At 44.0% G+C, this 144,179-nt stretch overlaps 1 protein-coding gene across 2 annotated transcripts; it reads right to left on the bottom strand.

The window, feature by feature from the left end:
- Nucleotides 1–53,498: 53,498 nt before the first annotated feature.
- JAG2 (jagged canonical Notch ligand 2) lies at nt 53,499–142,574 on the bottom strand. Of its 2 annotated transcripts, XM_081191344.1 has the most exons (26): nt 142,223–142,574; nt 141,037–141,357; nt 102,191–102,245; nt 97,512–97,766; nt 95,894–95,954; nt 86,412–86,542; nt 85,446–85,565; nt 84,678–84,791; nt 82,694–82,807; nt 81,432–81,545; nt 80,937–80,983; nt 77,491–77,664; nt 75,922–76,072; nt 75,272–75,436; nt 74,205–74,318; nt 72,435–72,548; nt 71,720–71,833; nt 70,571–70,687; nt 68,476–68,503; nt 66,257–66,342; nt 65,115–65,228; nt 64,451–64,566; nt 63,384–63,632; nt 61,766–61,897; nt 58,812–58,968; nt 53,499–57,290 (listed from the first exon to the last, which is right to left on the bottom strand). In XM_081191344.1, the coding sequence occupies exons 1-26, from the start codon at nt 142,301–142,303 to the stop codon at nt 56,818–56,820; spliced, it is 3,717 nt and encodes a 1,238-aa protein (XP_081047470.1). In that variant the 5' UTR covers nt 142,304–142,574; the 3' UTR covers nt 53,499–56,817. The 2 variants fall into 2 exon arrangements, with proteins under 2 accessions (XP_081047470.1, XP_081047471.1); XM_081191345.1 differs by lacking the exon at nt 81,432–81,545 and having other exon boundaries at nt 142,223–142,572.
- Nucleotides 142,575–144,179: the final 1,605 nt, after the last annotated feature.

The following is a 144,179-nucleotide window of genomic DNA, read 5'->3' as shown; positions in this document are numbered from 1 at the left end:
CCACATTCCTCAGGAGATCCGTATTACAGAGCCATGATTAAAACAGCAACAATCTAGTGACCATGTTTTATTTATTTATTATTATTTTAAATGCTTTTTAGGTTTATACATTTCAATAATTTTACAATAATTTTAACATTTCAAACCTTGACTTCTTCCCCCCTCTTACTGCAGTTCCTTAAATTTATTTTTAATATCTTTTGCATATCCAGATTAACTTAATTTGCTCATTTATTCGTCTACTTTAAAAATATACTCCTATAAGACTGCAGGTTATTACAATAATCCTGCCAATGTTCTTATCTGTTTACAATTTATTTGTAAATATTCAATCAACCATTTCTTTTATAAAACGTCTGTTATCTTGATTTCTTATTCTTCCGGTAAGTTTCGCCATTTCGGCATATTCCATAAGTTTTTGTATCCATTCTTCCTCTTGCTGGGACTTCTGCTTTCTTCCATTTTGGGGCGAGAAGCTTCAGGTTAAGAACTTTGCTTCAGGATGAGAACAGAAATCATGCTCTGGCGGCGCGGCAGCAGCAGGAGGCCCCATTAGCTAAAGTAGAGCTTCAGGTTAAGAACAGTTTCAGGTTAAGAACGGACCTCCGGAACGAATTAAGTACTTAACCTGAGGTACCACTGTATGCCCCATGACCCAACATGTCCCAGCAGAAAACTGGGATGCCCGTCTTTTGGGGCCGTGCTCCTGTGCAAGTCACGCAACCTGTGTGAGACCACAGCACCCAAAAATGTGCATCTTTTGGGGCCATGATGTCATGTAAGAACATGGCACCCCAAATCAGGATGTCCCAATTAAATTGGGACAGTTGAGGGGTATGCAAGTTTTCAGACCCTGAAATGCAGAACATGGGACTGTGCAGTTGCCTGCCGAACTGATGGTTAGTGGTGGGTTCTGGATTTCCCTGGACATTACTGGGATTTCAAAGTGGAAAAATCACTGGCGTTTTTGTAAAAAAAAAAAATAAATCTGAAAAACTTTGGTGTTTGTCTAAAAAAAGTTCCTCAACTTTTGAGGTGTCCTGGTTTTTTTCTTTTTGAAATATGGCAACCTTACTTTGTTTACCAATTATTTATTCATTTATTTCATCCATGACTTGCTTCCCACAAGGCGTCCCATAGCGATTCTTGTCGTGGTGGCCTCTGGCCCTAGCTACAACAGTAGCCCACCATTTTAAACAGTTATGGCTTCCCCCAAAGCATCCTGGGAACGGTAGGTTGTGAAGGATGCTGAGAGTTGCTAGGAAACCCTTGAAGAGCAACTGTAATCAACAAGTTATGCTAGTAGGACTACAAGACGTTTTGTAAGGAGAAATATATGAAATATTGCAAAGAAGAGAAAGAAGAGAGATACGAGTTATGATATTCAAATGTAATAGTGGAAGTAAGAAATGTATATTAAGTAGAAAAGATTGGAAAATTTTCAGATGTGATTGATGGAAGTCAAAAAATTGTGGAAGATATAAAAGTACATTTAATAGTTGTTGAAAATGATACCGTATTTTTTGCTCTATAGGATGCACTTTTCCCCCTCCAAAAATTAAGGGGCGTCTTATGGAGCGAATGCAGGCTCCTTGGCTTCAGTGATAGCAACGCGAAGCCTCTGAAGCGCAGAGGGAGCGCTCCCTCCGTACTCCGGAGGCTTCACGTTGCTTTCACTGAAGCCTGGAGAACGAGAGGTGTCGGTGCGCATTGACCCATCTCACTCTCCAGGCTTCAGGGATAGACTCTCCTGGCTTCAGCAAAAGCAACGCGAAGCCTCCGGAGTGTGGAGAGAGCGCTCCCTCTGCGCTCCAGAGGCTTCGGGTTCCTTTTGCTGAAGCCAGGAGAGCAAGACTCTTCCGGCTTCAGCAGAGAGGGAGAGCTGTGCAGCGCCCCTTCAGCGAAGCGGGAGGAGAAATGGAAGGGGCTCCGTTTCTCCTGCCGCTTCGCTGAAGGGGCGCTGAGCAGAGAGGGGGAGATTCCCCCCCTTGTTCTCCCCCTCTAAAACAAGGTGCGTCCTATGGTCGGGTGCGTCCTATAGAGCAAAAAATACGGTATGTAAAAAAACAGAGAGAGAGAGAGAGAGAGAGAGAGAGAGAGAGAGAGAGAGATGCTAGGAAACCCCTGTTACCTGAGTTGCAATCCCCAGAATTCCTTGGTAAGATGGATTGATTGTTAAGCTAGTCTGGGATTGTGCTTCACCTCGCCTCCTTGGGCCATTTCTCCAGTACAAATGGACCCCACAGGCATAAAAGGGGGTGGGGCAGAGAGAAGATGAGAGAAGGCGTGGCAGAAGGAGACAGAGGGAAAGAAGGGTGTCCCACCCATTTGGAGCTATTCCCCCCCACCCACCCACTGCCTTTGGTTTATCCAACCAGTGGCTTGCAGTTCCTGAAGGATCACCCCCAAGGAAATGAATCCCTTGATAGAAAAAAGATTCCCCATCCCTACCTTACTGTGTGCATATTCCTGTTATACTACTTTAAAAAATAATAATTTTAAAGAAGTTTCTGCCTTCTGTTTTAACTTTGAAAATCTTTGTTTGAACAGCAAGTGCTTTGATTGATTATCAGAAATCAATGTGTCAAATATCATATTTTAATAAGTTGCCCCTCCCCCTCAAAAAAGAAAAGTTATGAGAATAATAATAAAAAGCACTTTTTGTTTATTAGGTATTTAAAAGCATTCACACTTTCTGTGCAAAACCTTCCTTTTGAAGTAATTGGCCCTTATATTTCCTCCCGATACTGAATGAATCATGAAAAATTGCTAGGTTGCTTTTTAATAATAATGCTTCAAAGTGTGGCCTCTGGCTTTCCTTCCTTGCTTCTCACCTTCTAGCTACGTCTTTTCTTCTCCTCGCCTTTTATTTCCAGCTGAATATGAAAGCGAGAGTCTTGTCTCCAGCTAAAACTGTCACCCAGCAGTATCGCAAACACAAATTAAAACACACACACCCTCCACCCCTACCCCTCAGGCTGGCAATTAAGCACCTATTTATGTTTACTTTTATTTAACGTTCGTCTGCTGGAGCTAACCTATCCTGCAGGGGACTAATCAGCCATTCAGCAGTCACAACAGCAAAGAAGCCTCTGACATGATTGGCTGAACTGCTGTGATGTCATAGAATCAGTTGTTGAGTTTTTATGAGACCCTGAGGGTCATCTAGTTCAACCGCCCTGTTATGTACTAACCTTGGATCATAGAACAATAGGCAAGTAGGATCCTAGAATGCAACAACTGATTGGCCTGCAGGAAAAGACCAATCAGGCTCCAGGAGGGAAGCAGAATCAGCCAATCAGACAGGACTCATTGTGTAAATACAGTCATATCTTGGGTTGAATGTGCTTCAGGTTGAGTGCTTTTGGGTTGTGCTCCGCGGCAACCTGGAAGTAACGGAGCACGTTACTTCCGGGTTTCGCTGCTCGCGCATGCGCAGACGCTCAAATTGATGTCGCGCGCATGCGCGGATGCGGCAAAACGCGACCCGCGCCATCGCATCTTATGTTCCATTCAGGATGCGAATGGGGCTCCAGAACGGATCCCGTTCGCATTCCAAGGTACCACTGTAAAGTATATAAAAGCCTGAGGTTTGGGGGACAATTCAATCACTGTTTTACAAGCTGCAATAAAGAGCATGAAATCACTCACTACAGGACTCCAAGTATATTTCATGCCCACAATGCATGTCTCTTGCCCGCATTTGTCCCTAGGTGGGCTCGAAACACCAACCCTCTGGTTAGCAGCCAGATGTGCTGTCCCATTGCGCCACCTGAGTGTCACAGAGAGACGGGTGGGCAGAAAGTTTTCTGGCTGCCGTTGGCTGAATAGCTCAGATATGACAGAGGAAACAGGGCATGCAGAATGGAGGAGCGGTTGCAGAAGCAGTGGAGGCAGTGTGGAAAATGAGTGCTCTCATTTCCTGCCCAGAGTATCCCTAACACACTTAGGAGGAAGGAGATAGGTCTGTGTTGGTCTGACGCAGTCAAAAAAATAAATAAATTGTCCAGTAGCACCTTAGAGACCAACTAAGTTTTTTCTGGGTATAAGCTTACGTGAGAACAAACCAGAACAAACTTAGTTGGTCTCTAAGGTGCTACTGAACAATTTTTTAAATTTTTATTTATTTATTAGGAGGAGGAAGACAGACTTTAAGGAGTCATAGGTGTTTTCAACTTGAAAGTTGTTATTTGTTCTGGGTCCATGAACGATGGAGAAAGATGGGAGGCAATTTATTAAAAACAATAATTAAAAGACAAGCCAGGATATATGGGGGGAAATGAGGTGGGCAGGAAGCAGCAATAAACAAGTGGCCCTGAACTGTTGTGTAGATTAGCCCCCCCCCCAAAGTCTTTTCATCATTTCCTTATTTTGCCTCCAGACAACAATGCAGAGAATATTGCCATGTTCTGATGTCAAGGAAGACAGACAGTGATGGTTATTTGGCCCATTACTCTAAAATGTTTTTTTTTTTTAAAAAAAAAAACCTGCTGGGAGAGAATGTTCTTAATTCTAATGATCCTTCTTTTTAATTACCACCCAATTAAAATTCTTCCCTCCCCCACCCCACACCTCGGTTTGTCTTCTCCTTCTTGGGAAAGTCCCCCAAACGCCTCGCTTCAGCTTCCAAGTCTCTTGGAAGTCTCTTCCAAGTAAAGAGATGATAGTATTTTCTCTGCCCCACAGGGGAGGCTGCGGGAATTAATTATTGTTTTAGAAAGCGCTTTGAAATTGGAAAGAGCTGGAAGACTCGGCTCTAGTCCTGGAGGCTCCATGCTGGCAAGACTCTCAGAAACTGAACTGAGAGAGCTCTCCTTGGTCAAACTGACTGAGTAAAGCAGAGATAAGATCCAAATTGGGTCTCAGGCTAGAAGAGATTTGGGAGACAGAGCGGAAAATATTGAGGTGGGGCAGGGCCTATGAGCGCACGAAACTGACGTATGCAGAGACAGACCGTTCAACTGTCCCGAGGATGGGCAGACAGAAGATTGGGACCTGTTTTTTATTTATTAAGCCCTATTTTTGCCCTCGGGTCTCAAGGCAATCCAAAGGATGCCATAAAAACAACTGATAGCGGTTTGAGAAACCCACATGCGCACCCTCAGAGAAAATGCATTTAAAAAGCAACACAAAGTAGACACCCACAGCAGAGACCCATTCATCCAGCTGGGAGAGCCCATCAAAGCAAAAGGTCTTGGACTGTTTTCTGGAAAGTGCAGACAGTGGGTGCGTCTTGCTTTTCAATGCACACTAAAAGGCCTGCTCTGAGTGACTGTGGAACGAGGAGTAGATTTCCTGCAGACAAAAATGGTTTTCAAGCAGTGTGCCGTGCCACCCTGGGGTGCCTTGAATGATGGTTAGGGGTGCCGTGGGCAACACTGGCCTCTGTCCCCCTTTCCTTCCCTCCCTCCTCTGATGCCCTCTCGCATCTCTGCCTCCCAAAGGCTTGCACAGCTGTTTATTGCAGCAGCCCTGGCTACAAGTTCCCCAGGCGAATGCTGCCTCTGGGGGTGGTCAGGGGGTGTTTCCCAACCTGGGAATCCTAGGCCCCTGTGGAGCAGTGTGAGGAGGCACCTCTCTTTGGGGCAGGTGGGGGGGGCAGCTCAGAGACCAGGGGCAGCAGCTGCAGCTGCCCAGAGGACTCCCAAGGAGAGGGGAAAGGTGAGAAGGCTGAGGGAACCCTTCCCAAGGTAGCATGTTCAAAAAGGGGTCTGCTCATGCACAGGTTGCGATTCAGCACTTCTGCGCATGCGCGACCACCGAAACCTGGAAGTAACCCATTCTGGTACTTCTGGATTTCGGCAGTTCGTAACCTGAAAAAACGCAACCTGAAGCGTCTGTAACCCAAGGTATGACTGTATAGGACAGCTTTTTAATGTTTAATGTTTTATTATGCTTTTATATATGTTGGAAGCCTCCCCGAATGGCTGGGGCAACCCAGTCAGATGGGCGGGATAATAATAATAATAATAATAATAATAATAATAATAATAATAATAATAATAATAATAGAGTAAGATACTCCTATTTTCATCAGAGAAATGTTTGGGGGATGTTCTCCTCATCATCACTGACCTTTTCAGGTGCTAAGTTCTGCAAGGGGGCCTCTTTTGGTTCTTCCACTACCCTCAGAAATATGAGGAACGACAGCCCAATAAAGAGGGCTTTCTTGGTAAAGGTAAAGGGAACCCTGACCATTAGGTCCAGTCGTGGCCGACTCTGGGGTTGCGGCGCTCATCTCGCTCTATAGCCCAAGGGAGCCGGCGTACAGCTTCCGGATCATGTGGACAGCATGACTAAGCCGCTTCTGGCGAACGAGAGCAGTGCACGGAAACGCCGTTTGCCTTCCCGCTGGAGCGGTACCTATTTATCTACTTGCACTTTGATGTGCTTTTGAACTGCTAGGTTGGCAGGAGCAGGGACCGAGCAACGGGAGCTCACCCCGTCGCAGGAATTCGAACTGCCAACCTTCTGATCAGCAACCCCTAGGCTCTGTGGTTTAACCCACAGCGCCACCTGCTTCCCGCGCTTTCTTGGTAGCAGTCCCTAAATTATGACACTGTCTCCCCACAGAGGTGCGTCTAGTAACTTCATTGTACAGCTTTTGCCGCATCTTGAAGATGCACCTCTTTGATACGTAAGGTACTTTATTCTGTGGGACTCTCTTTTGCTGAATGTTCCTTTTGAAACCGTTTTATTTCTTTCACAATTGCAAATGTTTTCTCTGTTTTCTTAATTGGCTCTTACGCTGCCGCAAGCTGCCCTGGCACTCTATCTTAAAAGGCAGATAAGAAACAAAATAAGTAAATAAAACGAAACAAAGTACCTGCATTGCATGGAAAAGGTTGCGGGTTCAAACCTTGGCATCTCCATGCAGAGCTGGAGAGCTGTTGCCGGCCTGTGTAGACAACACTGAAATTGATGGACCAACGGCTGGATTTGGCGTAAGGCAGCTTCCTATGTTCCTAAGGCCGCCCCCCCCCGTCTTTCTGTAACACAGCGTTTTCCATTGTGACTCTGTTAATGTGTAGTGGGTGGGATAAAGCTTTTATCTGCTGAATAAAATATGAAGGGCCTTTGCAGAATCGAATCAGCGCTTTCATTGGAGTCAGCAATTCTGGATCCTTTCAGACATATCTATTATTTACTACATTTGCTTCCTAAATGCAAAAAAACCCCAGCAACGAACCAGTCCTCACCTCACCACCACCCAAAGCCTATCCTTAACAAAAACACAAAAACAAAAGAAGGCCAGTGCACAGAGAGCCATCTTATATCAAGGGGAGGTGGGGAAGCATCAGTCCCTTATCAGAAATAAAAATAAAAATAATTAAAATAAAATAAAATAAATAAAATAAAATAAAATAAAATAAAATAAAATAAAATAAAATAAATTTATACCCCGCCCATCTGGCTGGGGAAACCCAACAGAATATTAAAATACAATATTGGGTGGCTTCCAACAGAATATTAAAATACAATAATCTATTAAACATTAAAAGCTTCCCTAAATGTAGGTATCGCTATTCAGCTGTTCCCAAGAACCAGCAGAAATGCTTTCAGCTCAGTTATTGGATTCCAGCTCCGGTTGTATTGGAAACAGGCTCTCTGTGGAGGAGGGTGATGGCCACCAACTCGGATGGCTTTAAAAGTGGATTGGACAAATTTGTGGAGGAGAGGCCTATCGATGGCTACTAGCTACGGCGGTGATGTTCTGCCTCCACAGTCAGAAGCGGCAATTCTTCTGAATCCCGGTTGCTGGAAACTGCAGGAGGGGCAAAGGTTCCTTTTGTCAGGTCCTCCTTGTGGGGTTTCTCCACAGGCATTTGGTTGGCCACTGTGAGAACAGGGTGGTGGATTAGACTGGCCATTGGCCTTGTCCAGCAGGCTCTTCTTCTAAGGTCTTCTTCTTCTAAGGTCTCTTTGAGCCTTCAACCAACAAGGGACACCAAGGTCTGATGAAACATCTGCGTTTTGGTGAGTGGATCTGCCCATTTTGATTTCTCTCAGATTCTCTCTTTTTCAATCTTCAGGGCAGTGGTTCTCCACTTTTCCACATCTGATTGCATTGAAGAAAAGCCTTAACAAAAATTCACCAGCATTCAATGTCTTCTCATATACACACGTCTATATGCAATTTGGCAGCCTAAAAAACAATGGATTTAATGTTTCCTTCCCCTACCAATATGTGGATTTTTATGGGCATGTGACCCTAATATATGCATTTTCGTCCACTTGGCTAGAGCAAAATTCAGAGAAGTGCAAATTTCAAAGAATGGCTGTGTTTTGGTCCATGTAAGGGTAAAGGGACTCCTGACCATCAGGTCCAGTCGCAGACGACTCTGGGGTTGGGGCGCTCATCTCGCTTTATTGGCCGAGGGAACCGGCGTATAGCTTCCGGGTCATGTGGCCAGCATGACTAAGCCACTTCTGGCGAACCAGAGCAGTGCACGGAAACGCCGTTTACCTTCCCGCCAGAGCGGTACCTATTTATCTACTTGCACTTTGACGTGCTTTTGAACTGCTAGGTGGGCAGGAGCTGGGACCGAGCAACAGGAGCTCACCCCGTCAGGGATTCGAACTGCCAACCTTCTGATCGGCAAGTCCTAGGCTCTGTGGTTTAACCCACAGCGCCACCCGCGTCCATGTATCATTTCAGAAAGTGCGAATTAGATAGGTTTGCCTTTAAATGTGGATCAAATTTCCTTCCTGACTCTATATCCATGCACCTATTTTGCCATGTCCTGGCACTGCCTGCCTAGGTTTTTCAAACATTTTCAGCTTGAACTTGCTAAAACACCTTCTTGTAGAGATTCTTTGGTGGCATTGACCCTTCCAATTCTACAGCCCGTTATTCTGTTGTAACACAGATGCATTCAGTGTAACAAACATAAGGAGCCCTGATACATGCAGTCCTTAACTCTCAAAATTGACGATGGTGGAGTTAGGATCACCTTCACCCATTAGACATGGCATGAGCAGGGGGTGGAGATTTCCTGCACCTCCTTCCACTGTCACCATTGGCATGGGAGGCTGAAGCAACCCAGACAGATCTGAACGGCTTCCACACGGGTGATTGATAGCCGCCGTGGTCTGGGAGATCCCAAAATAATTCCAACAAATGTTTCCTGGTAGCACCTGGCGCCCAACCAGGAGGCAGCGCTAGCATTTCCTAAATACTAAAAAAAAATAAAAATGACTGTCCCCACAGATGCCTGGGCTAAATATAACTTTGGTGAGATGGCAACCTTTGGAAGGTGGGAGGGAAGCAGATTCTTGAACATGGGGTGTGCCCACCTATTGGGTTTCCTATGCTACACCCATCCAGGGAAACTGGTTCCCAGCCAGTGAGATTTAGTCCTAACAGATAGATCATGGGCAATTAAATCCTTTGTACAGTACTTACAGGTACCAGAAGAGAGTTTGGATTTGATATCCCGCTTTATCACTACCCGAAGGAGTCTCAAAGCGGCTAACATTCTCCTTTCCCTTCCTCCCCCACAACAAACACTCTGTGAGGTGAGTGGGGCTGAGAGACTTCAGAGAAGTGTGACTAGCCCAAGCTCACCCAGCAGCTGCATGTGGAGGAGCGAGGAATCGAACCCGGTTCACCAGATTACGAGTCTACTGCTCTTAACCACTACACCACACTGGCTCTTTAAGATACCAGTATCTTAAAGTTAACTAACTAAAATATGTGAAATTGTTTTAATTTTAATTTAATAATTAAATTGTTTTAATTATTTTCATGTTTGAAATGGTTTCCTGTAGGCTTCTTTGGTCACCATTGCTGCTTCCATTGTTAAATCGCTTTCAGGTGTTCCTTAGGAAGCGATTCATAAACGGGACGAGGTAAGGAAGGGGCTACATTGGGACGTGTTGCACACACCACTGCCGTGTCCTGTCTTTGCCTCTGAGCCCGCAAAGTGCCCTCTTGGCATAAATTGCATTCCTTGGTGTGAGTCCTCTTATGCCACAAAGAACCCTTTGAAGGCAAATGTGCCAGTTTCCAAATATTCGATGCATCCGAGTATTCGGTGCAAATAATTCAATAAACCGAGAGCTCCTGATCTGGACTTCCATTTACACACACACACACACACACACACACACACACAGAGAGAGAGAGAGAGAGAGAGAGAGAGAGAGAGAGAGAGCTCGAATTCCTGTTCTCTTTTGAAGCCTCAATGAGAACATGCTGCAAAAATTCAAAGACATCTCAGTGTTCGCCCTCTGAAACACACACACACACACACACACACACACACACACACACACACACAATCCCTCCACACAAGGGTCCTTCCACCTCTTCGGGAAGTCGCTCTCTTGGCTCCCGGCTAACAGAGACCGTCATGGGAACTGTTCCTACAGCAGACTAGGTAAACAAACCGATATAGAACAGATTTACTCTGCAGAACAGCTGGGAAGGAAAGCTGTAACACCAGCCGCTGTGTTGCCATTTACACAAAAATAGCCAATTCGGAACCTCCTGAGCAGCTCACGGGCTCCTGTGAGTTGCTGGCATGAGTTATTTTTTTAAAAAACAGAATGCATGCTTATGGCTCTTCTCATTTTAACTCAACTACTGTCTGAGCCACAGAGAGTCAAATCTCAAAGTGAAAGCATATAGGGGCATAGGATGCTGTCAGATCCTTGGTCCATCTAGCGCAGTACTTGTCTACACTGACTGGCAGTGATTCGCCAGGGTTTGGGGCTGGAGGTTTCTCCCAACCACTACCTGGAGGTGTTGGGCGTTGAACCTGGGAAATCCTGCTTGCCGTCTACGTGCTCAGTCCCTGAGCCACGGCCCGGCCCTTAAATAATAATAATGAGTCTTGGCCCTCATGGTTCTGAATAAAGGGCTGATTTAAATAGGCAGACGGGGAGCTGTATTGTTGAAATTGATTGGCAGCAGCACACCCCACCTGCTCTGTCACAACCCTGCCTATTTCCAGGAGAGACAGTGTGGTAGGCTGGTTCAAACATTGGAGCAGGACCTGGGAGACAAGGGTTCAAATCCCCACATGTGCAAAAAAACTCGCTGTGTAATAATAATAATAATAATTTATTTTTTATACCCCTCCCATCTGGCTGGGTTTCCCCAGCCACTCTGGGCAGCTCCCAACAGAATATTTAAAACACAATAAAAACATCAAAAATTAAAAACTTCCCTAAACAGGGCTGCCTTCAGATGTCTTCTAAAAGTCAGATAGTTGTTTATTTCCTTGACATCTGGTGGGAGGACATTCCACCGGGCGGGTGCCACTACCGAGAATGCCCTCTGCCTGGTTCCCTGTAACCTCACTTCTCGCAGTGAGGGAACCGCCAGAAGGCTCTCATAGCTGGACCTCATTGTCCAGGCTGAACGATGGGGGTGGAGACGATCCTTAGATCTGCCATTGCCTCTCAGCCTTACCTACCACCCAGGGATGTTGTGGGATTTGAATGAGAAGGGGGAGAACCAAATACATCAGCTTGAGTTCCTCAGAGAATTAATTAATTAATTAATTAATTAAATAGGCTCAGCTACTACCTCACCTTACCCCATGAAACCTCTGGCAGGAGAGAAACCAAGCCTTATGAGGAATGGTTGAAGGAACTGGGCATGCTTAGCCTGGAAAAGAGGAGACTGAGAGGAGATATGGTAGCCATCTTCAAAGATCTCAAGGGCTGTCACACGGAAGATGGAACAAACTTGGACTGGAGGGTAGGACTTGAACCAATGGCTTCAAGTTACAAGAAAGGAGATTCTGACTCAACCTCAGGAAGAACTTGCAGACAGTAAGAGCTGTTCGACGGCAGAATGGTCTCCCTCTGGAGATGTTTAAGCAGAAGTCGGATGGCCATCTCTTCACGGAGGTTTCTGCATTGGCATATACAACCATTGGCTCCCTTCCAAGTCTACAATTCCATTATTCTACTACTCTCGCAATGCAGGATACTGCAGCTTTAAAAGGCTTGCAACGTAGATTGCTATATTGTATATTTTATTACATTGCATGGCACTACGTCTTAGAGCCGGGCTGTCCAATGTAAGGTCCACTTCACAGGCGCACGGGAGCCTGTTTTTGCACAGCGCAAGCCCACACGGTGCGACTCTAAGGTGCATGGAAACATGATGCGAAAGCATGATAGGGGCTGACTATCGCTGCTCTTTTCCACGCTGCAATTGCAGATGAAGGGAAGTGGGGGCTGAGGCAGTGGTATTTTGGGAGAAGGGGAGCATTAGGGACCAGAAAATATTCGTCAGGGGAAAGGAATTTTTCTTTTATTTTTAGATTGCCTGCCTCTTTTGGTTCTTCAAGCCACCCATGCTCATTACATGCATAAAGACATATTTTAAAAGAAGATTTGCTTGTCCGTCTGTCCCCTTTGAGTCCAGCTGCCCCTTCTCTTCACAACGCATCTGAGAGATGCACCAACCAGACATTTAAATGCTGATTCAGTTGTACTTCTTGAACCTTTCACGTTACTTCGAGGCCTTTGAACGTTGTTTTAAAGTGCTGCTTATCGCTTTATTTGAGAACTTTATTCCCTTCACTCCCAGAATTTAATTTTGAAATAAAATTAAAAATTAAGGCGAAACGAATACAGAAAGTCATATTTTGAAATCATTTTTCAACAGTTTCAAAGCGGCTCCAGGGACGGCGGGTGTGTGATGCACAGACGCTAGCCAGTCAACGCTGTGCACAATTGATTTCTGATGTCAAAATGCAAATGGTTTTGGCCTGAGCTTGATGCTGGAGAGGAGATCATTTTGAGCAAGACAAGGCGAGTTTGCTGACACAGAACCCCCCCCCCCACTCAAAATGATGTACTGTATTTTCCCCTGTATAAGACAACATTTTTTTGCCAAAAAAATTAATAATCAGTCAAAAATTGCGGGTCATCTGATACATGGATGGTGAATGCACTTGGGTTCCGGTTTAGCCAACTTCCTTCAAAAAAACTGAACAACTTTGGGCAACATCTTCCTTAAAAAAGCTCAGATTTGTTCTGTTTGATGTTTAAAATATTGATTTCTTAATATTTTGGGGGTTTAAAAATATAGGGGTCATCTTATACATGGGAGTGTCTTTTACACGGAAAAACACGGTACATTCACTCTTGGAACTGCCACGCAAATCTAGAGCTGGTTGGTTTGGAGGGATCCAATCCATGACGAATCCCGTGCAAATCCTCTTAGCTCCCAGTCTGCCATCAAGAGCAGCAGGAATAAGATGGCGCCACCACAATGATTGTACATTGGTACCTTGGTGTGCTGGTCCTGGGGGGGGGGTTTACTGTGTGGCGTGGTCTAAGTCCAGTCCTAGGTCGAGGGTATGGAGGCTGTCCATCAGGGGCGAAGCGAGGTCCAAAGCGAGGAGTCGAGCGTGGTCAGGAACTCTGGCAGGAGAGCAGGACAGGGTGCCGGCAGGAACAGGTTACCAATGATGTTGCTCCCACAGTCTGGGACTGGGCTGACTGGCTTTTATCTGCCCCGAGGCATAGGGCAGCCCTGGTCCACAGGTGACTTGCCTCTCCTGGCCTGAAGGCGAGCACTCCTCCTGGGAGAACTTAGTTCCCTCCGCCTCTCAGCTCAGGAGAGGCCGGAGGGTTACTGGACCCAGAGGCAACCTCACCTTCCCCTGACAGGGCTGAGAGTGGAGCATCTGCAGGCAATGGGTCCTTCACCCCCTCAGGAGCCAGAGCGGATTCAGCTGGTGTCTGCTCCTGAGGATTCGGCACAGGTGAGGGCCCTTCAGGTTCAAGCCCCAGCTCAGCCGGCCCTGAAGGCGGGGACTCCTGTGCAGGCTGGGATTCCTCAGGTTCAGCCTCTGAATCCGATTCCCAGGCCATCACACTTGGTTCTCGAACGTAATCTGTTCCAGAAGTCTGTTTGACTTCCAAAAAGTTCAAAAATCAAGGCACGGTTTCCGTTTGATTGCAGGAGCTTCCTGCACTCAAGCAGAAGTTGCATCGGATGTTCGCCTTCTGGAAAACGTTTGAAAACCACTTCTGGGTTTTTGGCGTTTGGGAGCCAAAACATATGAGTACCAAGGCGTGACTGTATTGACTGACCGTGGCATGCACACTGAATTGATGTGCTTGCTGCTTGGAAAAACCTGGCCAGGTGTCACGGCCTGTCCCATATAAGGAAGGCACACGTCTGATAGTTAACTCTTTGTTATCAAAAGAAACACAGCAGCTTCCACGGTGCTCCAAATACACATGCCCATACACTTCCCACCTCTAGGCAGGTATCCACAGGTCTGGGTCAGTTGCAACAACAGGGAGACCCCATCCCTCTTCCCACTTACAAACCCTCCTCTGATAGGTTGTGCGCCCATAACCTGAGACTTCTCCTGCATGGAAGTCACTGCTGTTCCACTTTGAGCCCCCCTGGTTCAGCGGGGCAGGGAAAGGTGGAGAGTCTGACCCACCTGTCAGCTGAACAGCCTCTTTTTCTTCCACCACTGGAGGACCTTGCTGTGTGCATGCCTTCTGCCTTGCACCCCATAAATCACTGGTCCCTTCTCCTGGGTCACTCACCTGGTCCTCTGCCTCCACCACAAGCTCTCCTGAGAATTGCCCATGACATCAGGCAACACTTCCATATCGGGAAAAGTGAGGATCACTCAGAGGAGGGGTGAAGGTGAGCAGCCCGTGGCTCTCCAGGTCCTTGACTCCAACTCCCATCATCCCGGACCATTGGCTAGGCTAGCTGGGGCTGATGGGAGCTGGAGTCCAGCAAGAGCTGCAGGGCAGCAGGTTCCTCAGTCCTATGCTAGAGAAATTGGGAAATGATGCCAGCTGGGAAGTGAACCAAGGAGACCTGCCCCAGAACTTAGTGGGAGGTGGAATGCCATGACTGGGAAGTCATGACTTCTTCTTTTGCTTTGGGGGGGGGGATGGGACGGATTGTGTCCCAGTGCAAGAAATGTATATTACTGGTATATAGTATGCTAAATTCTACACACATGTCTCTGGTCTTCAGTCAAGCAAGTAAGAGGCAGGACCAGGTGCTGAGAATCCAGCCAATCAGAAACACCGATGGAGGGTGCAAAGCAGGGTTCATGAGAGGCGTGGCCCAGGGATGGGAGGTGGTGTGAGTACTGAGGGTCAGATGGGGGAGGTTTGGAGGGCTGTATTTGCCTTGCAGGAACCACCCCGTGCACTGGACCATGGTAGAAAACAGTGTTTTTTTGTAGAAAAATAGGTACTGGTAGGCACCATGAAGTTGTTACAGAGGTGCCAGAACAGTGTATGGTTGAGTACCCCCTGAAGAAAAGCATTGCCTAACCTTAACCCTGACCCTAGCTCTAATCCTAATGCTAACCCTAACCCTAAACAGACTTCCAAACCTAACCCAACCTTAGCCTGAAACGTAAGTGTAACACAAACACTAATCCTAAACCCAATCCTAAAGCTAAGCCTAAACCTAGGCCTAACCCCACCTCCAAACCTAACTGTAACCCTGCCCCTGCCCATAACCCTAACTCAACCCTATAACCCTAACCCTAGCCCTAGCACTAAATCTAACTCTAACCTTAACCCTGAACACAACCCTAACCCTAACCCTACCTCCAACCCTTGCCCTAAGCCTTGTCCTAGCTCTAGATCTAGGCGTAATCACTTTGGTCAAAACGAAAGAAAGAAAGAAAGAAAGAAAGAAAGAAAGAAAGAAAGAAAGAAAGAAAGAAAGAAAAGAAGCTCAACAGCTTTCCCAGAAAAATCTCAATAACTTTTCTGTCCAGATTTTTACTTTTTGAAATATGGCAAACCTACCCTGAGAGTCATCTAGTCCAACCCAATGTGGGGTTTGAACCCACAAACTTGAGATTAGGAGTCTCATGCTCTACCAACCGAGCTATCCCAGCTAAATCTAGCACCCTGTTCTCACAGTGGCCAACTAGATATCTCTAGGAAGTCCATGAGCAGGACCTCGCCCCACCTGTGAGTCCCAGCCAGCGGTATTGAGAGAGGTAGCACGCCATCACCATAGCTGGGAGCTGTTGATAGTCTTGTCCTCCGCAAGCTCTGATCTTGGGACGTGAGGGCAGCCTGGGCTGCCCCAGCTGTTGTGGGCTGAGTTTCTTTGAAATGAAATATTCTTGGCGCTGCGGTTCATAGCCGTCATGATTCTTTTGTTCCTCTGAGCCGACGATACTCTTGTCACTCCCAAGTCTGAGGGAGACAACCGAGCCACAAGCTATTCTTAGTTGCTGTGCACCCTGTTATCAGAGTGGGTGGGACGTGCCCCCATATCTTAGGGGAACTGACAAATTCCTGGGTTTGGTGAGAGAACCCAAAGGATGGGGGGAGAAGAGACAGAGCGTGATTGACACAGCAGAATGTTCTCGTCGCAAGCATTGGGATCTCCCAGCAAAGCATTTTGCGCTAAGATGATATCAGGTCCTGGGATGGATCTGCAGCTGTGGCATGCTTGTTAGCTGGGAAGAGGGAATACGAAAACACCATGACAGTCTATGCCAGCTTCCAGACTACAGCTCCCATCAGCCCCAGCCAGCAAGGGAGCTTGTATAGAAAGTAGCTGTCATGCATTGGTTGGACGCAGAGAAATGGTGGGAGGAGCCAGCTGGGGAACCCCCAAGGGAAGACAGTTTAGAGCCTAGGGATTGGTGGCCTTCGTTCTTCTTGTACTTTGGCGATCGCTCGTAGCCGAGTAAGATTGTCTTTCATGAACACGGTTTTAACAGTGAGTCCGTAGGTGACTGTGGAGGCCAATTCTGCATCCACATGTCCTTCCACAGTGGGGACATAGGTTTCCGGGCAGGAGTTGATCACGGTGAGGGTTTGCCAAATGTGCCTTCTTCTTAGCTCGTTTCTCTCTCGCAGGCCAAGGTTTCCCAACTGTCAGCGTTTATACTACATTTTTAAGATTTTCCTTGAGTGAGTCTTTAATAATAATACAGTGGTACCTCAGGTTACATACGCTTCAGGTTACAGACTCTGCTAACCCAGAAATAGTGCTTCAGGTTAAGAACTTTGCTTCAGGATGAGAACAGAAATTGTGCTCCGGCGGTGTGGCGGCAGCAGGAGGCCCCATTAGCTAAAGTGGTGCTTCAGGTTAAAAACAGTTTCAGGTTAAGAACAGACCTCCGGAACGAATTAAGTACTTAACCCGAGGTACCACTGTAATAATTTATTTATACCCCGCCCATCTGGCTGGGTTTCCCCAGCCACTCTGGGTGGCTCCCAACTAATATTAAAAATAGAATCAAACATTACAAACTTCCCTAAACAGGGCTGCCTTCAGATGTCTTCTAAAAACCTCTTTTGTTTACCACCAACATTACACTTTCCATTTTTAAGTTTGGAATAGGGTAGTTGTTTTGGAAAACTATAATCAGGCATCAGAACAACCTGACCAGTACAACGAAGTTGATGTTGAAGAATCATTGCTTTGACACTGGTGATCTTTGCTTCTTCCAGTACACTGACATTAGTTTGCCTGTCTTCCCAAGTGATACGTAAAAATTTTCAGAGATACCATTGATGGAGTCCTTCGAGGAGTTGGAGATGGTGTTTATAAGTGCTGCATTGGTGGTGGGATGGTGGTGGGCGGTCAGAGGGAGAAGACTGGAAAGAGGAGGTGTGGGAAGCTGAAGAGGTAACAAGGCTTAGTGAGCTGGGAGAGTCTGTGGCAGAGAGAAGTCCAGAATCAGAGGCAGAAGCTGGAGAAGGAGAGTGCGAAGAGGGAAGCCAAGAGGCAGAGATGATCCAGGTTGGGGAAGAGTCATGGGTGTCTCCCCCTCCTGCTTAGATTAATCTCCCCTGTCACTAGTCTCCCAGAACCAGAAGAGGCATTAAGTGATAGGAGCAAAGGCAGGCATGCAGGCAGAGTCTCAGATTGCTTGGGGAAAACCCTGAAGAGGAGAGGTCTTAGTAAACTGTGGGGAGGTGGGGCCCTTCAGTCTTGCCAACTGCTTCATAAGCGCAAGACCTACCAAATAAGAGTTGCTATTCTCCTTGTGCCTGGCACTCCAGTGCAGATCCTGTTTTCCCTACTAAAGAGTTAATTCCACTTGCTTTTGTGTGATTGGCTGCTGGCTCGCTCCTGGCAGTATCTATTTGTGCTTTTACCTTGTATTTTGTATCTCGCAAACTGCCCTGAGATCTTTTGATAGAGGGCAGTACAGTGGTACCTCGGGTTAAGTACTTAATTCGTTCCAGAGGTCCGTTCTTAACCTGAAACTGTTCTTAACCTGAAGCACCACTTTAGCTAATGGGGCCTCCTGCTGTCGCGGCACCCCTGGAGCATGATTTCTGTTCTCATCCTGAAGCAAAGTTCTTAACCCGAGGTAATATTTCTGGGTTAGCGGAGTCTGTAACCTGAAGCGTATGTAACCTGAAGCATATGTAACCCGAGGTACCACTGTATAGAAATCTTATTTATTTATTAGATTGTGAACATCTGGTGTTCCCTTTGCTTTTGCCTCCGGCATGTGGCCTCTGAAAGGCTGCCCAGAAGGAAGTGTGGCCCTTGGTCAGGAAAAGGTTTCCTACCGCTGATTCTAAGGTAGAGATATGTGTCAGTGCTGGGACGGGGGGGGGGGGGAAGGTGATGGCAGGGAACGGCAGAGGAACATTCAGGGGAGCTCCAGGTCTGAAGGGCTCCTGGCTCAAACGCGCTTTGGCGGGCCTTTTCCTCTGTTTAGTGGACCTTTTTGGCTTACATGGTTGTGTGTTTGAGGGCTGCCATTTTAATGGTAGCACCAATGTGTCCTGAAGAGTGTTGGGCCACTGGGAGCTGTCTAAGGTTGCCAGGTGCTGATCCCCAGAATTGTTCAGGGACGGAGATAAGCTTGCCGGTGTTTACTGGTTTCTGCTACCTGAGATACGAAAACCTTAAGGCTTTCTGTAGCATGCCTAAATGACGATAGTGCCTAACATACGATAAGTAGAAATTACTTGAAAGTACCAAATGGGCTTAGGATTATAGTAAGAATAAATTGTAAAATATTATGGATTTGGATAATTATGGAAAGAAAAGAACATTGTAAATTAAAGGAATATAATTTGATTAGAAAGAAGATATTGGAAAGATGTTAAAAACGTGTTTCAATGAAATCCAGTAAGGAGGGAGTCGAGGAAGTCAGCTAATAATGAAAATTAAATTAGGTTTTAAAGTATTAAGTAATTATATGTTTGTTTTTGTTGTTTTCCGTTTTAGTATTGTAATGTTGTTTTTTCTTTTCTATTTGTGTGTTTTATTTCTTATAAATTTTGAAAATTTAATAAAAAAAATTGAAAATAAAAATGACGATGGTGCCGATCATCCAGGTTGAGACCAGGCGATGATAATGCGTCCAGTTTGTGCGTCCAGGAGTTATCCCTCTGTGCTTAGATCATTGGACCCGCTAGCCAGCACTGCTTTAGCATCACCAAAAATGAAGCCCTTCTGAGCGCTCCACCCTCAAGGTTTTCTACAACGGCCACCTTGGAAACAGCTGTCATTTCATCTTTATCAGAGCAATTGATGAAGGAGGAAGCAGAAATGTTCTGCCACGTAAACAAACAAACAAACAAACTCTTCTGCTCTTATTTATTTATTTGTTTGTTTGTGGTGGCGTAGAAATCCTGAAGCATTGATGAGTTAGATGCATCCCAGCTGAGTATTGCAACTTTGCATACCTTGTGGAATATATGTTTTTTTCCTAGAGTGGCCCTAAGGTTCCCTGGGATCTGTTGCCTTCTACCGTTCACCTTGATCTTTTGGCCTTTAGAGCTGTTTTCGATTCTCTTTGGAGCTGAGCCCCCGCCCCCTTTCCTCCTGAAATTTTGGCTGCTTGTCAGCTTGTCATTCAATCAACACCTTCGAAGGTGTGATCTTCCACATCTGCCCCCCTAAAAGAGATGATTAGTGATCTGTCAGTTGCTGCAGAAGAATTATGCAGCATCTGTTGAGGAAAACCCATTGGTGGAAAAGAGAAAGGAAAGGAAAGAGATCAAATGCAAAATTGCCAAGAGAATCACTCCATGTTGTTGTTTTTCTGGTTCTCCTTCTGTGCTTTCTTGCTTTTTAAAAATAATAATAAAAATAAGTCTAGGATTAGGATGAGTAGAATCAAGTGGTGACAGAAACAGAAATGAAACACACAACACATACAAAAACCTCAACAACAAAAGTACTGTTAATCTTTCTGACAAATGTTAAAAATCAGCATGTGAGTTTCTTTTGGTGACTCGAGTGCCAGGAATCGGCTGGGGTCCAAAAGATGATCCATGGCAATTTGGGTTTTCTCTGGATTGATGTTCGTTCCAGTTTAGCACTAATGGGAGGGTTTTCCATGATGGGAAAGGAGCAGGTCTTGGGCCCATTCCTAAAAAGCAAGGGTCAAGTGGAAAACTGCTTACACCTATGCTTTCTAGGTATAGGAGAAACAGAAGTGTGGATGAGCTCTGTATCTCACAGGTACTAGCCAATAGGCACCTTCCAGATGTTGTTTGACTCCAACTCACATCAGTCCCAGCCACATGGCCAATGTTCCACCGATGATGGGAGTTTTAGTCCAACAACAAACAAGAGCTCTAAAGGCAACTATTCCAGGTTCAAGATTTGAGAACCTGCAATCCTGTCTTTTTAGAGTTCTCCCTTGGATAGAAAAAGGCTATATTTGTATTGAATTTGACAAGACTGCGGTCAAATGGGACCCCACAGCTCTTAAAATAGCACATCTTTCTTCACGTTGCCCTATAATTCCCAGACCTAACTAACACCTTGGTCCGCGGTTGGAGAAAACAACCAGCTTTGTCCTCTTAATACTGCAAAGTGCTTTGTTTTATTACTACTCAGAGATGTGCCTAAACCCACCCTTTTATATCTAATTTGTTTGGAATGACAGGCATGTTCAAACTAAAAAAATAATAATTCTGCAGGGTGATATAACTTGTTTTATTATGCAGGAATTTGCCGTTTGAGGGAGGAGTGGGGGAGGGTGAATAGGGAAGAAAGACAGAAGAAAAACACTTAATTAGGCCTGTATCTTAAAGCACTAAATTTGATCTTCCAGTAGGGGGAAAAATTACAGGTTAAAGTGAAGATTATATGCTCTGTACAGGGACCACGCTCGTTTTTATAGTTGCTCCTTCAAAGCTTTGATGGAAATTCTTCCTTTGCTAGAAAAAGGGGTGGGTGGGTTTGAGAATCTTTTTAAACATAAGAATACTCTTAAAGAGAAGCTGGTAGGTTTTAATTTACTACTTGGGGGCTTCTTCATTCAGGAAATGGAAGTATTTGGAAGAAGGGTCACCTAAGGCCCGTATGATCATTTTCAGTCCCTACGTTGGGGCCAGCTCCGAGTTTGACAGGGCTGTGGCCAAAGCAGAATATGGTGGGGTCCCTTCTCTGGGCTCACCTGGCACGGAAGGGGGCAGCACCCCAGTCAGAGCTGGGTTTAAAGGTAAAGGGACCCCTGACCGTTAGGTCCAGTCGCGGACGACTCTGGGGTTGCGGCGCTCATCTCGCTTTATTGGCTGAGGGAGCCGGCATACAGCTTCTGGGTCATGTGGCAAAACCAGAGCAGCACACAGAAATGCCGCTTACCTTCCCGCCGGAGTGGTACCTATTTATCTACTTGCACTTTGACGTACTTTCGAACTGCTAGGTTGGCAGGAGCAGGGACTGAGCAACGGGAGCTCACCCCATCGCGGGGATTCGAACTGCCAACCTTCTGATCGGCAAGTCCTAGGCTCTGTGGTTTAGACCACAGTCCACCACAATTCCTCAGGGAAACCGCACTTGGGCGTTGTGGGAAACTGCAGCTAGATCCAGCTCCCTGGTGCTACTTGGGAGCGTCAGGCCAGAAAAAAAAATTATTAAGGTGCCTAGTGGCGGGCACTTGCCAAGGTGATGAGGCCAAGGGTACCAGAGGCTAATGCCAGATATTACCCACATCTCTGATGCTCTCTGTCTTACCCCAGCAGCTGGCTTTCATGTCCCCCCTCTCCTAGCTCTTCCTGATGTTCATCTCCCTTTCTTGCTCTTCCTCCCCTACTCCATCCAAGTGCCATTTCTCTCTCCCTTGTACAAAAGATTTGCAAGCATTCTGGCCATCCCAAAGCAGACCCTGTGGCCATCCAGATGTTGTTGGATTCCCAACTCCCATCAGCAGGACCAGCAGGGCCAGTGGTCGGAGCTGAGCTCTAGAACAAGCACATCTAGAGGGTCATACGTTGCCCATCCTAGGCTGCCCATTCCAGTCGGATGCAGGAAAGCTCTGAATTTATGGTCAGTGTTCAGAGTTCTTCTTCTTCTTCTTCTTCTTCACGGTCGTACCTTGGTTTTCAAACAGCTTAGTTCTCGAACGCTTTGGCTCTTGAATGCCGCAAACCTGGATCTGATTATTTTTGGAAGCTGAACATCTGGCGCAGCTTCCGATTGAGTGCAGGAAGCTCCTACAGCCAATCAGAAGCTGTGCCTTGGTTTTTGAACATTTTCGGAAGTCGAATGGACTTCCGGAATGGATTCCATTCAAGAACCAAGGTGCGACTATTTTGTGTTTTTATGTTGTAAGTTGCCCTGAGATTTCACACACGTGTTAGACCGTCCAGCTGTAACCTGCTCCTTTATCAGTCTTCAGTCAACTTTTATATCTCACTTATTTTCTTTATTTACAGAGTTCCTAAAAAACATGTAGTGTGTTCATTGTCCCAAGGATCCTGCCACCACAGACAAAGGCATCTGGGAAAGAGCAATATTTTTAAAATAATTACATTTTCAGTGAAGGTATGTGTACAATATTACTACTACTACTACTACTACTAAATTAATTAAATTTGTATAGTACTCTTCATCTGTAAATCTCAGGGCAGTTCACAAGACAAAAACAACACAATATTGATTCCAATAGGACGATAACTAGTAGAAATCAGAAAAGATTGATATTGCAGCCAGCAATATAATTATTGGTTGCTGTTTTCAAAAAGACAAACTCAAAGAAATAACAAAGAACAAACTTTGGAAAGAAATATTTAAAAAAACAGGAAGGAAAAACAACTTCAATTGTTTGAAATTTTATTTTATTAAATTCAAGCATCCGTCATGGATGCTTTAGCTGAGATTCCTGCATTGCAGAGAGGTCAATGACCCTTGGAGTCCCTTCTCACTCTATGATTCTGTGATTCTACATCCCTCCCCGCCTCCCAAAGGAGCCCAGGGCGGCAAAAAACATGTGATTAAACAATAAAAGTATCGTAAGAACACCTTTAAAACTATTCCAATACAGATGCTGACCGGGGAAGATCTCACCTTGAAAGGACTTGTTGAAATAGGAACATGGCAAATAATTTCTAATTGTATGCCTTACAGAAGTCCTTATGGAATCTGCAGCAGCATCAGCAAAAGTCCTTCCAACGGGAAATTATTCATTACATTTTCGACCACAAAAGCCGCATTTTAAGAATTTTGCAGAAGCTGTTTTCAGGGACAACCACTTCCTGATGGGGAGATAGTTGTCTTTTAACAGAATAGCAAAAAGATTAATTATTAACTTGGGGGGGTGGGGGGAAGCGGGGGGAACACAGGAGGGAGAAAACCATTTATCTCGCTTCTCCTTTTATTACCTCCCTTCCAGCCTGTTTCTTCTGTTCTTTTCTTTCTTTTAATTGCTCATTTGTGGCTTTTACAAGTTGTCTTTCAGGTGAAACAAAGTAATGCTGTGTTACATTCCATGCGTGTAGGGGCTTAGCTGCTGTTTAATTGCGTGTTCAACCCTGTAATTAAGAAGCAAATGGAAGACGCGGTGCCCTGGAACGGCAGAAATTCTAGGTTGCTTGGCAAAGTGCTTGGGCTGAGTGTGCAAACACACGGCTTAGAAGTCTATGCATGCATGTGTGTGCATTTCTATATCTATATCTCTTCTGATGCTAGAGAAGAAAATCACATATCCCAGCCTTGCACAGAGTCTCAACATCCCCATCTTCTCCTGGACTCTGGTGCCACCGAAATACCTGGCAAGCACCGGCGTTTCCTGTCTCCTTTGAGCCGAGAGCCCTCAGGGTTCTGGCAAGGTCTCCAGAGAACGAATGTGTAGCACAAGATGGGGGAGAGCCTTATGGTCCTCAGGATTGTGGTTGGACTTCAGGAGCCATTAAGCCAGCCACCATGACCAGAGGATGTTGTCGTCTAACTTTCCCGCCAGGGACAGAAGGATCTGTCAGTTTCGGGTTTCTCAGTTCCTTGGTTTCCTATCCTTAAATTCGGTTCTCCACATTTCTGCAGCAATCTGCATTTTTAAAAAGAAACCTCATGAAAATTCACCACCATTTTAGTGCAAATATTCATGGTTCTGACCAATGCGCACATTTTAGCAAGCAAGTTACCTTAATTTAACGCATTTTCATTTGCCTCTAATATGTGCATACAGTGGTACCTCTACTTACGAACGCGATCCGTTTCGCGGTGCCGTTCGCACCCTGAAAAGTCCATAAGTAGAACGCTGCTACTGAGTGTGCGCGAAGTGTGATAGAGTGCTTCTGCGCATGTGCAAAGTGTGCAGATCACTTCTGTGTACGCGTGCGTGGTGAACCTGGAAGTAAACACTTGCGTAACCTGAAAAGCCTCAATGTGAAGCAAACGTAACATGAGGTATGACTGTGTTTGCAAACATTGGTTGGCTGAAAAACAGCATCACAAAATTCAGATATGGACACATTTCGAAGGATGTCTGTGGTTCGGTTCTCATCCTGTTTCGAAAAGTGTTTTGCATTCAGTGCAAACTGCATTTGATTTCTCCTCCACCCCTGCTTCCCACCCTGACATAGCTGAAAGGGACAATGGCAGCTGATTATTCTGCCTGGCCATAAGCTCAGCTGAGTAATTATATCTCCAAGGAGGCTTTGATGAGGCTTGGAGACATGTCTGTCAGATGACATCGCCAGGAATGGTAAGGGATGATGATCTGGCTTGAAACAACTGTTCGGAGGACTTGAATTGGGTGATTTGGACCAGAATGCATTCGCCACGGGGGAAATGAATGGCCTTGGGTGGCCGGCAGGGCTGGCCCACCCCTGAGGCAAGGTGAGGTGGCAGGATCTGCAAGAGCAACTGATCTGGCCTCCGAGAAATTGCACTCCAGAGTGGTCTCTCGGTAAATAGAAGGCACTGGTGGTCTTCACCTACCAGGGAGGAAATGTCAGGAGCTTCCCTCTGGGGTCTCCTTGGCTCTGCACCCACCTGGCGTGGTCTAAAGCAGGCCCCTCCCCGTCCACAGTCTTTGAGTCCCACTTCAACCACCAGTGCAGACACTGCAGAACTAGATGGCCAGTGATGCGATTCAGTATAAGCATCTTATGTTCCTGTTTCATGGTGGATGCTTTCTCTTTCCCACAAGCCATGTGTCCTCTCTGGAGAGAAAATAATAATCAGGCACACGAAAAATGCTTCCATTAAAGTATTTTCAGATACTGCAAAAGCTTCCCTGTTTGAACCAGGCTGCAGTCGCAAAAGCAGCAACTGTTAGCAAAAACCCATTGTCTGTTGTTTAATAAATGATGAGGCATTGAGGCTCATCATTAAGTGTCTCCAAGTAAATCGATACTTGGGGCGGACACAGAATTTCGTACCATTTCAAAATCTGGCCTTCAGTCTCTCATCTGTGTAGAGGAGAGAACAGACTACTTTGAAGGCCCCAGCATTGCAGTTTTGCTTAAGAGAACGAAGGAATTCCATGCACAATTTGTCAAGATCTCAAAACTGGAAGCGAAATTCAAAGACGTCTGGTTTCTGAAACGTTGACCTCAAAAGTCCCAATATGCAGTGTTATACATTCATTGTCAGTCCCTTTAGCGTCCGGTTGTTGTTGTTGTTGTTGTTGTTGTTGTTGTGTTTATCGGTTGTTGAACATGAAATTCAAGCGGTTAGAGTTTCAGCAAGAGTTGTTAAATACTAAAAAAAGCACTATTGGATTTTGACTGTCAAAAACTAACTACTCATAACGCTGTGAACTGCCCTGAGATCTCCGAATGGAAGGTGGCATACAAATTTTAATAATAATAATAATAATAATAATAATAATAATAATAATAATAATAATATCTCAAGAGCTTAAAACTTTGCACAGGCTGCCCAAATGAGACTAGGGTAAGTTCAAAGTTCTTGTATTAATTTCTGCTCAGGCAACTGGAGTCCTCTCCCCATACACCTCTTAAATCTATTTTGGGGTTCCCAACCTTCATTCTGTTCATGCAACAACTCTGTTGAACCTAAGGCCCTTAATAACTTGGATCAGGATACTTTAAGGACCACCTGATTCCTTACATACCCACCTGACTGCTGAGGCCTTTAGGAGGGTCACAGTAGTCGCCATGGCTGTAACACATGACTCATCCACCAGTTTTCCAGCAAAAGAATGCGTGCAAAAATTCATATAATAGGGCAGGGGTCTGCAACCTGCGGCTCCGGAGCTGCACGTGGCTCTTTTACACCTTTGCCGCGGCTCCGGGGCGGATACTAGCAAGGGGAGGAGGCGCATTGTGCGCCCCGACACTCCCCACTGTGGCGGGCGCTGTACTGGCTGTGATGTCACATGGGGGCGGTGCATGCGTTAGTCATGCACCGTCCCGACGTCACCTTCCCGCCCGCCCGCTACATTGTAAGGGGCATGTACGCTGGTCACTGCATTGAAAGGGGGCATGTACGCTGGTCACTGTTTTGAAGGGGAGTGAAGAACACACACACACACAAAGGTAACTTGTTGATTTAACTTTTATTTCTATGAGGAGGAGTAATTCTGAGGGGTCAAACAAAGAAATAATAAAAAAGTGACCAAAAAGTTATTTTTATAATGACGAGTTTTGCGGCTCCCAGTTTTTTTTTTCTTCGGAAATGGGTCCAAGTGGCTCTTTTTGTCTTAAAGGTTGCAGACCCCTGTACTAGGGCAAAGCATGCATAAAAATGCCTATATCCATGTAATGGCATACCCCCCAAAAAATTCATTATATTAGGAAAGATTGCTTTGCAAAAATGTGAATATTCAGAGAAGCTCACACCAAAATGCTGATGAATTTTCACGAGGTCTTAAAAATATATATGGCAAAGTGATGTGGAAACATGGAGAACTGAACGGAAGACCGGAAAAATGTGCTCTGGGGGGATTTTGGGATGGGGGTAGCACTATAGGAGACATTTGAGGAATCTGAGCATTTTAATGGAAACGATAGGAAGGAACAGGGGCAGCCAGTCCCCGTTACCATGACGACTGTGTTTTTTTGTTACTGAGCATGCAAACAAATAACTGCTTAAGCATTATATGTATGATCTTGTCTTTGGATATAAAATACCGGTGGCTCCAGGGCTCAACTATTTTACACACCCTCCCCTTTTTTTGGCGGGGGGGGGGGTTAAAAGAAATGTGTACGTGTTCTAGCTCTGAATGCCTCTGTCTTACTTATTCTGGCTGTTTTCCAGTGTGGCATAATGCTCGCTAAAGGAAAAATGTACAGCCTGACCCTGGGAGCTGGTCTTTCAGCAGACAGTCCATCCCCTTGCCCAGGGCAGGAATTTTGAAACTCAGGGTTCAAAAATGATGGGGTTGGGTATGGTGGAGGCTTTCATGGGCACAGGAGGCTCCCAGATCAGAGCATAAGACGTGCCCCACGGGATCAGGCCCACACCATGTGACCTTTTCTGTAGTAGCTCCCTTTTTAATATTAATTTTATTATTATTTTTTTAATAATAATAATAATAATTTTTAAAAACAAATTTCCTTCACATACATTATTCACTTATGTTTTTCTTTTTGACTTCCCACCCCTCCCACGCCGATGTTTATATTCTTATCCTTAAATCCTGCACTATACTTGTTACTAACACCCCCAACTCCATCTTAACATCATTCCCCCCGCTCCGCTCATATCTCAAATCCTGCACGAGATTTCATGTCACTAAAATATTTTGACAGATCCCCAAAAGGCCTCTCCCGTTTTCCATAAACAGTTCATCATTTCCGTCTCTTGGTTTTACAGTCAATTTCGCCATTTCAATATAAATCCATTAATTTGATAAGCTGTTCTTGGGTTCAAGTCTGTTCCTTTTTCCATTTCTGCACATATAAGACCTGGCTGCGGTTGTTGCATAGATAAAAAAGATTAGTCAACCTCTTTAGAACCTCTGTCCCAATTATTGCTTGCAGAAAGACTTCAAGTTCTTTGGGAGAATCACCAATCTGAATACCTTTTCTGTAGTAGCTCCCTGTCTATAAATGCTTTCCCCAAGGAGGTAAAAATTTTATTATCATTCTGGAACCCTTTTTGTTTCCTTGGACATTTGGGCAGCACCAGTCACTGGATGTTTTTACTCATTTCATATGCTTCTGTATTATTACTCTTGTATTTTATTGCTGGTACTGTATAAATGACTCAGGGACTTTTGTTCTGGGCAGTGACACGTAAATTCAGTAAACCAAAACTGACCTAGACTTATAAAAGTGAAAGATAGTCAGGGCTGTCTGCTTCAAATGTGGTAGGGCTATAAAAGTGCCCATTGGCCATTGCCCCTGACCATTAGGTCCAGTCGTGACTGACTCTGGGGTTGCGGCGCTCATCTCACTTTATTGGCAGATGGAGCTGGCATACAGCTTCCGGGTCATGTGGCCAGCATGACTAAGCCGCTTCTGGCTAACCAGAGCAGCGCACGGAAACGCCGTTTACCTTCCTGCCAGAGTGGTACCTATTTATCTACTTGCACTCTGACGTGCTTTCGAACTGCTAGGTTGGCAGGAGCAGGGACTGAGCAATGGGAGCTCACCCCGTTGCGGGGATTCAAACCGCCGACCTTCTGATCGGCAAGTCCTAGGCTCTGTGGTTTAACCCACAGCGCCACCCGCGTCCCTATTGCTGATCTAGACTAAGACTAATTCCTAATTCCCCCCACTCCACCCGCAACACACATTGCAATAGTCCCACTCTCTCTTTCCCACCCAAATACGCTTGCTCGTGGCTGCCGTAAAATTCAGGAGCAAGCATTTTGCAGCCAAAGGAAAACGATACCGAGGAAAATCAAAGGCAAGTTGACCTTGCGTTAGATCTGTCCGCTGTTAATTCCTGCAGCAGTCTGCACGGCTATCGGAGCAGAAGCATAAGAAGTCAGTTGAAAATGCACAGGGGGATGGCATTGTCACATAAAGTTCTACTGAGAATTGATTCACCCTGAAGTCTTGGAGGGCAGCTCACTGTGTTCAACTCACTTTTCAGCCTTTGCGCCAGAATGACCAACCCGCCACACCAGTCTTTCTCAACCTCAGGTCCCCAGATGTTCTGGAGCTACAACACCCACCACCCCTGATCCCTGACCATGCTGGCTAGGAATGATGGGAACTGTAGTCCAACAACATATGAGGACCCGAGATTGAGAAAGGCTGGTTTAGATCGTCTCCAGATTGTAGGGTTCACTTTGGTGCAGGAGACTATTTATTTATTTACTGCATTTATGTCTCAACTGTTTCTGCAAGGTGGCATACATGGTTCTTACCTTCCTCTGATAATCCCCAAAGCAACCCTGCGAGGTTAGGCTGAGAGGCAGCAATTGGCCCGGGGTTAGGTTTTGTGGCCAAGTGGGGATTGGAACCTTGGTCTCCCAGGTGCTGGTGATGAATGAATGAATGAATGAATGAATGAATGAATGAATGAATAATATGTAGATATGAAAACACCCCACAAGCAGATCAGGAGAAATGCTCATGGTTGTATAACTGACCCATAAATACATCAAAACAAATAATCAATAAAGACCAGAAATAATCTAACCACCACACACAAAAGCTTTGGGTGTGGAAAGTTATTAGTTTTGAGTGGGGTTGTTGAGTGAGGGGCAGGCAGAGGGGTTGTTGGTTTGTTCTGCTCTTGTTCTTGCTTTTATTGTGCATTTTGTGTTTTTATCTTGTATTTTTATGCTATGAACTGCCCTGAGATCTAGGGGAGAATGGCAGTATCCTACTAATACTACTATTAACTTTGTGCAAGCAAATCAGGATGAGTGCTAATAAACAGGTGATTTGGAGGAACCCTGAGAAGGCACAGATCATTTCACATTTATCCACTCCCCAAGCACAGCAAAGGGCTGTGTGCCCCCAAAATTCCACCATTCCCATGGGCTCAAGATGCAGAATGCGGCCCATCAATCACCTGGTCGATTCTGAAAGCCGGTCTCCAAAGTACGTTGCTGCAACTGATGATCAGCTCCCCGATGGTGACAGCGACCTCCTTTGACCTTTGACTGGTGCCAATCACCCGATGTCATGATGACACCAGGTGACTGACAGGTGGGTGGTCCTGCCCACCTATCAGAGTTGGCTGGGGTGGGCGATTTAGGAATCCGGATACGGTTCCCCACGCCTGACCTACACGAAGCCCTCGGCGTGGCTCGCTGTGCCTGGGCAGACTTTCCTGCCCACAGTGCTAACTCAGGACAGAAGATAGATTGACACCAGATTCCGACCTTCCCTCACTGCTTCCCTTCCCCATCCAGCGCTGGGCAAATGCCACTGGGGGGATCACTCGGTCCAGCAGGCAGCTGGTTTTCTGCTGCAGGATGGGGTTACACAACCTTCGCTGGCACTGGCACAATGCTGCAAAACATTCCCATGCCAGATATTTGATCTCGGTATAACAGAAGCATTCGCTGGGAGCAATTGCTGCTTTTTACTAGCAGGTCTTTTACTCGTGTGCAAGGGCCCATCATCTGGCAGAAGAAATGGTTGAAATGCTCTCTCTCTCTCTCTCTCTGTGTGTGTGTGTGTGTGTGTGTGATGTGTACAGGAGCCCAGCAGCCTCTTTGATTCAACACTTCCAGCCAGAAAGGAGGAGGAGGAGGGGAAGGCTCAGCTTGGACGATCAAAATGGCTGCCTCGCCATCTCAATGCAGCCCCACAAAGATGAGCGTGACAGACATTCCTCCCTCTCCTGTACTCCCCCCATGCGAGGGGCTCTGCTTTCCAGCTCTCCCCTCTCCTGGTGAGCTCACTTAATAATGCATAACCCGGAGCCGAGGCAGCTCAATCCGCTAGCCCAATAATAACACAGACCGCGTCCCTGCCATCAGGAGTCGGGTTACTGTCATTTGGGAACCCAACAGATGGAAACTCTGGGATTCTTTCCATGTCATTGCCGCTTTGGAGGTCTCCCACTATAGTAAATTACAAGCATGTCATAATCCCAGCGTAAGAGGTCTGGGGAGGGGGCTGGGGCAAAGGGAATAGATCATCTTGATGAGCTATAGCCGGCTGCCTTGCCAGAGCCCAGGGTGTGGTTGGAAAGCAAGCGTTGCAGCAAACCTTGCAGAATAATAGAATTGCAGTGTTGGAAGGGACCACGGGGACTATCTAGTCCAGCCCCCTCCAATGCGGGAATCTTCCACCCAACATGGGGCTCAAACCCACAACCCTGAGATTGAAGAGTCCCGTGCTCTGCCAACTGAGCTATCCTACTGCAGAAGCTAAGCAGGTCTGAGAGGGGTCAGTGCTCCAAGAAGAGGCCACCTGGAGACTTTAAGGCCGTGGTTCCCAATGTGGGGTATATGCCCCACAGGAGGGCGATTTGATTTTTAAGGGGGGGCAATACAAGAATGAGTTATTAACAGTTCTGTTAACATATGAGAGTGCTGGAGGTGAAATAGTTAAATAGGTACCCAATCAGAACCCACGGGGGTGGAGTCAGAGGGACTATAAAACCAGCTCTGGGAGGGGCGAAGGGAAGAGTTCGTTGGGAGTTGGGTGGTTGGTTGGGGTGGGAGTGAATTGGGATAGAGTCTGTGGGTAGGTTGAGTTAGTGTAGTGAAATAAGCTGAGTCAGGAACAGTTAGGGGCTAGGAAGACAAGTAAATATCTGAGAGGTGGTTTAGTGAGTGAGAGCAGGTAGCGGACGTTATAGGTCTGGATAGGCAACCCATGAATGTAATTGACTGATACCATTTATGAAACCACTCGCTTGTCAAACTGCAATAAATAAACAGAACTTTATGTTTCGATTTGACCCTGACTAGACTCAGTATCGTCCCAGGTAGGGCCTGGGTGGTGGCAGCGTGAAATTAAGGGGTGGCACAGGGATCAATAGACGGTGAAACGTCCGGGGACCCTGTGTGATCGCAACAACAGTGAAAAGCCTTTTAGGCTTCCTCCACGCGAATAGTTCACTTTTGAATAATAAGAACTATATGTCACAGGGGGGCTTCAGGATTTTAGAGATGCTTAGGTGGGGCATGGCCAAAAAAAGGTTGGGAACCACTGCTCTAAGGGCACCATGGAAGAGCTGTTAAATATATAAGAGAGACCTGCACAGTGTGGGGTATTTCAGGCCAGTTTACACCCCCAGGACCAAGCCATTCCATTTCCCATCACACCCAGCTTTCCAGTTTGTTGTCTTTAATCACAGTCAGATTTTCATGGCCCCTGAGCTTCATGGCCCCTGAGTCAGTCACCATTGGGCTTTGGGGGGCAGCATCTGGTTGGCGCTGTGGGTTAAACCACAGAGCCTAGGGCTTGCCGATCAGAAGGTCGGCGGTTCGAATCCCCGCGACGGGGTGAGCTCCCGTTGCTCTGTCCCAGCTCTTGCCAACCTAGCAGTTCGAAAGCACGTCAAAGTGCAAGTAGATAAATAGGTACCGCTCCAGCGGGAAGGTAAACGGCGTTTCCGTGCACTGTTAAGCTGGCTCCCTCGGCCAGTAAAGCGAGATGAGCGCCACAACCCCAGAGTCGGCCACAACTGGACCTAATGGTCAGCGGTCCCTTTACCTTACCTTTATCTGGTTGGCCACTGTGAGAAGAGGGTGATGGACAAGGTGGACCACTGGCCTGATGCAACAGGCTCTGATGTTCTTATGTTAGGGGAAGTTAACTGGCTACATGGGGTGATATTGTGGGTTGAGTTGAAACCTGTTGCAGGTATTCCCTCCTCTTGAGATTTCCTTCTCTCTTTTGGAAGCCTTGGAAATGGAGTCCAGAAGGACGTATATGTGGCACCCACCGTCTGCAGGTGAAACAGTTTGCAACTGGAGAGAGGGTATTTTGGGCTGTGGCACCACAATTTATAGCTCAGCTGGTAGAGCATGAGATTCTTCATCTCAAGGTTGTGGGTTCCAGCCCCATGTCGAGCGAAGAGATTCCTGCATTGCAGGGAGTCTAGATGACCTGCGTGGTACCTTCTAATGCTACAGTTCTATGGTTCTAACTAGTGAATGCCCTTTCCTGGTGCTAATTTTGGGTTTTTTATATCATCTATCTATCTATCTATCTATCTATCTATCTATCTATCTATCTATCATCTATCTATCTATCTATCTATCTATCTATCTATCTATCTATCATCTATCTATCTATCTATCTATCTATCTATCTATCACTATCTATCTTTCATCTATCTATCTATCTATCTATCTATCTATCTATCTATCTATCTATCATCTATCTATCTATCTATCTATCTATCATCTATCTATCTATCTATCTACAGTGGAACCTTGGGTTGTGGACGTAATCCGTGATGGAGGCATGTCCGCAACCCGCAGCATTTGCAAGCTGAAGCGCCGCATTTGCGCCGGCGCCGGCGCAATTTGGCGTTCCGCCACCCCATCTTTAGCTCGGACACTGAGATCCAGCGGCGAGGGCCTTCTGGTGGTTCCCTCATTGCGAGAAGTGAGATTACAGGGAACCAGACAGAGGGCCTTCTTGGTAGTGGCACCTGCTCTGTGGATCGTCCTCCCTTCAGATGTGAAGGAAATAAGTAGCTATCTTGTCTTTAAAAGACATCTGAAGGCAGCCCTGTTTAGGGACGTTTTTAATATTTAACGCTGTATTGTTTTTAACACTTGATTGAAGCCGCCCAGAGTGGCTGGGGAAACTCAGCCAGATGGGCGGGGTATAAATTATAAATTATTATTATAATATTATTATTCTGCACATGTGTGAAGTGTGATTTATGGCTTCTGCACATGCACGAGCGGCGAAACCCAGAAGTAACCCGTTCTGGTACTTCAGGGTTTCCTCCGGTCTGCAACCTGAAAACACGTAACCTGAAGCAAACGCAACATGAGGTATGACTCTATCTATCTATCATCTATCTATCATCTATCTATCTATCTATCTATCTATCTATCCATCTATCTATCTATCTATCTATCATCTGACATCATCTAATCTAATGTACCTTTTTATTTGTTTCAGCATCAGGCATGGTTCCAGCCACTTGGGGGAGATTCAATTCAAGTTCTTACTTTGCTGTGACCACTAAACCAAAAGGAATCTCCAAAGAGGGAGGGGAAAATGGGGCATGTGATTTATTTGTTATTTTACTTGTTCATTTATAAGATTTCTTACCTGCCCTTCACCAAAGGTCCCAGGGCAGGTCACAACTAGGAATGGACAGATCTCTCCATGTCCTCCACCATGTTTCTCATTTTTCCAATCTTAAGAATCTATTCTGCACATTTGTGCAGCAATCTGTGGATTCCACCCTCAAAATCCTCATGAGCATTTAAATGTGGCTTCCTCCCAATAAACACATTTTTGGATGAAGTTCTGAGCAATATACACATATTCGAAACACAATTTTCTCATGAAAATTTACCAGTATTTTTGCACGTTGTTGTCACGAATAGATGAGTTCTATGCACAATTTCACTCCAACACAGAGCTTTCCAAATTTTTCACGTTGGTGACACACTTTTTAGACATGCATTCACGTGACACACCTACACACTGCAGCCGACACACGTGTTTGGAAAGCTCTGCCCTAACATATGAAATTGATAAGTGTGAATTTCAAAGGATTGCTGGGCTTTAGTTCATATATGGGTTTGAGAACTGTGAATTAGGTCGTTTCTCGTTACAGTGCAAACAAAATTGGATTTCTGCCCCATCCCCAGTTACAACATAATTACATAAAGGGATCAAAGAGTAAAATATAGAAAAACAAATAAAACAGCTCTGGCGAGAACAGAACAGCGTAAATTCAGCTAAAGTGGTGGGTTCCACAAAGCAGAATACCATAATTGCCAAAGCCCAGGGAACAAAGGTGCTAGATACAGCTCTATAGGGAAGCCCCCCTGCAAAATAGGGAGTTTCCTTGATAAATAGGGAGAGTGGGTGTGCAGGATATCGCTAATAGATGGCCATCCACTGGTTGTCTATTTGTTACAATAACAAATTCTAGGTGATGGCACCGTTAATACATAAAACCCTTGACAGATTGCAATCAATTTAATTGAAAAACTGCCTTACTCCATATGTGCTCACTAGACAACTTCGATCTGCAGAATTAGCAGTTATTATATTTGTTCTGCACTTGTAAGAAATCAATCTTGTAGCATGTCAACATCGAAGCTTTGGAACTCCCTGCTTATTGACACCCGCAGGCAGATGCCGTCACTATAATCCTGCAAAGAAGCATTTTTGATCAGGCAAACCTATCCAGAAATGCAGAAGTCTAAATGTGTTCTAATCTGTTTTGTTTTTTACAATCCATTTAACATTTCAAAATTTGACTTCCTTTCCCCCTCTTTCTGCGGCTCCTTAAATTTATTTTTTAATCTCTTCTGCATATCCAAATTCATTTAATTTGCTCATTTAATTATCTACTGTAAAAATATACTCTTCTACAACTGCAGGTTATTAACAACAATCCTGCTAATGTTTTTATCTGTTTACAACTTATCTGTAAATATTCAATGAACCATTTCCATGGATTGTAAAACTAATGAAATGTATAAATTTGAAAAGTATAAATAAAAAAGTAATCTGTTGTGTTGTTTTTTAGCTCATTGCTTTACTTTGTAAACTTTCTGAGGAGTTCTTTTTAACATAATTTTATGTTTTGTTTCTTCAAGCTGCTTAGAGGGCCTCTTTTCACAATCAAGCGGCATATATTTTTGTTAACTAAATAAAATGTTTGCTTGCTTGTTTTAAAAGGGGGAGGAAATCTCATCCCCAGTTCCTGCACTGATCTGCTGCCTCTGCCGGGACTTTGCTGTGGCCAAAGAGCTTCAGCCAGCCTTCCCTTCTGCTCTGTCAGGTGGTAGAATTACACCGGATGCCAGGATCTCGGCAGGCCCCTGCCTCCTAGCCTTTTTATCCCTCTGGGGCCATGCTTCATCTTTTGTGACCCTCCGGGGATCTGGAGCATCGCAGATGGGAGCCGGCACCTGTTCCCTCGTGTCTCTACTTTGTCGTGTCCAGTGCACACTTGACGGCTCTCCGTGCAGCTGAGCGCAAGGCAAAAGCCACAGCAGCCACACCAAATATGTCACGGCTGGTCGCTTTGGGTGCAGGATAGAGACAAGGGGACTTAAGGGAGGAGATAAAGAGCCCGTCGGGAGGCAAGCCTTTAAACCTGCCACCCAACCTTTGGCCCTAAAATAACTCCTTGCTGACCATTTATAGTTTAGATTGATGGTGGGGGAATGCGAGGATTATTAGATAAGGCCTCGTCCGCCCCTAGGACAGTTATAAGCGTGCTCTGGGAAGAGGATCAGGTTAGCCACTATATAAATGCCCGGGCAGATTGGCAGAGGTGTCGCGAGAGCACCCGCGTGAGTGGAATTCCAAGGCACATCCTGCTTTATGGCTGACATTTCAAGGGGAAGGAGAAAGATAGTCTCTCCGGAAACCTGTGTCTACTTGAAACATGCCTCTCTCTGTGTCTCTCTCTGTGTTAATGTACAAGTCGTAACACAAAGCACTGCCAGCTAAGCAGCTCACCAAAACCTGGATCAGAATAGCGTTCATTGTGTCAGTCCATAGACTGGAGCAGAAAGCTCACCGGGATCAACGTTGTGTACCAGGCCGATGCCGTCCCTACCATTAGGCACAATGATTTGCGGTGATTTGGGATCGTCTTTCATGTTTAGTGAGCTGGATGGTGCAATTAACGAGGGCTGTCGCGGCGGAGCAGGGAGTTTCAAACCTCCTGTTTTACCTCAGTTAAACACACGGCCATTTTGCCCTCCCCGTTCTCTCCGCCCCGGAAATGAAACCAAGTTGATCGAGGGACAGCCCAGAATCTGAGAAGGGTGGGGTTAGGGTGATCGAAGGGAGTTTTTGTTTTAATTGCAGATAATTATTTCCCCAGAAATACTTCTAATAAAGTATAATAATAATAATAATAATAATAATAATAATAATAATAATGTCTGCCCAGAATGCCCTGTAATTTGAAAGCAACAACACAGCAAGCGAAAAGTTGGCCTAGGACCTTTTTCTATGGACACAAGCTGCATCCACAAACAGTTGCCAAGGACTCACAGCTGCTGCTGCTGAAGCTACAGCTGCCGGGACGTCCTTTACTGGTGCTCTGATGTGTCCTGGGCAGCTGGCAGTGTGGTTGTCCACAATTGCTCACTGCAAAGCACTGAGGGCAGATTCTCCAAGTGTCCCTATTTTCCAGGGACAGTCCTGGATTTACAGAAGCCGCCCCGGTTTCTGGTTTGATCCCAGAATGTCCTGCTCTTCCTTAAAGGTAAAGGGACCCCTGACCATTAGGTCCAGTCATGGCAGACTCTGGGGTTCCAGCGCTCATCTCGCTTTACTGGCCGAGGGAGCTGGCGTACACCTTCTGGGTCATGTGGCCAGCATGACTAAGCCACTTCTGGCGAACCAGAGCAGCACACAGAAACACCGTTTACCTTCCCACCGGAGCAGTACCTATTTATCTACTTGCACTTTGACGTGCTTCCAACTGCTAGGCTGGCAGGAGCAGGGACCGAGCAACAGAAGCTCACCCTGTCGCGGGGATTCGAACCGCCGACCTTCTGATCAGCAAGTCCTAGGCTCTGTGGTTTAACCCACAGCACCACCCGCATCCCTCTGCCATTCCTTAGGACATCCCTATTTTCACTGGAGAAATGTTGGAGGGAATGGAGTCATTTGACCCCCGAGACGTGGAGATAAGTAACTATACAACCTTTAGAAGACATCTGAAGGCAGCCCTCTATAGGGATGTTTTGTAACATTCAATGGCTGGTGTACAACAACAACAACAACAATTATTATTACAGTCATACCTCATGTTACATTCACTTCATGTTACGTTCTTTCAGGTTACGTCCCACGGTGACCTGGAAGTACCGGAAAGGGTTACTTCTGGGTTTCGCCGCTCACCCATGTGCAGAAGTGCAAAATGACGTCACACGCATGCGCAGAAGTGGCAAATCGCAACCCGCACATGCACAGATGCGCCGCCGCAGGTTGCATTCTTTTCATGTTGCGAACGGGCCTCCGTCATGGATCCTGTTCATAACCAGAGGCACCACTGTATTATTATTAAATAAGACGTGCAATTATGCTAGTGAGCAGAGGAACATAAACCGAGCTTTGCTGGATTAAGCTGGTGGCCTCCTTATTCTTACAGTGGCTCGTCCAATGTCTCTGTGTGCCTCCCTTATCCTCAACACAGCCCTCCCTCTCTCCTGCATACACTTGAGTCGATCTCCAAGCCTGAGTTAAACTACCTCATGCAGAGCGGGGAAGCCAGATGGGTATGAGGGACGTGCACACAGACCTCTAGCCTTGACCTCCCTGATGACTTGATTTGCCGTTTGTGCAGCAGAGATGCTGGCGGTGCTGAAAGAAGGGAAGGAGCTAAACCGAGCCCTACTGCAAGTCCTCCATGCATGGCTGTTGCCCAAGAACCAGGGGTTGAAGCATCCAGACCTCCAAATCGTCTAGGGCTGTAGCTCAGTGGAAGAGCATCTGCCTCTCATGCAGAACGTCCCAGGTTCAATCCCCGGCGTCTCCAGGTAGGGCTTGGAGAGAGGCCTGCATGAACCCCTGGAGAGCTGCTGCCAGTCAGTGTGGACAATACTGAACTAGATGGGCCCTATCTTCCCAATGATGCTGGGTGATATTTCTATCTATTGTACCTCTTGGCTTCCAGAGTGGGTTAAGAAAATAAGAACATAAGATCAGCCTCCTGAGTCAGGCCAATGGTCCGTGTAGTCTAGCATCCTGTTCTCACAGTGACCAACCAGGTACCTATTTGGGAAGCTTGCAAGAAAGTGCCATTCAGATGTGCTGAGAGAGCACAGTTGCATTGACTTCCACCAATCCCACAACACCTCCTTTACCTCTCATGGTGTCTTCCTGTTTTCCTTATCGTCTCTATCCTAACATCTGGATATAAATCCCTCTTTCTTATCCAGAACGGTCCGTATGGTCCGGAATGAAGTCAATGTTTGTTTTTCTTTCTAGTGTTTATATTATTAACTTGTAAGATATGGATTGGGGACGCGGGTGGCGCTGTGGGTTAAACCACAAAGCCTAGGTCTTGCCGATCTGAAGGTCGGTGGTTCGAATCCCTGCGACGGGGTGAGCTCCCGTTGCTCGGTCCCTGTCCTGCCAACCTAGCAGTTCAAAAGCACGTCAAAGTGCTTCCTCCTGGGCATAGTCGGCCAATTGGTGCCAAAGAAGGATAGAACTTTTTTTATGTACGCTACAACAGCAGCAAGAATACTCATTGCAAAGTATTGGAAGACACAAGATTTACCCACTCTGGAAGAATGGCAGATGAAGCTGATGGACTATATGGAACTGGCAGAAATGACTGGCAGAATCCGAGACCAGGGAGAAGAGTCGGTGGAAGAAGATTGGAAGAAATTTAAAGACTATCTGCAGAAATATTGTAAAATTAATGAATGTTAGAATGATGTTGGATAGAAATTAAGTGGTTTCCAGCTGTAATGCTTTAAGGGAATATGAAAAATGGGTTGTTAATAGGGAAAAATCTAATGTTACTATTTTAAGACCAAAGATTAGGATAAACAAAGAGGGTAAGGATTTGCTGAGCCAACAAATTGAATTGGAATACAAAAAAGGGAGGTATGAGGAGGTCCGGGAAACAAGCTAAGGAAAATAAGTAAAAGAAAAATGGAGTGGTTTTTAATCATTTTTATTTTGTACTTTTTTTTTCTTTTTCATTTTGTATTGTAATATCTTAAAAAAATCTTAATAAATATCTTATAAAAACAACAACAAAAGCACGTCAAAGTGCAAGTAGATCAATAGGTACCACTCTGGCGGGAAGGTAAACGGCATTTCCGTGTGCTGCTATGGTTTGCCAGAAGCGGCTTAGTCATGCTGGCCACATGACCTGGAAGCTGTACGCCGACTCCCTCGGCCAATAAAGCGAGATGAGCGCAGCAACCCCAGAGTCGGCTACAACTGGACCTAATGGTCAGGGGTCCTTTTACCTTTACCTTTAAGATATGGATTTGGTTTTTTTGTATGTTGGTTTTTGTGTTTTGTCTACAGTGGTACCTCGAGTTACATATGCTTCAGGTTACATACGCTTCAGGTTACAGACTCCGCTAACCCAGAAATAGTGCTTCAGGTTAAGAACTTTGCTTCAGGATAAGAACAGAAATCGTGCTCCGGCGGCGCAGCGGCAGCAGGAGGCCCCCATTAGCTAAAGTGGTGCTTCAGGTTAAGAACAGTTTCAGGTTAAGAACGGACCTCCAAAACGAATTAAGTACGTAACCAGAGGTACCACTGTATTGTTATTTTTCGCATTGTTGCTGTTTTGTGGAAGATACTAATAAAATTAAATAAATAAATAAATAAATAATGAAAGAGAGAGAGCACAGTTGCTGGCGCTGATGGTGGCCCTAAACATCCCAATATTCACCTGCTTCCAACCACCCTCCTGCTAACTCAAACGGGATTCCCCACCCGCAAGTCCAGCCTCCTTGGCCCCCACTGTTCCGAACACACATCCAGGAAGTTGGCGCATATTCTGAGCACTGGATCGCAGCAACGTGCTGAAGCGAGCAACTGGCACAACCTCCTTTGCTTATTTATTTAGGCGCATTAGGGGTTATCCAGGGTAGACTCTGTTACAGAAGAGGAAAGAAAACAAGCCTTCATTTGCCCAGCAGGGAAGCCGTAGCCCTCAGGAGACCAGTAAGCATAGCAGCACCTCAACGCAGGAGACTGGTGGCATGGCAGCACGAATACACAGGAGGCTGGGGAGCAGGCCTGGCTTCACAGAGGAGCTGAACACTTCAGTGACCCTGGAACAGAGGACACAGGTGGGGCACAGGATGTCCTCGCAAGGCCAGGGCTGATCTGCTTAGCTCAGCATCCCCTGAACCTCTGATAGGCTTGGCACATTAGATGCAAACATTTTAAAATCCCAGATGGCTGCTCTCTCTCTCTGCCTCTTTTTAAGAGAAAAAGGAGCCAGGGTGTGTGTGGATTTACAGCAGCGAAACAGCAGGGGTGAGTGTGCTTAACCCATTTCCCTCCCATCGCTTTTCTACTGCAACTCTCCCTCTCTGCTCCTGAGACTCCTTCCCCATAGTAGGAAATGCAAACGGAGGTTTCCCTTGAAGCACATTTTGTTTTCTGAATTGCAATAGGCAAAGAGAGTTAACTGCACACGACTCTTCCATCCCAAAAGTTTTGGTGCTGGCAGAAGACATTTTGCTGCCCAAAGCGGTGCCTCCCTGCCACTCCAGTTTTGAAAAACACTGCCACTCCCATGAGCTTCTAAGCAAATCCTTTACACTAATGCCAGAGAACCAATGTGGGACCCTTCAGATATTTCGGACTACAAATCCCATTTGCCCCAACAAATATTACCAGCGGTCAGGGATGAAGGAAGTTGTAGTCCAGAAACATCTGGAGGGCCAAAGGTTCCCCATTCCTGCCTTATGTTCTTGCGTTCTTCACTCATGTCTTCTTTTTTTGCACCAGCTGAAGATGTTCTGTTCAAATGAAACCTTGGCTGGATCTGGTTTAGTGCTACATCCATTTTTGGGTACCAGGCCTGCTGGCCTGGCCCCGGGACCGTGACCGCCCAGGGCCACGCACACCATGGGTACAAGGGTGTCTGACATCAGCACACCCTGTCGGCACCCCCTGTGGCGTGCTGATGTCACACACACGTGCCAGCAGGCATGCAATGGCCTGGGCACATTTTTGAGAGGGGCAGAGACATCACCTTGCCAACAAAGGTCCGTATAGTTAAAGCTATGGTTTTCCCAGTAGTGATGTATGGAAGTGAGAGCTGGACCATAAAGAAGGCTGATCTCCGAAGAATTGATGCTTTTGAATTGTGGTGCTGGAGGAGACTCTTGAGAGTCCCATGGACTGCAAGAAGATCAAACCTATCCATTCTTAAGGAAATCAGCCCCGAGTGCTCACTGGAAGGACAGATCCTGAAGCTGAGGCTCCAATAATTTGGCCACCTCATGAGAAGAGAAGACTCCTTGGAAAAGTCCCTGATGTTGGGAAAGATGGAGGGCACAAGGAGAAGGGGACGACAGAGGACGAGATGGTTGGACAGTGTTCTCGAAGCTACCAGCATGAGTTTGACCAAACTGTGGGAGGCAGTGGATGACAGGAGTGCCTGGCGTGCTCTGGTTCATGGGGTCACGAAGAGTCGGACACGACTAAACGACTAAACAACAACAACAACAGCGACCAGGCACACAGTCCCACGGGCTCCTTCATTGGAGCCTGGCCCCTCATGCCCAGCGGCAGCTCTGCTCTCAGGTCAGGGCTTTTGCTGCAATGCAGAAACATGACTTCCCTTCTGACTAAGAGGAGTGGCAGAGGCAACTATGACATTTTGCAAAATTAAGCATTCATTCCTCAGGTACCCTCCCATCGTTTTGTTCCTTGCACGGTTCATTTCCCGTCTCCATCCCGCTTCCATTCTAAGGCCAATGCAGCAGCCAATCAGCAGGCAGCCATCCAGGGAGGGAACAGAACGAACAGGCTTGTATGTTTCAGGCCGAGGTTTCATCCTCCTGCGGGATGCTTTCTGCAGAGTCTATCCAAGGAGGGAAGAGGAATGGAATGTGTGATGACAGCAGCCTGCAGAGAGGCTGTCGGCAGCCATCTAAGTCAAAGGCTGTCATGAGAGCCGTTGGTCTCTGGCCTTCCCGATGAGCTAAAGCTGGTATTCAAAAATGGGAGCCCCAGTAGAGGGGATATTTTCAGAGGGTGCGTCTTGATAAATGCACACAAGCTGGAATTGAGCCAGAGGAGAACATGAGCCCTGTTGAATCAGGCCAATGGCTTTTCAAGTCTGACATCTTGGGCAGCCAGATGTTAGTGCAATAGACCTCTCTTGCTGCTGCTTCCCAGCCAGTGGTTTTCAGAGACAGGCTGCGCCCGATCATGGAGGTAGGATATAAAGTAGCAGCTGCTGACAGCCTTATTCTCCATGAATTTGTCTAATCGCCCTTTAAAGGACTGCTGTAAAGCATCTGCTGGAGGAGACTCTTGAGAGTCCCATGGACTGCAAGAAGATCAAACCTATCCATTCTTAAGGAAATCAGCCCTGAGTGCTCACTGGAAGGACAGATCGTGAAGCTGAGGCTCCAATACTTTGGCCACCTCATGAGAAGAGAGGACTCCCTGGAAAAGACCCTGATGCTGGGAAAGATGGAGGGCACAAGGAGAAGGGGACGACAGAGGACGAGATGGCTGGATAGTGTTCTTGAAGCTACCAGTATGAGTTTGGCGACACTGCGGGAGGCAGTGGAAGACAGGAGTGCCTGGCGTGCTCTGGCCCATGGGGTCACGAAGAGTCGGACACGACTAAGCAACTAAACAACAAAAAGCATCTGCAAATGCAGTGGTAGAGCCAAACTGGTGCTCCTGCTGGTTCTTTTACCCCCCCCCCATGCATCCCTCCTCATGGAAAGCAACAGCAACCCACCTGCTGGGAAACTGCCACAGCGAACCCACCTCACTTGGCAAGCTACTTCCAGAATCATTCCTGGGTGCCTTTGGTCTGCAGCTCAAAGCAAACCTTCTCTTCTCCTGATTGCCTGTTTTCAGATATTATAGATATCAATATGCTCCTTCTCCTCTAAAGGAAGCCCAAAGGCCTAAGTGTTTACAATGTAAGAGGAGTCTGCTGGATCAGGCCCATGGCCCATGTAGTCCAGCATCCTGTTCTCACAGTGGCCAACCAGAAACCCCCGAGCAGGGCCAGAGCGCAAGGCATTCTCCTCTGCTGTGGTTTCCAGAAACTCATATTCAGAAGCATTATCTCCTCCAGCTATGGAGGCAGATCATAGCCATAATGGCTAATAGTCACAGAGCCTTCTCCTCCATGTCCCCCCCCCCCAATTCTCTTTTAAAGATGTCCAAGTTGGTAGCCATCACTGCCACCAGCCATTAAACTAAAGTAAAGGCAAAGGACTCCTGGATGGTTAAGTCCAGTCAAAGGAGACTATGGGGTTGCGACGCTTATCTCGCTTTTCAGGCTGAGGGAGCTAGTGTTTGTGCACAGACAGCTTTCCGAGTCATGTGGCCAGCAGTACTAAACCACTTCTGGAACAGAACAGAACAGAACAGAACAGAACACCATGATGGAAACCAGAGCGTGCGGAAACGCCGTTTACCTTCCTGCCACAGTGCTACCTATTTATCTACTTGCACTGGCGTGATTTCGAACTTTGAGGTTGGCAGGAGCTGGGGCAGAACAATGGGAGCTCACTCCATCACGGGGATTCGAACCAACAACCTTCTGATCAGCAAGCCCAAGAGGCTCAGTGGTTTAGACCACAACACGAAGAAGGGCTCTTATTTTATCTGTCCACAGTGCTCCTGCATTCAGCTTCATTGCGTGTCCATGAGATCTGGGGTTATGAGAGCTGGAGAAAAACCTTTCCTCTAGCCACTTTCTCCATGCCAAGAATAATTTTACAAACTCCTGCCATGTCTCCTCCTACCCACCTCTGAACATAGAAGCCCCAAACATTGCAACCCTTCCTCATCCCTCTCTCCCTGGAATGTCTCGTTGTTCCCAAAGCTGGGCAACTGTTTCCTCCCCATCCTCCCTTTCCTCCTGGTGATTGTGGGGAATTTATGAAATACCAGGAGAAACTTAATTAAAGGAGTCAGCCGCTGGCACATGGTGGACGTACCAAGCACACACCAAAAGGTAAAGGAGGCCCAATGGGAGCCTGCCTCTTGTAATCCCGCTGAAATGAGATAACCGTCCTCCCTGTTCGCTTAGCTTCATTCTTCTTCTCTAGCACACAAGCTGCCACTACACGGCATTCCTCCCTGGGCAAGCGTGCCTGGTCTGGTCTAGCCCAGGAAGCACTGGGGCAGAGCTGTTCTTTTCTGGAATGCTAACCAGTCTGCCTGATAGATGTGCACAATTCCCTTGAGCTCTTACCTGCTGCCATGCCTCCATGAAGAGATCTTATCTCGTTTATTATAGCCAGCATTCACTCTTGCGAGTGGTATTCGGGTATGTAGCAGGGTTTCAAGCAGAGAGAAAGGGCTTGCTATTTCTCTCTTCTTTTTAAAGGGGTGGGGGTGGGGAAATAGCCCTGTTATATATTCTTTCTTGTATTTCTTTTTGCCAATCCAATTTTGTGCAAAGAAAGAGGAAAATTCTTGGAACAGGAGTTCCAGCTGCTTAGATTCTTCTCGCCTTCCCTTCCCACTTGGTTCTGGGAGGGAGCTAGAAAAGTCTGAAAAGGCGCCTTCCCAGTGTTTGGTGAGAAAAAGCAAAAATGCCTCAAGAGCTAAAGGCTGGTTTGTTTTAATTAAACTTTCTCCCAGTAGCTCAGAAATATTCCATGTCAGCAGAAGACACACTGAGACAATTTCTATATATGAAGGAGGCCACCTGTTGATATTAGGTAGAGGGACCACTGACCATTAGGTCCAGTCATGCCCATTCTGGGGTTGCGGTGCTCATCTCGCTTTATTGGCCGAGGGAACTGGCGTACAGTTTCCGGATCATGTGGCCAGCATGACTAAGCCACTTCTGGCGAACCAGAGCAGTGCACGGAAATGCCGTTTACCTTCCCGCTGGAGCGGTACCTATTTATCTACTTGCACTTCATGCTTTCAAACTGCTAGGTTGGCAGGAGCAGGGACCGAGCAACAGAAGCTCACCCTGTCGTGGGGATTCGAACCGCCGACCTTCTGATTGGCAAGTCCTAGGCTCTGTGGTTTAACCCACAGCGCCACCCGTGTCCCTTAGCCTGTTGATATCCCTTCACCGCAAAACACCCACACAAAATCATGCTGCATCAATGAGGGAAGGAGCTGTCAATTTTGACTGCTCTCCGTTTCTGACGTTTCCAATCTTCAATTCTGTTCTCCGAATTTCAGAAAGCGAAATCACATTCAGAAAGCGAATATTCAGAAATTTGCTTTCAGAGAAAGTGAATTAGGTTGGTTCACCTTTAAATGGAAACTGAATCCTAATTTTCACCCATTCCTCTTTGCCTCTTCTTGTAGGGGCAACTGTCAAAGGCACATTGAAGTACTATTGAAACAATGCTTCTTGTGATCCTGGGTATCTTTGGAAGAAATCCATTATTTGTAGGAATGTGTGTCCTTCCAAGGTATGCCCCCGATCTTGGCTCTCAATGACACAGAGGATGCCCATATTCCTTCAAGTACTTAAAAGCACACAAACACATCAAAGAGTTGAAAGTGCTCCAGATGTGTTACTGGAGTGGAATGAAAGAAATGCATGGTTTTTCATTGTGATAACTAGGCTTGGGTCAGGCTTGGTGCATTTGCCTCCTATGGGATAAAGGGAAGAAGAGGCTGCCATTTTGCCAGGGGAGAGTCATTTCAGATCTAGGTCCAGTTACCCACAATGATCAACATGTCCCCACTAAGGCCAATGGCTGATGCATTTTTTAAAAAAAGTATTTGAAAGAATTGTGTGCTGATCCATCAGTTCCTATCCACCCTTTAGCTCATGTAGACCTTTAAAGAAAACAACCATACCAGTGTCCTATCGTTCAGCCTGGACACTGAGGTCCACCTCCAAGGGTCTTCTGGCGGTTCCTTCATTGCAAAACGTGAAGCTACAGGAACCAGGTAGAGGGCCTTCTAAGAAGTGCCACTCTCCCTGTGAAATGCCCTCCCACCAGATGTCAAGGAAACAAACAGCTATATGACTTTTAGAAGACATCTGAAGCCCTATATAGGGAAGGGTTTTTTTTTTTTAATGTTCGGTGTTTTATTGTGTTTTTAATATTCTGCTGGGAGCTGCCCAGAGTGGCTGGGGCAATCTGGTCAGATGGGTGGCATATAAATAATAACCTTCTTATTCAGCACCCTTCCTCCCCTAGGAGTGAAATTGAACAGGGCAAAACTTCGTTGCAAACCAGCTTGTGTTTTTCTGAGCTCTATGAAATTTGTCTGGATCTATATAACCTTAAAAAGCAACCGGTTATCTTGGTTGGTGTCACTTTGAGAATTAAGCAAGCAATGGGTCTCGGACCATCGCAACTCCCCGCCAGAAAGTTTGTAAGAACATGAAAACGTAAGAAGAATCTGCTGGGTCAGGCAAATGGCTCATCTTGTTCTCACAGTGGCCGACCAGACGCCTGTGGGAAACCCTCAGGCAGAGTCTGAGCAGAAGAGCCCTCTCACTGCCTGTGACATCCAGAACCTGGCATTGAGGAGGAGGAGGAGAAGAAGAAGAAGAAGAAGAGGAGGAGGAGGAGGAGGAGGAGTTTGGATTTGATATGCCGCTTTATCACTACCCAAAGGAGTCTCAAAGCGGCTACCATTCTCCTTCCCCTTCCTCCCCCACAACAAACACTCTGTGAGGTGAGTGGGGCTGAGAGACTTCAGAGAAGTGTGACTGGCCAAAGGTCACCCAGCAGCTGCATGTGGAGGAGCGGGGAAGCGAACCCGGTTCCCCAGATTACGAGTCTGACACTCTTAACCACTACACCACACCGGACTCTGACAGTGGAGGCAGAGCATACCCACCCTCTACACTTCTCCTCCATGAAACCTTCCAATCCTCTTTTAAAGGCATCCAAGTAGGGGGCCATCACTACCTCCCGGGGTGAGCAAGTTCCACAGTTCAACAATGTTGCATGAGGAAGTATCCCCCATTCTGTAAGTGGCAGGTTTTCGTTCTGCCTCCTCTCTCCCTTCCTAGGCCCTCTATTGCATTTGTGTGATGATATAACAGAGAGTTCGGGAGGACGTTCTGCTGGGGCAATGGTCCTGGGTGCATTTTTTGGTGGTGGTGGGCTGATGCCACCCTGCCAGCCTTGTTTGGCGAGGTTGGGATCGAAGGGCACATGTCTGTTGTGTCCTTCTCACACTGCCCTGCCAGGCCCGAGCCAATTCCCAGCCTTGCAGAGAAGCTGGGGCATGGCGCCGCTCTGGGGGCGTTGGCGGCAAGGGCAGGGCTCGTGCGGCAGGCTCCGTTCACCCTCCACACCCCACTCCCCTGGTGTGTGCACCTGCCCGGGCACCAGCAAACCACGCTATGCCACTAGTGGCATGGAAGCGCCACAATGAAGTCACTTTAGGAAAAAAATTATACGGGTTATATAGGCCCACTCCAGCGAGGCTAGGTATGGGGGCGTGCTTTGTGTTACGCAGAACCCTTTTCTTGTATACCCAGCACAAAATCCATCTGCTTTCTATGTGGGTTAAGCAACCTGCTGGAAGGGTGGGCCTCCCCCTCCGCTCTAGGTTTCTTTTAGATATTAAAGCTATTGTAAGTGAAATATTTCACACTCCGTTCCAAAGGCAGACTTAGACAGGGAGCAGGATATGCTGTGGGGTATCTCCACGGCCACACTCTGCAGAGTTGCCTTCCCAGTTCCTTTCCAAGGGATGATCTTGGCAGCAGATCATACAGTTCGATGTAAACTGTGTCCATTGTTAACTTGGCCTAACATTCTTCGTGGCTGGAACAACATCCCCCCCCCCCCAGCGCCTTGAGCCGAATTGTTGCTGAATCCCTGAAGTCTTGTCGGCTATTTTTATTTAGCTATTCTTCCCACACCCCTCTTTTTTCATATTCACCAAAACAAAATAAGGGGTTTTCCTTTCTCAACCTAGCTTTGGACTGAGGGAAAATAAAAAGGCTGTTTAATGTCTAGTAGAGCTGATTGTGATAAAAGGATTCGTTTTTTGTTTTTGTTACGCTTAGAAATAATTCAGAGTAACCGGCTGAATTTCCTGGATGCCCGGAAAAGTAAGTCCAGACTCTTGCATTGTTTGTAGATTGATATCTAAGGCCCTGGAGTACGGCGATATTTTCCCCCGACACTCCGAGAGGCCAGAAGACATGTTAGATTGTGCAGGCATAGTTATAGAAGGCCAACAGGTGGATGTTGGATTCTAAATGCAGTCCTCAAAGGAGGAAAGGAAGACACCCTGAACTAATTTGGCAAAATATACCCAATCATGATGGATGTGATCCCACTTTGAACATTTCCTCAGGGGTTGCCATTCAAAAAAGGAACAGCCCACCATAGTAACTGGATGTGGACTCAACACTGGAAAAAAGGGATGCGGAAAAAAGGGATGGGTTAAACCACAGAGCCTAGGACTTGCTGATCAGAAGGTCAGCAGTTTGATTCCCCACGACGGGGTGAGCTCCTGTTGCTCGGTCCCTGCTCCTGCCAACCTAGCAGTTTGAAAGCACGTCAAAGTGCAAGTAGATAAATAGGTACCACTCCAGCGGGAAGGTAAAGGGTGTTTCCTTGTGCTGCTCTGATTCGCCAGAAGCGGCTTAGTCATGCTGGCCACATGACCCGGAAGCTGTATGCCAGCTCCCTCGGCCAATAAAGCGAGATGAGCGCCGCAACCCAAGAATCGGCCACAACTGGACCTAATGATCAGGGGTCCCTTTACCTTACAACACTGGAAGGCTAAGGTAGCCTATTCTGTTTGCCCTTCAGCTTGAAAATGCTCTGCCCTCTTCAGAGGTCCTCTTCAATTCCCGCTACCCGCTCTGCTGGGACTCATTTTCCTCCATCAGCACTAATCCATAATAAATGAAGAGCAGTATAATCGGTTGTAAAGTGGAGCCTCCTAAAAGCTTAATGGGGATGGTTTTGTGGGGAACTGAGCATCATCATTTGTAATCTTGCTACACACACACACACACACACACACACACACACACACACACACACACACGGGTTCCGTTCCAAGCGTTCCATGTATATGCAAAAATGCATACACTAGAACCGCGAGCATCCTTGTCTTTCTGCAGCTGGTGCACAAGTGGTCCTGGACCCCCAAACAAGGCCCGCTCAGTGCATGGGCTCTGGGATGCACTTGGGAGATTTCGCAGAGCCCTCCAAATTCCCATGAGATCCAGGCTTCCAGAGCCGGTGTTCTGAGTGGGCCTTGCCAGGTAAGCGAGGCAAGAGTGCTTAAAAACTCTTCCCACACTGGGAAAACCCAGAGCAAAAAAAGAGAGCTCTTAAGCTCTCTGCCTTGTGCGCATTTTAATTGGTGCAATTTCAGACCGCTGGACTTCAACTGCACAAGTTAAACGAGCGCTCAGATGCTATCATATCCATATGCATGCGCAAACGCAATATCTACAACTTGAGCTGGGGAACACTTCATCCCATCCTAACTGCTGAGTCAGTTCCTCAAAACTTACCGAGTGGGTATGTTTGCAAATTCCATACTGTTTTACTAAATATATCATGTGCAGTGAATGCTATGATCTCCAGATGTCGATGGATTCCAAACCCATCGTCCCCATGGCCAATGGGTGGGGATGATGGGAGTTCTATTTCAGCAACATCTGGAGAGCACCTCATTGGCTGCCCCTGCAACATAGCAATGGAAAGGTTGCTTCTGTAGATTGATGTCCTCAGGAGCCCACCCTGAGGTCCACCTGCAGCTTCAGCCCCCAGCTACAAGGAAGTCTGTAACTGAAGGCAGAATCGCCAATAGGAGCTAGAAGAGATTGTTGTCCATAAAATATGCACCTAATTGTGCTGTGCCCAGGTCAAGGCCAGCTCAAAACATTTTGCTACTTGAATAAGTTTCAACCACTATGCATTGCCCAGGCAATCCCAGAATGGGGATTGGGGGGGGGGGGCAAGGATACCACCCACTTTGCACTTAAAGGGAAGTTACCTAATCCTCACTTTCCAGAGCAAGATGTAAACTGTAGTGTCCTTCAAAAAACCCACACTTCTCCGATTTTGCAATGCAGTTCTCCAGTCAAGTAATGTGTATACACACACTGCAGAAAAGTGTCTATAAAATGCATATATATATTAGTGAAAATAATATAACAAATCCATTATGTTAGGGAAAATTGCATTGCAAAAACTGTTGTTATATACATGCAATTTTGCTTATTAATAGAAATTCTCATGAAAATGCTGATTTTTTTTGAGAATTCCTTTTAAAGAAAATGTAGAAATGTAGTCCCCCTCCTCCACGAAGTCATCCAATCCTCTTTTAAAGGCATCTGGGATGGTGGCCATGACTGTTTCCTTTGATAGTGAGTTTCATAGCTTTAAATATGTACTGCATGAAGGAATTTATCTGCCCCGAATCTTCCAACATTCAGCTTCACGGGATGTCCCCTTTTCTGGTGTTTGAGGGAGAAAAACCTTTCTCTATTCACTTTCTCCGTGCCATGTATCATTTTAGGAACTTCTATCATGTCAGCTTTTACTCACATTTTCTATAAACCATGATGTCCCAAACGCTGCAACCTTCCTCCATAGGGGAGTCTCTCTCCATCCTCTGGATGACTTCGTTTGCCCTTTTCCAAACCTTCTCCAACTCTGCCAGATCCCCAAACAGCCCAAGGGGGCTGAATCAGAGGCACTTAAGGTGGTATAGTTACCTTCCCAAACTTGGGTCCCCAGCTGTTTTTCAGACTACAATTCCCATCATCGCTGACCACTGGTCCTGCTAGCTAGGCATGATGGGAGTTGTAGTCCAAAAACAACTGGAGACCCTGCTTTACACCACACCACTGCTCTAGGGCAGGACTCTACACTTATCTGAAGCTCCCTCTTCTTATACGTGACACTGAAGTAATGTGCTCTTTTGCCAACTGACCTGCCACCCCATCAACCTCTCCCTGGCTCAGCTAAAAAACGATGCACACCAGGGATTAATATGGTCACCCGCATTCTATTAAGGCCATCTTCCAGAAGGAGTGGATCTAGAAGATCCTTCTCCAACTACCACTCCTTGATAGATCCCAAATAAACAACTGAGAAGGCAGCATCTTTGAAGAGCATGTCATTGTACCTGGGGTAGGGAACTTGTGGTGTTCTAGATGTCTGGGGTCTCTCTAGCCCCAGCAAGCATGGAAAGCAGTCATGAATGATGTGACCTGTAGTTCAACATCTGGAAGACCAGATGTCTCCATGTTTGGCGACCAACTGCTAATTTCAACATGCAAGTCATTCCTCCCTTAAGGCAAAAAAATTTGTGCCTTTGGCATCTGTACACAGCACACAGGTCCAAATAATCATGTATGGTCTGCAGCAACAGCCTGGAAAGTTACATCCTACAGCAGAAGGGGCAGAAGCCAGAGATTATCCTCTCTCTGTGTGTGCTTAACTGACAATGTCTACATAGGACCTTTGCTATTACTTGCCTGTTGCCTCCTATGCTTCTCTTCTCTCTGGCCTACTTGCATGCCTTTGCACTCTACCGTTCCTGGCCCAGATTCCACCCTAAACTCAAATCTTGCCAGGACTTGCCTGCAAAATGCCAAGGGAGAGAAAAAAGGAAGTGGCTGCTTGCAAGCTGCAACAGAAAAATCCATTTTGTATCCAGAATACAACCCTAAAAGCCCAGTCCAAAGATTCTGCAAAGGGTTGGACCCTACTGACTTTTGAAGAGTGTTCACAGGATTCCTCCATTAGGAAATGGATCTCCAGGCCCACAGCACAGAAGCTAGAGACCCACTGAAGGTGGGGGGTGGAATGGGGGAAGACATGGAAATCCAAGAGGTTCACAACACCCCAAGAATCCTCTTATAAAAGCAGGCCAGCTCCCTCAGATTCATTCTGCAGCAGGAGAGTCTCACTCAAGTATTGTTTGATCTCCCGAGGGTTAATTATCCTGGTTGGTGATAGAACACAAACAAACACAGAAAACGGCAAATGGCCAAAAGAACTACAGGCTGCATAAATTGGTGCTGGAACATCAGAGGCGTTTGGTGAGTGAAAGGGTTGCAATAATAATAATAATAATAATAATAATAATAATAATAATAATAATGGCAGTGCCAGCCCAAAGTTCTGCATGATCAGATTAGGAGGTGCAGATTGAATTCCCCTCCTTCAGAATCCACTGTTGACACACTTTGGGTGGATTAAGTAAAGAACAGTTTCCCCCCTCAAGTGATTTACAGTTACAAACACCTGTGCATTCAAGTCTTTTTGGGACTGAGCATTTGAATTGAGTTGCTATTAGCACGGCCAGCTCGACATCTTGCTTTCCAAATCTGAACAACCACAGGGTCCAAGGGACTAGGAAAGCAGAAAGCACTGGAGAAGCAGTTCGAAATGTTACACCAGTGAAACCATTTTACTAGGTTTTGGAAGGCAGTGGCACTGCTATACAAGGGCAACAATTGATGTTTTTGTTTTTTTTTAAAAAGGTTCCCATTCAAAGTTGCATTAGATTTATTTTTTTTTGGGGGGGGGGGTAGAGTAATAACCAATGAGAAGGGAGATATTGGGATGATAGTCCCAAAACCATTTTGAACATTTAAAGAGCCAAGTAAGGGGGAACAAAAGTGTCAACTGGCAACATTTGTTATAAAATGCTTTAATAAATAGTTTTCTTCCGAAAGCTATCGAAGAACATGTCAAACAAAATGTACTGCACAGAAGTTCCTGCAAATTCCCGCATTCATGTACTGTATAAAATAAAAGTGGATTCAAAAAAACATTCAGGGTTACATTGAGTGGCCAAAACGTTGAGAGAGAAACATCAATTTTCTTTGCAATGATAGGATAGCTAAGTAACGTAGGGTTAAGTTTTCCCAGTAATTAAAATAAAGATATAGCTCATTTCTTTAATAATAAAGCTTTTTTTCTTTTTTTAAAAAAACATCATTAACAACCACCCCACAAATAATGCACAAGCCTTCCGTTATGAATAACCATTTCTTGCAAGGCATTCCACCTTCTGAGATGGAAACAGGCATTTTGACAGATGTTGTGCCGTGACCCCCGTTGGAGACATCTTGGCAGGATTGGCCAGGAGGAGGAGGAGGAGGAATGGGATGAGAGGGCAGAACGGGGGTTCCCAGGGAGGCGCTGGTCTAGGAATTGGGGAGAAGAGCAGGCTAGGAGAGGAGGCCTTGCCTTGGTGACAGCAGATAACCCTGGCTGTCACAGGGAGCAGTCTGACTTGCCTCCCGCTGCTGTCTCTTGCCAGGGAAGCACTGCTTGCCTCCAGGGAGAGGGCTGAGACGAGAAGGGACAGCGAGCTGGCCATGCCAGCTGTGTCACCGAGGTCACAGCAACATCTGCGGCAGCAGACTCAGCCTTCTTGCGAGAGTCCCCACTTGCTTGCCCAGACCCAAGGCTTGTGAAAACAACCGCATGGATGACTGGCCCAGTCTCCAAAAGCAGAGGCTAGGGTGTGGTTCAAGTGTTGGGCCTATTAGCTTACACCTAGCCACGCAGCTTAGAGCTCTGCAGCAACGGCAGGGGAAGAAGCTCAGGCGCCTGGGGCAGGGCGCACCACGGAGCCGCCAGGGTCTGCCTGCCTCCCCCCACTCAGCCGCCCTACAGCTGGGGGGAGGCAGCGGGAGGACCGTTTGGGGAACGCGGAGCCTGCGGGCGCCCAAGCCACTGTGTCTCTCCCAAGAGAGACATGTGTCTCCTGGCCCAGAAATGGAAGCAACAAGAACTCCCCACACTGGAAGATTGGCAAGTAAAAATGGTCGAATACGTGGAGCTGGCGAAGCTGACAGGGAAGATTCGGAATTGCTGTGATGATTTGTTCCAAAAGGACTGGGGCAAATTTATACGCTATATGAAAGAAAATTGCAAACAGTTTTGAATACGTTTGTAGGTTTAAGTTGAAATGTTTGGTACTGGGAAATTAAGGCGCTGATTTACTTATAAGTAGGTGATTGTTAAAAACACTGATTTAAGTTAAAAAAGTGAATTTAGGAATGTGGAGAAATTGGTAATGAGATATGGAAGTCTGTTAGAGGGAAGGAAGGAGGTCGGTGCTTTATTTAAGCAACGTCGTAAGTTATTTTTTGATACTGAAATGTAATAAAATATGGAAAACTTAATAAAAATTATATTTTAAAAAAAGAGAGACGCGTGGCTTGGGCGCGCTGCAGGCCCCGTGCTGAGTGCCACCTGGCATTTTGTCACCCCTCCCTCAGTGGTGATACCCGGGGCGGCCCACACCTACTGCATCCCCCTTCCTCTGCCCCTGCTCTGCAGTGACTTCTGAATCATGCAACCTGATCTAAGCTCGGGCGCTGCAGTGAATTCTGGAACAAAGCCGTTAATAATAACCAAGCCAAGAGTCCAGGTATGTGGAAGCCTGGGCATCACGGGGTCAAGAAGAGGAGTCCTGCGGACATCTAATTAATACACAAAAGGTGTGGCACGATGTGCTACAGGTTTCCCAACCCCCACTAGTAGCAGCCAATGAAGTGGAGCAGAGGCAGGGAAACTCAACGCGGTGGGGGCATTGCCATGTCAAAACATTCCGCATCGCTAGTTGCTATCAAAGTAAAGAGGGAGACAAAAGAGGTGCCAGGACTGCTGTTTTGGTGTCAGCGTTGGGATCTGCCAAAATGCCTGGCTCCAATCTGAGTTTGCCAGCCTTGTTCCACAGAGGTGAATAAGCAAAACAGAAACAAGAAATGAGAAAAAAAAATATTGTTCCCTTCATTAGGCCTGTATTTAAAAAAAAAATAAAATGCAAAAAAGCAATACCACATGTAAGACATTCACAAAAGAAAGAAAAATATTGCCCTGTTTTTATACTGTACAGTATACTTACTCTGCGTTCTTGAGATGGGAGGAAATAGTCTGGATCTATTTACATGTGAAATGATGGTGATACATTGGAAAAGTACACACAAAAAAGTGATCAACAGATTCCCAACATTGATTGCATTAACATCACTTCCTAATATGGACATAATACCAAAATAAGTTTTATTTGTATTTTTTCATTTTTTTTAGAAACTGCCATAAAACTTCCCTTTCTGTGACATAAATTAAAAAGGAATGACGTTTAAAAAAAAGACCAAAAATATTTTAAGTTATTAACTCAAATATACAGAAATGATTCATTTAAATATGTACATATTTACAAAAACACACTCTCGTAATCTGAAAATAAACTGTTGTCAGTCTTGAGGATACCAAATATAGTATCCTCTTGTAGTAAACCTAGATGGGCATGGCAGTCTTTGACAGTTGCTATAGAAAAAGGAAGTTGAAATTTCAAGGCACTTGATGCGTGCTTCAATACTGCAATCCTAAGGTAATTAAAACAAATTTACATAGTCAAATTAAAAAGGCCACTTTTTCCAACCACAGTTTGAAAGATCTCTATAGGATTTTTTTGTTCCAAAAAAATAAGGCATTTTTTGGGGGGTGGGGGGAAACTTGCAGAACTTAAGCGCAGGGAGTGGTTTCTAAGTATGGATTCAAAAGAACAGTTCATGTGAGGTTTTTTTTACCCCTTAAGTCCAGTAACTTCCTCAACCAGGAGGTTTTTAAGCTACTGTTACAACAGGTAAAAAGAAACACGTTCTGTAAACAGTGTAGAGTCTTGGGTGATAAACTTTTATGAAATCGAAAATACAAACTTCCCTCCTCTGCCAACACAGCAAGTGTTCTCCACGTAAAGTTTACAAAAATAGCAACTATCAAAGATTACTCTATCATCTGACAGTCATTGAATAATTTATACAAGGCTAAAAGAAACAAAATAAAGTTTTTATCATTTTAACTTTTTTTTATTCAAAATAAAGTAACTATGAACATTGGACTCCAGACAATTAAGTCCTTGGTGCAAAGCGGAGACGCCAATTTCTCCAACTCTGTTCAACGTTGACAGCGCGGATATGGTCCGAACAAAGATTTAGTCTCTTCCGCCTTCAAGGTTTGCTGTGTTCACATTTTTTACAGATCTGTTGTCCATTTTGGTTGTCTGAAGAGATTTCTTAATAGGACTATTCTCTAAGGAGTCCATTGCCTTTGCTGACAAAGGCTTAGAGTGTTTGTGAGAGAGGAATTTGTCCATTTCCATGACCTCTCTCTCTTCTTCCTCCTCCTCCTCCTCATACTCTGTGTACTCCTCTACTCCGTCGTAAGTTCTTTTTTGAGGAGCTATAAAATTTTTGGGTTCATAATGAATGCCTTTGCGGTTGCAAGGTCTCTCAATAGGATTCCATATGGGATTTAGAGGCGCCCATTGGTTATTTGCAGCCTCTTCTATGGATGGTCGATTTCTCTCTCTCTCTTTTCTTCTCTTTCGCGTCCACCACACACAGATAATTATACAGGTTAACCACACAATGCTAAAAACTACACAAAGGATTGGAACCAGGTAATCTAGAAAACATAAGCCAAACATACAGCTTAGTGAGCAACTGCTAAGCGAGACAGAATTGAAGGCATGTGCAAATAAAGTCTCCAAGAGGCGTGATAAATACCTGCTCCAAGGGGACATTAACAATCTAGCTGTTGTTCGACTGAAGTCTCATTCCACACTTCCTCCTGTCCTGCTGCTTTCTCCCAGGGGGAAACCTCTCTTTAGCGCTCAATTGGAGCAAAAAAATGGCAATTTGGGTTTTCTCTGGATTGACTGTTTGCTCCGATTCAGAGCAGGTTTTCCCTGAGAAAGAAGCAGGCCAAGGGGGAAACTGGTCGGATCTGGACCCATGCTTTCAAGGCACAGGACGAATAGGAGTGTGGACGATCCCTGAGGTTTTTGGTTTTTTCTTTAAGTTTTGCCCATTTTGGTCCTCCAAAAGCATTGTGTGGAAAACAGAAAGCAACAATGCAAACCCCTTGTCCCTACAACTGTCCCATGTGGAACTTGCTTCCACGTAAAGCGCAATATGCCCAAGCAATGGTATCTGTTAGCCAGTAGGAAATAGAAGTGACATGGACGTAAAAACAACCACCCCTCAATAGCCAGCCTAGACTTCAACACTATTTTTTCTTTAAAAAGGGGGGGGGGGGAGAGGAAAGGCCAAATATGGTAGGTATCAAATTTGTTAGTATTTCAATTACAGTTGTACCTTGGTTTTCAAACAGCTTAGTTCTCAAACTAAGCTGGCTCCCAAACACAGCAAACCCGGAAGTGACTGTTCCAGTTTGAGAACTATTTTTGGAAGCCGAACGTCCGACGGGGCTTCCGCTAGGCTGCAGGAGCTGCCTGCAGCCAATCAGAAGCCTCGCTTTAGTTTCCGAACGTTTTGAAAATCGAACGGACTTCTGGAATGGATTCCGTTCGACTTCCAAGGTACGTCTGTACCAGTCAGCCACATTTGGCACAACTAGCAAGAATAATCTTGCAGAGTTATGCAGGCCCTCTTCTGAATCACACGGCCCTTGTTCCAGAAAGGGGAGCGGGCTGAAATTGCATCCAACACTGCTCACTGCATGAATAAAAGTGAAGCATAATGGTATGCGTTATGATTCTTCATTGGTCTTCCTTTCCCACACCCCTTACACAACGCAGCCACTCAATTTGAGGTAGAAAACCAGCTGGAGTGGGGGAGAGTGGTGCTTCTTAAACCCTGCATTATTTTTCTGCTGATAATCTCCCCCCTCAGCTAATTTTACCCCTAATAGGGAAAAGGCACAGGTATTTTTTTCCTAGTGGAGGTAAAAATAGCCTCCAGGAAACTATTTTTAGCGTGCGGGGGGTGGGGGTGGGACGGGGACCATGCAAGAGGCTCCTCCCCACTGGCCTTCCATTTCAAAGTTGCAACCTCAGCAGCTGCATTGTGTAAAAACGGAACAAAAACCGTCTCACAAAAGCCTCATGGAATGGCATGCGATGCACAGCTTAACTCTTGAGTTATGCCATCAAATAACCCAACACTTAAGACACACACAACTCACCTGATGAAGAATTCCCAACCACTATGGTCTCTATTTTGACTTCAGTTACTGCCAGCATAACTGTACTGTTTTGTCGCTTTGTAATGGTGTTTACTATAGTGTTGGCTGCATTCTGAATAAGGCTGTTATCGGTCTCCTCTTGATGCGAGATGAAAGACTGGGAACAGAGAAGACAGACAGGAAACTTAAGTTTACAATGAAGTATTTTTTTAAAAAATAGCCATGTTACCTTGTATTTAGGGGGCCAGACTTAAGTCTGAGAACCTGAGAATCCCACTTTGCTGCTAAAGGATGAGTGCTGGTTTGACGCCAGTATAGAAATATTATGCTAGCATTGTATTAAGATCAGTATGGGTAAGTTACACATGACAAACTTCCGTGTTACTTACACCTCTGAGCTAAACTTAGTCATCGTTTGGAGGCTTTTAAGGTATCCAACTAGGCATCTACACTAATGATATGATCTGTTATATATAACTGTGCGCTTTCCAGTTTGCATCACAGCACAGAGTATTCTTTAGTTGCAGATGTAGCAGAGCAGCTAAGAATATCTGGCCAATACTACACCTTTTGGCGCGAGGACCTCTTTCCCTTGCCCTAATAACAAGGAAGGTGACAGCTAACAGCCTTCCGCCCTTAGGGAATCCAAGTTCATTCCCCTCTCCCAAGCTGAACTCACCTTATCTTTCTGCCAGAGGCATCAGAGGCAATTTCATGGTGACTTTACTAACCAATTTTTAAACAGAAGCAGTGCAGCAGGGAAGTCTACAACCAAACTCTGAACTGCACAATTGTAGGTAACTGTTTATTTCCTAGGCAATTCATGTTGCAAGTAGAAAGAAACCAAGTTTAGGAGGGCAACCTCTAGCTTGCTCACGTGTATATCCTATAATCGTTGCTCTTCCCTTCTCCAACCTATGAAGGCACTAAGGGCTGACAGAGACAAGCAGGATCTGTTATTTTCTGACCAGCTCCATGTATTGAGAGAGCCAACTATGTAGCTTTCCCAATGAGCCTACCAACTACTCATCAAATCCTGAAACAGATGCGGCACGAGAGATGCGTGCTTGGCTATCCCATCTGGTTTTTGTTTGTTGAAAACAGCTGTGGTGTGTATGTGTGTCAGAGCAGTTTTACCGGGGGAAGGGAGTAATTGAAGATATTCCCTTGTGCAAATTCCCCACAAGCTACTATTAATCCCACAAAAGCGGGGTTGGGGGAAGAAACAGAGGCTCACACAGTTTCCTCACCCTATGGCTAATTCTTTACAGGAAGGGTTAAATACTTTCTTCACTGGCACCACTGCCGCAATAAAAAACCCCGGAGACTTCCACACCTGATTTTAAGCGTCCTTCTCTCTTGCGTGTGTGCGTGTATACACACACACGCAAACAAAATAGGATCTCCTCCATCAACAGCAGTCTTTGGTCCTAAGTCACTTTCCACTTTCAGAGGAACAGCGAGGATATAGAGCTGTCAAAATAAAAAAATTCCTTCCTGTAGCACCTTAAAGACCAACTAAGTTAGTTCTTGGTATAAGCTTTCGTGTGCATGCACACTTCTTCAGATACCACTGTGCATGCACACGAAAGCTTATACCAAGAACTAACTTAGTTGGTCTTTAAGGTGCTACAGGAAGGAATTTTTTTATTTTGACTATGGCAGACCAACACGGCTACCTATCTGATATAGAGCTGTGTTTGTAATCATAACTGCTTTGCCACACGGAAAACAATGGGCCAGGATGGGTTACATTACTTGCAATGTTTTGCTTCTAAATAAAGAAAAGGTAGCAGCCTCTCTCTCAATTCACGCTTGACTCCAGCATTATATATATTTTATTATGTTTGTATATTTGTTGGAAGCAGCCTGGAGTAGCTAAGGCAGATGCACGAGGTACAAATAACCACCACTAACAACACACAAAACATGTATCCCATTGTTCCACCACCAAAAGAGGCATACACAGTAGCGTAAATGTTACAATCAGTAAAACAATTCATAAAACAATTTGATGGCAGTTAAGAAAAGCAGCAGAGTGCTAGGAGTCACCCACACTTTTGCTTGACCCATATTGTGTAACCAATTAACCCCCCCCCCAAAGGTCTGAGAGCTTTCCTTGTTTTGCCTTGCAAAAATCAGGTCGTACCTGCTGAATCAGATCGTATCATATGTGTGTAAAATTGGAAGAGATTTTGCTTTAAGCAAGCTTCAGTTCAGCAGGTCAGATGGGATTTTTGCAAGGCACAGCTATGATGAGAAAAGCTCTTGTACCCTCTCTTCATTCTCTGATGCTTTTTTGTTTTGCTCAAGCAGTTGTCTTAGTGTAACCAGCAATATTACAATGGAGTTTTGAAGCTGGCTCTGTACAGGGTAGCAGCAAAAGATCGCTTAGTGGAAGGCTTTAATTTTTTTGTACAGTGGCTACCAGGTTAAACCCAGTCTTTCCCTGGCTTCTACCTACCCAAGACATCCATTGCCCTCTTCCATAATTGCATTAACTGTGAACTGAAGGCCTTCTGCTCCTCTGTCTCTCACCCAAGGAAGGTCTCAACCCTATTGTCCTTCTGCCTCACGCACTCACACATCCAACCCTTCTGCTCTTGTCATCATGCCAGTATCTTTGATAGATTTGGCCGCATTTCAACAATGCATCTCAACATCTGTTTAGCTTTTGAATAGTTGTCATCTGAATTGACTATTGTTATTTTTTTTTTTAAGTGATGAAACCTTGTAATGATGTTTTGTTTTAGTGTATACTGCCTTGATATATTTTATGATATGGTGGTACAGAAATATTTTAATAAGTAAGTAAGTAAGTAAAGTCTTCAACTGGTTTCCTGATGAAGCTCATGGTAACTAGCTCAGGGTCTTGAGTCTTTCTGACACCTGCTTTCATCAAGGCAACCACAGACAACACATTTTTAACACTTAGAAAGAAGTTTAATACTTACAATAGCAACTTCCACGGCGTTTTCTATGGAGTACGATAGATCACACAACACCAGTAGCATTCTCTCACTAGAAACGGACCTAGTGGCTGGTAAATATCTGATTTCTGAGCAAATATTTTCAACAGTAGTGCCCTGTGAGAAAGAAAGCAAGACCAACTCTTCTAGAAAACCGGAGTATAAAAATTAAAGTACACACTAATTTCAGAACAATTTAGAAATGATAAATTGATATAAGAGTAAAGTAGAAAAAAGGCTCGCTCCAAATCTCCCAGTGTCATTTGATGGACAGGCACACAAACAGGGGGCTTAAAACATTAGAAGTACTGCTCCAATGTTCAGCATTCTCACTGGACTGTTGTGTATTCTCTTGGAGCATTCTGGGAAGATAGGAAGGGAACTGAAGTTTACCTTAAATCACAGGTGGTATTAATGAAGACCTGAACAAAAGGAATGGGGGGGGGGTTCACCTCCCAGGATGACCACCCTCTCCCACAGAATTTATTCTCAAGGCTGGGAGGAAACAATCTGACACTACAAATGTGTTTGTCTTGTGAATTCATAGGTAGAAAAGGTAAAGCACAACACCGGCTTACTTTACAGGTAAATCCAATGTGAAATGGTCTTTTGGTTACTTATAAAGTAACCTCAACTCCAAACTGCTGCACTGACTGATGACGGTGATGGATGGGAAAGTATAAAGGACAGTAATAAATAATTTCTATGAACTGGCATCCAAAGCTTTCCTAAAGTTGTGCTCGCTCTTTGGGATTGCTGCATTTCCTTTTCACTAGGAGCAGGAGGAATGGTAGCCCACTGAAGATGCCACTGGCAAGTCAGAGGACACCCAACGTTCTCAACATCCTGCAGAAGACTCCATGGTGCAGATAAGGGCCTAACAAGCAAGGCAAGTTTTGAAAGACTGGAAAGCTGGTGGCTTGTTTAAGAGACACTTTAAAAAGCAAAGACAGGGAGGTCCACAACACCTGTACCTAGCCTTCACAAAACTGGCTTGCGTCCTTGGATCATTCTGAAAGCTCTACACTGCAATCTATCACTGATGTTCGTTCTTTGGGGCAGTGCACTGAAACGCATTAGAGCATTTAAAACAAACAATTCACACCTTTCTTTAAATCCAAAGCTAACTCAAACCAAGACACAGGAGTCTCAATGGATTTTCCTCGGAGGAAGCCAGCTGCACCCTAATCTGCACCCATGCAAAGCCTTTATTTCAGAACTAACTAGTGCTGAGTAATTCTGGTGCTTAGAAGCAGCACTTCCCCTTCTCTGCTCAGTGGAGCTCAAAGGGGAAAGGGCTCAGCGGTACAGGAAATGCTTTGCACGCAGAAAGTCCTTAGGTTCAATCCCTGGGAAAGGTTATCTGAAAACCGAGAAAGCCTGGGCCAGTCAGTTATTAGCCCATTGGATGGACCAATGGGTCTAACTCAGTCTAATGTACCTTCTTATGGATCACTCAGCTGAACTTCATGGCAGATGTCTGAAAAACCGAGGCAGTTGGAAGTGATAAAGAAGCACATTTTTCAAGCAAGATTTCTAGGTTTCAACGTTGTGCATTGCTTAGAAACTCTGTCAAGATGTTCATAAGACTTTGAATTCTCACCTGGGGTACTTTGTCTCTGTTAAAAATCAGAGTGATTCTTGCACAGCTGTTGTCCAAGTAACCCGAATTGGGGGGACACTTGATGTTGACAGGAAGAGGTTCTGATTCACTGCATTCCCCCCAGTCAGCACAAGGTGGTTGGAAACATTTGGTGTACATTTTCTCTTGGCATTCTTGACCTCTGGAGCATTGGTGACTAGCATGGTCCCCATGTTTGGTCAACAAACAAGATTTTCTCCCACACCACACCTAGAATGTAGCAGAGGGGATTTTTAGCATGTAACAATGGACAATCATGAAAATGAGGGTTGTAGTAGCTTGTAGTTCAAACAAGGAGGCTTCTCTTCTAGCTAATCCAAGCCACAGAAGATTTTGGAGACTGTAATGGTCATCTCCTATCTCAGGTGATTATTACAAAGCACCGAAACTTGCACTTCTAGGCTCAGCAATACCACTGATTTCTTTACATTGTGCATACAATCATTACAGGGATTATTCCACTGCAGAGGTCAGCAAACTTACCACGCCTCGGGCCGGTGTCTCCAGCGCCGATTGCGCGGCGGGCTGGAGAGCGGGAGAGTGCGTGCCCATACGCATGCACACACACCATTTTCAGCACACTTCTGGGTCGGAGGAGCACTAGAAATAGCTTGTGCGCATGTGCACAGGCCTCCTCCAACCCGTATGTGCACCGAAAATAATGCTTGCGCATGTGCAAATAACGCTTGCGCACAAGCTAATTCCGGTGCTCCTCCAACCCGGAAGTGGGCAGCCGCGCAGCACAGCACTGGTAAGAGCGGGCGGTGGGGGTTGTCGCGGGCCCAATAAACGAGCTTTATCCAGCACATGGGCCTTAGTTTGGAGACCCCTGTTCCACTGTCTCTTGAGCAAGACGGATGTCAAGCCTAAGTTATAATAAGCATTAAGTGCATTAAGTGAATATCAGGTGAAACTTGGAGGGAGCAAATTAGCAAATTAATGAAGCTGACACGTGAGTGCGGTGAGGGTTGAAAAGTTTGAAGGAATAGGGAATTTAAATGATTTAGCATTCAACTTCATGTAACTACCTTAGTGCAGTCAATGTGGCCATCCAGACAGTGGCAGTTGTTGCATTCTTGATCCCATCTGCTGCCATGGGGGAAGGATGTTCCTTTAAGCCAGCAAGACTTTCCAAATCCTATCACTTGGGGGGGGGAGAGAAAGAACAGGGAATAGTTTTCATTTTAAGTATTGGATCAAGCCAAAAGAGAATACCAAGTTCACTTTAAAGGTAAAGGTAAAGGTACCCCTGCCGGTACGGGCCAGTCTTGACAGACTCTAGGGTTGTGCACTCATCTCACTCTAGAGGCCGGGAGCCAGCGCTGTCCGCAGACAATTCTGGGTCACGTGGCCAGCATGACAAGCTGCATCTGGCAAGCCAGCGCAGCACATGGAAACGCCGTTTACCTTCCCGTTAGTAAGCGGTCCCTATTTATCTACTTGCACCCGGGGGTGCTTTCGAACTGCTAGGTTGGCAGGCGCTTGGACCAAGCAATGGGAGTGCACCCCACCGCGGGGATTCGAACCGCCGACCATGCAATCGGCAAGTCCTAGTCGCTGAGCTTTTACCCACAGTGCCACCCGCGTCCCTGTAAGTTCACCTTACAGATAAGCTATAACACATGCCGCTGTGCAAGACACTGTGAAGTAGCATTTGATATTTATTGCTCTCAGTTTAAAGCATTAAGTTACCTTCTTGGCATCTAGTTCCAGCTCTCCCAGGGGGGCAAATGCACCTGTAGCCATTTATTTCATCAATACATGTAGAACCGTATGCACACGGAGATGACTGGCATTCATCAATATCTGAAAGGGAAGAAAACAAGCGTTTTAATACAATGCTCTATGTACAAACTGTTTACAATTTTGGAGCACAGTTCAGCCCAACCAGACATCTGTATAAAGTTGTAAACAGGCTTTATACAGTATTACAGTATGCTAAAAAGTAAGAAGACTCATCTGTAGAAGCATTAGTCAGTATCATAATAAAAAATTCCTTCCAGTAGCACCTTAAAGACCAACTAAGTTAGTTCTTGGTATGAGCTTTCGTGTGCATGCACACTTCTTCAGATACACTGAAACAGAAGTTGCCAGACCCTTCTATATAGTGAGAAGGTGGGGAGGGGTATTAACTTAGTTGGTCTTTAAGGTGCTACTGGAAGGAATTTTTTATTTTGACTATGGCAGTCCAACACGGTTACCTATCTGTAACTAGTCAGTATCATGTGTAACCTGTGGCTGTGCACTGAAAATGCCCCCAAATAATTCTGTTTGCATTTTCCCGTGCTAACTAACATTTATGTCCCAATGATCTAGCAACACTGCTGAGCATTCCAGGAATTAAGATGTTCTACTGGAGTTGTACTGCCACTAAAAGATTCAGGATAGGTTACACCATTTTTAGTATGCATTCTTACTAGAGGAAGATATCAGAACATTACTATTTCTTTCAAGCAGCATATATTTAGCATGTGAAATGCATGTAAAGATACACTTCAAGGGGCAAGTCCTATTAAAAAAAATACCAATGCTTTGTTTATGGATACTGTCTAAGGAAAGGTTTCACTAAGGGCTGGGGTGTACAGCTTAAATACAATTTACGCCAAATCACTGTTAGTTGCATTTCTCAAATGAAGAAAGGAATTCTGTCCCAAAACAAAGCGGTCACCATTCTTTACAAGTTAAGGGTCAGGATCTGTGAATAATTCAGTTAGCTTTTGCTTCATTATTTGGGATACAGATGACGAATGCTTAATGCATCGAAACTCAAATGCAACAAAGAGTTCAGGTCAACGTCACGACCTTCTCGGTCCTTTCCTTACGCAGGTACTTACTAATTCTGCAGTCTGGACCAGCAAACCCAGGTGCACATTCACAACGAAACCAATTCACACCATCAACACAGATGCCTCCATTGTAACTGTAAAAATAATAAACCTATCATTGCAATGAAGGCTGTCAGGGTAGTTTCACAAGCCGAGAGATAAGAACCTTTGGGTTTATGTACATAATGGCCTGTTCAAATGCAAATTTCTTTTATTTGTATCAACAGACATTGTCTCACTATTCAGTCATGCAGGATTCAAGATGCTTAGTTAATTCATAATGTACGCCCATTTAATAAACCATCTGCATTGTCTTAACTTCTCCAATTAAACATTGTTAATTAAATAATCAGTGGCACAGAGGAGGAGGTCTATTCCCATTAAGAGAAGCAGCATATTAAGGATGACATTGAATAAGTTTTCATTCAAACCCCATATTTTCTAATAAAATGGAAAGACAATGGGACAGACATGCTTTAAAGAATACAAGGAGCAATATAGAATAATTCTTAGACCAACTGCTTTTTAAGCAAAGACACAGCTTTAGAAATGTGTACTCATTCCAAAGCTAACTTGACATTTTAAAATCCACTTGCTTTCATTACATTTAGATTACTGCATCAAAAAAGGTTGCCATGTTCCAGGTTCCTATGACTGCAGAACTTCTGAATGCAGTTATAGCAGGTTCCAGAAACTCTACAACCATCACGAGCTGAGAACAAGACTTGGAAGCTTTGCAACATGTAGACAAAGTACAGTACACCAAAGTCTGAATTATTATACACAGGGCAGGAATACTGAAAGACAAAGAGGCACTGGAGAACTGTGCTGTTCAATAAGCAGATAGCAATCAGCTTTCCTGAGATTGTAGAAGGAACAATGTACTTTTAAAAAAGACTGGATAGGGACTATAAAGAAGGGATAGAAATTATTTCTCTGAATAATTTGAAGGCTGCTTCGCACGTTACAAGAGGAAAGCGTGTGTTGCCTTTGCATCCTCAACATACATCCTTTTGGTAATATTTGACTGGAAAGAGTGGAGACGCAAACGCATCAAAATTTCACATATGAAGTGAGCACTGGTCAGTTGCGGCTCACTCCCAGGAACATTCCCTAGATGTCTGTACTGTTTCGCTTCAAGACAAGCGTGACAGAGATATGAGGACAACACTCTGTGGAAATCAATGTAGTAAGTCGCCCGAGCAGAGAAGTTCTGATGATGCGCCTTGGCTCTCAGGAGAAATTTTATGTGCATTTTACATCCAATTCCCCCTTATAGAGTCTCAGGGGAAATTGAACATAAAGTTACCTGAGACCAACAGCATATTGTCAAGACCAACTACTCCCAGGTGGGCTTTCTACATTGATTTCAAAGTGAGAGGCGAGAGGAGCCCCGTGTGCTAGCTAGCCACCCTTAGGAAGTTGAAATTACCTTTTCTAAAAACAGCGAAAGCTGATGACAGACAAGCAGCTGTCAGGCCACCTCATATGCAAATCTACAGGAGGCTAGGAATCTTTCAAGTGTGGGTTTCAGAGTAAGCACCTGCCCTAATTGGTCTGGGCAGATGGGGTAGGGTGTGTCCGCTTTGGAGATATAGCTTTCTGGATTCTCTCCTCATCCCTAACATGTGCGAGGCAGCTTTTAAGAGGATGGGCAGGTGGTTCTTCACACTTAGGGTCAACTAGCTCCTCATATATGCTGCTGGGTTCAACTAGATGGCAGAGGTCCTTTTCAGCCCTTCAAATGCAAGGATTTAGTCAAAATGGGCACAGGAATCTTTTGTATACACTGTGTCCTCAAATGCTCAATTATAAAACCAGTGGTATTATTTTCATGTCAAGATTCATTATGGTTAACACTTAGGCGCTTTCTGCTTTGTTATTGTCTTCCCACTTTAAACTCCTACTCTTGGCACAAATGCCAAATACCTATAACTGAATGAGCCTAATAGCTTTAGTGGGATTTTTAATTTTTTTTCTTTTAGGCTAATTTCATAGAACTTTTCAAACTACAAATCTCATATTACCACTACGGAGCAGAAACCAGGCTCCATAGGAGAATACGTATTGGCAGAGCTGCCAGTTAGCAAAGAAATACAGGAAGTTCATAGGAAAGACCAGCACAACAGTTTAGAGTATAGGGCTTAAGTAGCCTTGATTAACAGGATTATCCGCATTCAGCTATTGTACTAGGACATTTTGAAAAAAGAATGATCATGAGTACTTACCATGGATGTGGATTGCAGTCGTTAATATCTGAACAAAGAAAATTAAACTGAATCAGTGCATTGAATTATGTACACAGTATAAAAACTGCACCTTGATCTAGCAGGTCTATGTACACACAGTTTTCTTGCATGCCACCCATATTAATTTACTGGCTTATTTAGAATCTATAGAGTTTTAAAACAGAATCCCTGGTCTGTAATAAACAACAACAACAACAAATAATAGTAATAGTAGTAGTAGTAATACTAATACTACTACTACTAATAATAATATTTCTACCCTGCCCCTCTGGCTGGGTTTCCCCAGCCACTCTGGGTGGCTTTCAACAGAACATTAAAAACAGAATAAAACTTCAAACATTAAAAACGTTAAGCAGTGATTTGTTAAAAGTAAAACTAAACTCAGAAGTCTTCCTCTCATATGTAGAAGGAGAAGATGGACTGTACAGAAGGAAAATGGGAGAGCATGCAACTCCAAGGTTTTTCCTGGGCTCCTAGAAGCTTTCTGAGTACCACTAAACCATGGTTTTCTGTTGTGTGTGACCAATGTCATTACATGGCTCTCATCACATGACAGCGCTATGGAAATGTCACATGACTGTTGCAGGTATAGGTGGCACACAAACATCAGTTACCAACCTCAAAAATGACACATTTTAGACAGTAAAGGCACCACTTCAACTCTTAAATGTGGCTATCAGCAGTACAGGAGAACTGTATGGTAAGGCCCATCAAAATATAATGAGGGAAAACAAATGTACTTTTAAGAGGAGGGATGGGACCTCTGAATTCATTTCTCAAGATATGCTGAGCAAGTACCAGCTTTTATGTCATTTCCCACTATATAAGGCTATGTGCGTAAACCACACCTTGTAGAAGTAATCTGGGCTGGATCCCATATTTAGAACTTTGGGTTTGTAATTTGTGTAATGACCACTTAACACAAGACAATATTTGAATTAAGGATTCCTTTCCTTGCTTTCAACTAGATTCCACTTCCCACTGACCTTTCGACTACACAGCTAAATTCCAGATTGATGTGTGTTGAGGAAACTTCCTCTCCTATCTAATCAACTTGCAAAGTGCGTGAGGAAACAGTTTAAAGGGCTCTAGAATAGTTGCAAGAAGTCATTTCCAGGTACCACAGACTGCTCCCTCACATGGAGCCACTACCAGAACAGCCTCCCTCCCTCTCCTAGCCAGCTGTTTTGGTAGCTCTATGCACTATAAACAGTGGCGAGGGCTAACAACTTAACCAAGACAGAGGCAATTAAATGTAATTTCAATGCAGGGTTGAAGTTTTTGACTAGGTATAACATTTTGTGCATGTTCCGACTTGAGCCACAAACTCAAACTGTGCCACACCTAAGCAAATCAGCTTATCGGCATGCTAGTTAAAATCTCCCAAGGTAGTACTAAGGAAAATATTCCGACATGATTTATATAGTTCAGTCTCAAAAGCTGGTGATATGCAGGACTCCCAATTATAAGCAATAATGAACTTTCTGGATATTTTGAACAAGAGCTATTATTACTATTAGTAGTAGTAGTAGTAGTATACTGCCCTTCATTCAAAGATCACAGGGCAGTTCATAACATAAAAATACAAAGTGAGAACACAAAATACATAACAAAACAAAAACACAAACAAACCAAATAACCCCCTCCCCCCAAAACCCCCACTTTTAAAAGGTCAGAGAATCAGCCCAAGGCCTGGTTATAGAGAAATGCTTTCGCTTGGTGCCTAAAAATATGTACCAAAGCTACCAGGCGAGCCTCCCTGGGGAGAGCATTCCACAAATGTGGAGCCACCACAGAAAAGGCCGGTTCTCATGTTGTCATCCTCCGGACCTCTCATAGAGGAAGGACACAAAGAAGGGCCTCAGATGATTGTTGCAGGGTCCAGGTTGGTCAATGGGGGAGGGGGTTTTGAGGTCCTTGAGATACCGCAGTCCATTTAGGGCTTTATCTGTAAAAGCCACTCACTCGCCGGATCGCCACCTTGTTGTGGTGAGTAGGCTTGCATGTTCCCATGATCCTTGTGAGTGAAGCCATTAGAAGTGTCAGTCTTGACACAAAAGAGGAAAACACTTACTCTGTGTGCACGTACGCCCTTCCCAACCTTCTTTACAAATGCAAGAAAAGGAATCTCCACTGCCAACACAGGTTCCACCATTTAAACAAGGGTTAGGAAGGCAGCTGCTGTTCTTAGCTTTAATGTTAAAAAAAAGAAAGGAAAGGAAATTAAAAATATGAAAGCGTTCAGCCAAAAGTCCTAGTACTGCACCAATCTTATGAAACGTATTTTAATCCCACCTTTTAGTTTTTAGACCCCAATGCTGGTTACAACAGTAATCGATACAATAGTCAATAACCTAACACTACAATTGTCAGCAAAAGCCTGCCAAAATGAAATGAGCTTTTGTAGGTTATTTAAAGCCAGTATCAAAAAAAGGCAGGCGAGCCTCCCCCAGGGAGAATTCTGTAGTCTAGGCACTACCCTCCTCGGCACCAACAAACCATACTTCTGACTGCATGTGTGTGCTATGTTTCAGTCCAACCCCCTGCAATGGAAGAATATGTAGTGATCCCTTATGGGCATTGAACCTGCAACCTTATATACAGTGGTACCTCGGTTTACAAACAGCCCTGTTTATGAACTACTCGGTTTACGAACTCCGCAAAACCGAAGTAGTGTTCCGGTTAGTGAACGTTACCTCCGTTTACGAACGGAAGCCAACGGTGGAAGGGCACCAGCGGCGGGAGGCCTCATTAGGGAAAGTGCACCTCGGTTTCAGAACGGCTTCGGTTTAAGAACGGACTTCAGGAATGGATTAAGTTCGTAAACCGAGGTACCACTGTATTCTAAATGTGTCAACGATAGCTGGATGTTGCCAAAATATATTTTTACCCATATCTGTTCAGAGAAATGACGGTTCCTCCCACAGCTCTGGCTTCAAAATGGTTCTAGAGTAGCCAAGTTGAAGAAAACCATTTCTACTTCTTCTCCTGTGCAGTTATAGTCAAAACTGCCTGTGGTTTTTGTGACGGAAGAGAGCTCGCTAAGCAAAAGCAAGACCAGTAAAGGGTTCACGTTTACTACTATGTTCTAACCATGTTTTCCCCTGATCACTAATGAGATTGGGGAAGGGGGGGAAAAGCACAGGCTGTTTATAGTTAGCTTCCTGAGCAAAGCAGACGTACATCCAATCTGAATATATTACTGAGCAGATTAAGCACTTACCAATGTTGCAAGTGCTTCCTTTCCATTCCGGAGGACAAGAACACCGAAAAGTATCCCCGTCGTCGTAACACGTTCCTCCATTTGTGCAAGTATTCGCATCACACTGGTACTCACCTAAAAAGCCATGAAAACAATTTAAGCAGCTAATCGCATGTCTAAGTTTTTTGTTGTTTTTTTTTTGCTTTAGGAACCAGAGACGAATGTTTTGTTAGAGCCAGATACACTACTATGGAATCTTACGAGCCAAAATGTTTAGAGCTTATTCTTTAGGGTGTTTGCTTTATGCACTGGAACAACTCAGGGGGTTCCAGGATGGCATGGAGCTAACAAACCTAAATGAGTAGATATATATATAAATGATTCACTCATCCGTGGAAGTAATTGCTCCAAAAGACAGTTTGAAATTAGTTTTAATTTCATAAAATTATGCCACAAGCATTGGGCAGAGCTGCAGTTTTCATTTTGATATGACAGGATTCCAAACTTTCTTTCTTCAGCTTCAATATAGTGTGCCAATTTTTTTATTTTTTTTACTTAGTGGTTTTATTTGGGGAAAAGCAGACAGTGATTGGACTTGTTTCTACATGACTCTCTTCATCAAATCCCTTTCTGCAGTTCTTTAGAGTCCCTTCAAAGCTACTTCAGTTACTTTACAATACTTTCCTCTTTTAACTTCTGGGTTTGAGCTGAACTATACCATCTAAAGCACACTTACTTGAATGGCATGTTTTGCCTTTCCAGCCACTTGTACATTCACAATAGAAGTCATTCTCTAAATCAATGCATCGGCCTCCATTGTGACATGGATTTGGCAAGCAGTCATTGAAATCTGAAAAATTCCAAGGGAAGAAGTACTTTAGCAAAAGAGGCAGAAATTATTTTTTGAAAAGAATACCAAAAGAGAGATGCCTATCTCAGTAACATGGCTTGTGCAGGAGCAATTAGAAACTGTTTTCAGTATTAAATGACCTACGAAGCCAAGATGAGATTAATAGAATCATGGAACTGCAGAGTTGGACGGGAGTGTCATCTAGCCCAAACCCCTGCAATCCAGCAATCACTTGCCCAACGTGGGGCTCAAACCCACAACCCTGAGATTAAGACTCTCAGTATTTATATAGTACTATAGTTTAATCAGAAGGCAAATCCTACTTTAAACCATAGACTAGGCTCTTTTGAATCCTGGGCACCAAACCAGAAAGTCTTTTGAATCAAATCACTGTTTGAAATCTCAGCACCTTACATCACCCCCTTTTCCCAACCCTGCTAATTCTATGGGAGGACCACAGCTCAGTAAGACAAGTGTTTGCTTCACATCCAGAACCCCTGCCCTTTCCAGATAAAGCATCTCATGCTGTAGAGCTGGAAAAGGAAACTGTGCCTGACACAGGAGACAGGCAATGCCAGGCAGCAGCCAACACTGGGCAACATGGAGCAGTAATCTGATTCGGTATAAAGGCAGCTTCTTCATGTACTCACATCCATAAAGAATCTGATCAGTTTGGTCTAGACACAACACTTTATAGTGTTTAAAGTGGAACAGTAAAAATTAGGTCCCAGACTTCTGCTCAAATGGTAATTATTTTATATGCTCCAGAATGAATTGTTTATGGTGTCATAACATATTGTTTAATTAACAGAAGTTAAATCATTCTGATATAAAGGACAGTTCATATTTAGAAAGATACAAATGGTACTGTTAGCACTTAGGAGATGTTTTATCTGAATTCACCTTTTCTATTTTGAGAGCTATCAAACAAGATCACAGAGACAAACTCTTCTTAAGAATTATAGTCTGGATAAGTAGAGCCATCTTCCTCTTTCTTTAGGGGGGGGTGTGCTTTTAAATTAGGCATGCACTCTGGAACGCTTGGTCAGATGAAAACCATGTTTACCTGAGTTTAAGGCTATAATCTTAAATTTATTTTCCTGAAATAAGCTCCAGGAAACTTCTGAGTAAAACTTGGGCTGCAGGTAAAGGTCAGTCTCCTGGCTAGGCATGGACAAGGTTGTCACTTTTGGCTTCTCAAGGTTTCTCACTTTTCCAACCTTAAATTCAGTTCTCCAGTCAACATTCATCAGTATTTTAGTGTGCCTTTTGCCTACTGTACACATTTTTATATTTAATGTTCCCTGATATACACATTTTGCAAGCAATTAATCCTAATGCATTTTTGTTCTTTTCACCCACATATTTTTTAAATTTATTTTTACAATTAACAAAATTTACACACCACTTGTTTGTAGTAAAATGCATTTTATGCACCTACCCTAAACTATGAATTTTTGCACTGATTATCTGATTGCAGAACTGCAGTGTGTAAAATGTGGAGAAGTGTGAATTCTGAAGGAGAGCTGTACTTCAGCTTGCATTTTTAGGACATGTGAATTAAGTAGATTTGCATTAAAATGTGAACCAAAACAAAATTCTGCCTCATCCCTACTCATGACTACTTGTGCTATTTAAACAGTTAGTTGTACTCACTTATATCGCACAGTTTTCCTTCCCAGCCTGTCTGGCAGAAGCACCTGAAATCGTTAACTTCATCTATGCAGGTCCCACCATTTTTGCATGGATTTCCAAGGCAGTCATTGATATCTAAGGAAGACAATGCACAATCACCACTGGAACCATTTTATTTGGTGTGACAAGCCACCACAAGAGTGTTCATCTATTGAGGAAAGTCATGATTGCTTCAGCTGGAAAAGGTGTGTCAGCTTGTAGAACAGAGATGGGAATAATTTTTAGGTACCAGCTCAACTGGAGAAAGGTGTGAAGTTGTGGATAAGGGAACAAAGAACACAATTAAAGGAAAAGGATGCTTCTGCGCACATGCTCAGTCCAGAATTTTTTCAATGCCAGAACTAACCTCCAAGTTCTGCCACACAAAACTCCAGTCCTCTCCAAACTTTGTTTCAGCTGGTTTTGGGGGAGTTGCTATTTTTAAACATTTGAAAGCTGGAAACCCTTGCTAGTCCACTACAAATCTCCCCAAGATCTTACTGTAGATTCTGATCTACCTCCTGCCTAATACACTTTTTGAGAGTGGTGGCCAAATAGAACCAATGTTTGACTACAAGATGCCTTCCGTGTGAATGTAACAGGCTATGATGTTTTGCTATGAACTGCTGAAATGGTACCCAGGCGTGTTTTAAAGAAATAGAAACAACCACCCAGCGAACCATGGCATTTGACTAATTATCCAATCAGTCTTCAAGAATTCAGGAGGAAGTAGCTGCCATTTAATATTTGCACTACAGTGATGTTTGTCTGTGGTATGACACCTGCCTTTTTCCTGTTCATAGAAATGGTCTGCCATGATCAAGCTTTGAATCTTGAACCAATGACCTAGGAATGAAATCCTTTAAATCCCATTAGGAGCCTAAGCTCTCACTCTAAATGGTTTCAAAACAAATGTGTTTCTAATGCTGTACACCGCTCTGAGATCTTTTGATAAAGGGTGGCATATAAATTGAAATAACAACAGCAGCAGCAACAATGTACATACCAGCTTAGTTTTTAATAAAATATTTTTTTCCGCTGCCACTTACTTTCATGACAGTATGTTCCAGTAAAGCCCTTCTCGCAGGCACAAGTAAAATTGCCTCCTGGTTGACTGACACATTGTCCATGGGGTCCACATACACTGGAGGAAATTAATCGGACGCCTTTCCGGGTAGCATTTGTGAAGACCTCTATTGTACAGCTGTCTATTACTAAGAATAAGACATATGGCTTTTAAGTAAAAGAAAACAAATCCTGCATACAGTCCACCTTCCAATGCAGCTTTTTCACCTGCAGCGCACAGCATTTCATTAAACTAAGTCTTCCTAATATTTAGTAGGCATATTTAGAATGCTCTAAGAAACTTCATTCACAAGCAGATTGGAGAGTTGGGCCTACAAGGGTACATGTTGTAGGCAATGTTTCCCCCCTTTCATTTAATTTTCCATAGGAAGGATGGCACATTCTAGTTTTTGTACCTTGTTCTATTTTACTTCCTAGAGTTTTAGTTTTACTGCTAAAATCAAACTGTATTGCTTGCGTTTACATTTTTAAGCTAGCAAGACTTGTCAAACTAATTAAGAAAAAAAGCAATTTAACCAACGGCCACATTTCCTGCAAGATGTCCATTTTTATACGGCTTCTACGGTAGGTACTTAGCTACTACCAAGTAAACAGGTTTACAGGACAAATATACCTTTACACGAATTATTTTTGCAGTGATCCTTAAGGTGAGAGCAGTTCTTTCCATCATAGTCATCGGAGCAAGCACAATAATAGTCTTCTCGCAGATCATAACATTTAGCTCCATTCTGGCAAGGGCTAGGCTTGCAGAGATCAATATCAAGCTGCAAAAGGTTTAAGACAACACGGGTTAACATTCCTAACGTATGCCAACACATAACGTTGCATGTTAAAATTCTTGCAGTTACTTCAGTCTTTACAAATTGGTTGCACACACTTATACGGGATGTAGCTTTCCAGTAACAAAAGCATTTTCCAGTCCAAATAAAGTTTTTGTTTACACCAGAAGCATAAATTACGGAGTGTCACTTTTGCTAAGACGAGAGGGTGTATTGCTACGTTAAGAATGACTTCTCCCCCCCCCCCGTATTATGCAAAATGCAATATACAGATAGGGATTACATGTATCATTTTCAGAGAATCTCCCAACAATTTTTCCCCCCTGGGCTGGCATCTTCTCTGCAAGATGGGAAAATGTTTGAAAAGCATGTGCCAACACAGCCGTTGGGAGAATTTAGCAGGGGATTCAGATTGTAGGGAGAGAAAAAAGGCTCGCTCTTCTAATTCTGTGTGTACATTTAAGCAAGGTGGTTTAAAGCTGATTTGTTACTATTATGGTGATGAAAAGGGACAAACTTAAACAAGCCTTGCACCATGTAAGCATTTACGAAGACAAATCCTTTTAAGGAAATTATTAATCTTAATACAGTATTCTTGTACCAACTGCATTTACTTTAAGCACCATCTACCTGTCAGCAAGGCAGACATAGAAAAAGCATGGCACCTATCTGATAAAAGTTCCTAGATTTGAAATTTGGACGAAAACTTTCAATGAAATATACAATTCTATTATTCTATGTCCACCTGAAAAGTCCTTTTGCAGACAGCGGAAGTTGTCCCTGACCTACTCTTGATTTAGAACTATCTTTCTCAGAACTATCACATATCATTTTCGGAATATGAAAGAGGGGAAATTCAACACTCCCTAGTGGGGAATATTGCAAGGGCATTTGTATCCTTTTAATGAAAAATTTATTTTCCTGCAGCGAAACCCAGACATGGAGCAGTTAGTTATTCCCCCAGGATATGATAAGCTACACTATTTATCTCTGGAACGTATCACAATAGAATATACTTGTCCAAACACATTAGAAAATTCACACAGCAGTATGAATGCACACAAATTGGCCACGTTAAATTTGGAATCTGATTTCTAGCCCATATGAAAGTTTAGGAATTTATGAATGTGGCAGGCACATAGTGTAAAAATCAGACCCCTATAAAAAAAATCATCACATTGATATTTTCAGTAACTAATAGATGCTAATTCCAAATATATTATGACCTTAGCTACTGGGATTTTACTGCAGAAGTTTGTCTGTTTACATGGGACAGTAAAGTGAACAGCTGAGTGGCAATTATCTAATTACACAGCCATGGGTTGCTCGGGCTTAAATTATAACAGGACTCTTTCCAGAATTCAATCCATCAAAGCTATTAAGAAGGCCAAGGGATCCTTCACCTCACAGAGATCTCCTGAGAAGCCTTGAGGACAGAGACAGCGGAATCCATTCACCAAGTTCTCACAACGCCCTGCATTTTGACATGGGTTGCTCATGCATTCATCAACTTCTGTTTCGCAGTTCTTTCCTATGAAACCAGGGGGGCACATGCAGTGGTAACCATTCACGACATCCTACGGGAAACGAAAGATCAAAAGGAGAGCACTTATGTCAGAAGGTACTGGGAACAGACTTTCGTATCATTTTCTTCAAATAAAACCAAACTAGAATCTCAGAACCACAAATTTTCATTTCATTTTTTTTTAACAAGAGAGGCAAGATTCATCTGGATTAACAACAAAGTTATGCTTTAGTACAGAACGAGTGGCTCCTAAGCCCATTCTCCCACAGCTTTTAATCTCTTTCTTTCTCTTTGGTAATTACTCATAGCCAAGTAAAATTGTCTTCCATGAATATGGTGCTAACTATGAGTCTTCAAGTGACTGTGGAGGCCAATTCTGGATCCACACATCCTTCCACAGTAGGGACATAGGTTTCCGGGAGGGAGTTGATCAAGGTGAGGGTTTGCCAAATATGCCTTCCTCTTAGCACATTTCTCCCTTTTGCCTTTGGTAGAGGCTATTCGCCAAAAGAGATTTAATCTAGACCCATGGGGGCTACCTGCTTCCTTTGAGCCTGCTGGATGTTCACATCTCCACACTGTGAAAAGTGACTGTTTATAGGCCTACATTCTACCTCTTGCCTTTTAACAAACTGATGAGCCGCTGCTAGCTTTCATTTTTTATAACTATGTTCTCAGGAGAAGGCAGCTTGCAGTGCATCCAAAAAACTGCACCTATGAAATGGCTACATTCATTACATATCCAAATTGGTTATCCATGCAAATCACATAAGGTGTTTTCTTTTACCAAACCTATGCTCACTTTTAAACCCCCTAGCACAGCTATTCTGGTTAAAAGTGAAAAAGCTAAGTTTTAAAATCATGTTTACTATTCCAGGATAAATTCCTAGAACCTTTTTAAAAGAAAGAAAGTTGCTTTCCAACCCTGTAGTACAGAGACTGATGACACAGAGAAACATACCAGAGTAAGTAGCTCAGCAGTTTCATGTTTGAATTTTTAGAATTCTTGGACAAATGCCACCTAGTACTACTAACTTAATCAGTTGGCTCCAAAGCCATCCTATGAACGTTTCAGAGGAACAGTTCTTCCCGTTTGCCATTCAAAATGCTAACATGTGGACCGTACTTCAAATGTTCATGATTATTCTAAGAATCATTTAACAGCAGCATTCCTACCTAATCTTAGTACCATAAAGTCAACAGTCTTTTTTTTATTTTAACAGAAAGGGAAGGGGTGAGTGTGGACAGAGTTCTGCCCAACTGCTCTTGAAAGAAACAAGCCTGCACCAAAATAGTAGGCACATACGGTTCAACAACTACTCAGGTACAATCCACCAAATTTAGACATTTGTCCATTTGATTTCAATGGAAGGGATATGAATTGCTCCTACTGAAATCAATTGTGCTTCAAAAGCAGCGGCGTAGCGTGAGTTGTCAGCACCCGGGGCAACGCAAGTAATTTGCGCCCCCTAACCCGGGGCAAGGCAAGTAATTTGCGCCCCCCAACCCCTAACCTGCGAGTTGCCGCTGGCGCTGCCGCGCAAACAACGCTGCTTGCCCGGAGGAGGATGGAGGCAGAAGCAGCCGCCGCCTGTGGCTGGGCCGAGGGGATGGCAGCGGCGGCAGGGTGCGGAGGCTGCCCGTGCCCGGCCAGGCGTCGGTGGCGGCGTCGGCGCTGCTGCAGCGGCTGCTCCTCCTGCGAGCAGTGAGCGGAGCGCAGCCACAGCGACGGCGGGGGGCGCGCGCGCTAGGGCGCAAGGCTGGCGGTGGCGGCCGGGAGCCCGGCGGAGGAAGGAACTTGTCCCTTCCCTCTGGACTCGCGCCCCCCCAGATGTTGCGCCCGGTGCGGTCGGCACCCTTGGCACCCCCCACGCTACGCCACTGTCAAAAGCACTCAGGTTGGCTACATTGTATCCCATTTATTTAGATTGTTTGTGGCTTTTATCCTTTCATCAGCATAATTTCCAACTTCCCAAAAAAGAAAGATGCGTGTATGGGATGTGAAGAACAACAAGCAGCATGATACAAGGTCCTCCTCAGTAACGCGGGATGGAATTTTTCCTCATTTTGCAAGTTCTTTAGCAACAACGAATGGATACTAACTGCAAATTATGATATAAAACAAGCTTGGCATCTGAAAAAATTCTCATGCAAATTATCCAAATTTTCCAGAAAACCCACGTCACTGCCCTCAAATATGGTTTTGTGTAGACTGGCTTGATTTAGTCTTTAAACTAGCAATGCACAAGCAACTTAAAATATATTGTGATAATCAATGCAAGGCTAAATGCTGCCAGAAGAAAAACAGCTCAAATATATTGCAGACCTCCCAAACACTCAAACTGTTCCTGAGGAGCAGTTAGAGTGGGGAGAAGAGGAGAGTGGGGAATTACAGGGAAACAACCCCTGGAGGGTGAGGGGCAGTTCCAAGTCTGACAACCAGTTTTACCTGCTCTGCCTCATTCAGATGCGGAGCTAAGCTAAACCATGGCTTGGCAAAGATGAGCCAACGTGTGGGCTTCCAGAGGGGAGATCATGGTCACTTAGCTCCTCCTCCAGTTGTTCTGCTGCTGCACTGAGTGAAATTATGGGTTGTCTTAGTGCAGGCATGGCCAAACTTGGCCCTCCAGCTGTTTTGGGACTACAGTTCCCATTATCCCTGACCACTGGTCCTGATAGCTAGGGGTGATGGGAGTTGTAGTCCCAAAACAGCTGGAGGGCCAAGTTTGGCCATGCCTGTCTTAGTGTGAACCCAGGCTCATGGCTTAAATCTCTCATGCAAACCATGAACTGTAAGCCCATAGGATAAACCTTGGTTATAGCTTGTGGTTTGTCTGGGGGAGTGAAACCAGGAATCTGGGTTAAGGCAACACTTCAGACCAAACCATGGCTTCACTCAGCACAGCAGCAGAATTGGAGAAGCAAAGCTGTTGCAATTTTCTTTCCAGGAGCCAGCACACCTGCTCATTCACAGTAGTAATAATAGTAATATTTTTATTATTTGCACCCCACCCATCTGTCTTGGTTGCCCCAGTCACTTTGATCGACTTCCAGCATATAACTAAACCTTCATATGGCTTAGCGCATGCTTCCTCAACCTTGGCCCTCCAGATGTTTTGAGACTACAATTCCCATCTTCCCTGACCACTGGGTCCTGCTAGCTAGTGATCATGGGAGTTGTAAGCCAAAAACATCTGGAGGGCCGAAGTTGAGGAAGCCTGGATTAGCGTTAACATGTGAACTGGGCCATAGGTTGAATTTTAAGGAGCAGCAGCTCCAGAGCACCTCAAAGCAAGAAAACAAAACAAATGCATTTAATCTTACCTTACAAGTTCCTCCATTTTGACACTGCCCATGACAATCATTAATATCTAGGGATAAAATACAAATGAGATTAAAAATAAAAAAGACTGGAACTCAATTGCAACGAATAGACTGAAGATGAGTTAGCAACGTCTGTTCATTCTTAATAAGCAATCTGAAGTCTTCCAGAGGCAAGGAAATACAAGCTGTATGGGTGATGAAGGTTTGAATACCAGGCAATATTCAAGCAAAAACGTCAAGTTAGTCTTCCCAAGACCAGAATACTGAAGCTATTCCCCATGTTAGTTCATTCCACAACTCAAACGTTAAGGCTTTAGATGCAAGGAAACATCTGCTAAGGGAGTCACCATACATGGTTCTTTGAAAGGCTTTAAAGATATCTTTATCATTTCTAAAGATGTCTTAAATTAGGAATTAGGAAGATTTTGATCTATTCTATAAATAAAAGCTATTTTAGGGTCAGATATATATATATACGCAAGATTAAATACTGACTGATGTGACAATTTACTCCTTTCCATCCTGGAATGCAGTCACAGTAATATCCACCAATAAGATTTTTGCAAGAATGAGCATTAAGACAGGGTTTCCCTTCACACTCATTAGCATCTGTGAAAGAAGAGAAAGAAAAGCAGGGAGTGAAGAACAAACCCAGAAATAGACTGCCCTTGCACCAAAGCAGAGCCTCCAAAATATCAGCTACATGTCACGGTGACATGTTTGCTGATATTTTCAACATGCATGCTGCATAATTTTCCCTATAAAGCAAGCACCAATGATTATAAGCTTCAGATTTTTTTGGTTCTATTAAACTCCAGTTATGCAGCTAAGAGAGATTATCTGAACAGGCCAGCTCCCCAAGTCTTTGAGCAAAAGTATAATAAATACTAGTTTGGGGAACTGTGAGCAATGACGGCTACCGTAGGAGTTTTTCCAGGTGTGGAGAATATGTAAATGATATCCAGCATCGACAATGCCTAGGAATTTGTAGACAATGCCTAGGAATTTATAGAAGTGGTAGGAAATGCAGCAGATTGGAAGAATGAAACTGGAAATCTGCCATGTTGGTTACCACGAGGGCCCAGCAGCCTCTACTTGTGCATCCATTGACTTGTCCCCCTGCTGTCCTTGCCCATTTCCTGTGACTTCCCTCGTGGTTTGATGGGTCTTGGGCACAATACAATCCAGGTTGGGGGATTGTATGGTGGACTGCGCCCAAGGGGTGGACTGCACCCAAGGAGTGACGGACAGGTCTAGCCTGCCCACTCATCTTCAGAGACTACTTAAATTCTTCTGCATAGCCCTGAGGCATGAATGTAGTACAGGAAAAATATTTTGGGTCAAGCAACGTGCAGGAATAAGGGAGCAGTCGATAAGCACACACCCCGAGGCAACAGGAGCCAAGTGTAGTAGCTTAACAGTGCAAGCATGCCCTAATTTTAGCCACCCTAGGAGTTAAGTCCACCACTATTATCATGCTGAAGACAATGTTGCTCAAGTTTGCAGCAAGTGAGGGAAGGATGCTTTTCAGAATGCAACACTGCCTGTTCCTGCACTCAAGAGGCATTTAAAAGCATCACACATTCTGATTCTCACAAGATTAACTCAGAAGTAGCTAAAACATCAAAGGAAGCATTTATACAAAATGACTCAGAAGCAGCTAAAACATCAAAGGAACCATTTGCACAAAATGACAACAATATACTTACAATAATGAATGTGACTAATTTTAAAGATAGCTTACAGTCTTGACTTACCAAGCTGGCAGGTTGCCCCAATCCACTGCTGTGGACATATGCATTCAAACCCATTAATGCGATCAACACAAGTTCCACCACTAGCACATGGGTTAGAGGCACACTCATCAATATCTGGGGAGGAAAAGAATGGTCTGAGACAACCATACATGTTGTTTTCGATGCAGATAAATGGGCATAACCATAACTCTTTAGGAAAAGGCTACCAAATCTCATGGACAGTTTGGAAATCACCAAGCTCTGATGTGTTTATGCTCAAGTGGTCCCCATCAGGAAGTGATCAGCCCTCTTTAAGATCCTAAAGCAGTTCCACTGCAGTGCAACTCATAAACAGACACGTTTTAAACCTTCCACGATATTAAGCGTGAGAACTCTAAAAACAATCCCGATTCTTTTTTAAAAAAGAAAGGCAACCAGCTCTCATTCACTAACCATTTGCTTAAGTGTAAATATATCTTTACAATTTGTGGTATTAATCAAGGCATGTCCAAAGTCCATTTTGGGGCCTAATCCGGCCCACCAGACAGTTTAATCCAGCCCCTGTGGCAGTTTATTTCCTGGGGTAAAATTAAAATCCAATAAAAAGCTCAACAACTTCAATCCTAAAAAAAGGTCAAGAACTTCTTTGGTCGGCCCTCATGCATGTTCACTTCATCAAATCTGGCCCCCTTTGAAAAAAGTTTGGACACCCCTGTAATACACCCTCCGTTTGCCCCTAAGTTTGTTCACTATTTAATTCAACATCTATTGCCACGCTGGCTATAAATGATAAAAAAGTTTTAGCAAACTCTGCAAGATGAAGAAGCCTGAGAGTACACAGCAGCACAACACAAGATGCTTGGCACTCTTGCCATTGGATGCTTCCACTGGAACTGAACAAATGGAGCTGCTAACCTGGTTATAGCACCTTGTTTGTGTAGTGGTTAAACACCAAAGTGATGCAGTTCTTGCCTGGTTTAGAAACAGGGTGTTTCCCGATTCTGTGAAAAAGCTAAGAACATAACTACATTCCTGTCACTTCTATGCTTCCAGGAGTCACATTTGGGATACCCACCATGCTCATGGCAGCAACAAAATTTATTACAGAACCCTTGCTGAAAGAAGGTTTGAGCCTTCTCATCAGTAATTCCTCACCATATGCCTTTGAGGGCAAAGTATTACAGCAAGGAATAGTGATGCAAGCCCTCAGCAGAAACAGAAAAACACAACTCGCCACTACTGATTATTTTGCTACCTGCCACCTCCAAAAATATACCACTCTCCTCCCGCACCTCCTAGCAAATGTGCTGCTGCATGAAAAAATCAAAGAGTTTGCTTTTTGCCTCAACTTTCAAGAGAGTTCTGTTGTTTTGATCCTATACATGTGTAATCCGAAATGTGGTGCTGCAGAGGCCACAAGGAAAAGGATAACAGCCCCCAGATGACACTTGAACTGAAAGTTACTTTGCCAGGAACTTTTTGATTATAAGCATGTTAGCAAGGCTCTTAAGCACTTGCACTCATTAGGTGTTGTGCAATGCTCGATTAACTATTAATCTGCTACATCAACCAATTAAGCTTCTGACTGACCAAGAAAGGCATTAATAACTGGACAACCACAAAAAAATTCTAAAAACTACAATGGCAGCCAACATCTTAAGTAGCCTCTGCCCTTCTCACATATGATAGAATAAATGCTATTTCTAAGATGGTGCCGCCTATGATACATACATGGACACATGACTAAAGATGTAGAAGCTGTTCTCCTACAGATGTGTGGCTTTATTATGCAGATTTGATCCATCGACTGACAAACTCATACAACTAAGATTTTATTAGCTAAGTGAGAATCCTGTTATTGTATCAAAGTGGAAGTGCGATTTCAGTTCACTCAATGAACATTCATTTGCTATAGTTACAAGCACCTAAGAGGAGCGTTTGCATAATCAGTTTGTTTCATGTGCACATACAAGCCATAATACATCTGAAACCAAGCTGTACCTACCAATAGCACACGTTGGTCCACTCCAGCCTGCTGGGCACTGGCATTTGAAGCCTGATGAAATTTCGTGGCAAACTCCACCATTAGCACAGGGATTTGATACACAAGCATGCTCAGCTAATAAGAAAAGAAAATTATCCTCAGTACCCAAATCCAGGTTTAAACACTTTTATTTCCAAGTATGTAACAAAGGCCTTGTCCTTCCTTCACAAGAGCCTTTTGCCATCTTCCCAAGTTTACTGGAAGCTCTATCTGGAATACTTTTACAGACTCTGAAATTTGTCTGCTTCTGCACTTGAACTAGAACTTCCTTACGCAACACAAAGGGCTTACTCAGATTCCTAATCCTGGTTTGGCATAAGCAGAAGCTTTTGGCGCATGCACTCCTAGGCTCTCCTCACTCATGGGTAGCGATTCCCTACTTCTGACCCTACTTTGCCTATCCATATGAAACAACAAACTGTGGTTTGCTTCAAACAAGCACTGGGGATTGGGGAGAGGAACAAGAGGAGGGAACAAAGCTCCTCAAGGCTTGTTCATATCTAAAGGGGCCCAAAGTCTTATCAATCTGCACACAGGTTTGGTATTTAGCCATCTGAACAAAACTGATTTTAGATTAGTCATCAAGGGTGACAAATAATGACAAAATCACCAACAGCTATGTTTCATTTAATCATGAAAGGTATATGGAGGAACATTCTTGTCATCGTAGAAAGTTGAACAACAACAACAACAACAACAACAACAAGACATGCAATTGTTTGTCAGTACCAATTTCACAGTTCTTTCCAGAGTAACCATCTTGGCAAGCACAGCTGTATTCGTCTGGTTCCGTATTCATGCAGGTTCCACCATTCACACATGGGTGATGATTTCCGCAGTAGTTTAAATCTAGATAGAGGGTGAAGGTGGAGTCGAGTTATTTGACACAAGAAGATGCAGAACGTGGAGATCTTTCAAGAGAAGGGTAGAGGCAGGCAGAGTATCTTTAACACCCATACACCTGTGCCCACTTTCCCCCTTTAATTCATTTTGACTTCGTATCAGTCACTGGGTATATTGCCATCTCAACCAACATCTGTGATGTAAAGACAAGATAAAGCAAATCTCTTAGGAATAATTGCATTACACTCACACTGGCCTGGTTTGCACATCACACTAAATCAAACCATGGCTTAGGGTGAGCCTGAAGGATCCAGAAGAGGACATCACAGCCGCTTTGCTCCTTCCTGGCTGTTTTGGTGCTGTGGTACACTGAACTAAGCCATGGTTTGGGCTTAGCATGTTGTCCTGACTCTGGCTTGTGGTTTAGCTTTCTGGACAATCCACAAGCCGTAAACCATAGGGACAACCTTGGTTAGAGTTTGTGGCTTGTCTGGAGAAAGCTAAACCGCGTAGCTGGGCCTGGATGACACAGTAAGCCAAATCATGGTTTAGTTCACTGTTGGTGTGGCAGCAAAACAACTGGGGAGGAGCAAAGTGGATGCATTTCTTCTCTGGGAGCCCACGTGCTCATGTTAAGCCATGGTTAGGGATGGCATGACATGCAAACCATGCAAGGGCAAGCTTGCAAATGGCAAAACCTGCCTGCTTGCTTAAATGCAATAGGCAAGTGCCACCAGAGAGTTAGAAGACAGATGCTCTCTGTAGTGAGCACATGCTTGGCAAAAACAATCGATATCAGGTTACTAGTTAGTAATGAGATTTAAATTTTAACTATGAATGGAAGTTCAGTACCTTTGTTGCAGAGCAGACCACCCCAGTTGGTTTCACATTTGCATTCCCAGGGGACGTTGCAACTCCCATGAGCACAGCCTGGGTAGGGGACACACGCATCGCAGAACTGCCCTTCCCAACCATAATTACACCTAGACATAAGTGCATGTTAAATGTTAGCAACATGATGCTTAATTATCTATAATACACATATTCAGAGCACTGCATTTATTATTTAAAGCAGGCTAATTGTTCCACATGTAACAGAATACTGGAGTATTATTGTGTTCCCCTGTCAGAATGCGCATCTCATGATGTGCTAGCCATACTCTACAAGGATTAAAAAAACAACCTGGCAGTTCCCAGGTGAATAAAGGACTTCTGCCTAGAACTTCCATATACAAAAGAAATATAGCTCCACTGCAGCAGAAACAACTGACAAGGCGGAATTTGTTTTAGGCATAACCAAGAGCAGCTTATTTGTACCAAGATGTGTGATTCGTTTTTTAGACCCAGAAATGGGCCAAAATGAAAAGCTCTCCAAGTTGCCGTTATGATGCTCAAACTCCATTTATTTCAATGGCATTTCGATAGACTGTGTCAGATTTGCTGTAATCCCAAGCATACTTATTGCTTAATACATCCCATCAGTTTCAATGAGGCTTACATGTGCATAGGACTGTAAAGTTAATCTGTCTTCACAACGCTCTTTACGCTTACAGCAGCGTCCCTGCTTACTTACAGTAAGTTACAAGATAGTCAAACCCCAGGGCTCATTTGAGAGGCCTAAAAATGGCTTAGGCCAACCAGTCACAAAACAGGAGTACAAGGGCAGAGCAGTAAAAAAAAAATGGAGGCAGATGGAAGCAGAGATTGGCTTAATCAACTGGAAATTACTGGCATTGTTTTCTATTTAATCCCTTTTGGAATTTTTCTTGTAGCAGGTAGTTCAGCTTTCCTCAAGCTATATACAGTTATTGGTTCTGGAGGTATTGATTTTATGAATCTGAGTAGAGAAGGCTTTCTGCTTTATGTTTTTCTTCCTCATCACATGCTCCTCAAAGCATTTTTACCCATCTCCTCTCATTTCTTCTCGCATTCTCCTTTTGCACTAAAACCGGAAGCTTGGGAGGCTGGCATAGGGTAACAGGTATTTGCTGTCCCTTTTACATTCAATTCTTGCTCTTATGAAGCTCCCATCTCTTACCCACTTCCTCTCTATTTCCATTTTATTATTACCATTACTCTTGGAGCTGCTGCTAGACAGTCTAATCCAAAAGCTACTGAATGACGAGGGGATGGGCTGCATCTGAAAGCGAGCAGACACACTAGCAGTCCCTGGCCCAGTTTTGAGCACTGCCGGTCTTGGGAATACTTGGTTCATTACAGCTTGCTTTTCTTATTGGTCAAAAAACCATTGACTCCCTCTACAGGAGCTTGAGCACAGCAATAACTCAATCACAAAACAGAAAATGAAGGTGACATGGAACCCCTTCCAACGAAATGATCTGCCTATGAAGAGCCGTTGGAAAGAATGGAATGATGGAGGGCAGTTGTGGAGCTACATGTGGGGCACAGAGAGTCCCATGAGGATTTGCCCCTGCCCGCTTAGGTTGTGTATGGCTGCTAAGCAGGCAACTTTTCATTTCTGTCTCCAGCTTTCCTTCCCTTCCCCCCACCTGTCACCAGGGCTGTAGCTAGGGGGGTGGAGAGGTGGGCCACCTCCAGGGGCGCAAGCGTTGGGGGGTAGCGCAAAACTGTCTAAAAATATGTCCATAAATATAAATATCCATTATTGCCTCATAAGAAATGGTTTTATATAGAGGGTACATTGAATGGGTGGAGGGGGGGGAGTTGGAGGAGAGGAGGAAAGAAGAGCTAATTTGTCCATGCTAGGGGGCGCAATCTGGACGCTTCTGCCAGGGGCGCAGCTCTGTCTTTCATTCCGTTTCTTGCTGTAGCTCCTATTTAATTCCTTTCCTTTTTGCTTCTGCCATGTTCTTCCCTTCCTCCTTCCTTTATCTTACAGGGTTTTTTCTTTTCTATGCTTGCCTCTCCCTATCATGTGTTCTACTGCCCTTTCTGCTTTAGCCTCCCTCTCCCCGAAAAACCCAATGAACACACTTGCCTCTTGGCTAACATGCAACTTTTGCTATGAGCAGGAGCTTTTCAAGACCAGTCTTCTCACCTCATTTGCTCCCTTTTCCTCCCACCACCCCAAAACATGTATCTTCAAGTTTTTCTTTCTGCCTTTTTTTAAAAAAACCCTCTTTTCATCCTGAAGTTTTTTTCTGTGCATCTCCTGGGATTTCCAAACACTCCTCCTCCTGCAAGTCTGCCAATGTCACTCCTCTTGTGCAGGGGTAGTGCTGCTTTGGCTATATGTAAACAACAGCATCCCCCCCCCCCCAACTGGAAATGATTACATGAATGATTGCATGAATGGAATGAGAAAATACTGCATAGGTCTATCCCACAAAGCACAGTTGGCTTTGAAACGTGGAAGGCAAATGGAACATTATGAAGCCACGTGGGAGGAGTCATGGAGGAATCTCATTTCTTTGGGGAACAGTCTTTCCATCTAAGAAACAGGTATTGTTACCAGGAACTTACCCGGTGGCAGTATAAAGTTAAAGACCCAGTAGAACAAAGCAAACCAGAGAGAGGTTCATTTACATTCATTTTGTTTACCTACATGCAAACCAGCTACCTGCACATGGAAAAGGCTTATGGTTTAACTGCCGAATTTCTGCAGGAACCAAATGAATAAGCCTGTGACTATACACAGTATCCACATTTTCCATGCTCCCTTACCATGCAAGTTGTAAAGATCTAGTTGATTTTGTGCTGCACTATCAACATGTTTCAAGGGACAGCGAGTTCATTTGGATAATTAAAGAGTTTTGGTAAACAGGGGTTGCTAGGTGCTTAAACGACAAAAGCTCCTGCTGTATTAGCGCGGCATGCGTCCTTGCGACTACAATCTAGAACAGCAAGGGATCCTTGCGAAGGTTTTCCTCAAATGTGGGTGGGTGGGGGAGGCAGGCATATAATTGGGCGCCTCATAAACCTAAACAACAAAGCACGGGTTTTCCCAAAGTGCAACCTCCCACAGAGACTGCTGAAAGGGGAGACTGAAGCTGCATGTTCTTGACTGCTGAGGCTGAAGGCTTCATGTGCAAGGTGAACTGGCACAGTGAATGGAGGGAGGGAAGCCAGGCAAATATGCCTTGTGAGGTTTCTACGCCCAGGAACTGAAGACCCAGGGTATCATTTCAAGAATTTAAACCACTGAGCCTAGGGCTTGCCGATTGGAACGTCGGCAGTTCAAATCCCTGCAACGGAGTGAGCTCCCGTTGCTTGGTCCCAGCTCCTAGTAGTTTGAAAGCACGCCAGTGAAAGTAGATAAATAGGTACCGCTCCGGTGGGAAGGTAAACGGCATTTCCGTGCTCTGCTCTGGTTCGCCAGAAGTGGCTTAGTCATGCTGGCTACATGACCCGGAAAAACTGTCTGCGGACAAACGTTGGCTCCCTCAGCCAGTATAGTGAGATGAGCACCGCAACCCCAGAGTTGTTCACAACTGGACTTAACTGTCAGGGGTCCTTTACATTTACCTTTTTAGCCCTAGGTGGAATGTCTCTTCCCCTTGCACCTTCCCTCCCTTGATGAAAGAATTGTAGAGTTGGAAAGGACCCTGAGGACCACCAAGTTCAACCCCCTGCAATGTGGGAATATGCAGCCGTCCCATACGGGGACCAAACCTGCAACCTTGGCGTTTGATCAGTGCGAATGGGGTGCTAAAACAGCCTCCCCCTCACTATTCATTTGTCCTTGCCATTGCTGCCCTTCCGAACAAAGAGTAAGGCAGAGGCTCTTTTAACACCATATTCCCCCAGTGTCCCTAACCTTCTTGGCTCAAACCACCAAGATAAGCCAGGAACCCCATTCCACCTGTGAGACAATCCCCGGCGCCTTGTGACAGTGTGATTGCGCATGTGGAGCTATTTTCCTGGAGCTGCTACAGGCCTTGCAAGAGCAGTAGTGTCAGGAACACCAGAATTCGAAAGTAACCAACTTTTGCATGCTGCAACATCAGGAGATGAGTTATGGGAATTGTTTTCAGGGATGCCAACAGGATTTCCTAGGCCAGTTAGGCTGTGTGCGGATTGGGACCTCCACAAATCCCCACCAAGAACTGCTGCTTACGTACATGTATTAACTTAGCCTAGTCTATCTCACAGGACAGTTACAAAGATAAAAAGGGGGAGAATATGGTAATATACGCGACCCTGAGCTACTGGGAGGAAGAACGAAACACAAATATATGATGCCATGAATGTAAAGAAAAACAAACAAGCACAAAGCTAGAAAAGCAACCCCTCTAGCTTTAACTATAAGATTTCATAGTCCTGAAAACACCCCCTTCCAAAAAAGTTTGCCAACCCTGAAAAATAACAAGCCAAAAATAATCTAAATAAGTGCAATTTCACCATTTTGGTGTCTGAACTAGAAACTCCCAGCTTGGCCTATCTCACAGGGTTGTTGTGAAGATAAAAAAAGGAGGGGGAGTAATGGACACAATCTTGAGCTGTCCTTCCTATCCCCTTATACAACCCTTTTGTCAGCGTGTATGTCAGTATCTAAATTTGCTATCAAAGCAAATGCCAGAAACCCTTCACACTTTTTATCTATTAACCTTGCAGATTTTTGACACTTCACAAGGTATAAAGTGAAATTGGAAAAGGGTTGGAAGTTTGCGCTGCTGGTCTGGCGCCAACGTGCAGAGAATTTCAAAACTGCTCAGGAGACTCCCACCTGCTACTCTTTCTGCCCACACATCAGAAAGGAAACATCTGTAAATAATGCAAGAGGACGTTAGGGGAAATGGGAATTTGTGTTTCTCTCCCCATCCACCCACTCTCCTCAATGCCTTCAAAGATACTCCTCACAATGATGTTCCAGAATCAAAAACAAGTAATTGCCACTATGCAAATATGCCCGTGGGCCAGGGAGTCTTTGATTCAAATTTCATGTCAGCCATAATCTCAGTTAAGTAACTTTGACCAAGCTATTGTCTCTGCCTCGGCCCACCGTCTCTAATATTATTTGCATACTCAAATAATGGAAAGTTAGGGACTGAAATATGTAACTGAAATGCGGATAAAGATACACATTAATACAGCTGAAAATTAAGAGATAAGATATAATTAAAGTGGGATATTTCAGTTTATTTCACCACTACAGCAGATTCGGTATACTGTCACGCATCCCACAATATTCCACAACAGCCCACTTCTATGCTAATTTATATATTAGGAGGGGGATGCGGAAACGACTATCTCCCTGGTTTTTTAGCTTCATAACATCAGAACTGATTCAGTTTAATGCCATTACTTTAATTTAGAAAACATTTGGCTAAATAAGGGTTCTTGTTATCCAGACATGCTGCTGCTTCACAAAAATGCATTTTCTCAACCTAGTTCGATTATCAAAAGGAAGTAAAAACACATATTGCTGCCCCTGTGGCTGATATGCTAACCAAGAAAGCAGTAAACGCATAATATATATCACAACTTTTAAGAAGCAGCTAGTTTTGAACATAAACACCTGCAGAGCTTGCATCCTACAGTACATTCTGGGGTGGGGGCTACAGGTTTTGAGAGGGCTGATGCCTTGTCTTCCTAAAATCAGAAGCCCATGAGCCACCTGTAATTTTAAAGGTCCCACAGTTCTCCAACATAGCACAGCTTGTGGGCATTGTGGGAAATTTAAAACCACAGGCAACTCACAAAACCAAAGTTGGAAGTGGGGATGGAAAAGGCAAGGTCCAATCCAGAGAAGGCATCAGCACCAATGGGCCCTTGGTAGCTACCAAATTTTTCCACTGCACGTGATCCTACTGCAAGAAAAGACTTAGCTTCCTATTACAATGTTGTACCAGTAAAAATGATTGCCTAACCAAAGGAACGCAGTGTTTACAAGTCAAAAGGTTATGTACAGCAAGCTGATTAGTTGTCACATCTATAAAGGAAGGATAAATTGAAGGTTTCCTGCCTAACAGGAAGTATGGTCATATTCAGCATGAATAGAAGCTGGAAGAGCTTAATTTCATTTCTGTATGTGAAATTGTTCAGGAATTACTACACATCCCCAGAACCTGCTGAAAAATTAAAATGTTCACAGGGAAAATTAAGAGGATGTCTGAACAGAACAGTTCTTCATCATGACTGAAACTAAGAAAGGGGAAAGAAAAATGGGAGTCTGAGCTCACTGCAGCTTTAATTCACTGCTGCATTAATAGGACTGTTCTGTGATTGGCTACATAAAAACTGCTACTGCAAAATGTTTATTATGAACCTTATTATGAAGAATTAAAAGAGTAACGTCTGTATCACCAAGGCACCACAAATACAGTGTCACACAAATTCCCCTTTGCCTCTGAAAAGCCCCAAACTATTTTGCCAGCGGCCGTAAAAAACAATTGAACTTTGGTGCATGCATGTGTGTGTGAAACATAGCCACCTATTCATGAATTCAAGAGCTTTCTTCACCATACAATTAACTTATAATATGTTGATTTTCTGCATAATATTCCCTTAGGAATCATTTAAGAGCTCTGCCTAAGCAGGATTCTTCAACATCCCCATTCAAAGATCAGAACGGATATACCAGAGTTCCATTCAAAACATTTCAGAAGCAGAATGAACCCAAGGATTTCTGAAGAGAAGCCACTTCAGCATAAAACAGCTCTCCAGATGTGGCTGAACTACAACTCCCATCTTCCCCGACCACTGGCCATGATGGTGGATCTCAATGGCAGCTGGAGTCCAACAACATCTGGAGCGCCACAGAGTCCCCATCTCTAGCATAAAATAAGAGCCATAATGCATTCAATAGGATGGAGGCTAAACGAGAAAAAACTATGAAATACACAACACCGCTGGTGGACCTGTAAAGTACACAACTGCATACGATGCACATCATCTTTTTTTAAAGCACTGCCGTGGCCATCAGCCTAATGAAAGCGAACTCTTACACATATGCTTGCACTGGAAAATTTAGGTAAAACGTTTAAGACAGGAAAGGACTAGTGGAGATGTGTGTGCATATCTTAATTTCAGAAGCCAAGTGCATTATAGGAAGGGGTAAACACATACCCAATTCAAAACATATCACCGCCACTGCTATTGAGTTAGGGCTTATCTACATTTACTCTTGTCCTGTTTCCTATGGATTGACGTTTGCTCCGATTTAAAGAGTAGGTTTTCCCTGGGAAAGGAACAGGGCAAGGGGGAAACCGCCTGGGCTTGTGCCTACAAAGCACAGAACAAGCAGAAGTGTGGACAAGCCTTTAGTGACATGCAGACTATGGTGCTGGTTGTTGTTATTTAGTTGTTTAGTCGTGTCCGACTCTTCGTGACCCCATGGACCAGAGCACGCCAGGCACTCCTGTCTTCCACTGCCTCCCACAGTTTGGTCAAACTCATGTTTGTAGCTTCAAGAACATTGTCCAACCATCTCGTCCTCTGTCGTCCCCTTCTCCTTGTGCCCTCCATCTTTCCCAACACCAGGGTCTTTCCAGGGAGTCTTCTCTTCTCATGAGGTGGCCAAAGTATTGGAGCCTCAGCTTCAGGACCTGTCCTTCCAGTGAGCACTCAGGGCTGATTTCCTTAAGAATGGATAGGTTTGATTTTCTTGCAGCCCATGGGACTCTCAAGAGTCTCCTCCAGCACCATAATTCAAAAGCATCAATTCTTCAGTGATCAGCCTTCTTTATGGTCCAGCTCTCACTTCCATACATCACTACTGGGAAAACCATAGCTTTAACATACAGACCTTTGTCGGCAAGGTGTTGTATCTGCTTTTTAAGATGCTGTCTAGGTTTGTCATTGCTTTTCTCCCAAGAACCAGGCATCTTTTAATTTCGTTACTGCTGTCACCATCTGCAGTGATCATGGAGCCCAATAAAGTAAAATCTCTAACTGCCTCCATTTCTTCCCCTTCTATTTGCCAGGAGGTAATGGGACCAGTGGCCATTAACTTTTTTTGATGTTGAACTTCAGACCATATTTTGTGCTCTCCTCTTTCACCCTCATTAAAAGGTTCTTTAATTCCTCCTCACTTTCTGCCATCAAGGTTGTGTCATCTGCATATCTGAGGTTATTGATATTTCTTCCAGCGCTGCCTTGTCATGGCGAAGGGGCTTGAATAACTCAGAGAAGCTATGAGCTATGCCGTGCAGGGCCACCCAAGACGGACAGGTCATAGTGGAGAGTTTTGACCAAATGTGATCCACCTGGAGTAGGAAATGGCAAGCTACTCCAGTATCCCTGCCAAGAAAACTCCATGGACAAAGACAACAGACGGTGCTAGTACAAGGCTGTAATTCAGTAGCTGAGCACCTACTTTGAGTACAGAAAGTCCATGTTCTATCCTTGGCATCTTCTGGTCGGACCACAAAAGACCCACCTGTAACCCTAAAGAGTCACTACCAACCAGAACAGACTAACTGCTAGACAACAGTGAGCTAGATGTACCTGTGCTATGACTTGGATTAAGGCACTCATGTTCCTAATCGCCATTAGTCAACTCAGACTAACTACCCTAAGGAGGTATGTAGTTTTGTGCTGGAAGCTCAAAGCAGGCTAGTGTCATTACACTGAACGGTTAGTGTAATGGCACCAGCCCATTTTCAGCTGCCAACAGTCAGTAATAACAACTCCATGTAACTGAACACATTTAAGCAAACAAATGTAATTCAGTATGTTACTGTAACACCCAGGCTCTCCTGCCACACACATTCAGCTGATCATGGAGACAGTCACTTTGCTTGCTAGAAATGTGAGCAATAGGGTTCAGAATTGCCTGTTCTTGGAGACAGGCTGCCATACTTTCCAGAACAGGTAAAATGGAAAAAAGGAGACCAAAATAATTACCACACCTCTCAGATTATTTCGACTATAAAATAAAAACACACTTTGGGTTTGCTGCTATATGCATTTTTTAAAGCACCAGTTTTGGAAATCTAGGGTCAAATTAAAAAGAAGACATAACATATCTGAAATAAAAAGATCAACCTTAAGAAGTCAATAGCCTGGTTTGCATGTTAAAGTCAGCCATGGTTTATTGCACTATGGCTTGTTTTATCATCCAAATCATGTCCAGCACCTTAAATATGGCCTGTGTACTATAAACAAACCATAACCTGAAGCCATAGTCTGTTTTTGAAGCTTTAATTAGTCTGACATTATATTCCAGAAATCCATTAAGCTACAATGGGACAAGACAAGAACATCTGGAAAACAAACCAAGAATTCATGAAGCAAGCCATGGGCTGAACATCTTATGGTTGTTTAACAAACCATGGCTTGGAGTTGTGTGTGAACCAGACCAATATACCAAATCTAGAAGGTTTGCTTAGCCACTGCATCTTTCTCACAAGAGCATAAGGTAAGATTTAAGAAAATACACCCCCCAAACCCAAATCTGCGTATATACTTACTTGCATTCCCCAGGTACAGTGCAGCCCCCATGGACTAAATTACATCCTTGTTTGCATACAGCTATCAAAGAAAGAGGGTTAAACATCAGTGAATGCCAACACTTTAGAAAATTTAGTTAAATGGCTTCATTTTGAACACTGCATTTTCTTCATGAAACAAACCTCAATAACACACCTATCAAGCATTTTAACTACTTCTCAGCATCTCCTGAATATGAAAGCTGTTTTCTCCAGGCAGGAGAGATACAGAAGTTCTATTTCAGACACAACAAGAAGTGCAGAGGGAAAGGAAGCACAACAAGACACTTGTGCTTCCTGTTCCTCTACAGGAGTTTCATGTCTAAAGTGGCATTTATCTCTGTTCTTATACAGCCAAGAACACTTTCTAATTCTGGAAAGATACATATTCAGTGATATAAGAACTCCTACGAACTATTATATATTGAAGCTCTGCAGCTTTTAAAATATGCATAGCTCTAAAAAAAAAAACATCAACCAGAACTGTCTACACAAAAATCCATTCCATAAGTATCTCAAGTTGCTGCACCACAGTCAGACTTCAGGTTGTCCCCTCAGATTAAGCTTGTAGAGCAATCCAGCCTCTCATTTGACCATCAGTTTACATGTTCAAGTTGTTAAAGCTGAGGCTGAAATATGTTGAAAGGAGAATGTCTTTGGATAAAAAAACCCAACACCCAGCTACAACCAGGGTATGTGAAAAATACAAAGTGATTATCGGTGGTACACCAAGGCGAGTGAAGTTACCTTGCAAGCCGCCTTGAGCATTTTTTAAATTGAAAGGTGAGATAAAAATACAGCGGTACCTTGGTTCTCGAACTTAATCCATTCCAGGAGTTTGTTCAACTCCCAAAACTGTTCGTAAACCAAGGAGCGGCTTCTGATTGCTGCAGGAGCTTCCTGCACTCAAGCAGAAGCTGTGTCGGACCTTCGGCTTCCAAAAAATGTTCGCAAACTGGAACACTCACTTCCGGGTTTTAGGTGTTTGGGAGCCAAGCCGTTCGAGTACCAAGGTACCACTGTATTCAATAAATAGCTTAAGGAAGGCCGATGGTGGGCATGCGAAGAACTCAAGAGGAGGACTGTATGCAGCCAAAACTCCAGGATTCTTTGCCCATCTAGGGGTTTCAGATTTGGTGGAGAACACTGAATGAACATAAAAGTTAATCTCTGCTTCATGGTTCAGTGTAAGAGCACACGGCAAGCATGCAGACCTTCCCAGGTTTCATTCCAGGCATTTCCAGTTTAAAACGATATAAGACTGTAGGGTCAGATGAGTCCTCCAAGAGCATGGAGAGTCATTATCGGAGAAGACAATTGTAAACTAGTTCAGCCTTTGCCAACCAGGCATCCTCCAGATGTTTTGGACTACAAGTTCTGTCAGCATAGCCAACACTATTGATGGGAGATGCAGTCCAAAACATCTAGAAGGTGTCAGGCTGGTCTAGAGAAATCCGTGGTCTGACTCTGTATGCCGCAAACTTGGGCTTTTTAAACATTATTATACAATGTTCTCTGGCATGATCAGGACATGAACAAGGAATCAAGAATTTTAAGATACGAGCATAATATTCAGTTTTAAGAATGAGTAGTGTGGTACCTTGTTTACATTCGTCACCCATCCAGCCTTCCATACAAGCTTTATTTCCATTTTGGTCACATGTGTAGTGGCCCACGAAGTCATCACGAGGGCCACAAAATTTATTGCACTGGGGGCCATAGTAGTTTTCATCACATTTAACTCGTATTTGTGCTTCAAAATGAACAACATGACCATTCAACTGAAGCGCTTTCCAACGATCTTCTGGGTTGATCATACCAGCAAATGGCACTCTGTCAATTAATAGTTCTTCATCTGAAAAACAAAGAGAGAGCTCAGTATTCAAAGTGTGCATATCCATTCTGACACAGAGTAGCTCCTATCATAGGGACAAAATGGTCAGCGTAAGTCAACTTGTGGCTTGTTCACAGGACTCTGCACCAGGAGGTGTTGACTCTGAATGGTGATTTGCACAATCATCAACAACATTAACAAATCAACAATCCTGATCCTGCTATGTTGCTGCTGCTAAACTGAACTAAATATGATACCATTGTGTGACACCCCCCCCATGAGAATTCAAAGCACAGGGCTCCAGGACAGATGAGACATGCTGGGATAGCTCAGTTGGTAGAGCATGAGACTCTTATTTTCATGGTCATGGGTTCAAGCCCTGTGTTGGGCAAAAGACACCTGCATTGCAAGGGGTTGGACTAGGTGACTCTCCCGGTTGCTTCCAATTCTATAGTTCTATGATGCTTTGATTTTTAACCCCTCTATACACACACAGCACAGTCTCTATCCAGTTCACCTCCTGCCCTCCATACTAACTTTTAAAACAAAACTAAATGCATGCACGCAAGGGCTAAATGCATTTAACAATGTCACAGCTATAGTTTAGCCTTTACGTTTGCAGTCCTCCGGGGTTTACTTACATTAAAGGGAAAATACCAGAGGCATGAATAAGTTGGTACATTCCTGTAGCCAGTTTCTCAGAAGTACACCCACTTGAGAATACACAGCTAGCCTCTGCTAGAGTTGAACTCAAATTTCATCTCAAACTATTTTAGATTGTTTGGGGGAAGGGAGGAGAGGAAATTCTCTCCCATATGCAAGAAGAGGCATGTTGTTCACTACAAAGGGCCAGCTTAAAAATGTACCGTGAACCAGGAAGCTGCAGCTAGTTTGGACAGTGTCAGAGAGAAGGGAATCCTGAAATCAAAAATGCAGAGGAGCAGCAGTGAGGAAGTCTCTGTGTTGCTCTCTCAGATACACAGTAAACACAAAATCTAAGAACAATGGCTTACAGCGAGCAAGCTTTCCCCCCCTTTTTAAAACCCTGTAAAATATCCACTGTACTAAGACATGCTCTTGCAACTCCAAACTGCAGGATTCCTGCATGTTCCAGTATAGGAGGGCTAATTCCAGTTTGCCCTTCTCTTGTTGCATTGGCATTTTGCCCTTCAACCCACCCAGCACCTGTGCAAGCAGAGAAGGGAAGCTAGAATTAGCCCTTTGTATGCAAGGCAAAAGGCAGCATCGTTGCTACTCAGTACAGTACAGCTTAGCAGGGTTCTCACCAGGCCTTCTGCATATACCTCCTGAATACATATTAGGGTACTACTCCCTTCAGCAAGGGTGCTTCCAGATGGGCTTTGTTGTAGAGCTGGCACTTCTCATACATGCTTGTTTTTTTGAAGGTTCGCATAAGGCTATCATCAAAATCCTAGCTCATACCTTTATTATTAATAACCCATCCTTCACCCTAACCTCCCAAGGTGCGTCACCATCATCTAAGCACGGTATTGAAAACAGTTCAAAACAACTTCCAATCACATCTGTAGCCAGATGTATAACTAATAAAGGGATGGGTGCAGGAGCCTGCGTGGAAACTGCCTTGCCTGAAGTTGAAACCAGATGACTGCAGGTACTGCATAGTTCAAGCTTTTAAGTGCAGTACTCTGATATGCATTATGGTCCCATTCATTTAATATTTATTAGGTATGTTACTCAGCATCCTGTTTGCCAGAACCTCATTTGTTACAAGTGCTTTGCTGGAGGGAGGATTTCTATGAGTTTGTGAGCACAGAGATGTAGGCAGCCACCTAGACATTACTGGGGAAACTAGCCGTTAAGAGCAAACACTGGGTTTTCAAAGGAAATGAGGGGTAAATGGTCATTTTAAGGGAGAATCCTTACCCTTTCTCCTGCCTGGAGATTTCTTATTGCACATAATTTCATAGCTCTGAAACTGGAAACCTGTGCAGCTTGAATGGGCAGGAAAGAAGGAGCCTTGGGGGAGAATCAGCAGGTGCTGAATTGCACGGGGGTGACTGGGAGGTGCGCTCTCTCTCTCTCTCTCTCTCTCTCTCTCTCACACACACACACACACACACACACACACACACACACAGCCTGGCATACACTGCTGCTACCCTTAGTTTTTGCTTACATCCTACCCATCACCCTGCTTCCGGCTCTAATGATACATGACTAGGCACTGGTAATTAACTTCTCCCCACATAGAGGTATCCACCAGGCTTCTGCTAATGAATCTTGGCTAGGACACAGGTGCCCATAACTTACCCCACCCCCCACCCCCATTCACAACTGTCAGTGTCCTATGCCTCCCACACCTTGGACCGCTTAAGCTTTGCTTCAAGAGCTCAGATTCAGAAACTGCATGTGCCAATTTGGTAGAAAACAAAGGAAGCACTTATTTGCTCTGGCTAGGAACATTCACTGATATCCGTCTGTCTTGGGAGACAATGGAGGAGTGTGCCTTTGGGGGTGAGGAACAACTGGCATTATATAATTTTCCCCCTTACACCTTCTGGGGTGTTTTAAGCCCATAAGTCACCATTGACTATTAAGCCACAGGCTTTGTTCATAGACAACAAGCTAACTTTTGACAGATCAGTAGCTGTTTTGCTAACGTTGGTTCTTGATATTAAGCAGGTGACTGCTGCAGTTCTCCAAAGGCCAGCAGTAGAGGAACAAGTTACTCATTCACACCCCAAGCACACAAATATGATAACTTGCCCGATAAAGAACTGTGGTCATAAATCAGGTGCACAGCCAACTAAAGATGCACTGCTTTGTCTTCAATGGGATGATCACCTCCGTATTAAAAACCCCAGGTTTCCCATTGCTACATAAGTGCCCTCACTAAAAATGATTTATTAACCAGCATTGTTTTACAGGGAAAGCCGTATGCTGTTTTAGTAGTATAAGCCAAAATTCTGAAAGAGACTGGAGGCAACAGGTTGTCTACAGCAAGCCATTTTTTTGAATACTACTTTTTCAGAAACTACTGAGCCAGCCTTAACAAAAATGTATTGAGTGGAATTCAACGTTATGCTATTACAAAGATTCTTTTTGCACATGCTGGAAGCTTGATTATTACCCTCCCCACCCCACCCCGCCTGCTGTTCTGGGTACAAGAAGTCAATGACAAACAGCACAGAAACATCCAAGGAGTGGCAGGGGTTTCAATTTAATGCTAACAAAGTAAAGTGAACCATAGTATTGCAGAACCAGGATCAGTCAGATTAGCAGTTTCCAAACCGGATCAGCTATTTTTCTGCTGCTTAACATTTAGATAAATATATGCATCAACCAGATTTTCCTTGTCCTGAGCCATAATTTTTAGCAGGCAAAGAATAATTTAAGGAAAAACACCTCTCAGCAAATTTCCTATTTTCAGATATTTGAAGGCGTCGCTAGTGTTGACTCACAGAAGATGTTATGAGTCCCAAATATCTCTAGGTATATGTCCAACAGATAATGAATCTATGCACCAATGAAACCGATGCAGTGAGGCCCATAACCAAAGCACCAGGGGAAAGGATGTTTCAGAATCTACTTTCGTTTCTCCACACATTTATGGAATCATACATTGATTATACAATACAGGCCAGACTGAATAAATCTAAAGGCAACACATCATGCGTTAACTGACACCTTGTCTTCAGCCCCAACCAGTATTCCCAGCATAACTTTCAATTACAAAAATTAGGCAACTAATCAGCCCAACACAAAATGTCATTCTCATTATCTACCAAGCCGCAAGCTTGAGAGCAACAGCTGCTCTTCGCAGTGTTAGAAACTGAGATATGAAAGCCAGAGCCCAGGTTATGGGTGCAACAATGGAATGTCTAGGCGCACTTCTTTAATAACAAGAATACAAAGCTGAAAATGAATGAACTGCAGCTAAAATATTATGTTCATTTTTCATATGGTCTAGTCCTTCCCCTGTCCACCCCTCTAATATTCTTAAGAGAGTCTCTTCTCCAGTCTTCAGAGAGTAACTGGAAGTGCGGAGGCAGAAAAAGCTCCTCCTTTCCTTCCACTCTGCAGTTTTAATCTGAAAACTTAGGCACTGTACTGCCCAGAGCTCAGAAGCTGCTCACGCTAATGAAATTCCCAGTGGCAAAATGCACCTAGAACAATGGGAATTTCGAACACTGGCTCTTAGAATCGAAGAGTCATAGAAACGTTGAGTTAGAAGGGATCCCAAGGGTCATCTAGTCCAACCCCTTGCAAATGTGTTAGAGAACACATTTCCAGTTATAGTGGAAGCATATTGATGCATTCATAAGTGCTGTAGCTTAATCTGTAATGGGTGCCACTTCATATGCTATCTAACTGGCCAACCCAAGCTTTTTAAAAATGGCGTGCAGCAGTTTTTCCTACTTTTTTCCCATTTCATAATGTTAAAGTTTTAATGATATACTCACCAGCTTTTGTCTCATTATCCCAATCCCAGGCTTCTATTATTAACGTGAACGATCTCTGAAACAAAAACACAAATTAATTACTGGAGAGGAACAAAATAAATTATTTTGTTGGCAGGAATCTGATTTGGTCGAAGCATCTATTGTTTTCACAAATGTTATTTTGCTTCTTTCAACAACATACAAGTCATTTGTGCAAGGAAAGCTTCAAAAGGCAATCATCGAGAATCTCACAAACTGTAAAGCAAGTTTTAAGTATTGATATGTGTAGTAACCAAATTTATTGTACTTTAGAAACCCAAGTCACATATGGTCAAAAAGACTATTAAAGGAAAGCTATTTAAAACTGCAACCATATAGGAGATAATACCTTGATGGGGCAACCCAGTCAGATGGGCAGGGTACAAATAAATTAAATTAAATTATTATTAATTATTATTATTATTATTACTACGAGGGCAGTGGCTAACCTGTGACCATCCAGATGTTATTGGTGACAGATTATGGGAGTTGTCCACCAACATCTGGAGAGCCACAGGTCAGCCACTTTCTAACTTGAAACAGAAAATTTCCCAATTCAAATTTTCCCATAAAGCCCATACCACTTGTTTCAACTTTGCTTGGGGGGGGGGAGAGAGAGACGTGGGTGGCACTGTGGTCTAAACCACTGAGCCTCTTGGGCTTGCAGTTCGTAAGGTCGGCAGTTTGAGTTGCTCTGTCCCAGCTCCTGCCAACCTAGCAGTTTGAAAGCACACCAGTGCAAGTAGATAAATAGGTACCGCTGCGGCTGGAAGGTAAACGGCGCTTCTGTGCGCTCTGGCACTCATCACGGTGCCCCATTGTGCCAGAAGCGGTTTAGTTATGCTGGCCACATGACCTGGAAAACTGTCTGTGGACAAACGCCGGCTCCCTCGGCCTGAAGCAAGATGAGCACCACACCTCATAGTCAAGTTTGACTGGACTTAACCGTCCAGGGGTCCTTTGCCTTTACCATGTCTAGGTGGGCTGGTCATGTCCAGGATATGCTACATTGGAAGCCCATATATGTTGTTAATCGAGCTCCTCTCAATGAAAAGTGGGAGGGAAGCTGAGCAAATACAGCCCCCCCCCAAATCTTCACCCAATTTGTGGGGGATCATTTTGCTAAACATTCACCAGATAGAATTTCTTGGGGGTGAGGCTCATCATTAGTAGCGACATCAGCACAACCCTTGCTTCTTTCCCAATGTTTTACTTTTTGCTGCCATTGCAGGAATTGTGTTGGTAACTGGGCCTACATTTTCTATCCTTCATAATGTCCCAGACCAAGTATCATCTTGGGGGCATTGTGGATTAAAAAGTGGCAGGTTCCATAAAGAATAATGGAGAATTTCTAACAACATGTCTCTCCTTTTCACACTAGATAAACACAAATAATGCAAATATTCGGTTTTGCCAATAATTAATGCACACAACTATTCATTCACGGCATGAATTATCCACGTGAAGTCATTTCAAAGTTGCTCATAAGAAAGTATTCACACATAATGGGACCTAGGAGTTTTAGCGTAACAGTTTCCTTTAGTGACAGCAGCCTCAAGCAAGGTATTTATCTCGATGGTGCCACTGGTATTCACCTGAAAGGTGTTTCTAAGGAGGAACTAAGACACTACCAAGCATAATATCATTATGTATTGCTTGAAGGCAATATAAATAAATAAATGCCATAACTCCTAATCGCTTCTGTGTTGCCTCTTTCCCGGAATGGGGTATTAATATCACGGCTGACATGGACATAGCTGGTTTAGAACCTGGGTTACTGTGCTATTTGAACAGATCCTGCGAGCAGCAATCCCTCCCAGCTGGTGCAAAGGGAGAAAACCCAGAGAGAGAGAGAGAGAGAGAGAGAGAGAGAGAGAGAAGACCGAGTGCATGGAATTGGGTTCCTATTTGTAATCACAAAGTTGAACTCAAAAGCTAGGTCAGAGATACAGTAAACCGGAACTCAGTCTAACTTTAAACCTGCTCCCCTTGAACCCAAACTGAACCCTATCCGCACACCAAAGCTGGCAACCATGCAAAGTAAGGCATTATGTAACAAGTGCTCAGAAGATTTGTTTGGGGACAACCGTATAGAAATGGAGACCTGCTCTATCAAGTTTCTGCATTTACCTTGATCCTAGGCTGTACTTTTTTTAAAAAAGGGGGTACTCAAGGGTACACAGTACCAGCATCACTCTTTGTCATTTAGAAGTGTGGCACTTATTGTAACAACTTCATGGTGAGTACCAGCACCTATCTTTCCTAGAAGAAGAAGAAAGCATTTTCTTTTCTTACAGGAGGAGGACAGAAGGAGGGAAATGTAGAATTTAGTACATGTTTTGGGCTAAAGTTTTGTTTCAAATAAATTGAGTGACCAGGGTTTGGGTCAGAAATGTCTGGGTGGATTACATTACTTTTCAGAGTATACTTGTAACTGGTCCTTTCCTCGTTCCTTTGGACTGTCTGGAGTCCAGCTTTGCTTTCTGTTTTTCCATAATTCTGTGTAACTTCTGAAGTGGAATGAACACCTCTTCCCCTATGGGATCAAGTGAGAGCTCCAAATGAAGACAGAACATGCATTTTCATGAGGAAGATATGAATGAACCCCTGCTTTATGTGTTAAAACAGAAGCATAAAAACAGGAAGCACAAGTTCATTTGCACTTTCCGTTTCCCTCAATTGTTCAACGTCTGAAGCCACTCATATTCTGTGTCCTCAGTAGTCAAACATGACCGGATATGAGGATGTAACATGTGTAATATCTGAGTTACATAGTCACAGTTGTCTTAGTTGGTGCAATAAAATTTTTAGTGATGCAATGTTATGAATCAGAGGGGATAAACCAGTTTAAGAGTTAGCGTCCAAGCCAAAATCAAACTGGGAGACAGTGCAGATAGACATGAGCCCTAATTTTTCATGCTTTGACTGTTGAAAAAAGTAGGTGCGCACATGTCTCTGTGTGATCTAAACAACAATGTAATAGTTTCCAGAGAAATAAAAGAGTGGATTCCAACATTTTTATTTCTGGGGTGCGAGGGAGGAAGAATGATTTAGGAAAACTTTTAATTTAAGGCTGAACATTTAAGAGGCTAACATTTAGAATATTTTTTTGTTGGCAAGCGTAGGTGAATACTGTATTAGTTTATTCAAAAGATTAGAAAATTCCATTTGCAAAACTAAAAATATATTATTAGCTTTAGTTCTGTGGGGCAAAACAGTGTTTGCTTCAAAACATGGTGCTCATACAACATAATGTGCATTGCAACAGCACATTCATAACTCACTGAAAAATGTTCTGCGCACAGTAAACAATGCCCCCCCCCGAAAGCATATATGCACTGTCAACTGTTAAAACAGAAAAACATTTTACAACACCTTATCAATTTTAGGGGCATTTTCCAGCAAGATTGACATTAACAATCTTGTGCTACACTAGAAAAGCACACAGCTGAGTTACATATTTCTCGAACTGGGAATATATAAAAGCATTCCCAGAGCATGTAAGCACAGCACAGCACATCACAACACAACACAATACAACATATGCTTATAAAATGAAGACATTGTTGGGATACTGCCAGGGAGACAAAGGCCATCAAGCCCCATGCCATCTCCGGACGATCCAGCGATCTCTCGTAGAAACGCAGTATCAGTTAATTAGCGACATGAGCCCCAGAAATAGCTTCCCACATTCCAGAGCTCTTGCACGCTCTATCAGCAGAGTTCGCACAATGAAAGATGCACGCAGGAGAGCATTATTTACAATTTTATTCGGCGTTGGTCAGAACAAAGAAAAACATGACTGCCTGCGTTGATGTCTCAGGCACAGAGAGAAAACGAAAGCATATACAAACAGAAACTTCCTGTGAGCAGGAAATACGTAGGCTGTGACTCACAACAGCCTGTCCCCTTTTTTAAGGTGGAACGGAAATATCCTAACAGACATATGACCCAAAGCCTGGTTTGTTCACTGAGGACTGTTCTGCTTAAGTAAACTATGGTGTCTTGTTCAGTCTTGAAGTTTCCCCCAAATCATATCAGAACTTCTTTTTATGCTCCAGCTACCTTAATGCAGAGATTTGGCTATTGTGAGTTTATTGGATTTCAAAGGAGCCAGCGCTTCATTTCACTTTACAGTGCCTGTTGAGTATTTTAATATTTGCTCTTTGTATATACAAATATGTTAAGCTGTTACCTGGAGGACAACTCCAGAACAAATAAAGGCATTCTTGGCTGTCAAGCAATTTTAGATAGTTTTCATCAGGGTTCAGACTTCAAGAGCAATCTCCTTATACACACATGGTATGCATAAAAGGGAACTAGGCCCAGGTATTATTCTGAAAGTTCATTAACCGAAAGTTCACTAGGAACAAGTAGATCAAGATGAATTCGGTAAAGCAGATATGCTTTCCAGAAATGAAAGATTGTGTTATTCATTCATTTATTTATTTTATTAAAAAATTATAGACTTTTTCATGAAAAGTATCAGAGCGGTTTATAACAAAATGCATAAAACCATACAGTAAAAACAGAAAAAGTTAAAAACAAACGTTTTCGGCTAGCATAGGCATTAAAAGGCAATTACAGTTGCAGGCTGACCCCCCTACAGAAACACTGGGTTTTAGTTTACAAAGACAAGAAACTGCACACTGCAGGCTCTCAAGTCCTTTCTGATCAGATCCCAAGGTATCAGAATCAATCATAGTGTCTAAAAGTTTGATGGTACCTATAACAAAAGGGTTGGAATGCTAGGCCATTTTGGATTGATTTCCCCAGTGGTTTTTTTCTCTTTAAAAAACTGAACCCATAAGTTTTCCAAACCCCCAATACTAATTTTGTTTAAAGTACACCATGTTCAATTTATGCACTGTATAAATCCATAAAAATGTTCAAAATGCTGAGAGGAGCTGAACTAAAGTATGTGATTAAAAAAAATCAATTAAGTGCACTTACAGTGGTTTAAATGCTATATTCAAACAAACTAAAAGCTAATATGTATCTTTTTAAAGACACAAGACAAATGCAGCAGCAGCAGCAGCAACGTATATGCTTCCCTGCACTGCTTAAAATTTAAGCAAAACAAATGCTTAGAAAACGGATACATCATGCATAACCTTTGGGGTGTGTTAAGCACAACTAAAAACAACAACACCTGTGTGCTTCATAGGGATAATCTGCAAGCCTGTGTGAAAACCGCACAATTTGACTGGTACTGCAACCAGCCATTCGTTTATGAAGAAGCATTTTTATAAATTTAACCCTGAAAAATATATTTTTTCCCCACCCCACATCCCTGATTCCACCCATTAATGACTAGCATCCAACCTTGATCACCACATTATAGTGTCAGGGAAAACAGCAATGTCGGCATAAATACTTCTCTATTAGTAACGCCAAAGCAATATCGGCATCACCAGGGAAGCAGCAAAATTTGCTTAATTTTTCCAGGTAATCACTAGTCCCTGCCCTGAGACGTCATTTAGAGGATGAGCTTGAGAGTGTCACATACTGCTTCCTAGCACACTTTATGTCTGTGACATTGCTCCATCAAGGGCACCCACTTTGAACACACCATACAGTGTGGCCCAGAATCATATCAAAGCTTCAAGCTAAATACACCAGTGGATTCGCTGAAACACAGCTGTTGAGACTTCCAGAACTGCAGTTGTAGCACTGCACTTTCCCTATCAAAGTGCAGAAACATGGGGAATTGCTTTGCACCAACATCAGACTCATCAGAGCTCAGTATCGCCTGCACTGCCTGGCAGAGGCTCTCCAGAGTTTCAGACAGGAGGTGCTGGAGACTGAACCTGGAATCTTCTGCATGATAGCAGATACTCCGCCACTGAGGGATGGCCCTCCTGAGTGCACACCTGCTTCAACAGTCACCCTGTGCTGATCCTGTCGGCAGGTATATGCACTATCAGGCTGACTCTTGACACTGTTTGCAGCATTGGTGCAATGGAGCTTGGGTGAAGGCTGCTGCTCCGGCTGGACATCGCCAATGGCTCCAGAGGTGAATAACTAGCTAGTGACTATTAAGGACAGGCACCCCCAAACTCGGCCCTCCAGATGTTTTGGGACTACAATTCCCATCATCCATGACCACTGGGTCCTATTACCTAGGGATGATGGGAGTTGTAGTCCCAAAACATCTCGAGGGCCAAGTTTGGAGATGCCTGATTAAGGACTAGCAGGCAGGAAGTGAACAAGGAGCAATACTGGTTGCCCAGCCCAGATTTGTTAAATTTGGCTCCCAATTGCTGGCATGTCCCCCCTTCTTCCCTCTGCTTTCCAAGGCCAGCCACTCCCAAACTCATACACCTATATCCAATGTAACGCTGATCTACTTTACAGGGTGTCCATAACAATCAAGATTTGTGAAACATGTTGAACATTCAGAAGTATTGCATCAAATGGGTGGATTCGGGTCAAAGTTTTTGAGCTTTTTTTAGGATGGAAACCCCTGTTTTTCGGGGTTCAGGTCAAAGTTTTTGAGCTTTCTTTTAGGGGAGCAAAAGTTGATGAGCTTCTTTAGGGGGGCAGTGATCTACTGGTGATCTACCACAGACGTCCAATGATCTACCGGTAGATCACAATTTGTTGGACATGCCTACTCTACAACATCTGACGCACACCTCCCGCCGCAGCCTTACCAAACCTGGGTAAGTGAGGTGCTGGGCTTTGGGAAGGAGATATGAGGGCTCTGATGGAGTCCTTCCAAAAGCCTAGTTAGCACTTTCCCAGCTTTGGGAAAGAGATGGGAGGGCTTTAGGAAAGCCAATGAAAGAGCTAGGGAGGGCATCATATTTAGCCCTCGCTCCCCCCTGGATGACAAAGCATTGTGTGGCCTACAGGTTCCGTGTCTACCGTGGCCCACTTGGTATGAAAAGTTGGACCATCCTAAGTGAGAGTGTCTGACTAGGACTTGGAAGACCAGAGTTCAAATCCCCCCCCCAACTCAGCCATGAAACTCACTGGGCAACACTGAGCCAGTCACTTAGCCTCCCAACCTAACCTGCCTCAAGACGTTGTTGTTGTTGTTGTTGTTAAATGAAGAGAGGGAGAATGGTATATACCATCTTGAACTCCTTGGAGAAGGTGGGGTATAAATATAACAAACAAAAACCCGCAACAAGGAACAGGGGGGTGCATATGTCCTTTAGCAGCACACTACAGACTTATTTGTGACAGGCTTGTTGAGAACAGCAGGCTACCTCAGCAAGTTAGATCACTACATAGCTCCATCTTAAGGAGGGCAGCTCTATGAAAGTACAGTGGTACCTCTGGATGCGAACGGGATCCGTTTCGGAGCCCCGTTCGTATCCTGAAGCGAATGCAACCCGTATCTGTGCGTGTCGCGATTCGCTGCTTCCGCGCATGACGTCATTTTGAACGTCTGCGCATGCGGTGAAACCCGGAAGTAACGCGCTCCGTTACTTCCGGGTCGCCACAGAGCGTAACCTGAAAACGCTCAAGCTGAAGCACATTTAACCCGAGGTATGACTGTTCACACATGGTTCTCCTTGGTCTTTCTCGCTTCAGAGCCAGCAACCCTAAAGGAGGGCGAAGAGTTATAAACAAGGCAACACTATGAGGGGAGTACATGTGGTTTTATTTGTCCCTTCCCTCTCCTGCTGTGGAGATTGGCACAACTGTTATAGTAGCATGGGGGAGGGGAGGAAGAATGGCACGGGTGCAGGCAACTGGCGGCCGTCCGGAGTAGTTGGCTGAGCTAATTTAAGATGCCACAGATTGTACTGGTTACTAAATCCTCCCTGCCTCACACACTAACAACCAGCCTTCTCAGGTTTCACTATAAATATCTGGTATTTTTTTAATGGGGAAACTCGCTTCACAGAGGTAACAGTTCAGTGTGCCATGGACAAGTTGTTTTCCAAGTCCAGGAAAGGTTCCTCCATCATAGAACTTTAACTTAAAGTGTGATACTGAAGTCTTAACAGACAGAAACATCAAGTTTTTAAGTGGTTCTGACTGACAAGGTCATGGTGAGGCATCAAGGCTGCTTTTTCATTTGAAACACCAATAAGATCTGTACAAATGTACAACTTCAACCCACTGTTGTTGCCTCCCAAGGCTTATTACAAAGTTACCGAGGAGACAGATGCATTCACATTTATTCTCCCACCAGTATTTATGAAGGCAATCATACTGGTGGCCAGAGGCAAATGCCACAGCAGATGAATATTACCAAGAATAAATGGCAAGTAGGTTAAAAAAAACAACAAACCCTAACATTAAGATTCTTCTTGTGCTGCATTACCAGAGTTCACCAAAACATGCACTTCGCAAATCTGTTTGTGTACATGGTGCTGAGCACTATCAATACTGAATTTGCACGCACACATCCCTAGCCCTGTACAAAAGCGGGGAATATCAAGGATAGCTTTGCATATGCTTGTCTTTTTTAAAAAGTAGTGGCGGGGGGGGGGCGCCAGGGAAAACCCCCACAGAAGTCACTACATGTGCCCATAAGCTCCTGCTGCCAAGCAATGCCATCCACTACAGACCCAACGCAATCGGAGACAGCTGTGTCACAAGTACAAATAATCCGAAGCAGACAACTCAAGTAGGTGAGATAAGTCAGTAAGGGATGGGCACATCTGTTCGTTTTTGCTTCTCATTATTTCAATCTTAAATTCAGTTTTCCACATCATTTATTATTTTCCCCCATCTAATTTTTAATTTCTAACACACACATTCTTTGCAAAGCTACCCCTCCCCAGGAGGGCTAGCCATTTTTTGCCCCAGGTGAAGCCTCCAGAGGGGCGCCATTGGGGCTTTCAGCCAGTGTGTGTGTGTGTGTGTGTGTGTGTGTGTGTGCGCGCGCGCGCAAATGCACTTTGGGAGTGACAACTGGGTCTTTGACCTGGGTGAAATAAAGCCTAGTTTCACTTTAACCCCCCGCCATAATAACACCTTTTTGTATGTTCCCTAAAATATGCATTTTTGTACATATTACTTGGCTGGAAAACTGCACCGCAAATAATTTTGGTGAATGGAGAACAATTCTGATGAATGGCTGTTTCAGCTAGCTTATTGTTTTAAACAGAAACGACGCTGACTTTCCTTCCCATTCCTGTAAGTCACAAAATAAAGGGTTTTTATATATGTACATATATAACACAGCTGTAGTCCCACTGCCATGTGGTAGTAGAAAGCACCAGTGAGCAGACCATCCCATATTGGATTCCTTCCTATTAAATCTTATTTGGAGGCCCATTTTGAACAGGACCTATACAGAATCAAAGAGACCTCTAGAACTCATTGTGCTCCTCATATCATGCAATGCAGTCCAGAGCAGTGGCCACAAACTTGGTGCCCTCCAGATTTTACAGACTACAAAGCCATCGTCCTTGATCATGGGACTATATGTTGGCTACTCCTGCTAAAACAGATAACTCTTTATACCAAGCCCCCAAATGAACATTAACAGAATCCTCCCTGCAGTCTTTTTTCATGATAGCTTCCAGAAAAAGGATACCCTCCATATACTTGCATGGAGGTGGGCCTCAGTCTCATGTATAAATGGCTAAACATCATGGTGGCTGCCAGGTTCAGATAAAGAATGTCTTTGAATTGCTGGGAACCAAAAGTGGGAGGTGACTATTGTCTGAGGAATGTATGGAATTCACTGACTAAACGTCTTGCAGATTCTACCTTGTCAGACATATGGAAAATATGGCAAAGCTGACTCAGCAATAGGGGTTCTACAGATGTTAAGACTCGTTAGTTTACAGAACTTGCTACTAGAGATTTAACACAGACAATTTCAGATTATAAACTTTCCCCTCCTTCTACAGAAGTGACAGTTATAGAAAGGGGTACAACATATGGCTCCTCTTTGTAGTTCTTACTTATTGAAATAATCACCGTTCTCACTTCCTAATTCTAGTTATATTTTCAGCCTTCTCTGAAATACATTGCAAACTAAGCTTCAAGAATATTCCTCTTTTCCTTTTTTAAAAAGGAAGACCTTAAAAAGTTAAGGCTGTGTATGTTAGAAAACAAAATGTTATGGTGATGAATGGGAGGAAAGCCTTCTTTCAGATAAAAAAGTGAAGATCTAAAAGGAGAAAGCAACACAATTCGAAACTTTCACTGTTAAAACATAATCTCTGTAATACCCAACTTTTACAACACAATAGCAATTCAGCTTCAAGCTACTCAAAACCATAAAAATGTAAATTTTAAGTTAGCTTCCAGAATGGCCACCAATGAAAACTCCTCTACACACCCTTTAACAATCTACACGATTCAAACTCTGCATAGTATACAAATATTACATTTAAAGCACTGTTCAAGCTGCCACCCGAAGCTCTTTATGATGTCAAACTTCGCAAAGTACACTTGGAGAGTTAATATCAGTGAAAATGACATCACGTCTTCTGCCTGCATAAGCTGTTATAGCCAACAGATTTAAAATGTTCAGGACTTGCATAGTAGCTAAAGTGGTTCTGATCAAAGCATCCTAAATCCACCATCTCAATATAAAGGACACCTGAGTCTCCAGCTAAACTCAGGAGCACTCCCCTGCTGCAGACCTGTTCCTTCCAGGCAAGTGCAACCCTGTCCAGGACTGGCAATCTCTCCACCTCCCAGACGTGCAACTTCAAGACATACTTGGCTATACAGGATATTACCTCAATGTAATGGCCCACATCCAGCCTATCAATGCCTCCAAGAACTGGTCTGACACCTCAGAATAGTGGATAATCCTTGCTGTAGCAGATCAGCTACAGAAATGACCTGCTTTTACTCTCTCTTTCCATTCCCTATTCTTCATTCTAAGAACAGTTTGGGACAATAATAGACAACTTTGCAAAGGAATATGGAGTTTTAACATTTGGTTATGCACAGTATTCAACTGTTGGCAGCAATTCCTTTGAATTCTAAATATATTTACAGTACCCCTAATGCTGGCCCTTCTCGTTGGATGCTTAGAATAATGGCTTCCCGCAGCAGTGCATACATCTGAATTGGCACTAAGCCATCCCAGATCAAGTACAAATTCCAAAAGTGTAGCGGCTCTTGCAGCACTAGTTTGAGTCGTAAGACCAGCACTAATGAATGTACACAACCAGTGCTGCCGAATGGCTCAAAGGCGCAGGTGCCTAGGAACTTTGGTTCTGGTACCCAGGGAATTTTACCAGTCCTGACTGTAGTGGTCCCCTGCACAAATGCTTCCTTTGATCAAGGGCTCTACAAATGTGGTGGTCAGATGAGACTAAGCCTCCAGGCCCACTGACAGAAGCTACAGTCCTGGACAGAACACACAGCAGTAAACAAATCCCCTTCCCCTCTCATGAATTCTCCTAAAACTGCACAGATTGGAGGCTGACCCTACTCCAAAGCTTTTCGACAGCTGACTTTCCATGATTCTTGCATCTGCCAGCTTTAGCAGTGATCACAAATAATGGCATGAAATATCCACACAAGACTGAAGCATACCTCAAACCACATTTTAGAATATTATCATGTAACGCAGAGATAGGTCTCGCCAAGTGAGCATACATCTATCACACAGCCCTGGCCAAATACAGATTTCCCCCCCTGATGCTTACACTGGGAAGCATCCAACAAAGTCCACATTTTCATTATGTTTTCCCCCACTCTTTGTACACGCTTATGTAATAATATACCCAACCCACATTTAGTGAAACATATACAGTTCAGATGGCCTAAGCCAGGAGGATAAGAGCCTGTTTAAAAAAACTACAATGCACTAGAATATAATGCAATGTTAGAATCAAGATCAAACCTTTCAGTGGTGGCACCCCAGCTTTAAAACTCCTGAGGTACAATTAGAACAAATGGCAGCTTTTGGCATCTGTTAAAAGACCTGCCTATTTACACAGGCATTGACTGTGTAAATTAAAGTCAAATTTAATTGTTGTGCTTTATTATTTGGTTGCAAATTAAGTTCTTAACCCGAGGTACCACTGTACCCCCCCCCCCAATATTAATGCTTACTTTCATGGCTCCTATGTTGTGCTACTGATGAGCAGGGATTTTTAGAGTGAGTCCAGGCCTGTGGTAACACAACTGGCCTTTTAATCCACATGACTGATTCTGAAATGATTGGCTTGTTTTCATAATAATACGCTTACAAAATGAGGTACGAGAAGCATTTCTTAAAAAAGAAATTTAAAGCTCTTCTATCTCTGCTCATCACACACACACACACACACACACACACACACACACACAAAACCAATTCCAGAGTGGTTGACAACTAAAATTTTTATATATGTACAGCAGAAAATTGTTCTGGAGGTCCGTTCTTAGCCTGAAGACTTTAGCTAATGGGGCCTCCCGCAGCCGCAACGTGATTTTCCTGAAGCAAAGTTCTTAACCCAAGGTACTATTTTCTGGGTTAGCAGAGTCTGTAACCTGAAGCATCTGTAACCTGAAGCGTCTGTAACCTGAGGTACCACTGTATGTGGAATTGCTGGTTGTGGTTTCTAATTTCACAGAAGGGGAACCATAGAGCACTCATGAGACCAATCCCCCCAAGTCATACCAGGCATAGCGTCTGTATCAGCTCACCACCCTGCAAGAAACTCACAAAAATATTCACAACACACAATACTGACCATTAAACCAAGGCGAGGGATTTGTATATCTATTATCAGAACTGCCATTTTTATACTTGTTTTGTTAGGTAACTGCTAGCAACATGAAGGAGTACAAGGACTATACGCTACCAGAAAAGTAACAATGGCACATCTAGTTGCTCAACCTTATTAACTTGTCATTAGAGCTGTTTTATATGTGAATGCTGTTCATACCTTCCAGGTAAGCAACATTGGCATCACAACATGCCGACATATCTGATCAGGGCTGACTACTTCCTCAGGTCTTGTCCACAACACCTAAACAGGAAAAACTGATTGCACCATCGTCTGGATCCACAGGATGCGGCCCCATTAACCTGAGCCTGAAGCAGTCACCTTAATGCAAATAAGTTTTTATAATTAGGACTGCAAGCCACAATGAGTGTCTCAAATGGGTAGAATGGCATGCCACAAACGGTGTAAATAAATATGTAGTTGACATATATAGCACCATGTTAGGCCAGGAAGTTATTGACTTGCAGGGTATTCTACATGCTTCCAGCTACCAACCTAAATACACAAGCTTTGCATTGTCTACGGCAAACAGGGCTGTAGCTAGGGGAGGGGTGGTGAGGAGGGCCAAAATCGGCGAAAATATGTCCATAAATATGTCAATTAAAATATCCATTATTGCCTCATAAGAAAAGGTTTTAAATAGAGGGTGAATTGAATGGGTGGGGTGGGGGGTTGGAGGAGAGGCAGAAAGAAGAGCTAATTTGTCCATGGCTAGGAGGGCGCAATCTGGATGCTTCTGCCAGGGGCACAACATCACCTAGCTACGGCTCTGATTGCAAAACTTTATTCTCCAGTTAATAGAACACAACACTGGCCAGGTTTAATAATGCCTTGTGTGTTAGATTGTGTTGTGTGTCAAAATGCCTAACTGTGCAAGTCCATGTGGTTCATTGGAATGGCTCCCAACAAATATTCTAGAGAGATATTGAGCTACAAACTTAACCTCTGGCCTGAAACACGTGTGTGTCCACAGCAGAGCCATTTCTCTTTGCTAAGAGGTAACATCACCAAACAGACTACCAGGTTATTAGTATTCATGATTTTAAAGTTTGCGTAAGTTAGTATGTCCTGAGTCAGAAATTACAATGAACATATTTTGAAAGATACTCCTATGATAAATGGATAAATGCATCGTCAAAGATTAACATTTTGTTTTGGGGAATGAATCATCTCTGCTCAACTGAGCAAGATACTGGCGATGGAAGAGTGATTAATTGATACTGCTGGTTTAATTCATGTTTGCACACAAGCAGTGAGTCTCTCAGTTATCAGAGAAGGGAGGAAACACAGTTTAGGGTGGGTGACATCTGAAGCGTCTTCCCAGTAAACCAATGAAGAGGCTACCCAATGCTGCTGAGAAAGCCTTGCTCATGTGCGACTCATTACAGTACACACATGTAAGTTGAAGAATGAAGGAGAAATTGTCCTGAATGTACAAGTTTTGCACTCTGAAGTGTGTAGAGAACCTTAGAGACAAACTGAACCACCATAAATTCTGTACTGGCTAGGAAAGGAAAGCAATTTAAATCAAGGTTTCAGAAGTGGGGCTCCCCCCCCCTTTTCAGACTTTATTAAATCTTAGCCAGAGATTATCACCAGCATCACTCTCACCTCCCAGACCCACAATAGGAAACCAGTTTGACAAACTGATTCCTGTGTAGTAAAACATGTGAGGGGAGGGGAGGACGACCAACTCTTTTCCTGTTAATAAAGTAGATCCACTTTTGAAGAAGGAAGTGCAACACAATAGTTTTCAGCTCTTCACAAGAAGTGTGAAGGATTGGAAAAAATCATTTTTTTCCCCATTAGAAAATATGGAAAAATTGGGGAACACTAGGGAAAAAACCCATATAAAGTATTTTCTCCTTTGGAATTAAACACTTTAAAAACAAGGTTTTATTCATCCAACATGCGCAGTATCAATATTTTACACACAACAGTCTTCAGAATTAGACAGTGATATAGCTCTTTTAATATTCATTTGGAATTGTTTCTGCTCGATACTAAAGGGGTGTCATATGCATTCCTGCATTCAAGGTAATTTGCATCCTCATCACATGACACCATTAGGAATCTGTGTATGGACAGAAGAACTCTCAGATGCCTCAAATACAGAATCAAGTTCAGTTCAGGTTACCTTGCTGTGTGTCCATCAAGAAAAGAAGAATTATACCACTTGTATATATTATGCAAAGTAGAATAGGTTTTTTAAAATATCTGAAACCTTGGTCAGCATCTCCACCAACCCCTGCTGCTTGAGGTTAACATGGATGATATACAGCTAATTTCTTCAAAACTGGGCATGGTCTAGATAGAAGGATGTCTGGATGCAGTTGTGGAATGGATGAGGACTAATAAACTGAGTTTTAAGCATGAGAAGGTGGAGGCCCCAGGATGTGTGTGCCCCATGTCCAGGAATTTTGCTCATCCTTGATAGGGTTTAATAACCTTCTGAAGTAACAGTTTCATACTTTGGGAGTGCTCCTGGAACCATGCGCTCCAGGGCTAGCAGCACCTTTTACAAGCTATGGCCATTCTTGGTCAGGCCATGATGATTCACGCACTAGTAATCTCAAGACTGAATTATTACCATATATGTCTGGCTACCCTTGCACCTGGATCCTTGCACCTGGTTCAGTTGTTGCAGCTGGTACAAGACAGTTGATGGGGATAGATTACTGCCAGCACATAACTGTGGTGAATAAAAGCTTGTACTAGCTGCCCATGTTACTAGGCCCTAAACAACTTGGGTCCATGATATCATAAAGACCACATGTTCCCTTATACTCTTGCCTGATCACTGAGATCTGAGTGGGAGTCTCTGTTGGTGGTCACCCTTGGCTCGGATGTGTGATTCCTAATTGCCAGAAGACATACATTTAGCGTTGTAGGGCCCAAGTTTAAGGAAAGCTCTCCCGACTGAGATTAGATAGGGACCCTTCTTCCTTAACTTCAGGCACTTGACAAAGACTTCCCTTTCCAGGAAGCATTTTAAGGTAATATCTGGTTTTTTAGATGATTTTTTTCCCTTTCACCCCCTGTATTTTATGTACACCACTTAGAAATGCTAATGCCTTAAATAACAAAACCATTAGTAAATCAAATGAACTGTTTGTGTGAGCACACACACAAGCCCACACACAATCTTCTTCACAATGTTTCCAAACAGAAACGCCAATCACACTGCATGCTCATATCTCATGCGCTCCTATCTTTGCAAAGAATTGTGACAAAAAAACAGTGGGTCAGCTACTCAGATGATATAGAACCAGTGGTCATTCATTTAGCCTGAAATGGCTTATATAGCACTGACAATTTTTACAACATGTTTACAGTAAACAAAACCAATTAAACAAAATCCTTTTAGTTTACATATTGTCATCAGAACCTCAATACAAGTAATCTGATATGCTGGTGAGTAAGGCAATTTAAAAACAAGCGACAGTATTCCATCAGGCAACAGAAAGCAAGACACAGACACTGATGCAAAAGATGTCCACTTTAATTGGCCTCCCCTCTCCCTTGAATGATTTCCATTCTAGCTTGTCTATCTCTGCTCATCACTGCACAGCCCTCGCTGGAATCTTTGTAGTGCCACATCACAAGCCTGCATTTGCATGAAGTCTGGGTGGGGAAGGGGCGCAAAACAGAAGGAAGGTTGCACAGTAGTAGTGGATGTGACATGGGAGGAAGAAGGGATGAACGCTGAGAGGAGGGAAATGGTGGTTTAAAACAACAAGAAGGGTTTGAATAGACTGGAACGAGAGGAACACTGAGGGGTGCTTTACAAGAAAATTGCAAGTAGAAATAGCAGAGGTAGGTACAATACAGAAGCCAACTCCAAAAAGCTAGCACAACAAATTCTAAACTCTCTTCTTGCTGTACTCAAACCTTGTTTTAAACCACATTTTTCTCTCAATGTTCCCCTCTGCTTGCTCTACTCAAACCTTAACAGCTGCCACCCCCTTTCCCTCTCAGTTCCCCCAAATATTATTTTACTACTGTTACTATGTATTGTCTTCAATATGAAGCTCCAGATTCAATTCAGTCATTTAAAACACAGGTTATTATTAACAAGCTAGCACCCACATACAGGAGACTTGCAGCATGTGCACATTTAACTTGTGTGATCACAGCTTTACACACTCTTGGTGGCTGGCCAGTTGACATCGCACAGATTAAAAGCTCTGTATGCACCAAGTTTTCCCCTACAGAAAGAGCTTTTGAGCTCTCAGACTTGCTTACCAGGTTCTGGGAAGGTCTCCTGATGGAGTCTCCCAGAGCCTATGCTTCCCAGAGCCTGGTAAGCAAGGTGGAGAGCTTAAATGGACAGTTCCAGGGTTGCTCTGACTATTAACTGCTGAAGCAGGAGGGCTGTCAAGTAAGATTGTCTTCCATAAGCACGGTTTTAACAATGAGTCTGTAAGTGACTGTGGAGGCCAATTCTGGAACCACAATTCTGCTCTACATGTAAGAAGGGTTTAAAAAAAAAAAAAGGAGGTGGGGGAGAAGGCGGCATGAATGAAGATGAAAATGGGTCTACAGAATAGAAGGGAGAAGCTGGGAAGATTTCTTGATTGGGTGGACAATTCAGCAAGCAGTGTCTTGTCTGGGGGAAGAGTCCCCCACTATATAGAATAAAATTGTTAAGGGTGTCATCACCATGTAGTTCACATGTCTGCTGACAGGTGGCACTGCAAACTACAGTGTAATAACAGCTCACTGACCTCCCTGCCAACTTTCCAACAGCTACACCCCAGTGCTGCTTTGCCACTGCTAACACCCACCACTTTTCTTTTCCTCACCTTCACTGGTGTGTGTGTGTGTGTGTGTGTGTGTGTGTGTGTGTGTTGGCGAGCTGTGCAGTAGCAGGCAGTGCTATTATACTCATTGCAATTACACAATGTGAAAGCAATTTACAGTGGTGCCCCGCAAGACGAATGCCTCGCAAGACGAAAAACTCACTAGACGAAAGGGTTTTCCGTTTTTTGAGCTGCTTCGCAAGACGAATTTCCCTATGGGCTTGCTTCGCAAGACGAAAACGTCTTGCGTTTTTTGCAAGTTTGTTTCCTTTTTCTTAACACCGTTAATACAGTTGCTACTTGACTTCGAGGAGCAACTCATAGAACGCGGTGTGGTAGCCTTTTTTGAGGTTTTTGGTGATTTTTGAAGCTTTTCCAAAACTTTTCCAACACCATGCTTCGCAAGACGAAAAATTCGCTAGACGAAAAAACTCGCGGAATGAATTAATTTCGTCTTGCGAGGCACCACTGTATACTGACAAAACCCAGGGTTCCCTTGACTACAGAGTTATTGGGGAAAGGAGAGAATGGAGAAGAAAACACATATTCCAACATACAGTTCCATGCTTCCCTGCAGAGACTTCTGGAGATCAAAAGGTACTATCGGTTTATCAATATATACAGCGAATAAGCAGTGTTATAGTGCCAGGTCTGACTAAGACCATATCCAGAATGTGTTATGGGAATAGTTGGTTCCTCACTGACAAAATGCTAGCCTTCCCCACAGTGTTCCTCATGGAAGAACCTTAGGGTGGAAAAGGCATTATCACCAAGACTAGATATGCCCAGAAGACCCTGTGTGCAGCTGGGACAGGGCATTCATATACACACAGTGCATCTCCCAAAGCAAATATTCATTCCAGGCTTGAGATGGGTTATCTCTAAGACAGCAAAGTATCATCATGCCTGGAGACGAATGAATTTTTTTAAAGGATTTGGCATGTGAGGTCTAGAACTATATTTAAGCTACTCATTACATTTAGGGACTGTTGATTTGTTTTTCATTTTTCCAATCTTAAATTCAGCTCATTTTCACATAAGTTCAAGATTTAAAATGTGTTCATCGTGAAAATTAACCAGCATTTTAGTGCTAATTTTGCCTAACCTACACACTTGTATTAATTTCCCCCAATACAATACATCTCTGTATATTATCTTTTACTGTATATTGTTTTATCTACACTGCACCATAGTACATACATTTTTGTACACAATTAGTTGGCTGGGTAATCATATTGTAAAATTCAGAGGTGAATTTTGAAGGATGGATGTGTGAACTCAAAAAAATTTCTCCCCCATTCCTAGCTACTTTACTAGGGACAAAAGTTCAGTGCCAGGCTTCATTCACTCCAGTTTTAATATACTGTAATGCTTTGCAGGACTGAAATAATGCCACATGTCATTCAAACAGTAATATATTCACAGAAGCACAGAACATTTGATAGTTCTTCAGTAGCAGCACAGCAGGACAGGGGATGAAACAATAGAGATCTACTGTTTCTGTATCTAACAAATCTTGTTCTACAATTCTGTAAGATCATTTCAATCTAATGCCTCCAACTAGGGCACCTTAAAAAAGGAAGCCATCTGTTACTGCCAATGTAAGTTACAGAACTATCCAGAATATTGAGTTACATGCATGCCATTTACTGTTACCATAAGCTGTTCTAACTTAGTTACATCTTCATTCAGAACGCAGAACTGAAATACCACATGCATGCATGTACAAAAGAATTAAAATACTGGCAAACTGCAAGTGTCAACATTTTACTCCTAGAACTAATAAATAAATAAATTTAGGCTCTAAAACATGTCTCAATAGTCCCTAAATTTAGTGGCTTATATTCGGGCCAATAAGGTAACCAGGATTCCTCATCCTCGGCCCTCCAGATGTTTTTGGCCTACAACTCCCATGATCCCTAGCTAGAAGGACCAATGGTCAGGGATGATGGGAATTGTAGTCTCAAAACATCTGGAGGGCCGAGGTTGAGGAAGCCTGCTCTAAACAGAAAGGACAAAAGATGACATTAACTGAGGGGATGGGAAACAATGGATAAGCAAGCAGATGGGACAATTGAAGTCAGTAGTTTATTGGTATTTGGCAGGATGAAGTAAAGCCAGGATGAACCTCACAATAATTTAGAAGAGATATGGGGCTGAATGTACATATTTCTAGATCACAGGGAATAAATTACAAGAGATGACGATTAAGGCAACTTTGCACTTCCCACAGCAAGCCAAATTACATGTACACAGCTATGTCCCACAGCAGATGTGTGCCTTCCTTTTGTTTGCTGCAGAAAAACACCAGTGTGCATGCAGTAGTTTATCTCCTCACAGTCTGCTTTTCACAGGGATTTCTAGGCCTGGGCTCAGATGAACAAGAGTGTTATCAATCTGCAGGGCAAAGACTTGGCTCCCTTTTAACCATATAATCTACCTAGCTGGTCTGTTGAAGTCATGGTTCAGTTGGACAGACTCTAAAGCTCACATTGATAAGCTCCACTGAAATCAGTGGGATTCTACAATATGCACAGAGCCACTAAATATCATTTTAATAGCATGCCTGAACATACTTTGGATTCCCCGTTTATTTTCCTCTACAGGGCCCCCCAGTGATGGATCAGAGCAGCCCCCACTCACAGATCAAGACTATGGTGCAAGAGGAGAGAGGGAGGAAGATTGACTGTGCTCCATCCCATTTTCCAGCTGAAAGTCTTTCTTTTTCCAAAACTATCAGAAGGATCATTTCCAGCAGGAAAGTGGCATGTGCAGGATTGAGCATTGAGCATTATTGGAAAAAGAAGACACTATTCCAGTTCTGTAGTTTCTGCATTAGCAGAAATTTAAATTTTTTAAATTTAGCATCTCATTTTCTAGCTCTTAACTCAAGATCTTTTCTTAGATTTTGCAAGTTATGTTATAAAAAAACAGTGCTGAACATTAAATACTAAGGCTCCAGAATCAGTATTAAGGAACAGAGGTTCCTATTTCAGAAAGATATGTAAAGCTACTTAAAACATGCAAAGCTAGGTGCGTGCTTAGATATGAAGTAAGCTATGAGCCAGCAAGAGAGCTAAAGTCTTCAGAGAGCAAGCTCATGCCTCTGGCCAGACAACACATAACTGGTTACTCTAGAGACTATTCATCAGTTTCTTAGCAACCTCCCCATGAAGCAAGCCTAAGTTTATAATTTAGTTATCAGTCCTCCAACATGATCTTTCCAGTTAAAAGAAGATTTCGTATTAACAGTTTTATTCACTGAGCCAAAGGCTCAAAAACACAGGTCTAGTTTAAACCAGTGTTACAATTAAACTGTCATTTAAGTATGAACATGCAGGAAGTATGAAATTGCCGGTGCTTCACTCATTCCCTACCCTTGCTGGGAAACAAGCCCTGGTTTGGCTTAGTGTTGTGTCCAAACCAGGCTTGTGATTTATTTCGTGGAAAGCTAGTATGAGACTTTTGCCAATGACGGTTTGTTTGGAGATTCAGACAAAATGCTGAACTGGATTGTAGCTCATTTCCCAGTAGCAGTTGAGTGAAGCTTCCATAATTTCAGCAGTGTGCATGAACACACTGTACATTCACATTTAAAACATAGTTAACTATGGTGTTCCAAGTGATGTTTGAATGAGGTCAGGCTATTGCCAGCACCTATACCTAGAAGCTAGGTCAGTAAAAAGGTTACTGAATTTTAATGATGAATCATACTAACAGGCACCAACAAACCCTTCAAAGCTTCAAAGTACATTCCTTTAGACGAGTTCATATTCCATTTCACTATTTATTATACATGTGCATACACAAACCCCAGGATAAGTTTTAGGCATGGGTAGTAGCAACAATGCAGTGAATATTTCATGGAAATATGACTGTTAATGAATTGTCAAGCGACAGTGCAGCAACCTCTTTGCCACAGCAGCTTATTGAATGAGTGATATCTCTTCATATACAAGTGTACTATCCACATATACTGTGGTTTATGGGGTTAACTGCAAGCAGCTGACCAGAATCCAGCCACATTCGCACGATCCATGACTCAACAAGAGCTATTCAGTTAGACACAGTAGATTCCCAACTTGGATACTGATGGCAAACATTTAAATTAGATAGTAAAATATGTCACACATGCAGTCAGAGCAATACGTGCAATCAGAACTACTACCTGCCAAGTTCCAGGACAATGCAAGATTATGGGGAGGGGGAATAGTAAGTCAGACTCTGTGGACCCCTATAGATTTCAGCTAGCTAAGAATTAGTCAGAGCCTCAAAGCATACTTCATGGTCTTAGAACAGCTCCAAAATACAACCAACAGCAGAAAACAGGGTGAACATCTTTAAAACAATTAAAGTTCCAAGTCAGCAACCAAAACAAGGCTACAGGTTGAAAGTTTCATAGCTGAGACTATGAATATTTAAGGCAGATATTTACTAAAACAAGACACTGTAATTCAGGGGACCTGCTGGTAATGTTTTCTCCATGGTCTATATAGTAAGCAAGTTGAGAGAATAAATAAAAGTGTGGAAGGCAAGTTTTATTGCATGGTGTACATTAAAAACTCTGGAGGGGGGGAACCTCTTTCATAAACCAGTGAAGTTTATAATCCTACCCATACACAGATACTTTGATACTTAATTGGCCTCTGTACATCTACTGAAGAGAGTATATTAACAACAGTTCTAATCATTAAGAAGAAGAAAGCAAACAACATTCTAAATATGAGTGGCCATTAGATTCACGTAATAGTATTCCAATTAATTATTTCTACCCGAAGCGTCTGTTACAGTAATGCGCAATGCAAAGACAAAAGTGCTCAATGAGCTTTCTACTAGAAAAGTGTCTCTAGTAACTCGTTACTGGTAATTTGCAAACAAATCATGAGTCCAGGATTACTTGCCATAACATGTGCTACTTAGAACTTCAATTTTAACTTCATCCACTATTTTGGTGCCCATTCTAATTGGATCCTGTTTTGTTTTGTGTTCTGCTATTCTAAATACTAGAATCATTTTCCAAACTTGAGTACAGTAGACTCACAACTTGTGCAGGTAGTAGATAGGTAGCCGTGTTGGTCTGCCATAGTCAAAATAAAAAAATTCCTTCCAGTAGCACCTTAAAGACCAACTAAGTTAGTTCTTGGTATGAGCTTTCGTGTGCATGCACACTTCTTCATTTTTTTTTATAAAATTTTTATTGGGTTTTCACATTTTAATAGACATACAAACATAGAAAGACACAATAAAACACGTATAATTTCATAAATTTACTTTCATTCCCTTCTTTCCTTGACTTCCCCACACCCCCCTTTCCACCTTCCAATTTCCTTAATTGTCTCAGCAAATTATTTTCTCCCGTCTCTTAAATGTTATTCTTGTCTTTTCTTAAAGTTTATTACTTTTTCTTGGCCCAATTTTGCTTATCCAGCTTTATACATTAAGTACTTTCTCTAGAGTCGGCCTAAATTCTCTCCCACAAATTCCCTCCTTAAAATGTTAAACCAAAAATCATATATTCCCATTCTAAATCTCAGATTTTCACTACTCTACTCTCCCCTCCCCCCTTCCCCGGTTTCCGTCCCTTCCCAAACCAATGTCCTTAAAGAAAAGAAACCATTTTAGCCCGGATTTCTCACATCCGAGGCCCTTAAGCCCCAGTTGGTCTCTCTCCACCAGTTTTGTTGGCAGTCCATTTTGTTGACCTTCTCTTCTTCTACCATCCACCCCTCATATTTCCCTCTTTCCAGGTCAACCAAGAGCAATTTCTGGCCAGGATCAATCAATCTCCCAAACTCCAACCTAAAGAAGAAGTCCCGATCATAAATGTCAGTTTTTTTATAATCCAATATTCGAATTATTCCAGGGGCTTCTTCCTTTATCTTTCTCTCCTTCTGCAGATTTGTAATCCACTGGTCATCTTCTTTACTTCCCTTGTTTCCAAAGGTTGCAGGCTCTTGGTTGGTTTTTTCCACTTGCTTTTCCTCTCCTCTCTCTTCTTCTTTTTCCCCCAGCTCCAAGGTTATCTTTTCTTCTGCAGCTGCAGAGTTTTTTTCCATCCCCTTTGTGTCATCGACAGAGTTGTTTAGTTCAAGATTGAAGGTCATCAATTGTTCACTCATAAGAGTACTGTGCTCTTGTAGAATTCCCACAAGGCAAAGCATTCTTTCTATCTCCGCCCATACTTTTCCTTCTGCAGCCATTGCAATGTCTTTAGTTCCCTCCAGGGGGATTTCCATCAATTCCTTTCCAACAGTCCGTTACTTTGTTGTTCACAGTCACCTTGTTTCCAATCAGTTCACTTTTAATGTAGCACTTTTAATCCAAAAAGATATTGTTAACACAGTTCCAATCTTTAGTCTCCCGTTTGATAGCTCTTTTGACAGCTGTCAAACTCCTTGTTCTTTTTCTCGGGCTCACACACAGGGCACTTCCCGGGTCTAGGGGGGGGGGGTCGACCCAAAAAGAAGACCTCTGAAATTCCTCTCTCTTCCTCTCCAGCGCAAATACTTCTTAGTCCAATTTATGAAAGTTATCTATTTAAACACCAGCGTCTTTTCCGACCTAGTGATCTCTCTTTGCTTTAGATCTTTTAGTGGGGGGGGGGGAGTGTGGACTTCCTTTTTAACACGTCCCCCCGATCGTACTTAAATTCAAAAATAAAGTCTTTTAGTGCCGAAATTTCCTTCTACTCACGGGTTTCATTTTCCAGTCCAATTTCAGGAAGAAAGATAGCGCTCTTCGGTCCTGGCTCGCGGCTTCGCTCCGCCGAGGTAGCGATGGACTCTCAGCACCACGCCACCCCCCAGTCCACTCCGCAGCCTTTAAAAAGGCTCTTCGCGGGTCGGGGAGGGCGCTTAAGGTGCCCACCGAGTCACGAAGTCCGCAGGCTTCCGCGCCTGCGGTTTTTAAGGGTCCCCGTGTCGCCGGCACGGCAAGACCCGTCCTCGACGGAGCCGATTCCCTCCGGAGCTCGGAGGAAATCCGCCATTACCCGTTCGCGCTATCCCGGAAGTCCCCATGCACACTTCTTCAGATACACACACTTCTTCAGATACTTTCGTGTGTATCTGAAGAAGTGTGCATGCACACGAAAGCTCATACCAAGAACTAACTTAGTTGGTCTTTAAGGTGCTACTGGAAGGAATTTTTTTATTTTAACTTGTGCAGGCATTACATTCTGGGGCACTGAGCATAAACCCCAAACCATGTCTACTCAGAACCCTGGAACCGCCCTCACGTGACCATCCCTATCTTTCTGTAGCCGACACACTGAGCAGGCCATGCCTATCAAGCAAGGCGGGAAAACCCATCATGGAAAGAGCTTTTAAGCTCTCTGTCCTGCATGTGTTTAATGTGTGAGATGTCATCTGGCCAGCCACCAAGCACATAAAGTTGCAATTGTGCAAGTTAAATGCACACAAATTGGAAGTCTATTGCATATCACTCTTCACACATCTTCAGATCATTTTGCATAATCTGACCCTAGTCCTCCAATTTCTTCCACCTACATGATGCTGTCTTGTACTATAGCACACCTTTGGTCCATCTAACTCTGTACTATCTACTCTGATAGCAACTTAGGTCTCAGGAAGTTTCTCCAGCTGCATTTCCAAAATCTAGAATGTGAAAGTGTGCGTTCTTTCCATCAATTTAACCCAACTTAAATTCCCAACCGATTTTAAATCATCCCTGCTTCCTGGGGGAGTTCCATAGTTTGACTAAATGCTGCATGAAGCACTTTTTTTTTACATATCTCATATCTGCTAACATTGAGCTTCACTGGATATCCATGAATTTTAGTGTTGTGAGAAGGGGAGACTTTTTTCTCTCTCTCTTCACTTTCTCCGTGTAAGGCATGATTTTATAAACTTCTATCATGTTGCCTCATATTCGCTTTTTCTCTAAACTAAAAAGTCCCAAGCACTGCAACCTTTCTTCACAACGGAGTCGCTCGATTCCCTTGATCACTTTAATTGCCCTTTCATATTTCTGAACCTTTCCCAACTCTACAATATCCTTTGCGAGGTGAGACGACCAGAACTGCATACAGTACTCCAAATAGAGTCACACCATAAATTTGTATAATGGCATTGCAATACTGGTGCATTGGCAACCTAAAGTCAAAATTTTAATTGAATACTGGCTCAAGTTTTGCTCAGAAAAGATCCACTGAAATTAATGAACATGATTAAGAGAGGTCCTTTAATTTGAATAGTAAAACATTTGTTAAATGCCACCCCTTGTTTGCCATCAACTCAACAGGTGGCCTTTGGCAAGTCACCAATGCTCTGTTAGTGTATGAACACACGTCTATTGTTGGTATTAATAATGACCTACCCTACAAATATATATGCACTATTAGTTCTCTCTACTGTTTACCCCTGCCTGTTTCTCTGTTGCATCTATTTTTAGACTGTAACCCCCTGGGGTAGTATAATGCCTTAAGGTGGCACATTATATAATGCAGAACAACTCAAACTGTTGCATGGATTTAACACATATTTATATGGTGCAGTTTAATCTATTTAATTTACAGTAGCACAAAGTAGAAGTCAGAATGTCCAACTGAACCTGCTTTGTAGATAGTGTACTTCTGTATTCACTAAACTTTACAAAGAAAAGCAGTTAGAAATCCAAACACTGGCCATAAAGCACACCTTTGATCTTACAGGAGTGCGGACATCAGACAACTTTTTTAAAGATGTATTATAGAGAAATCTAACCATAACCATGGCAAGGCAAAATAAAAAAATTCCTTCCAGTAGCACCTTAAAGACCAACTAAGTTAGTTCTTGGTATGAGCTTTCGTGTGCATGCACACTTCTTCAGATACACAGATACTTCTTCAGATACTTCAGTGTATCTGAAGAAGTGTGCATGCACACGAAAGCTCATACCAAGAACTAACTTAGTTGGTCTTTAAGGTGCTACTGGAAGGAATTTTTTTATTTTGACTATGGCAGACCAACACAGCTACCTATCTGTAACATGGCAAGGCAAGTAAAGAAGCCAGAAATATCCAAATAGGGTATGGTCAGTAAAAACATCACACAACAGAAACCCAGTGTATATAGAGAAAAGGAGGAGATCTAAAAATGCAAATATGTTCACCCACCAGAGTCTAGATTCTTCGAAAACAAAACTATGACAAACAGTAACTTGTAAAGATGTAAAGCATACGGGTGCTCTTTTTTTTTTTTGCCACCCGAACTCAACAGGAAGCTTCTATCATCAATTCAGCATACAAACATAATGCCACACATTCCCATGTTATTATGTTCTTGAGTTTATGCAGGAAGGGGGGCATTGACTTCCTAGCAGATCTCCATTTACAGGAAATGGGCACATTTGCATAAAATGACAAGTGAAGAACCTTGGGATGAATAGTGCTGCACACACTGCCTGACTGCTCCTCCTGTTTTATTACTCCTTTCACACAATCAGGCGAAGAAACAAGGAAGGCAGCAGCTTCGTGTTATGACTCAATCCAGGAGTGTGGCTTGCTTCTTCCAAAACATGCCAGGATCGCTAACTAAGTTCTGTTACAAATCTGGCATCTTAAAGTGAAACCATCCACCATCAACAACAACAATAATAATTTATACCCCGCCCATTTGGCTGTGTTTCCCCAGCCACTTTGGGCGGCTCCCAACAAAATATTAAAATACAATAATTCATCAATTATTAAAAGCTTTCCTAAACAGGGCTGCCTTCAGATGTCTTCTAAAAGTCAGATAGTTGTTTATTTCTTTGTTTCTTTCTTTGACATCTGACGGGAGGGTGTTCCACAGGGCAGGCACTACTACCGAGAAGGCCCTCTGCCTGGTTCCCTGTAACCTCACTTCTCACAGTGAGGGAACCGCCAGAAGGCCCTCGGCGCTGGACCTCAGTGGATGGGTAGAACGATGGGGGTGGAGACACTCCAGGTATACTGGGCCGAGGCTGTTTAGGGTACAATCTTAGGGTACTTTTGTGAAGAGAGGAATGATCAAACTGTGCTTGTACATAGTATATAGCCTATTAAGGTGCATGGCTAATAATAAAAATTTCATAAGTGAAAGCTTGTAATGATATGCTGGGTGATAGATTAGGCAAAGTCTGGTGGGAAGAACTAGCTGCACAAATGTAAGATGGAGGACACCTTGCTTGCCTGTAGTACATGTGAAAAGGATCTAGCAGTCTGAGTAGACCACAAGCTGAACATGAGTTAACAGTGTGATTGCCACGGCAAAAAAAAAGCTACTGCTATTCTAGGCAGCATCAAAAGAAGTCTAGTGTTCTGCTCAAGGGAAGGCATAGTACTGCTCTATTCTGCCTTGGACAGACCTGGAATACTGTGTCCAGTTCTAGGCGCCACAATTTAAGGAGGATATTGACAAGCTGAAACATGTGCAGAGGAGGGCGACCAAAATGATCAAGTGTCAGGAAACCAAGGAACAGTTGAGGAAATTGAGTAAGTTTAGTCTGGAGAAGAGGAGACTGATATGATCGCCATCTTCAAATATATAAAGGGCTGTCACATGGAGGATGAAACAAGCTTGTTTTCTCTTGTTCTGGAGGAAAGGACTCAAACTAATGGATTAAATTTACAAGAAAGGATATTCCAACTAAACATCAGGAAGAACTTTTCAACGGTAAGAGCTGTTTGACAATGGAACAGCTTCCCAATAGAGGCGGTGTACTCTCCTTCATTGGAGGTCTTTAAGTAGAGGTTGGATGATAATTATGCTGAGCTTTTAGGGTCCTTGAGGGTTCCATCAGACCCCAATGCGTATCTTTCAACAAAGCAGCCATACTTTCCCCTTTCATATGTAAGTATCACTAGGTGTGTATGTGGACAAGAAACGTCTATTCCATGCAAGAGAAGGAGCTTTGGTGAATCTAGACGTAATGTAAATGTGCCCAGTAAGCAGCCACAAATCTCAACCACAAACTTCTCAACCAGAAGCTTTGTCTTCTGAAACTGCAGATGTGCAGGACCAGCTGTTGTTTCTCTATCTGGCAAAGATACTCTACACATGCTTGAACAAGTTCCAGGATTTCTGAATTGCCTTTTACCTGTCTAGAGCAGCCAGTTTTTGTTTATTGATACTGAATAACATTAAGTGACTTTAGCAGCTGGCTCTTTATAAAACTTATGCTGATTTACTCAGATTCTTTTCATTATAATTTAGTATCTTAATGTGCGTTTCCACACTTCACCTTGCTTATGTACTAATGTCTCAAATGCTCATCATCGTGACCACTGACCCTTGCTCCTTCTTTCATCATTACCAGTACCACTTTATTTTAACGTGTTGATTTTCTGCACGTACACAATCATACCTAGATCCTATGAAGTATCTTAGTAAGGTGTTGCAAATGTCTTCATACTCTTTTGACATAATTCAGCTTATTGGTGTATGCTTTTAAAAGTTACTACATTTTTCAAAAACCTGAGAGCAGTACAAGGATGAGGGTTAAATCTCCCCTACACGTGTCCTTCAATGAAGACGCATCAGAAGACTCCTACTTGAAATCTAGAAACAAATGGGAAACTTCAGGGAGGAAATGAAGTAACTTCTGTGATACTGGAAGCCACTATCTAAGTTCAGCAAGAAGACACAAGCATAAACACCATACTGTTCCCACTTAAAAGGATGTCACTAGTGCCCATGTTGAGAATTGCAATTTATTTAATCCCTTCCTTTGTACCCCCATCTTTCATTCCTATGCAGAAGAGTCAATTTTCTAATTTCTAGAACTACAATATAATATCCAATTGCCACGTTACAATGAGGAGCTGACTGCTGCAATGAAAATGAAAACTTAGGAAAAGCTCAATTATCCCTACTTATTACTGGAAGGAGAGAACGTGTTCCTATTTTGAAAAGAAGCCACCAGGCTGCTAAAGAAATTTAGATGCTTACCTAAACAACCATCACCACCACATCCATCCAGGGAAAACATGCAAATCTGTTACTTAAACATGAGCTATTACTGAAAGAGTTCTGTGTTCAGATTCACACAACTCCAGTGGATCCTCAATTACTCCAAGCTGCAACAAGAATTTTACTAAGTGGATATGACTTGCAAAAGTCATATTTATAGACCATGTGTGTCATATTCTCATAGACCTGTGGTTCTCTCATACCAAGCCCTATCCATTTGCAAAGGTTATCTCTTATTAAGTGATCTTTGGAGATGGGTCATAGAAGAGTTAGGAACATGGAGCATTCATGCTCTTTCTCTTCACTGAAATTCATTATCTTCATTCTGATGGTTCTAAACATAAATGATAATGAATATGTGATCACACAAGGTAAGTTAAAGCCTCCAGATATTTTCAATTTCTATGCACTTTTTGGGAATCTATAAGCTGTGAAGAATACACAAATGTGAAATTATAGTCTTAAAAAGGACTCAGTTTTGCTGGTGAAATCTACTCTGTGATGCACAGAATACAAATGTTTATCTTCTTAATTTAAGGTCTTTTCAAAGAGCTGCATTAAAAGCAGTTTAAAATTGGGGCCTAAACAGCCTTATTATCTGTTTCCCCCTTGATTTCAAATAGAATATTTAGCAGTGCTGAAGCTGAAAAACAACCGTCAATTTTCATTTAAGAAAACTGCTAAAGTGCATAGAAACTTGACATTTGGTTCCCATGTAGTCGAGACACATTAGACAAGCTTGAAGACTGAGAAATCTAGCAGTCAAAGGACTCTGAACATAAAGTTTCTCACAGACTAGTAGAGACCAAACCAAAGCACATCCGGGACAGGGTATTTGGTAAGGGAATAATGCTGCCCCACCACCTATTTGAATTTTCAAGGGGGGGGGGAGAGATTGTAGCAGCTAGAAAAAGAGGGCAATGGCTTATAGAAGATTTGAAAAAGTAGTCAGTATGCAATCAGAAAATTTTGTCATCAGATAAGTAAATAGAAAAAAGAGTTCACAGCTCAGACACCCTCCAACTGGTAATAACAGCCAGGAGAAAAATACTTTAGGAATAAAAAAGGGAAGGAAAAAGAAGAATGAATACTATACTGTATAGCAGTGCCTGTGAGCCAAATTAGACCTAGCACAGGTCCCAATCTGGCCCATAATAGTTTCCCCAAAACAATGTCCACCTGCCCACACTTAATGTTGAACCAAAACTGGCAATGCAAAGGATCTTCCTTTGTAGGCATGGCTCTATCTCTCTTTGTAGGCATTGATTGTTGTTAGCCGCCCTGAGCCCGGCTCAGCTGGGGAGGGCGGGATATAAATAAAATTTATTATTTATTATTATTATTATTATTATTATCATACCCACTAAGGAAAAATGTTAATTTGGGTGACCTGTCGTCATTGTGATACCATGTGATTGATAGGTGCCCACTTGTCTAAATGACCCAAGAGAGGTGAAGGAACCTAGGGCCTGGCTGTGCAGACCCAAACTATTCTATGGCCCATTTCTATTAATTGTAATGCAATGCATCTAGAAAGACTTGTCAAAAGAGTTATTACTGATCAGAATGAATGTACAAGGCAATCATGAATGGAAGGCCAAACAGAGGTTAAGTAAAAGCCATAAAAGACAGTAAATCCAATCTTAAGATTTTATCAGGAAAGATAGTGATAATTACAGTAATATTGCTGTACACAATACCAGTGAAGCTGTTTATAGTAGTACACAGAATATTGGTCTGCTTCATTTTGCACACTGGAGAAGGTTCCCCTTTTCACCCCACCATCCTCTCTCATGTCAAACTGCCTGACAACTTGTAAAATGCTACCTCCAGCTCCCTTTGCATCTCATGATGCTGCTGGCTTGAGTCATGTGGCTTTGTTAAAACGTATCCCTTGCCCCTTAGGCATCTCTGGCTTTGTGCCCCTTCATCTTTCCTGCACTCTGCTAGCATCACGTTAACCTGAGTCAGAGGATGTGTTCTATTGTATGGATGATCTAAGAGGAATGTGCAGGCTTGAAGAAACCTGTTAAATGGAACAAGACAACAAGATCGTTTCTGACCTTTACAAGAGTAAGCCCTGGAATTTTACAGTAGTAAAAGCCAAGTGCTCCAAGGGTTCTCTTGAGCAACCCTTTACTTGTCCTTGAAAACAATACAAATGCTGGATGTATCCCTTGCAAAAAGGGTACCTAATGATAGGGGTAATTCAAATTATTAGTGATATATCAGACCCCCTGAATTATGAACACCAACTCAAATACAGGTAATACTAAATAGAACATGCCCTTAAGATTAAGAGGTTCCTCTCAATAGGGAAGAAAGGATGTTAAAAGCCAAATTATACAAAGTAAAGGATAAACAACCCTAATTAAGTGCTGGTATCAGGCAGCATGTCATTTACTGGTTGCTATAGCAACTTTTATTCTAGTGAAATTTGTGAAGATCTTGACAGCATTTTTTTAAAAAATGCATTCCCTAGCAATTGAGGTCCAGACATTCCCAGAAAACTCTTTGCCTGCCAAGTACGGAACTAACATAAAAGAAGATTGCATTGCTGCCATTCAGTAAAGTTCTGTGCCAACTATGAAACCAGAAGCCATGTAGATGGCTTTCAAAGTATAAGCCATTTGCAGGACCATTAACTTCACTTGAAAGGTTTATGAAAACCAAGAAACTAAAAAGCAACTAAAGGTTTGATTTTAGATCAAGTCACATTTAAACTACATTTAAACCATAGTAAACCAACAGTGTGGTGTTCTAAGAGCCGGTTTTAGTCATTTGCTTATCTAACAGTTTGTCCGCAGTGTTTGTATAGTAGCTAATAAAGTGTCAATTAAAGTTAAAGCTTTTCAAGCAAGAAAACTTTAAACGAAGTTTAGGGCAAGGAGTATGGAAGAGCGGTAATGAAAGGACAGCTGCATATACAAACCACACCTGACTCACTCTACCAGATTTCGACAGAATGTTCCCCAAGGTAGCAGTCTAAGCACTTCTAAAGAGATCAAGACGTTTCAACAGCTAAAGGCTTTGGATTTATGACAACAGAAAAAGAGCACACCATCACCGACAGTGCAACATAAAGAATGCTTACTTATAAATTCTGCTGAATCCATGGGATTTTTTAGGATTGCAACTTAAATGAAGGAAGAAGTTAGGCCCCTCAAGGAATCAGTATTGGGACATGTGCTTTTAAACTTACACATAAATTATCTAAAGTTAAAGCTGTACAGCAAGGCAGCCAAAGTGCCAACAGCACCGGATTGTGCAGGGCTGTAAAACAGAAATGAATTGCAAGGGGCCAGGACTGCATCTGCCAGCATCCCTGACTACTGGCCCTACTCACTAGGGCTGGTAGAAGTTCTAAGTACAACACTATCTGAAGAGCTGAGAGTTAACTGTTCTAGATGCATAACTTGGGAGCCGGACCCTTGATGTATTATCTCTGAAGGAAGTGCCACTTGGGAACTTATCCTTAAGTAAATCTGCATGGAATGACAGCCTCAAACATTGCAAACACCTTTCAGACATAATAAAAGCCTTTTAGTAAGTCTACCGAGTTACTCCCCTACAAATATAATGGCGTCTTGCCAACTTATACCCATGTAAATTATTTTGTAGCATACCAACAGCCTGGAGGACAGGAGAAGGAAAAGAAATGGCAAGCAATCTGTCTGGGTGAATGCACTATACTTTCCACAGGTGACCAGGCAAATGGTGATTTACAAGCCAGGATTAAAATAAAAACACACATGTGCTTTAGATTAACTGCGAAAGTTTTAGCATCAGAGCCGAGGGTAGGCTCTATCCAAGCTGAAGAAAGGGAATTTTCTGTAGCTGGCTGCACCATGCAAGAATTAAATGCTGTTCTATACCACTCTGTTGACTAGACCTACAACCATAAATGTAGCACTAGTCTCTTTGAAATAAAATAGGGGTAAGATCAAAGGGTAGAAGGTATACATCAAATGTTTAGGAATAAGTGTTTCTGCAACATTATGCACAAGGAAACAGAAGATCCAAAGGCAGTTTCAATATTTCTTATTGAATTACAAAGAAAGGGAACAAAACTCAGAAATCATACAAGAAGTACAGTAGCTGCAATAATACACCAATTTTTCCAGACTAGTCCAAAGAGATTGGGACTCTGGTATCTAAGAGGCTGCCTGTTCTATATTCATTTATCTGCAATAGCTGTAGTCATAAGTCAACAGAGACCAAGGGACAAACATAACCTTAATGGCTAAATGTTAATATAAACAAACATAAGACACAAATATGGCAATACAATAACCAGTTGAGTTTAATGCTCTAAGGAACCCCCTAAACTGCTTAATAGTGGCGATCCGCTCCTGCAAGTTCTCCAGGAATTCAACAGCACTAGGGAAAGGTATTTCCTTTTCATACCAGCATTACAGAAGGTGATGAGGCTTGTGCCTTCTGTGCAGATCAGAAAATTTGGGAAGAGGAGCAACTGGGCTTGTTTCCATTTCAGTGGGGTTGAAACAGAAGCAACATGAGCCAGCACTTCTCCTCACCTGGATCACCTTGCAAATGAGGACTCAGGGTGGGGGCTGTTGGAGATCATGAATTAGGGTTATAGTTCTGTTAAAGTCCTCAAAAATACAGAGGAGGAACAAAGTTAAGATTAGGCAAACAAGACTTATTTTCACCACTTTGAAATATTCAGGTACAAAGACACAACACTTCTCAACAACACACTTCTCTTTCAATGCTAAATTCATCCTAGCCCCGATGAGCATGACATCCTGTGGCACCTACATAATCAAAGTGTGCAGGTGCAAGAGAATGCAAATCACTTGCTCTACAAAAAGGCTATTCTGTCTTATTTCCCAGGGTGCCTTAGGCTTCCACAAAGGCCATTCAGGGATTTCTGACTTGGATCAGTTGTTGCCCACTACTGAGCTTAATCTTCAGTGGGCTATTACAGGAGAGTAATGGTGCATTCTAAGGCACAAACACAGTTAATACGTACAGGATATCAGCAAGACAACAGGTATGCTTGGGGTCTGGGATATTTCTTTAGAATGTGCAGAAACTAACTGCAGTGCAAAGGTATTCCATAGTAGAGCTGTAGAGGTATAGCTATCTTCCCGTTTACTGCTTATGAACAGTGTGAATAGGTGGAGCTGAGACTTAGGAAGATGATCTCAGAAATTCTTAAGCTATGCCTGTCTTACAACATGATGGGACTTTGCCGAGTGTGGAATAAGAAGCTTTATCGGTGGGATTATTTGCTTCCCCCACCCCTGGCTACATGAACTCCACCATGAGAGGCATGAGGGGTACACATTCAGTCTCTAGACCGAACTACAGCTTCTTAAAATTCGTAAGGGCACGTATGGCACACAGTGCATTTGGCAATTCTACTAATGTAGCAGGCAGCCTAACAGGTTTTCATCACATTCACAAAACCGTATTCAACAGAATAGAACTGCTATGACGAATACCATTTATTTTGGTTTATTAGAAACTGCAACACTCCTGGCAATGGAAGCGCTATCCCATATAAAGACCTGGATTTCCCACTAATTTGAAAACTGTACTCTTTGTTTTTAGCAATAATTGTGAAGATTCTGAATCGCTTTCTGTATCCTCTGCTGAGAATATCAAGGCCAGCCACAAGTCTTATTCAGCCAGGTACCCTTTAAAGAGAATGACTATGGCAATCAGACTAGCAATCCATAAAATGAATACCAGCAACAAATATTTGGGTAGGAGACAGATATCAGATGCGCTGCTCTCAATCAGCTCCACTGCATGTTTATCCAGAGGATTGCTACAAGACTGAGCAAGTTACTACATACACTCTGCTGAATACAGAAGGTGGCATGGTCTGTACTTGTTAGCGCTGAAACGACTCAACACACAATCCTTTCTTCAGATTTCTAAGCTCAGAGCCCGGCCCCTAACAAACAGCATTACTACTGGAATTTATATACCATCTTTCTTTTCAAGGGTGATATGATAGCCATGTTCAAATATATAAAAGGATGTCATATAGAGGAGGGAGAAAGGTTGTTTTCTGCTGCTCCAGAGAAGCGGACACGGAGCAATGGATCCAAACTACAAGAAAGAAGATTCCACCTAAACATTAGGAAGAACTTCTTGACAGTAAGAGCTGTTCGACAGTGGAATTTGCTGCCAAGGAGTGTGGTGGAGTCTCCTACTTTGGAGGTCTTTAAGCAGAGGCTTGACAACCATATGTCAGGAGTGCTCTGATGGTGTTTCCTGCTTGGCAGGGGGTTGGACTCGATGGCCCTTGCGGTCTATTCCAACTCTATGATTCTATGATTCTATTCTAAGAAGAAATACAGAGGTGGTTCGCAAACATATAAAAGCCAACAGCAAAGTAAACTATAAAGCCACTTACAAAAATACAGCCACCCATAATTAAGATGCATAATAATGAGCATGTACAAGATACACAGTAAAACAACTTCATCAAAACTACAAAACATCCATCATTAAAACATATAATATGCCCATTAAAAGTTTAACCATTAAAACAGAAATTAGAACTATTAGAACACAGCTTGCCATCAAGTTTCTTCCACAACACTTAGTTGCCTAACTCCCACCCCCAGAGTCCGCAAAGCAAATTCTCTAAGTAACAGAACATACTTCTATCTAGAAGCATGAAAAAGATTGACCATTGACCAGTCTGTCTTTGGGACAGCTGGGCTTACTGCTAACAGTATGTACTATAAGAGTCCAGAGGAATCCATTCCAGAGCTCTTCTAAAGATCAACCAACATGTTTTAGACAACTCCTTTTCGTAGCACACAGGACACACCTTGTTCTATTACCTGCTATTGTGGAGTTGCGATGTCATCCCGTGGACACAGCAAGAGAAGACCAAACTACATGACTACCAGTATTTCCATAGGTCTATTTGACTGACACATGTGCACACCAGCTGATGAGAAATGGACTGTCACACAGCTGTTGAGAGGCTGAAAATGGCAATTAAAAAAACCCATACAGTTGCTGTGTACTTGATACGCACACTTTTTTGGGAAGACATAGTAAAACTCCGAGTCACACATGAACGTTTACTTATATTTTAGCCCCACTTTCCTTCAATCATGGAACCCAAGGTTGTGTAAATGTGATATTGAGCAGATCCAAACCCTCATGAGCTTTCACATGGTCTGCCCATTTAGACTAGGTCGAGATTAAAAAAGGGACAAAATTTTATAGACACAAAATAAAGTATGCCAAACTTCTACCTCCAAAACTCTGGTAATTTAATGGCCAAAACGCCAAAGTTCACCGGATAAGAATAACCTCTCTTAATCACACATCGTGGCAATAATAGCAGCTGTTGGACTTGAGGATGTTTTCTGTCAGTCACAGGCCTCTGACAGGAAGAAATTGGGGTGTGTTTTTCTCCCCCCCCCCCCCGGCTGTGTGCATATGGATAAACTTAGAAGCAGATTCAATCCGGGCTTAAGATTCATAAAAAAGAGACTTGTAGCCTCAGACAAATTTTCAGGTCGCATCCTCCACCTGCCACCCAATATCTGAAGAAAGCGAGCTGCTCGCCATCGTTTCGGACACAATTCACTCTGCACTTGCTCAGAGACTTGCGTGTGACTAACCCACAGGGATGAACATCCTTAAGTCAGTCAGTAGTGTGTCAATGTCAACAGGTTCACCCCAAGTTTACATCTGTAGGCCACCACACTGCGCCATGACTACCTCACTAGGCGTGCGCCTCTCTGGTTGCTCCTATTAAAAAAATAAATCAGAAGGCAGGGGCAGTTGCATGTGGTTTTCATGTGGTTTTGGGCACGGAGGGATGCATTCTGAAAAGACCCCAAGTTGAGAAGAGGTGCCTTGCTCTCTCCACAGAATTCCTTCCTCAGAGAAGTGCGCCCTACTGCGACGACGCGCACTACTTGAACCCAGAGCCTGGGAGGGAAGAGGAGGGAGGGAGGGGCTGGCGGCTCCCTCTCGCGCCCTCCCCGCTCCAACGGTCGCTGCCGAGGCGCGCGCCAGGCGGGCTGGCGAGCCTTTCCCGCCCCGCCCCCGCCCTCCCCGCCAGGTCTGGTCCCAGGAGCCAAGCCGCTCGCGCCCTAAGCGAGCAGCAGCACGCGCGCCCCGCGCTTCCCCGTAGCCCGCGGCTAAAGCGCAGCTGCCTTGCACTGCGAAACCGCCGCCGCCGCCTCTTTCCACGCCCTGCCGGCACACTTCTCTCCACACACACACACACGCACCCCCGCCCTATGTTCTCTAGGCATTGCATTGAGAGCGGGATGGTCTTGTGCACTTTATATATGCATGTATTCTATGCAATTAAACGGCACGAGCGCAAGGCTAGCCGCACGCGCCCCCTGCTGGAGAAGGTACCATTTCATTTTATTTTTATTTTGCAAATACACGCCCCATTTTGGGGGGGGGACAGCGGGCGGGAATTGCTTACAGCATTCCCCCCTTTTTTTAAGAAAACAAAAATAATCAACGGGTTCGCAGCAGCAGCGCCTTGTGCCCCCAAACACCCAAGGGTATGGATCAAAGCCCGTGCAAGCCAGGCAGCACCTTCGCATCTACAGTACCCCCCCACTCTGCACAGCCTCGGCCCCTCACACCTGGATCTTGCAAGTCGCGGGGAGGAGGCTGCCACGCAACGCACTTCCTCCTCCCCGCCGCTCGCACTTGCTCCTATGAGGAGCAGGCACGCCCCTATGAGGAGATGCCTCTGGGTGTGCCCTTTCCCAGGTTTTTTTTATTAGGCAAAATCGCCCCCCCCCACTTTCCATGCAACACGCTGCTAGGAGTTCATTATCCCCAACACCTGGGGCTCCCTGGAAAAAAATCTCTACTGCCCGATTCCCCCGCTCCCAGTAAATAACCAGCCATTTGCACCACCAGCTGCCACATCCTTGCAGATCCGCGCGGTGCAAGTCACTTGTCTGCTACTGTCTGTCGCTGCTCTGAGGAAGCCCTCCTGCAAATCCATAATGTAAGCCTAGCGGCATCGGGGCTGCTCTCTCCCCCCCCCCCCAAGAAACAAACAACCGCTCCTCGTTTCTCCTTTCCGGGGGAGCAGCGGAGAGAAAACATTCAGTGCGCGCCTCTCGTCTGTCAGTTAGAATAAAACGCATCGCATTTTCCAAGCAATGAACCGCGATTCAAGTTGAGCCAGTCCCTGCCTGCACTTCGCATAAAACCACAGAGGGCGGAAGGAAAAGCACCTCAAGTTACAGAACTGCAGCTAGCCACAAAGGGAAGGTCATCCAAATAATTCTCTCCCCCCCCCCCCACACACACACCAAACACCATTCAGCGCATAGCCTATATACCGTGCACAAAAGCACTTATGCCTATTGCTTAATGATGAGCAAATCTCCACACGCGCGCACATATATATATACACACATATACTGTGTCTTTTTTTAAAAGGAAAGTTGACCTACCGGCCACGCAAACTGAAAAGGGATAGCAATCCTGCCCATGTCGTGACTTTTCCCCTGATGAAAATTGCGGTTGTTGAGATAAAAAGTATTTCCACCGAGAACAGGAGTAGATCCGGAGCCGTAGCTGCATGCTCCAGTGGTCGTGATTTTGGCTTGATACTCCTTTAAGCAGACTTTCACGTAAGTGTCGCACTCGTCCCGCGCGCAGTCCAGGTTCTGGGGCTTTTTCATGCCATCACAACACTCCCCATTCAACAATTCTCCGTTTACATTCTTCACCGAGTTAATCTGCAGCTCGAAATAGCCCGTGGACTGGGACACCTAAAAATAAGGGAGAGGGAAGGAAGGGGAGGGGGGGGTGACAGACACATACAACCTCATTACTACAGTGTCTTGGGAAGAAAAAGTGCGCGGAGATTTACAAGCCACCAGCCACTCCGGAGTTTCCTACGGCAAAGCAAGCCTTCCCGAAAAACTATTATAACTAGACGGTGCTATTAAAAGATGAGATCGAGAGCTATTGGGGGACGACGACAGGGTGCCGCAATTCCGGCTAGCTGTGGCAATAGAGAGAGGGAAAATATTCACAAGCCGTGCAAGGGAACTGCAGAATGTTCCCATTTGCAACTGAAATAAGCAACTCCCAAATAAAATGGTTTGGGATTCATACAGTCGTAAGGGAGACCAGCCGAGCTATGCAAACCGGTTTTGTTTTCTGTTTAACAAAAAAAAAAAAGCAAGCGTTCCGCGGGTGGGCAGATAAATGGATTATAAATCATAATTGGAGGAGAGAGAAGAGGAGCGAAATTCTCCATGCAAACATTGCACACGGCAACTTTGCCTGCGCTCTTCCAAAGCAAACACGCCGGCTTGGAAGCGACGCGTTTGGAAAGGGAGGCTGGCTGAGATCTGCAGCAGAAGCCACGCTCTCCTCTCTCTCCTCTTCCCCTTAAGCGAGATCGGGCTTAAGTTTCGCAAAAAGGGTGCGCTCCAGATTGCCACTCTCTTAGGGGGGGGGGAAATATTATCCAAAAGGCAATCCCCGCTGCAGCACAGGCGGCTGAAGAAGAAAGGTAAGGCGGGCGCTGCGATAAAGATCCTCTCTGCTCCCTTTCCCGCTGTTCCCTTTTATTTGCAAGACAGCAAACCCCCCCCCCAAAAAAAAATAGAGACCGCGTTGTTTTACCTGCACCCATAAAGTTAGGAGCAGCCACAGCCTAAGCGCCGCCGCGAGGAGAACCCAGTGCCGCCTGCCAGAATCCAGCATGCCTGCTACCCCGAGCTGAACGCCGTCGATCAGGGAAGACAATCCATCGACCGGCCGCTGCTCGGAGCATCGGCGGCGGGAAGGGCAGCAGGGCGGGCGCCGCGCGCAAGGTGGAGAGCTCCGGCCGGAGCCTGCAGATCGCCGCCGCTCCTTATCGCCAAAGCCCCGGGCTGACGGACGAGGCAGGGCAGATCCTGGCGGGCGCCTGGCGCGCTCCTGCAGCCGCAGCGGCAGCCAGAAGGAAGCGCGGGTCCGCCGGCAGCTCAGCCTCGCCACTGCGCTCGCTCCTCTGTGCGCCTCTGCTGCGCGAACAGCCAACAAGTAGGTGCCGGAGTGACAGCTTCATTGCCCATTAGACGGCGCCGCCACGGACTTCATATTCATGAGGGGGAAGGGCCCGGGGAGGAGGAGGCGGCGGCGACGGGCGGGTGTGGCCATGCGGCTCCCGAAAGGGCTGGGCTAGCGAGCGAGAGAGCGGTAGGGCCGGGCCAAGGCGGGGACGCCGGAGCGTGCGCGCTTCCCAGCGAGCCGTCGGAGGCGCCGCAGCCGCCGACCTGCCGCTCGCCGTCCGCCCCGCGGCGGGCTGTTGCGCAAGCCACTTGTTGCGCGTGGGCCGGGCCCGACCCAGCACGTGCGCGGCTGCACGGGGGTGCGGATCGGGCGTGTGCCTTCTTGCGCCCGGCACGTCGGCTCGCGCCGCCGCCCGCGAACTAGGGAGCAAGAAGGGAAAGGGGCTGCCCTCTCCCTTTTTTTCTCATTCCTCGCGCGTGCAGGTAGAGCCTTTCGCGCTGATGGTTGCGTGGCGCGCGCAACGCGATCCTAAGCTTCTTTATACCTAACAAGGTGCCGTGGTCCCTTCGTTCACTCTAATATTTGTGCTGGCTGGGCCGCCGCCCCCCCAAAAAAGTTGATGGGCATCGCGATTCAAATGGCATGTTTGAGCCACGTCTTTGTGATCAATAATGTGCCCACCCCAATATTTGATTCAAGTTGGCACCCCTGCTCCAGAACTTCTCTCGCAAGGGGCCTTAGGATCGGCTCCTGAACCAGGCGGTGGTCATCCATTTTTGGATCCGGGATCCCCTCTAAACTCCAGCGACCAATGTCTCGTTTCACTGTTGTTACTCTGAATTTTTTAAGTGTCGAGCCTTCGAATAAGCAGCGGAACTCTTCCCGCAGGAAAAGCAGGAATCGGAAGAAAGGCCCTTGGTACAATAATAAAGCTTACTCCCAAGTAAGCATGCATCGGAGTATGGGCTTTATAGGGGGAATTAGGAATATCACACTCTGTCAAATAAGGTCAGTGGAGGAAGCCTGCAAAGTATTTTAGAGCCCCAACAAACGGCAAAGTTTATCATTTTGGCAGAAGTGCCAAAGAAATTGCTTAGAAGTGCTTAGAAATTCCTAAGAGGGCCTTGGCCTAATAAATTAGAAAATGATCCTAATGAGACAGGAATGCCCCCCCCCACACACACACTTACCAAAGTGTAGCAACTTTTAGTGCATGGCCTGAGGTAACACTGACTTGCAGTGAGTAATAACCCAGTCCTAGTTTTGGGGGAGGGGGCTTGAGCAAGACACCCTCAATGGCCCCTCCTTGCTCAGTGAGCCCACCCTCTCAGTGTTATGACTACCAGCTGCTGCTGCTGCTGCTGTTCTACTGCATTGTTGCTTCCATCTGCCTGCTTGCCAGATGGAGCCAATGAGCAATTTGCTGGTGGTAGCAACCAGTATCCCTTTCTCACCTTCCTCATCTCCTCTGGCTAGAGAAGGAGAAAGATGGAACAGGCAGGTTGCAATGCAATGGCAAAGAGGAGGAGCGGGTGTGCTGGGGATATGGGTCCTTCGTTGTGCCAAACCCTTGATGCCAACTCTG

The sequence above is a fragment of the Podarcis bocagei genome (assembly GCF_964188305.1).
Source record: "Podarcis bocagei genome assembly, chromosome: 1".
NCBI lineage: Eukaryota > Metazoa > Chordata > Lepidosauria > Squamata > Lacertidae > Podarcis > Podarcis bocagei.
This window is presented reverse-complemented; position numbering and strand designations above follow the sequence as displayed.

Excerpts from the sequence above, each read along its gene's own strand:
- JAG2 (XM_081191344.1), bottom strand. The coding sequence starts at position 142,303 with ATGCTGGATTCTGGCAGGCGGCACTGGGTTCTCCTCGCGGCGGCGCTT. Across the intron at positions 74,319-75,271 it reads TGGAACATACTGTCATGAAA|ATATCAATGACTGCCTTGGA; the intron begins GTAAGTGGCAGC and ends TGTCTTCCTTAG. Across the intron at positions 63,633-64,450 it reads GCCACATTGACTGCACTAAG|GTGTGGTGTGGGAGAAAATC; the intron begins GTAGTTACATGA and ends GCTACATTCTAG.